The sequence below is a fragment of the Haemaphysalis longicornis genome, unplaced genomic scaffold (genome assembly GCF_048455015.1).
Source record: "Haemaphysalis longicornis isolate Haplotype H1 unplaced genomic scaffold, Haemaphysalis longicornis Haplotype H1 scaffold_4, whole genome shotgun sequence".
Lineage (NCBI taxonomy): Eukaryota > Metazoa > Arthropoda > Arachnida > Ixodida > Ixodidae > Haemaphysalis > Haemaphysalis longicornis.
In genome coordinates, this window is record NW_027526361.1 from 104,839,261 (window position 1) to 104,983,439 (window position 144,179).

Sequence of the window (144,179 nt, forward strand, 5' to 3'; positions counted from 1 at the left end):
TGCCATACTATACGTATTCTTATGGACTGTCGTCTAGGTTACGTTTTAATGTAGCAGGCTTGTTGAAGAGACTGCCAGCAGTCGCCTAGCTGCCTGTGGATACCGTATTTATTGCAGTAAAATAGAAATGCTGTGCAATGAAATAATATTCCCATCTCTCCTTTCAGAAAATCCAGGACACCCGCAGACAGCGCGGCTGTGTCTCCCTGTCGGCCGGATTTTCACCCCACGTTTAGGAGGGCACGATGACTCGATGACCTCATCGACCTCAATGTGCTGACTCGACAATGATACAGCCAAGGTTTCAAATCCGATGAACTTGTCTGCAGAAGCATGTTTCCTAAGGAAACCCTGCTAGACACCGCGCCAGACTCTCTCGGCCACAGGAAGGGGACCGACCAGTAGATTTAACCAGTAATTTGAACGAGGCAGGATCGTTATACGGTCACCGCAACGTAATTTATATGGACAGTAGTCCGCATGGAATATCTCATCTAATATTCTCATTCCAACGCTTTATATTTCCCTAACTGCATAACTTCCTCGCGAATACACAAGCCTCGAACGAAGTTAACTTCGGACGCGGCTAACTTTGTTTCAGTGCAGTGTTCCTCCTTGAGCCACGAAAATTTGCGCACGCTGTGGCTGAAAGGTCTAAAATAACCAAGCGGCTTGCAGCAAGACGGCTAGTGTCACGCCTAGCGCTTTACTTAATTTGCGAAGTCGCATGAATACAGTTTGCGCGATAACTCAAGAGGGCGCGCGGCTCCACCGAGTCGAGTCAGCGGAACCAGCTGAGGTCGCGCCGTCTTCCGGTGTGGCGGGGAGGTGAGCGGAAGCGGCTGAGCAGGACGGGTTTTTCTGCGCCTGACAATGTAATATAGCCAGCTAAATTTCGCTTGATCGATAGCTTGGGATTTCTGCTGTGCAACAAAAAGAACGTTAAACTGTGCACAAGCACAGCTTGACGCACAGCTTATCGATGATTGCAGTGATAATGTCAACAATAAGAATGAATGAATGAATGAATGAATGAATGAATGAAAGTTTTATTCTATATGTTTTTTTCGGTATAGGTCCCCTCTGTTAAGGGAACCTCTAGGCTGCCTGTCGTGGTTTCCTAGGCGGCGGCGTGTGGACTAGCTTGAGTCCTTGTCGGGGGCTCGTTGATGTCCCTTGCGGTGGCGTTCCAAGTTTTGATTGATGAAAGCGTTGAGGGCGGTTTGGTCTTCACGTGACGAGAGCCCCACAATGGTTTCTTGCCCTGGGCCCTTGTTGCAGTTGCCGAATAGGTGACGCTGGTCCAGCACTCCCAAACATTTTGAGAGGCGTGCAATTTAAGAACGCGTGTATGTACAGGTGCACCACTGGCCACCCCGAGGATCACGCGATTCAGCAGCTGGGTGGGTCGGGTATGGGTCTTTTTAAGAGCATACACCATTGCACCGTACGTGAAAGCGCTCACGGCGACGGCCCAGGCTGATGACACGGCGGCTTTCTGAGCTGCTCCATTGCATTTATTGAAAGTTGGAGGGGTGCAGTGTGGCCTCCCATTTCTTTGTAAATCTCTCGGGCCGAATGCAAGAACTGATTCTTGTATCAACTGGTACGCCAAGTATGGCAATGTGCTCAGTCGTAGCATGTCCGTCGCTGTTGACAATGTTAACTTGAACTTCGGAGGACGGAGGGTGAGGTTGGGCGGCTTACATTTATTTACTGAGATCGGTAGTCTCAGGTGCCAGTTTTAGCCCTGAGCCAGGGTGAGCTCAGTGCTTTCAGCCGCGGCCTGTAGTGATGCAATTTGGGCTTCTAAGGAGTCAAAATCGCCGCTTCAGTCCAGACCGCTACATAATCGGCGTAAATAATGAAGCTGGTGGCCGAGTCACTTTCATCTTCCCCGGTTACTTTACTTACGCCCTCGCTCAACGGCACAGGGTCCAAAATAGAGCTTTGGGGAACTCTGCTGTGGAAATAGTTGTTGGTTCTCATTCAGGGTGCGATGTAAGAAGCTAAACATACCAAGTTTATTGGAAGGTCATAATCCAGTTTAGCGACCAGGTAGGCACGTGGCGGTTCCTTCAGGAAGACCTGTTGGCTAACGCTGCCGAAGAAGTCAATTGCAATGAGCATATTCCGGGGTGTCGCGTGTCTAGTGGGGGGCTGTAACGACCCTCTGCTGGAACCAAAGGCTACCATGCGGGCCAACATTGAGTCGAAAGCCTGTTTTGGTCATGCGGAGGCAAGATTGGACGTGCACTAAATGAGACGTGAGACGACTGTTAATGATCCGCTAAATCAATTTACAAATGACGGGAGTGGGGCAGATGACTTTAAAATCTGAGGAGTGCATTTCTCTAGTTCACTTAATTGGAAAATTCACGTCAGCTATGTGATAAATAAAGCTACCTTCTGTTGTGGGTGCGTTATCAAAACTGAGATTCATAATAAAACTGGAGTAAAAATATTAATTTACCACTCTCTCTTTCATTCTCACCTCAATTATTCTCAACTTGCCTGTGGACCGACAACCCGAGGCAAATAAACAAAAAAAATTTTTCTGCAAAAAGACCATTGAGAGCAGTTTTCAATATTCAGATATACTGGTCTATGGAATCCGCCTTGAATTGCTTAAATAAACCGATATTTTAACTCTATAAGATATCCGTTTACTCATGGCCTATAGAAAAGTTTCCCGTTCGCACCAGCAAAAGTTTTCAATTAGCAAACTTTTTCGAGCGTAATATACCCTATCCTATACGACAGCCTGACAAATAGATTGTAAAGTTACCCAGAACGAAGTATGGCTCACAGATGATGCCGTTTCTTCTGCCCTCATTGTTAAATTGGTTACGTGAATTTAACGCAGATACCATGATTTCCAATCCACAAGATATCAAAAGTTTGCTAAGTTGGCACCAGATTCATGTATAGTTTTAGTTGTGAAAGTCTACGGTTTTTCTATGTCTTGCGTTTTTTTTTTTTGTCTCACTTATTGGTTGTCTGGAATGCTGTGACCACCTTGTCTTTGTTTTGTATCCGACGGGACCAAGGGCTGGTCAAGCTGTCTAGTACTGCATTTTCTTTGGCCCCACCACTACATTCATTCATTCATTCATTCATTCATTCATTCATTCATTCATTCATTCATTCATTCTGGGGGTGTGTTAGATGTTGGAACGCTGTGTCGTTCGCTCCCGCTTCATTCATTCCCACTTTTAAATGACTTCTTACAGACGGTACACAAAACGGCCGTCAGATGGTGCACCAAATGGTCGAAGACTGACTTATAGGGCATCCCGTGATTCGTGCAGAGAGAGAGAGAGAGAGAGAGAGAGAGAGAGAGAGAGAGAGAGAGAGAGTATACCCTCTGTCATTCCTATCCTTCCTTCTAACCTCTTCTTGGTGTAGTTAGTTTGAAATTACGGCCAGGATGCAAAACTTGCGCCCGCCCGATACAAAGTTGATAGCCACATCATCATCATCATTGTCTTCATCATCATTATCCGCTCAAAGAATAAAAACGAGGTAGTTTAGTTGAAAAGAAACTTTGGCAACTTTGAGAATGGTTCGGATTCAAACCAGGGGCCGCCGTAATTCATCTAATCACTTCTGGTTTCCTTTACCGTGAAGTTCGGGTAAAATGGCCATGGGAGTGTTATCAGCACTTGATGAAGGTGATGCAAAAGGGCGAGGTTGCCAAAACTTCTATTTTACCACGGCCAATATTTGCGCCTTCTTTTTTTTTTTTTTCTCGGAGCTAACGACACAACGCTCCAACATCTGATACGCCCTCAGATGATATATATGACTTTATGTGCAGCTATTGAGGAAATAATAATGTGGCAATACTTCGAAGTTAGGACAACATCTCGGACACCGAAAAAAGACAGTTTGCTTGTCGGGCGTTGCTTCAAGCTTTTTTTTTTTTTTTCTTGCGTTGCGTGGGTAGCGAACCATCAAAGTTTTCGGTCGGGTTTTGCTGGAATTCGGCGTGAGTTGATTCGGCTGACTCTAATTACTCAATAAATTTGTCAACGCAAGGCTTTTTACGGTTATATCGCAACAGCCCTTACGCACAATTTACGAGGTCTCTCCATCACACTGTCCACAAAGCACAAAGGAAAAAACTAGAACGAGAGGTCCCTTCACTGTAAATACCAGCCTCCGTTATATGTTCTATGGGCGCAATGAAGTTTTTAGACAGCAGCATGCAAATATGTCAACCCTTATCAAAGAACCTCACCAAATCTCGCTCGCTTAAGAGGGACGATGTTGCGCATCCGACCGTATCTGTGAATGCTGGTCACAGTTATGAAGTTAAACGGACTGTGAATTTGCGCAACCACGCATCGCGAAGGCTCTCTTACGAAAGAAGTGACCCAAGCTCTACGCAACACCCGGAAAGTATACGGCGCTATATACGGGACGCGTCTGCAACGAAAACCAATAACAAACCAACAAATTCACTCGCAGTCGTCTCTCCGCATGCAGCAAACTTCATAAAATCCGCGCACGTCAGCAGCGAGCTGCAGTCTCGGGCAGAGCGAATTGTGAGGTAACCGGATTCGGGCCCGCGGCGACTCTCGACGCGGCGTCGCCAGACGAAGTGCGCGTCCCTAATGGATTGGACGGCCCACGATGACCCTCTGGCGCCGCGGACGACGCTCGCCTCCGACGTCGGAAGCGGGGGAGGACGGCGTCGACGGCGGCGCCAGCGGCGGCAGCGTGGGGAGCACGGGGCCGAAGAGAAGACAGCCAAGTGCAAAAAGACGGAAGAAAATCGGGGCACGACGTCAGCAGCCCCTTCTTCCGCCTTTCTTCGCAGCCGAGTTGAGTCGATGCTGCTCTGCGGTGGTTGCCCCCCGCTCTTCTTTGCGTGTACTACGCCGGGCTCTCGCCGCCGCCGACATTCGGGAGCGGTGGTACTACGCACTGTGACGCGTACGGAGCAGCTGTGCAGCGTTAGGCTCTTTGCCCCGGCGTGTCGGCCACCACACTTCGGGCGTGCATTTGTTTCCATGAGGAATCAGAGCTTAGAAGTCATCGCACGTCACTGCACAGGGTACTCCAAACTGACCCTCCTGACGAAGCAAGGGGGAGGGAGGGCGACTTATACCTTGAATTATGGCGTGGGAGTGTCATGCACTTTAGACGTAGTAAGCACTGAAGTTTGGGGGTGGCGATGACTCCACTCATATCGGCTACACAAGTAGTAACTAGGATTTAACGGTACTCAAGTTGGAAGCGTATGTTTGAAAGCCAATTTTTCACGAGCGAATTAACTTTCACTACTGAGTTCCTTGCAGCATGGTATGCGCATTCATGGGCACCCATCCGCCTTGATGTGAGGTAGAACCGGCAAGCAGCTTTAGCAGATCGGTAGAGAAGCTAATTGAGTGTACTTGTCTTCTAGATAGGCAAATGCCATAACATTATGTAAATTTGTGTTGCTTTATTTTTATTAAAATATAGCTTTTTCCTACCCCCCCCCCCCCACCCGCTCCCTCCCAATTTCGTAAAATATTACTTAATGTTTAATCACGAATGGGATGACCCTTGCAACACAGATGCTTCGCAGCTCGTTTTTTTTTTTTCTTTGCCATTAGTGCGGCTTCTACGTTAGCGGGTTGCAAAGTTGTTGGCATAAGTACAAACAACTGAATTAGCTGCCACAAAACGAAACGGCTGCGAGTCAGCAAGCAGTGTAAAAATATCCGCGACTCTGATTCACCACAATGCGCAGAGAAAAGCAACTGCGATCAAACCGGTATAAAGGACAATTACGACGTCCAGCATAAGGGCTGTCGGAAAAAAAATATTTGACTGCGTTGTGACATCAGGCCGACTTGCATTGCGCACGTCACAGCGAAGACATTTTTTTTTTTTTTCGAGTCAAATCCTACGTCGGGCCTCTTTATTGGCCAAATTTGGTGCCGGGGACGCACATATTGGTCATTTGGATGCGTTGTGGCAAAGCAGACTCACCGATATTCTTTAGAGCGAGGAACGTAGTTGTATTCGGTACCAATATAGGAAAATCCTGCATCCCGCCGTCTAACGATCGGACGGCGGTTGAACGCGAAGCTTTCTAGTCACGGATTCTTTGGTTGGCCAATTCCACACTGCGAGTACGTGCTACACTGGAGGTATGCTTCGCTTTCTTAGTATACCCACAGCAACTGTCGGGTGTACACTCCGTAGGCCTAACGTTTGGGTTTGGGGTGTGCAACTCGAATCGGTACCCGCTGCTTGGCCGTGTCGAAATGGAGCAGTAGGGTAGACGCCGGCTTCGTAACGCGAGGGGAGACCCAGGTTCGATTCCGGTTACGGGAAGCGTTTTTTAGGGGCGAAGCTCCTTGAGTCATGGGTCTGTCCATCCCTTGTGTCTCGTGGTACGTGACCGCCGCATGCTTTCGGAGATGTCGCAAAGTGGGCCGCGTTGCACGCGCAAGAACCGGCTGCAACCGGCGGCGCAAACTCGGCACCGGGAGCGCGAGCTTGTCTGTGTTCGCCAACGGGGGCGCGAGCGCACGTGCACTGCGAGGGGGAGATCACGCCACGAACGCAGGCAGTCGTTCTCGGAGATCGAACGAGACGCAAGGACCTTTGCTCGTTTCCTCTCGTCTTGTTCGTGCACAAGTTCGCCCTAAATAAAAGTTCTTTCTTTACCGCTGTGTCCCATCCTACGTGACAAATTGGTGCGGGGTAGTCCTCGATGGCGCGGGGTCTTTCACCAGGTCTGGGCCTGGGAGCATTGACTCCGAAAATAAAAGTTGATTTGTACAATGTACGCACACAGTCTTACGTCTTTCTTAATGATGCAATGGGCGAACTTTCACGGGAGAGTTACGGTTACCCATGATCTCCCCCTCTCGAGCTTCGCCACACTTATCATCATTCATTCCGTGGATATGGCGTGATTTTTTTTTCTTTCACTCCACCCACGGTCATTCACCATCATCGTCAGAGAAAGTTGGCTTTCCTGCAGGGCGTATTGGCGTACAATGGCATCAGTGAGGATACGAAAGCTTCGCTTTAAAAGATGCATCAACCATAACTTCACTCCACATGGTCGTGTCTGTCTTCAGAGATAAATCAGAGCCACGGCCGCGCCAGGGAGCATGAAAGGAACAGGCGCCCATCGAGATGCCTCGGCAGAGCCGGACCCGACGCCGCTGTCAGAAAGAGCGTCGGCGAGCGGCGTCGCGCCAAGGGCGCTACTGCGCACGCCCGCGGCCATCCCAGAACGGGACGACTACTACGGAGGGGAGGGGCCGCTTCACTCCTTCACGAGCGACGCGCCTCCGAGCGGCCCGCAACAGCCCCGCAGGGTCCTGGCTCAGCCCACGCAACCCCGAGAGTCCGGAGTCGGAACTGCGCCCTGAGTGCGAGCGGTGCGCGCGCTCTCGTTTCCTCGGTTTCCTACAACCTGTCGGGCAGTGATGGACAGGTGGACTTGAAGGACCGATGGATCCCGCGACGCGGGATCTCCGTCCGTTTAGCCGGGGCTACGGTTCGCTCGCTGCGGAAGTGGTTGTGCGAAATGTGCGGAGTGTAGGAGCCTAGCGGCCGAGATTTCGACAGGCCTGACAACAAGAAAAACCGTTCTCTACGGCCCCCTTTTAACGTTTGTTTGTTTGTTTTCATCGTCTTTCAGTTGCGTTTTCCCCTTATCACGTTTCACGTGCGAACGAGACAAGTCCAAACTTGTTGCTTTCGCCACCCTTGGGCAGTTTTACATGTGGAGGCTGTGTGCGTGGTTGGGCGACGCATGAACCCCCGAGACTCCGCTCCTCGACGTCGTGTTGCCCTGGCCTAAACTTCCGCACGAGGCGGGACCAACCCGGATGTGAAAATGGAAGAGGGGGAGCACAGGGAAGAAGATGCGCAAGAGGTAAACGCCTTTCCGCTTTTCACTGCCCGGTTCAGTAGCTTGAGCTTGTGGATTCAACCATCACAACACTGTTTTTTCGCTTATGCACGGATTGCGAGTGGGTCTGCGGGCAAGTACTCGTATACTGCGCGGGTGCTTGTTGGATAGTCCAGTGTTAATAACTACTTTCATGTATTATTCATCTTTTTTTTTTGTCATGCATGCAGAAGTAAAGATACTTCTCAATGTTGAAAAGTCTCAATTGCATGTAGTGAACTTGTGTTGAACTAAACTGGGGCGAATCTTGCGGATGTTTTCAGTTTTATCACGAAGCCTGAGTGAGGTATTCAGGTGATTCTTAAATTGCTTGTCCTGAAAACCAACGAGCTATTTTTTTTTGTCGCCTATTCATAAATCTGGCTGTACCCGACTTTATTCAAAATGAATTTACCGTTGTCTCCCTGTGTTTGTGAACGACTAGGAATCATCTAACCTACACAAGAGTTGTGAAGAATATATCCTCTAGCAAACTGCAGTATTACCGTATTAGCCCGATTCTAACGCGCACTTTTTTTTTTTGCTAAAGGTAGCTTTAAAATTTGCGTGCGCGTTACAATCGGGCTCAAAACAGAAATCGGCTTTCAATGTTCCCCGCTTTAGTTTCAATGCTCGCAGGAGCAGGATAAATAAGCTTATGAAGCACGACGAATTTTTAATTTCACAGCTGCGTTCGTCAAATAAAATGTAATAACATGCCTTCACCCAGGTACGGGGTGTCATGTCTTTTACATCAGCGCGGTAAAATCGGCGTCAACTTACTTTTTTGGAATTTTCATAAGTAAACTTACCTGCTCGTTCCAAAGGGGGCGCGTTATAATCATGCAAATACGGTATTTAAGGGGTGACGTATTAACTACAGGGGCAGATTTATGCTTTGGAGCGGGTCGGGGGGGGGGGGGGGGGGGAGCTCGAGTAGAGTGGGTACGGCGGGCACTGTGTACTCCCGATTGTGGTGGCAGAGAAGACGTTTCAGGAGGCGATCGCAGCCAAATACCCACTTTAACCCGTCACTGTTCCCATTAATACGTCAGTGCAAATTAAATGCACAACTTCTGAAAACGCCTGCAAGAAGAAACAACGTTGTGTGACCGTCAAGTTTCATCCTTTTAACATTATCTTTACACTGCATTTGTGGATACAGTGTGTATCTATTGACGTCATCAGCTTGGTTTCCGAATCAAGCCGCTATCAGTACGTATACTCGACGCACAATGAAAGCCGCAGTCCTTCATCAGATGTCCTTACCTTCCAAAAAGGGCCGACACACTTAGACTGTGGTAAAGAAACGGTGCTGCGAACACCCAGGCAGCGCATGCCGACATCATCTAATCAGTCTTCGTGATGAATGCTCAGTGATGCTCTCTTCTTCTCTCCCGAGAAGTCATCTATAGACTCACTCGGCTGGTGATATATATCGGCGTTATTTTTTAGGCGGCATATTCTACTGAAGTAATTTTTTGGGGCTTTGCACTTTTCGGAATGGTGGGTTTGATCCCGCCGCGTCCGCAATTTCTCTTGCGCCGACGAAAAACGAAAACGCCCGTGTGTCGAGATTTTAGCGCACGTTTAAGATTTTCAGGTGGTCGGAATTAATCTTGAGCCCTCCACTACGCACTAATCCTATTTTAAAAGCTCTTTTCGTCAACGACTGCTCCGGCAGCAGCGCTTTGACGCATCACGCGATCGCACAACTTGGTCGCTACGCGGCAAGATGTTTGCGGAATCTTCGGAAGAAGAAATTTAATTGATAACACGCACCATGTGACCACCCGGCGTAACACCGATTTAAACGACGTCCGTCGCAGGTTGTCCAGGGCATTCTCGACAGCAGCGCAGTGCAGTGGAGTCATCGCCAACTTTGTCGCTCAAATGCCCGACCGCTCGGGACCCTACTAAACCATGGCAGGAAAGTGATATTTCGCGAATGAACTTGAGCAGTGGGAAAATAATTTGAACAGTTGTTTTTTGGGTAATTAGTAGTCAAAAGTTACTGCGAATACATTTGCTGGATTGATTGATGATGATGTTTAACGGGCCGACGCTGCACAGGCGATGAGGCACGCCGTTGCAAAGGGCTCCGGATTAGTTTTGACCACCTGGAGATCTTTATCGTGCACCGAAGTCTCGAACAGATGGGCGTTTTTAACAGCCAAGTTGTTTAGCCAATTGTAATTTTTCATGTCCGCAGTTAAAAATACCAAGAAATTGCCGAGCACGTGCACGTACGTGAGCGCGGGCCTCGCGGCGACCACCCGGCAGTTAACGAAAGCAAGAAAATGCCTAGAGCTCGTGTGTGCGTGCCTCGCGACGACCGCCCAGCGTCCCCTGCGCACGTTTGTCAAGCCAAGCATACCCGCTTAGGGGATTGGCCAAGACTGGGGGGAAAAAGAACTCCAGCGTTCACCGTAATCGTGATAACACTTGCTCGGAACGACAAAGTCTCCAGCGTTCGCCGTAATCGGGGCAACATTTGCTCGGTACGAGAAAGACGTGCCATAGCGTACGCCCCTCCAAGGTGAGGTCCAATGATTATCACTTCCCAACAAATGAAGGAAGCTCACACTTATAGCAACAATGATGGAGTAAAGGTCGTTGCTGCAGCGAATAAGCCGATCGGCTGCAAGAGAGAACAACTTTATTAGGAGCATTGATCAGAAGACCATGTGGGAGTGGTTCCCTATTCCCGGGAATCCATTGCCGTCTTGACCACGGCTGCCCTGTCGACGAGGATGAGCTGGTCCGGGAGGGAGGTGCTAGACAGCAGTGTCTCCCACTGCTCTTGAGGGTAGGGGGAAGGGAATATTAGGGGCGGCAATCCTGGCGTAACTTTACATTCTACAATAACGCGCCTCAGGGTCCCTGGCTGCTGGCAGAATTTGCATCCGGCTGAATATTCGCTCGGGTACATTAGGTAAAATCGGGTGGGATGAGGATGTGTATTTGATTGAAGAAGTCGTGGAGTTATTTCCTGATCCTTTGTGAGGCTTGGATGTGGGAGTGTGAACTGCAATCGTGGGCTTAAACCTTCGTGATGGTCATGAAGCTTCCTTTATTTATTTATTTTTTTTGCTTTTCGCCTCCATCAAAAGAGCGCCCGCTACGCCCTGGAATCAAACCCGCGTCGCTGGGCTCAGCACCGCATACACATGTAGCTGATAGCTTCCATGGCTGTGGAACCTGGTAGATAAACTTTAAATGGCGCACAAATCAAGCTTTCATCTTCCATATGAGCTGTTCGAAAATATTATTGGTAACACTGAATAACTCTACGGTAACCAATTCCGAAAGAACTGTGACGAGCCGGAAAGGTGAACCCAAGCCACGACAGGTGCACCACCCGATCCCGCATTCGACGTCGACGGAAATAGCCCGGCCGGCACACGCATCACTTCCGTTATTTCCTCGCACTGGCCACTGTTTCAACCTGACCTAAACGCATCCGGAGTCTGGACCTTGTCACAAAACAGGGGGAAGAACGGCGGTTGTTGGAAGCAAAACCACAGTTTATATGTGAATAACAAACAACTGGTTCAAAGGAGCGGAACAGAATTTTCAAAAACGAAACAAAGAGCAGCGTTCTGCTCTCTCATGCTCGAATAAGTATCCAGGCGGGGCAGCCTGTCTAAAATTATTCCTGGCCGGGCTGGTGGTTAGTACAGCAGAAGGCAGCCGTCCCCGCCAGGGCTCTACGCCGATGGTGCGTCCCAGCTGGAAGCGATAAGCTGACGCTCGAGTGACTATAACGGCGCGCATAATAGAAGGGAGCAGAACAAATGCCTCCGGCTGTCCGGGGCTGCGGAGGCCTTTATCGCAGGGCGGAGAGACGATGCGTCGGGGCGGCCTTCCCAGAGAGACGCACCAGCACTTTACAGGTGCCATAAAGAAGAGCTGCATCCAGGCACGAGCTATTAAGTACGTGGAAGTTATTTTCAGTCATCAAGAACAAGTAATTGTGCATTAAAAAAAACGTGAAGGGCGTGGATAAAATAAAATAATGGAAGATCCATTGGCGGATATTTATGAATGCGGGAGCATCTAATACGTCTCCCTCGCGAACTTAGGGCTTCGCCCGATGCGTACGGCTTGTTCCGGGTTTAGAAGCCCACAACACGGCGTTTCTTGCACGTTCCTCGCACACCTTTCCAACCGTGCTTTGCGTTCTAACCGTCTCAGTGACCACGTTCCCTCCTTTTAGAAGCGGCGTTGGCTGCCTGTCGCTCCTTCCGATGCCACCAGTGTCGACATTTCGTCGCCACCATTCACCTTTCATCCTCCTTTGCGCCTACTCGGCGCCGCACTCGTTTCATACTCAATTTTACGCTGGACGCACAAATCTTTCCGACATGTGGTATCTATTGATTCCGCAATAGAAATACGGATGAGGCGAAGTAACGATAATGATGGTCCACTAACTCGCCACCCCAAACAAGAAGAAAAGAAGAAGAAAAAATTACACCACCTTCCCGTAGGGGAACCCTGAGTAGTATGCGAAGCAGCCATGGGGTCGACTGAAGTTCCCATTAGTTTTCAGTTCGTCGTTTCCGTTGACGTTCAGCTACGCGTGCCTTCGTTGTATCAGTAGCTTGTTGACGTAGTTTGAATGAGTGAAGGACATAAGGCGCGTTCGTAGCACGTTCTCCCGTCTCGGTTTGTAGCGCAGTGGAAAGAGCGCCACGTACCTCCCGTTGCGCCCGGAGAGTCGTGGGATCGAAACCGGCCGCCGCCTAGCTATTTCTTTTTATAGTGGACTGCGCTGACGTCAGCCAAAACGCTGTCGGGGCTGAAGAGACGCGCATGCGCAGTAGAGTGCGGACGGCGGACAAGGAAGGGAGGGACACAGCCCCGAGCATGAGATGCTCCGCATCTAAAAGGCAGACAAACAAGGAGCATGGAACAATATCGGGCAGACCATCTAAGTTCCAAATTTAGGTTGACGGTATAAGAAAAACTACAGGTGAAGAAGGAATGAACGTTTGCCTTGAGCAAAACGGAAGATGGTCGAGCCGTTAACTAGCGCGGGGGCTGTCCTCAGTCCACATCCTGGGCTCATGCAGACAGCTGCGCCCGGGAGATCATCTGGAGTTGATCCACCAGGTAGGAGCTGGCCAGCTGGCCCTCCCACTGCTCTTGTGATGTGTTTGGAATTGGAGCAAATTTGGGTTGAGAGAGCACCTCCGTACCATATAGTATAGGGTATGGGAGATGGGCAGAATATGCATATTGAGGACTAGAGGGAGGGATAAATTGCATGGAGTCGGGTTCCGCGGAAAAAGCTACTTGACTAAATTTTTCAAAGCACTCTTTCCTGATTCTCGTCTATTTTGAGATGAGGGAAGGAAAAAGTTAATCTTTGAAGTCATCGGTCAGCCAGGAGGTCGTGGTATCAAGATGGTGTGGAGAAATGACGTTGATTTTGGTCATCCGAGTCAGCAGCTCCCAAGGATGCCCGTAGTATGAACACGCAGGCATAGGCATGGGCTGCCTCATTCCCTAAGAGAGAGATAGAGAGAGAAAAAAAACTTCAGTAAGAGCTGATGAGAGAATGTACGTGGCTGGGGTCTTAGGTCCAAGACTCCGTTAGTGTGTCCGGCCGTCTTCGACCTTTCCGCAAGAAATAGCTACGCGTCTGAGCAAGAGCTGGTCAGCTCCCTCTCCCACTGCTCGCATGAAGGGTTGGGATTGGAGGCAGATGTGGGTTTCTCTGGCATTCCCAGACAATGTGGTATAGAGTGTGGCTGGCGCTTGGAAATGGACACAGATAGGGTCGTCGTAGAGTATGGGATGAATGGCGTGTAGGCATGTTTGGTGCGGATGTATTACCCGGAGTTCACACAATGTGAATGCCGGGCATGATGGTTCGTTGGATAAGGATTTTGACGGCAACGGAAGTGATCCGACCCATTTGGTAGAGGCGACATGCTGGCTGCGACTCAGTGGAAACTCGGGATAGTGATGAATTCGCGGCCAGAGTGGGAGGCCAGGTGCATTATGAGTTGGATACATTTGACGAAGGGTGAGGGATATAGTGATGGTGCGGATGTCGGGAGAATTACGTTGTAATGTGAACGCAGGAGGCGGTACCGAGTAGCCAAGTCCCCATTAAACGAAACGGCCGGTAGCAGTGTAAAAGAAGTCTTTCAAATTGGAGGGTTTTGTGCGGACCGATAAGTGCTTCGATGGTATTGTGTATACCGAGCTGCAAGAAGCGTTGGCTCGATGTTCGGACAGGGAGACCGACGGCAATCTTGAATGCTTTGCGAATTTAATTCATTTAGGTTGCTGTTTTCGACTGGTTTCATGGCGAGATATGGGTTATTGTATGTGAGGCGACTGATCAGGAGTGATTGTACATGAAGGATAGTATCTTGCTCTTTCAGGCCGTGACGTTGGTGCGTGATGCGGTGGATGAGCCCTACAAGTTGCGAAATTGTTGATTGGAGTTGTGTGGTAATAGCATGACCCGCGTCATCGTGTTGAATTTTCTGACCGAGAACCCGGAGAGTGTTAACCTGAGGAACGGGGGTGTCGTTACGTTTGACAGTGGAATCTGGCGTGGGAGATCGGCGTCGTCCACGAATGTCGGCTCGGAGAATGAGAATTGAAGATTTTCGGGAACGCAAGTTAGTTCCTGCGGGGCGAGGTATAGCCAAGTGTGGTCTCTATTGCTTGTTGGAGGGAGTCTTGCTGTTGCCCTACTGAACCCTCAGTAGTCCATATGGTTAAATCGTCGGCGTAGAGAGCATGACGCAGATGAGGTATGGTGTCCAGGAGGGGTGGTAGGCCGAGAAGAGCAATATTGAAAAGTGATGGGGATATGACGGAACCCTGTGGTGTTCCTTTTGCTAAGAGGGGGCGGGGGGTGGGTGCTAAATGTAGAGCTCTGTAAGGGCCAATACCGATTGGGGCAGTACGTTCAGTGAGAAATTGCCTCACATAGTTGTAGGTGATTAGGTCCCAGCCGGTGTTCTGGAAGCCGGTCGAAATTGCGGAATGAGACACGTTGTCAACCGCGCCCTTTTAAGTCGGTGGCGAGAATGGAACGATGAGTGGTGGTACTGAAGGAATCAAGAACATTCGCTTTGATGTGTAGAAGGACGTCTTTGGCCTAGAGATGAGCCCCAAAGCCAAACATTTTGTGAGGCAAAAAGTCACACCTTCCAAGCAAGTAGTAAGTAAGTCGGTTATGGATCAGGTGCTCGTAGATCTTGCCTAGACAAGACGTCAGAGATATTGGACGTAGGTTACCTATTGCTATTGGTTTGTTTGTTTCGGAATCAGGGTGACGTCGGGATGTCGCCATTGTATAGGCACGATACCGTGGGTTAATTTAAAATTTCGAGAATGGCGCGAAAGGAATTACTTTCAACGTTGCGAATAGTCTTATCATTGATTCGGTCGTGGCCAGAGGTTGTATTTCGAGTTAGTGTGACCAGAATGGCTTCTAATTCCTGTAGAGTGATGGTAGCATCAAGGTAAAGATTGGGAGTGCCCGAGTAATCAGTGCGCTCGGGTACCGAAGAGGCTCTGGTACCAAGGGGGGTACCTTGAATCTCTTGAAGTAACTGGTCGGGAGTACCGGGATGGTTGGGTCTGAGGCCATTGATGTGGTGAGCTGTGCTGGATTTGGCGGATTGATTGTCGACTAGTGAGGGGAGAAAGTAGCATGTTCGTTTTGTGCTGAGAGCTCCTTGAAGGCTCTAAAAACAACAAAAATATAAATATCTCGTTGGCCAGTAGTTATTTAACTATCTAGCTTGAGTGGCCGCCGGGGCAGACTTCAAAGACATCCCTTTTCCAGACAGTCTTTTCCGAGTAAGGCGACGGAGGAGGACGAGAATGGTTCAGCGAGGCAGCCGACGTCGGGGTTTGTTATCCCAAAAAGAAATTTATGACCCAAACCCGTCGCCTCGCGTTTGCCCGCGCGGAAGACGGGGAAGCTTATTCTTCGGCGGAAGCTGGTCTCGTTCGAGGAGCACGCGTGCCGGGGCGGTTCCTTCTTGCGCCGGCTGAATACACACGGCAACGACGTCAATCCGCGCTTTTCCGATTCGACTCGTAGTCCTTCTTTGTTGGGTCGACTCCGTTTTGCTTTCTAAAGAAGGACGTGCCTTGGATGTCCGAAGAGATGAGGAAGAAGTACTTCTTCGAACCAAACGTTTTTCTTCCGTTAGTCTTACGTACAGGGGAAAGATTGGAAACCATAGCCCACAAAAAAACACTCTTTCCTGTCAGCTATGCGTGATCGTAATGTCCATCTACAACGCACATAGAGAGAGTTTCGTACTAATGTATAGTAGCAGAAAATTTATCGCTACAGTCGCGTGTAGTCGAGGACTTCACCAGAGCAGCTGAAAACGTTCATCTCGTACTTGGCCTGGCTTTCAGCGTGCCTTCGTATGGCCCCTGACGACAAAGGCAACGACATTACCAACACTTTTCTTTTTCGTTCACGTTCCGAAAAGCGTTTAAAATTTCTAACAAAGGTTTTTCGTTAGCTCTAATCTTTTTTATATATTTAAAAAATTAGGCACCCCTCTGCCTAACGACGACGGTGGTTGAACGCGAAGCTTTCTCGTGACGGATCATCGTCGTCTTTACACGGTGGGGTGCAGGATTTTTGTAGCGTGAGCTACACTGGCCGATGTTGAGCAGTTTCGCGTGGCTCCTGGAGAGCCGTGCTGGGCATGCGCGAGGAGCAGTGACGTCTCACGGCGCACAGCTGGCGCGCCGGAGCCGCCGCCGCCGCGATGCGATGCGATTGCAATGGCGATTGCAATAGGATTGCATTGCATTGGATTGGATTGGATTGGATTGGATTGGACTGGACTGGACTGGACTGGACTGGACTGGATTGGATTGGATTGGATTGGATTGGATTGGATTGGATTGGATTGGATTGGGTTGGGTTGGATTGTATTGGATGGGGTTGGATTGGATCGGATTGGAAATCGGTTTAGCAGCAATAATCATGATAATCAGCTAATCCTAGACAACCAGGAAACCTAAGAATAACCAGCCGAACCTTAGCTCATGCTATAGTATACGTATATCCTGGTATAGCCTAGCTAAGCCACTGCTCATTTTTCTTTCTAATTTTCACGTCTTTGCACCCGTCTCCAAATCCAAACAGCTTCTACCATGTCGAAATGGATCAATCGGACAGGGACTCAGGTTTGATTCCCGCCACGGGAAGCGTTTTGTTTTCTTTCACTTCACCCGTTTTCCCGTTACAGACGCCATCAGCGAGAACACTAAAGCGTTGCTTTACTTGTACTGGATTTTTAAAAACAATAATTTCGTTTTGTGCAGCCACAGGCCATGCTTGAGCTTGTTGGAAAGCCATGGCAAGTTACGATGGAATGCTTTTCCGCTGTACATGACGGCCGGTGTGTTGAAGCGCGCCTCTCTTAGTCACTGGAGACAGATTTCCCTCTAGTATATATAAGTACGAAAGTATACGGCAATGCAAACCAACAGCGGCTATGGCTACTACAATAATTAGTACGGGGATAGAAAACAACACGGGCGGGTCATTGCACAAGAAGTAGGCATCGCCAAGCGCTCACATCCGCAATGCATGTGGTCCGCATCACATCGTGCATGATGCAGAAAATTGTGTTACATCAAACGTTAGCGCAAGTGGGAAAAGAGTGAAAAAAGGACAGCCATTAGTGATCCATCAAAGCGTTCGTGAAATCATAGCATACGTTTTTCCTTTGTGAGTACTTGGTGTCCTGTGTACGAATACTGACCGATGACTTCGCCTTCAAAGGTTTACTTCGCACAGCGTGACATTCTAGAGCGCATGGCGATATTGTTACCTAAAAGCATTTTCAGAATGCCATTTCAGGGCACAACGCGTCGAAGACGTATCCGAACTACGCTGGACATATATATATATATATATATATATATATATATATATATATATATGCGTGTGTGTGTGTGCAGTTGAATAGGCTTTTTGACTTCTAATAGAAAGGAAACCCAATGGTAAGGCGTACGTAGGGTGAACTAGCTCACTTTTTTGTGTTGTGTGAATATAAAAATTTAGAAAAGGGTAGGAGAAATAAGAAATGTATAAAAAGTTACACTCCGTGTGAGATCTGAAAACACGGCATTCAGTTCGGGTTATGAAATCGTGAGCCTCCAGTACGCCCCGTGGTCGGTTCTGTTTAGTTTCTAAATAAAGTTATTCCCTCTCTTTACTGTCTTATGCTCACGCCAAGGCCATCGATAGCACACGGAGCCATGTGTGCTCTTCCAGCTTCTTGGCTCATGGAGCGCAGATTTTAAACACCGCAGTTTAGCACGCACGTTTAACGCGCCGTGAAACAATGCGCCGTCTTTATTCTGCATACCAGCTTCTGATCGAGCTTTGCCGCAGCCCCTCGTTGTCATGTCAGCTTATCTAAGTTGCGATTAATGTTCCGCTTTGTGATTGATGTGACGTCGCCCTTAAAATACCTGCGCTTCGGAATTTCCGCAGGTGCTTTCCCTAGAAAAAGAGAAAGAAGAAGCCAGAAGATTTTCCGACGTGCGTTCGGTTACCTGTGAAACTTTCTCTGGGCTTTTAGTCTCGCAGCCGCAGGCAATAAACATGTCCGAACTGCCTTGCTCGGCGCCAGTCGTAAAGAATAGCGCGCCTCATAAGAAAGAATGCCCGTACGCGACAACGCGGCATACGAGCACGCTCGAGGCGTCGCTATCCGCTCAACGTGCTGGCACGCGGTCGGACATCGTTTCGCAGTTTACCCATGCTAATTTTCTGCCGACGATGATCCTTGCACGAATGAGGTGCCTGCGGAGGAGAAGAATCGACATTTGGGCGAGTTGGTATCGGCTGAACATTTTCGAATAACAGCGTAAAAACACAGACACTAGCTGAAGAAAAAGACAGGACGACGCTGTACTCAACTAATTTTATTGAAACCTTATCACCACATAAATACTACAACCCCAACCCACATGCCCACACATCATGACGCGCAGCAGACCATACATATCTCAAACTGACCGATCCAAAAACAAAAGTTGTTTCTCATGCAGTGCCATCGACGGTTCACTAAGCACAAATCACCTCTTTTTCTTATGTGGAAGGCCGCGATGATTTCCCTAGTCTGCTGATTTTCTCGGCTCATGGATATCAGCAAACTAGGGAAATCATCGAGGCATTCAACTAAGCATTCTTAGTCATTCTTCCTTAGCATTCTTTCCGCTAAGATTGTGAAATAAGCACACGAACGTGACAAGTCACGTTCAGGTATAGCTTAATGGAAATAGTTTGGGCTGCGACGCTCTTGTCGACTGAAAAGCGGCTAATACCACCGACGAGTGTTTTTTGGAGTTTTCCGTCCTTAGCAGAGTTTTTTAAAGGGGTAACAAAGAGGCACAAAGGTGGAAGAGGCACAAACGGTAACTGCTGCTTGACGGCACAACTGCGCCTTTCTTTTAATTTATTCGTTGACAGAGCAGAAAGACCTCCTCAGCTCTTCACAACACCGATGAATTCCATGAAATCACAGGGAAGTGCAATAATTCTGTACAGATTACTGTGCTATTCTGCTCTGCAGAAGCAGATGAATAGCGAAGCTGAGGAAATGACAGCATGCAGAAACTATGCATTATGTACCGATTATCAATATTAGACAGCACAAAAGATTATTTGCAACTAATTTTCTTATTTTTAGGTTTCCAAATGCCCGTGAAGGTTACCCGGCACGGCAAATGGTGGCTGTCACGACTAGAGTATTTGAAAAGTGCCGAGATGCTCATTCCTATAAGCTCCGCTTCTCGTTCCTTGTTCGTCCTACACGCGTGCTACCTCTTGCCGGCCGGCGGTGTACACGCACGATCGGTGGACGGCTGGGCACGTGTTCGTGGCGTCACCCTGAAACTTTTGTGTGTCAGATTTGCACGTGGTTTTCTCCTAGGAGGCCTCTTTTCCCTTGAGTGGAGTGTGAGCGGCTGTGTCCCGTTCAATCTGTTCTTTGCTTGTTTGTATTTATTTATTTATTTATTCAGGTACCCCTAAAGGCCCTCCGTAGGAGGGTATTACATAGGGGAGAGCATGCGCATATATCGAACATAACATGAATGGGTGCTAACAGAATGATAAATTACAAACGTAGTAAAAAAATACAAGCAATAAGAATTTTTAAAACACATAACTACAAAAACATATAACTACAAGGCAAGCACATCACAGCAAAAAATAAAAAATAATAATAAAAAGGTCAATATACGCAAGCAAGAACAGAATTATGTCACTTTATTTTTTAAAAAGTCTTGAAATTTTGTTAGGTTAGCTTCTGTGGCAATGTGCTGTGGTAGGTTATTCCAGTCTATTATTGTGCGCGGAATGAATGAGTTTGCGAACGTAAATGAATGGCAAGTGATGCGCTTAACTTTACAAGAATGTTCGCGCCATGGAAATGTAACAGTGGGTGAGTGAAAAAAGTCGTCACGAAGGCGCTCATGATGATACAGTTTATGAAAAAGTGTTAGGCGGGCACACCGGCGTCGAAGTGATAATGAAGCCAACTCGGCGCGATTTTTCAGCGCTGTGACGCTTGCGTATGGGGAATAATCAGAAAAAATAAAACGAACAGCATGGTTTTGCAGGGATTCAATATCACGCATAATGTATTCTTGACTTGGATCCCAGATGGCAGATGCGCATTCGATTTTAGGGCGAATGAGAGTGAGGTATGCAAGTTTTCTAATGTGTGATGGTGCCTGCTTTAGGTTATGTTTTATTACGCCTAGTGTACGATTGGCAGATGCGAGCGTTTGATTAATATGGTTATGCCATGTTAAATGTGATTGAAAATGCACTCCAAGGTATTTGTAAGTAGAAACCAGTTCAAGTGTATTGTTGTTCAGGAAATATGTATTTGGAATTCTAGTTGAGGAACGGGTGAATGACATGCACTTTGTTTTAGAAAGGTTAAGAGTCATTAGCCAATCAGAACACCATGCTTTTAATGTGTCAAGATCAGCCTGAAGAGCCTGGCGGTCAGTGTCACTTGAAATGTTACGATATATTACGCAGTCATCGGCAAAGAGCCTTACTCTAGATGTTAGGCCGTTAGGTAAGTCATTAATATAAACTAGAAAGAGCAAAGGGCAGGGCACCCCAGACGTTACCTGTACGGAAGACGAATTTGAGCTGTTAACGGATGTAAACTGAGTTCGGGAGGATAGAAAATCTGTTATCCATGCAAGAGCATTAGTATGAATATTAAGACGTCTTAGTTTGAGTAGGAGTCGGTGGTGAGGAACACGGTCGAACGCTTTAAAAAAATCCAGAAAAATGGCGTCGACCTGATTACTAGCGTCAAGAGATGAGTGTAAGTCGTGAGTAAAACCGGCGAGCTGTGTGTCATATGAGTAACCCCTGCGAAAACCATGCTGATATATGTAAATAATGTTGTGTTTTTCAAGGTATTGGATGATTTGGGAGTGTATGATGTGTTCTAACTGTTTACAGATCGTATTAGTTAATGAAATGGGTGGGTAGTTTAACGGTGATGTGCGGTCGCCTGATTTGAAAAATGGGTTAACTTTGGCAATACTCCAGTCATCAGGAATTGAACCATGAGATAATGACTGTGAAAAAAGTGCGGTTAAAATAACAGACATGTTGCAAGATATATTTTTGAGAAGCTTGTTGTTGAACCCCAAATTATCGGATGCCGAGGAAGTCTTTAATTTGTTTAATAGTAAGTAAATACCGGCTTCTTCAATCATTATTTCTGGCATAGCACTACCTCATGATATATTTAAAGTTAAAGCAGGGGAAGGACAGGCATCTTCCTGAGTAAAAACTGAGGCGAAGGCGTTGTTTAATAGCTGTGCACACTGAGATTCGGGAATTCTTGCGCCATTAGAACCACTAAGGATGATATCAGGATTGCGTTAGCAATGAATAGGGCACATCGGCAAAAGTTTTATCCGTTGTTCCGCGGATACAGCGTGTCAGAAAGACATAGAACAAAACAGCTCGTGCGGACAGAGGTGACGTCGGTGACGTTGACTGCAGTGCCATCGCGTACAGGCCTCAAGTGGCTCGACGGCCCCGGGTGATGTGGCGTGCAGGTGGCGGGGCTCGAGCGCGGTTGGCGTTTCTCGGCTTGTTTGGCACGGCTCGCGGATGCTTTTCTTTTTTTTTTTTTTTTTTTTTGCAAACGGGGTGCGACAAACACACCGTTGCCGGCTTCTGAAGCGAGAACAGTCCTTGCAGAACATCGACCCGAAAAACCAAAGCAGGCTTATCAGAAAAAGGCGTTTTTAGGTGCTAACAAGCCCATATAGTCAAAATAGGCATAGTAAACTATAGCTTAAAATGCTCCCCTTCCCCTAGCTCATGCTTATATAATGAACAGACTTGTTCCGAACCCAAGGGAAAAATAGGCATTCTGCCTAAAGTTCCGGTATCTACTCATGAGTTTAGCCCCGTAGGCTGCCTGACTTGTGACATCAGACGGCGATGTTACGACAGTTAGCAGCCAGGACAGACAGAAAATGTTCCCACTCTTCAACCATAGCCCGCATCGACTGAGCGTGGATTGACGACCAAGCATTGAACTTAACCTGCAAACCGGATCGCGCAGACATTGCACCATTCCCGAGATTTATACTCTCTATTCATATAAATGTAAAACTAATTGGATTAGAATTAAGTGGTTACTTGGAGCAGCAATGAGGTCAAATTTTACGCAAACGGGGTTGAGAATGTTTGTCGGCATTTGGCGACATGTTAGACTTCCAGTCGCTGAATTCCGAGCAGTCTAAACAGACAGGAATCTCCCAACGGAACAGAGCGCTTGTTAGATACGCATGCCGGGGAAGGCAAGTTGACGAAACGTGCCGCCTGCCATCTGCATGGAATGCTTGCTCGCCTAGCGCTTTCGTCTGCAGAGGAGCTGCGTTGTGTATACGCTGGTCACGCAATAAAATATTTGACGTGTGTGCTGGGCAGTCGTGCTTCCGTTTCGTTGCTTCTGTACTTAGTATCCAGGAAATTACGGTGTTCGACCGCGGACGCCATGACACGAACCGCCGTCACATACTACTATCGTCCGCGCGCCTTAGTTTTCTTCCGCTTCAGCTGCAAACATAGACATACGAAAACCATCTAAGAATAGGAGAGAAGATAGCAATGGCACGCACTCTGCGGCATGCATTTTTCTTTGGCATGATGGGAAATCGGTGGGAGCGCGTGCATATCCCAATAAGCTGTGCACAGGCCCGGCCAGTTGCGTGGGAAAAGTGTTGGTGGCGTACAATTCGTACATGAACCCAGAAACACGGGAAAAAGAAAAATAAGAAACCATCTTGTTATTAGAACGGCAATAAGGACATCTCTGTTTAGCAATCAGTCCTTATTCTATAATCCATTGAGACCGTTTCCCATAACTACTGCGTTATAATGTGGGCCCAATAAGTTTACAAGTTCCAAAGTTTGTTTCTAAAAGTACGATGGAATGTGTTGTACATTGTAGGTATACAAGAGGAATTCCCAAGATTGCAAACCTTAGGTGGGGCCTCCTGTGCTCTTCCCTACATAGTGAACAATTGTATGTGTTTTTTTTTTATGTGGAAGCTTTGTTGTTTAGTGTTAGAGGAATCTAGGTAGCAATCACTCGTCATGAGTATGAACGCCATCTCGGTGTCAAATCCAAGACACTAAAGTCCGTGATCGGCGCTGTTCCTGTACTGAGTCTCTTTACAGTTTACACAAGCGTCGCTTTGGGCGTTAAGCTACCCCACTTTTTTTACTGAGGAGTCAATTGATACTTACCGACGCGGTTCGCGAACCGTTATGCTTGCTTCCTGGTTTAGTAGAACCGGACCCGATTCAAAACAAAAAAGCCACCCGAACCCGAACCGCTATTTCTCAATAGAGAAAAAAAAACTGTACTATCCCTTCCCAAAGAGAGTTGAAAGAAGAGTGAAAGCTTCGCCCAATCCAACAAAAGTGCGTCCAATCGACCGCCAAACCTTGAAAGATCCAAATCGCAAACGAAGACTTAAGCCATGCGGCAATTTTTCGTGCACTAAGTAAACGCATCTATACGAACGATCCACCCGCCGCGGTGGCTCAGTGGCTATAAGGCGTTGCGCTGCTGAGCACGAGGTCGCGGATTCGACTCCCGGCCGCGGCGGCCGCTTTTCTGATGGAGGCGAAAAGCAAAAACGCCCGTGTGTACGAGTTTTCGGCGCACGTTAAAGATCCCCGGGTGGTCAAAATTAATCCGGAGCCCTCCACTACGGCGCGCCTCATCGCCTACGTTGCGTCGGCGCGTTAAACCCTACAAGCAATCAATATACGAACGATCCAAATGTATACTGATACGCGGTTTACAAGATAAAGGCATACTATTGTGTTCCCTCTTCATGATAGACGCGTGTATTGTCTTATGTAGAACCCTTCCTTTTTCGCGATTTTCGAGTAACCGTTTTGACACAATGGACGCCCGGTTTCACGCGCGCCTTGTATGGAGACATCTTATTCGAGCTTTTCGGTCGACCAACCGGTATATGGGAAATGAATTAGTTTTTTGACAGGACGCCATCGATCCCACAGGAAAGCTATCACTTTAAAATGAATTGCTCCAACGTATGTGATTAGATTATTCCTCATGGCTTAAAGCCGTGTAAGATATCCCTCCCCATCTGCAACGAAATTTTATCGTACTCAAAACAAGAGCAGTTTCTCTTCCCGCTACAGACTAAAACTTGTCAGACTATCGGGCCCCGATAAAATCGCCGACACATTTCTCACTTCGAAGCCGTGGACCGCGGGCAGTATGTGGGGCCCTAGAAATATAAAGGCTGCCCGTAGAAGCGCTCAATTTCGTAATGAACGGAGGAGTAAGAGAAAGTGCCGGGACAAGGTTGCAGCAGCAATACGTGAACGCAAATTTTGGTGCCGTGAGAACCAGCCTGCAGTGCACTCCTGATCAGCAGCGCTGCAGGTGGCCTGGCTGTGGGTAAGCCACACAGCAAGAGGCGGAGAGAAAACGTGCATGCCGAGCTAAAAAACCAAGAGTGCTCATTTCATGCGAAGATAAAGGAAAACAAACAGAGACTCTGCCTGAAGAAAGTTTAACGCGTGCGCCGGCATAGAAGGACGATTCAGCCTGGCGAAGCCTAACAGGGATGCTTTCGGAAATTCAGGATTGCCTAACGTTTGCAGGAATTCTAGTGTCACGAATACTTGCAGCGTAATTGGTGCCCCACCAGCAAGGAGCAGCGACTTCACTTCTAAATCAAGCAATGAAGTTAACGCGAAAGTGGGCACTATTAAAGGAGCCGTGAAGACAAAATACGAGTTGGGTTTATTAGAAAGACTACTTAGTCCCGATAACAATGATACCAATATCATCGCAATCTTCGAACAAAGAACGGATATATTAAAGAAAACGTGTGAAGCAGTCGCGACCCCCTAGCCAATTTCCCGCAACTTTTCTATGACGTCACGGAACCTTGTTTGTGCGATTGGCGGCCGCCTAACTGACCTGTCGCGACGACACATGACTGGACGTCTGTGATGGGGCCTCTAGTTCCATTTGACCGCATCACTTGAATGCTAACGTGCGGTTAACGCACTGAAAATTATGTTTTATTGTTGGCCCGTAGGACGTCATTATTGCTCATAACACGTCACTGTGGCGCAAAATTTGAAAGTTTTAAATACTTCTTGCTTTTTTTTTCGTTAAAAAAACATCTTTTGGGGCTGTAATGGAGCTGAGTGAGATACTGAATCCTAGTTTTTTCAAATTACACGAAGTTGTATTTTCTCTCCATGGCTTCTTTAAGACCGTACAAGGGCAGACGGTGTCTGAATTTAACTGAGAGAGAGAGAGAGAGAGAGAGAGAGAGAGAGAGAGAGAGAGAGAGAGAGAGAGAGAGAGAGAGAGAGAGAGAGAGAGAGAGAGAGAGAGAGAGAGAGAGAGAGAGAGAGAGAGAGAGAGAGAGAGAGAGAAACTGACCTGCAGACAGGGTAATGCTTCATAGGGGCTAGTCTAGTCTTCTCACAAGGAATTCTTACGGACTAGACATGCTCGAGAATCCTATCGGTACGAAGACCCAACCTTTGTGGAGAACATTCACTCTTATATACAATTCGCAGAGTGCACGTTGTACGCACACATACCACAGTGCAGTAAGCACACTACCTGACTCGGCGAAGACGAGAACAGCTTCTGACCTGGTCGTCACCTACAACACAATCCTTGTGTTAGCACGTTAGCACTCACATTCTTAAGACTGACACACATCTCGAAGGCTTATAGCTGCATAGATTACCAGATACCTCAGGCGGTATTGCCGCGAACCAAGCCTTTTGATTTGATTACTAAGGTTTTGTTGCCAGTGCCTGGCCTAGCCCGGCTATGTAAACTTGTGTTTTATTAAGCGATGCGCATGTTTTCTTCCTATTGTGTATGCCGCACTGGTAATCTTGTATTGATAGGGAAATGGTGCTGCTTTGTGGCCCCGATGCTAGACTGTTCTTGTTTGATCGGAAACGCTCCAGGTCTGATCCGATGTTGCTAGAAACGAAAGCACAACAGATAAATGAGAAGAAAGCCAACGCCACGGCATTCGACCCACCGGCGCACAACTATACATGGGTGTCACTTTGTTGATTACTTCATCGTCGCTTGTGTTTTGTTTTTTATTGTTAATTTCGGAGCACAAAGTCGCTCCAATAAACGTTAATTTCAGCTGGTACCTTGGTTCGTTCTTCACTGCGTAACAATATTTAGGAGCATAAAGCTGCTAGATGTGCGGTTACACCCCCCAGATGAAATTGCACGCACAACCTAGCAGATATCTATCAAGATGAAAGGAAATTTGACACTAATTGATTGATTGTGGGGTTTAACGCGCCGACGCGGCGCAGGCGATGAGGCGCGCCGTAGTGGAGGGCTCCGGATTAATTTTGACCACCTGGGGATCCTTAACGTGCACCGAAATCTCGTACACACGGGCGTTTTTGCTTTTCGCCTCCATCAGAAAAGCGGCCGCCGCGGCCGGGAATCGAACCCGCGACCTCGTGCTCAGCAGCGCAACGCCTTAGCCACTGAGCCACCGCGGCGGGTGAAATTTGACACTAGGGATGTTTCGTGAGGATTTGGGCGAGAATGCGTCAGGTAGTTCTTTGTCTTCCTGTAGTACCATTCATTTTAAAATGACAAACTTAGCGTGGACCAGTGCCTTGGTTTCAACTATAATTGGGGGAAGGTTGGAGAAACTCAAACTGGTCGCCTCCACGGCTTCCTTCTGTCTGAAGATATTTCTCTGCTATGGGATTCAACCCAATGTAATCTCTTCGTGATATTTGCTAGGAAGAACCTCTAAAGCTAAATTATGAGAATCGGATTGACTAACAATGGCGAAACACACCGGATCTTCCAGGCCTTTTATATCCTTTTGACAATCCAAGACGTATGGAGCTGCAAACTTTCCATCTCCTCCCACACATGTCAAACAAATTAGCCACGATCTATGCACACACTCTCTCTCTCTCTCTCTCTCTCTCTCTGTATATATATATATATATATATATATATATATATATATATATATATATATATATATATATATATATATATATATATATATGTGTGTGTGTGTGTGTGTGTGTGTGTGTGTGTGTGTGTGTGTGTGTGTGTGTGTGTGTATTTATATAGCGAATCAGAATAGGAAATGAGGGGCTCGGTGAATTAAGACAGAAAATAAGGGTTGGCAGTCAAGAAAACCTCGGAAAGCAAAGGGGAGGTTGTTGTAGGTCATAGAAACAGATAAAGAATTTTGAAAGACAGAAAGAAAGTGGAGAAAAAATGCCCGTTGGGTGGGATCCGAACACACTACCTCCAGAATACGTGTCTGGTGCGATGGCCATTACGCTACCGGTGGGGCTGTTTTCCCCTCCACTTTATCGGGTACGTTAAGGTATTTTTGTTTCCTGCGCTTGGGGGTGGTAGCCAGCGCCACTCCGACTACTCGGAGTTAAGGGGAACTTCTTTTTGACCCCCGGGCCGTGACTCGAGCATCCACGGCATGTAGAGAGTGGTCTACCAGCGTTGAGCCCCCTTAAGCTACCTTACGCTCCCTTAAGGTTAACGGGGTTCAACGCTAGTAGACTACTCCGTGGTTATGTAACACTGTGCTTGGTACAGTCAACGTGTGACGGCACCTGTACGACCAGGGCAGTTCATTGACATATGCAACTTCCATCTGTGAACACCCCTCGGGCGAGTCTAACCAAATATCCACCATTCACGACCAGCACCGTCTGATCGAATATACAGGATATCGCCTGTCCTGTCAACTCTGCCTTCACTGTCCGTGTTTTTCGTTGCGCTTCAAATCATGAGACCCGCCTCTGGAGCCTCGCTGGAGACGCAAGATGCCTGATCGCGCAGCTGAAGCAGCGACGTGTTGCACTGATTTTCAAGCAAGACCTCCGCGTAATACCTGCCGGTGTGAAAAGGTTGGGCGCGTGTTCGTGCGCACGTTCGGGCGTGTGCGTGTGAACTCGCGGCTGTGGGCGTATGCGTGTGCGCATACAAATCCACATTTTCACATTGAGATCACGCAGTAGTGCCTACCACACCCGAATCCCTCTCCAAATTTTAGTGACGTAAGTTGCGCCACGCATGGTGAGCTTCAACCATTCCTTCCTATAGGCAAACTCGCCGCAGCCTCCCACCATCATAGCGGCGCCTCTCCCGAGACGAAGCTACAACTTGGCGGCGGCTCCACACGAATACCTATCCCCCACTTCATCCGCCTCCACCTCATATTCCCCATTAAACCCTCCCTGTGTGCTCCCTGGCCCCAGCCTGGCACCCTATACCACATAGTATGGGCGCGCCAACGCACTCCAGACTTGTCTCCACTTCCCAACCACGCCATCGAGCAGTCATGGGCTTCCCTGGCCAGCCCAGACCCGGTTGTCCAGCTCAGCCTGGTGACTCGGACAAGGACAGTTAGCCAAGTAATCCCGTACCGGGGATGCCTTCGACGGGGCGAAACCCACACAGCAGCCTCTGCTAGGCAAATAAGAATATTTCTCTCTCCCTCTCTTTCACACCCCTTCTCCCCCCGCACCGATACACAGCGTATTTAATGTAGACCTATTTCATAAATGTAGTGTGGGAGACATTTCCTCCAGGCTAATCAGCATGCATCAATTCCACTCCGGTCTTTGCAACGCATAAACGGTAATGAAGTGAAGTTGGGGAGAGGGAAGAATTCTCCTCACTGTGAAATTACCATTGGACCTATTAGAACCCAGATATGCATGCACTGCAAATAGCCTTGCCCTTGAACGAAAGTTACGCCCCATCCTGAAGTAGGAAAACTTGCTCGTCAGTGATGTTCGTTGCATCTCTCTCTTCATCCTTTTGTTAAGCTATGCTCGTTCTCACCGGAAAAGAAATCGTCATATCTTCACGCGCCTTGCAAGCGTGAGCAGTCTCTTCGGATGTGTCACCGGCGCTGTTTTTGTGTGCCCGTGAGCACCTCGCGATAAGACGGCGCGGATACAGCGTAAGCGCCAACCGAGCCCTTTCTCTGATCTCAAATGCGGTTGACAGCGGTGACAAAACGTCGGGGCTACGCGTTTATCGCTTTCTCGAGCAAAGCACTCAAAGGTTATCTAGAGCGAAGGAAATTCCATGCGATGATAGGTAATGGCTGACAACAATGTCTGGGTGACGTCACAAAGCTCACAGTAGCGTGTAGCTATAAGAATTTCCGCATTACTTTCCGCCGACTGTCGTATATCAGTAGGGCCATAAGGAATGTGACGCGCGTTTATCTCCGCGCTGATGTCTCACGCCTTCCCGAGTCTTTATCAGCGGCCTTCGAAACATCGACCTGTCTGTCATTTGGAAACGCGTTGATATTCACATTGGCCGGGTTCGCTGTGGAGGCGGTGCTCGGCACGTTTGCTGACTAGATTTCGGATTGTCCAGAGTACGTCAAGGAAACTCATTGACAAGAACGACTTCAAAATCAGGGCGCGTGTTGCGCGGTTTAATATAAAGCCAAAAAAGGCATCCCGAACTAAACAAAATTCAGGCACGTGAGCTGGGACCGTCGAGAATTTGGTACATGCATGAGTCAATATTGGCTTTCGTTCGCTACTCTGAAATCGGTTCTTGTACAGCGTTTCAGCTGAATATCAAGTTTTTTTTAATTATTGCCTGTATGGTTTCTTCCTCTTGTATCCGCACTATAGTATCGATTTCAAAATTTCCTTCTGTTAGGCAGGAAGTAAACCTACTTACAACTACAAGCGTCGGACAATGACTAAAACAAGAATGATGAATATTCTGCATGAGTTGTACTTATTCCTGAGAGCCAGACGTCGGGCGAGCTGTTTCTGAGTTGCGCCCGTGCAGAGGCTAAGGAAGCTTCAAGCTTGCCCGAAAGATGAAATTGCGGTGTCATTTTTTCGGTGAGTCATGTCACTTAAATACTGACCAAACAAATGTTAAATAATTTTGTAGGTGTATGCCGCCATACTCTAAAAGGCAAAGAAACAATCCATTCCAATGAACCAGTAAGATATATTTAGCCGGTTCAAGCAGCCCTTTGAAATTCTGGCTGAGCCGACACAACAAAATTACCATCCCTTCGTAAAGAAAGTTGAGAAAAGCGTGAAAGCTTTTTCACATCAAAAGTGCGTCAAACCTTCGCTAAACATGCGTCCATTCGATCGCCAAATTTTCGAAGACCCAAATCACTTACGAAAAACGAACCCATGCGGTGATTCTTCGCGCACTAAGTAAACGCATCTACGAACTATTTAAATGTATATGGCTACGCAGTTTACGAGATAGAGGTATGCTATTGTACACCTTTTTACACATGATCAATGTGTGTATTGTCTTATCTAAGCCATTACTTTTTCGCGATTTTCAAGCAACTGTTTTGACAATCCCGGTTTTACGCCCGCGCCGTTTGTCCAGAGATCCTATCGGAGCTTTTCGATCGACCAACCGGTCTATGTGGAAATGCATTCGTTTATGACCGGACGCCATCGGTGCCACTAAGAAAGCTCTCGCTTTAAAAATCTATCCTTCAGAACGCTTGAATGACATTAAACAGCATTAGAAAGCGTAAATTTTTCACAACTCCAGCCGCTTCTGCGTGCCACAGAAGTTGAACGGATAAAAGAGTAAAGCGGACCGTGCTATGAGGCAGGACGAATGGAAGGCCACCGTTAAGTTTAGAACAACCGGTGATCTGTAACGTGCGCCGAAATATCGATATACGGCTGTTGTCCCTTTTCACGTTCACTGCAAAAACGGCCGCCCTGTCGGCCGTCCTCCGGCTGAGCCACTGAGCCACCTCGGCGGGGTTTCTTTACATTGCGAAACATTTATTGAAGGCGAACATCTTCGACAAAGCTCTGCGGTTGGGTCAAAGCTTAAAGGGACTCTGCAACACTTCCTACAGACGTTTCCACTCTTTGCTTCGTGTCTGGAAGCGCTGCGGGAGCACAAATTATCGCCAGCACGGAGCGGTCCTGCGTGATTTGCTCGTAGCAACAGATAGGGCTTCCATTTCTGATTTGCTATTTGGCTTTCTTCTTAAAGTGGCTATCGAATGCGTTCATTGCTGCAACTGAAGAAAAGCCGGCCAATAGCCTCTATACCACTGTGATGACGTCATTCAAGCGCTCGAATAACGCCAAAGACCGGAGAAGTGAGAAAATTGGCTTGAGAAAGTTTTTAAGTTATCTGGCGGGCATGGTGCAGTAATTTTTGGCTGAGGTATTTTGCGACCCCCTAATCTAACTACTGGATGTGATGGTTAACTACGTTCTGAAAACATTTAAGACAGAAAAAATTCGAGAAAGGAGTTACATGGTCCCTTTAAATGAATAGAAAAAATAGTGCACTCGAGCTTTACTATAGCAAGTCCCATAATATGGCGGAACACAGACTTGCCGCAGTTGAAAAGCTTTATGGTAGAAGTAACCCCTAACCTTCGTTTCCGTGCACACACACACACAAAAGAAAAACAACGAAGTTTGTTTTATAACGCAAAACCTCTTTTAACTCGCTTGAACACGCCCTGTCTCATGATTGATTGATTGATTGATTGATTGATTGATTGATTGATTGATTGATTGATTGATTGATTGATTGATTGATTGATTGATTGATTGATTGATTGATTGATTGATTGATTGATTGATTGTGGGGTTTAACGCGCTGACGCAACGCAGGCGATGAGGCGGCCGTAGTAGAGGGCTCCGGATTAATTTTGACCAGCTGGGGATCTTTAACGCGCGCTGAAATCTCGTACACACGGCCGTTTTTGCTTTTCGCCTCCATCAGAATAGCGGCCGCCGTGTCTGGGATACGAACCCGCGTCCTCGTGCTCATCAGCACAACGCCTTAGCCACTCAGCCACCGCGGCGGGTCCCTGTCTCATGACAAATCGCAGCAGCCCTTATTTGTGCTGCATGCTATAGGCGTACCTCACTGGCCTCACCTGCGTAGTTATTAACAAAGTAAGAGAGCAACATTTTGAGCCGATATTCATGTAAAATAAAAACATCAATGCGCGTGTCCGACCTGTTATGTAATAATAAACACGGCCAGCCTACGCAAGCCATAAGCTCATTTCCTTATTTTGCTTGCTCAACAGTGACGAGATGGTGTGTATGTGTGTACTCACGGCGAGACAAGAGCACGCGTGACTACCACTCGGTAGTATCAACGCCGAGAAGGCGTTACTAAAGCCTTTATAGCAAAAATAATCATTCAGAAGCGACTTTGCTAGTGTCAGTATACGCAAGTAAGGTTTAAAGTTTCAGTAAAGAAGGACGTTGCAATGCGGCAGCCCCTTAATTGTCAAAGCGAAGCCAGTGGGCGTCAGTTAAACGGCCTTCTCGTCGTGTCGGCGTTGGCCGCAGAAAGCGCTTGCGTGATCGCGAAACCCCGCGCGTGCCCGCATCGATGGCCGTGCCGGCGGCAGCACCCTACAGCGCCGGCGTCGTGAGGCAAAGCACCACCCTCGATTTAAACATAGGCCGCATGGACAACCAACATCGACGCCAGCTCGAGCGAGAGTTTTCACTACAGTTTGCGAAATCACAGTAACTGTAACGAACGGCTTGCAGGGCGTACTGCGTGAAAAGAAAGAAACGCTAGTGCAAAGAGAAGTAGCGAAGCCATATATAGTCTTGCCTCGGAGTTGAGAGACCCCTCCCACGCAGCGACGGGTTTTCTTTTTTCACCTGCGACTTCGCCTTCGACCGCGCCGGCCCCAACGCGTTACGCTGCGTGCGTGACGAACAAGCGATAGCGGCCGGCGATAGGTGCGCTCGACAAGGGCTCAAACGCGCAAGCCGCCGCCGCGTGTCCACCCTGCGCCAATACGTAGGGCCCGTCCGACGGCAGCGGTCAGCCGCGTAGTACTCCGCTCGGTGGCTGCGGGTCACCCGACGTCCAAGTCTGGTACGTTCGCTGTTCTGTGGCTGGAATTGTGGCTGTGTGCGTGAAGTGCCGTGTGCCGTGGAATGGACGGCGTGAGTGCGGTTCCCGGGGAGAGTCATTAAGCTCCTCTTGGGCCTTCGGGGAGTAGACTTCATTAGACGCGGTTTGACGTGCTATAGTGCGCTGAAATTAGAACAGTGGCTGGTCACCTGAAGAAGTAGTGTTCGGAGAAGAATTTGCGCACGTTGTATTTGTAAGCTGTAGCGAAACAAGTTACTTGGGACGCCGTTCGGCGGCCGACATTTCCGTTGCCTTTAGAAGACGGGAGGGACTATAAAGGTAAGTTGGCCGTTTCTCAGCGTGTTATATGCATGCAATCAAAGCTGCTTACTAGCGTTCAGCGAGTGAGAAATCAGGACAGAGAAGGTGACTTTAACGAGGAGAGAAGCGTCACTGGCGCGACATTTGAATGAATCTGTGTGTACACAATTGTATCGCGAAAGACTGGCATTGAAACTGAGAAAATTAAAACGTAATGCTTCGGTCCGAATCAGAAAAGATCCTTGTGCGATGTGAGTTTGGAAAGGTTGGTGGTCGGTACAGATTAGCGACCAGATGAAGAGAAATGGTTTCTCTATGGTGGGTTATTCCGGGGGATATACTTGCTGAAAACTAATAACAAATTACAATCATTATAGTCGTTGGCGAAAGCGCTGTGGCTTTTCAATGGCAGCTAAAGCTTCTAACTGCGTTTATCAAAGTCGATTATTCGATTTCCCAGTCTGGACGCGGTATTTCTTGGGAACAGTAAACATAAAAGCACCTGCGCGTGCTATTATGTTTCTTTCGCGCGTGTTAAGAAACCCCAGGTAGCTTTATTTCGCGGCGCGCGTTGCCTTAAGCGAAGTTACTACATTACGCGAGGTAATAGCACCGGCGCGTTAAGCCCCGAATTAAAGTGATTTAGCTCGATTGTATACACCGAAATAATACTACCAAAACTTTAAGAGGAGGACTTTACTGCCCTCCACACCCCACTTGGGAGTGGACCGAGGGGGAGAAGTCGGTCAGGAGCCCCCTTTCGCCTCATCTTGTATAGGGAGGCCGGAGGACAGCTGGTCTGGAAAAGAGCTTCATTCGGTCATATGTATACCTACGGGGGAACTTACCTGGCAGTGGGCGTGATATTTCTATTAAACGGGGAGGGAATGGGATAGATGGGGACAAAAGCAATTTAGGAAGTCCACAGGACAGAGAGTAAGGTAGATAAGCATGCTTACTTGGAAAAAAATCAATCATATATGTTTACGGCATTCTTCCAAGGAAGGCTTAGGAAACTCATGATTCGTCCAAATTTACTGGTCTAATTACTTGTCGAACACCGGTGACCATGCAGTTGCTCGAACACCGGATCACGTGGTCAGCAAAATAATGAATGCTAGGAGCATGAGTACACCGCCAGTGGATACGGGGAAGTGTTGAGCTAAATGCCACATTGAGCCCCTCCGGGGAAGCTTTGAGCCTGTCACGCCCTTTGGGTTTGCTGCGCTTAGCGCTGGGTTAGCATGGAGTGCCAACTAGCTCGTACCCGTACGTTGCTGAGTGAAGTTATGTAAAGCGATGGGATGAGTGTACGTGCATTTGATTATGCTACCGTGAGTCCTAGATAAGGAGGCTGGAGGAGATGGGAGTGTTTGTCTCGATATGAGTTGTTCCTGGGTGCGTGCGTGGACGTTGTGGAGTGTGCGGCGCTGATAACGGGTTGGCCGATAAGCGAGGGTAGACGCGGGAGTATTGACTCCTGCAGGCGCCTTAGCCCGTGCGTTTCCCTTCATATCTACGTTACCAGATGATGATAACAGCCTAAAACTATGGCTTGCCTCCTTTCGAAGCAAGTTTTTCCGGAGTATCGTTGCGTCTACGTTGCAGACCAGGGTATATATTTGGGGAAACTAGAGGTGGCAACGAAATAATTATTTTATCTTATTTTATCTTATCTTAATCCTCGTTATGTCCACTGCAGGACAAATGCCTCTCCCAAAGATCTGCAGCCGCGCCTATCGAGTGCCTGAAGGTCGATAGTATGATTGTATAATCATTGGTAGAGGCCTTCGTCCTGCAGTGTACATAACCAGGCTTAAGATAAAGGTAAAGATAACGAAATGATTCGCCCTGCACCACACAACGATTTAGCAACCCTGGTGGAGTACATTTGCTAAAAACCTCCCAATGAATATACAATCCAACTACCGGCCTTCAGGCACGCGATAGGCGTGGCTGCAGATCTTTGGAAGAGGCCTTCGTCCTGCAGTGGACATAACCAGGCTTAAGATAAGGATAAAGATAAGGCTAACGAAATAACTATTGCACAATAAATTTACCGAGAGATAACCCCTCAAATTGTAAGCTAGAGGAATACGTCGTATTTGTAGGTCGCAGCACACTAGAAAATTATAATTGCAGCTTTTACAATCTTTCTCTCAAACACATGTCCGTACAATGTATACGTGTCAGTGTTTGAGTGTGTGGCAGAGGGTGTCTCTGTCTGCGCGTCTGTGCGCACTCAAGCGTAGATGCATATGTGGTCAACGCGCATATACGTAACCTGTACTCCCCATTTATCAGGTTCGGCTTGTCGAGCGGGCTGCTGGAAAGGCCTATGGGTCCAGCACTCCACCTCCTGAACTCTGTCCAAATTTTATCATAGCACATTGTTTAGACTCCAGCGAAACATGGGTCGGCCGAAAAGGTATGCAGCTCCAGATGAACAACAAGCGCAGCGCAACCGCCGTCGTGCGCTGCTCGAGAACAAATGGGACGGCTGAGGGCACAACCCCGAGTATCGCGTCGAACCTAACAAATCTTAGCAAAACCGGAAAAAACTAGGTTGACCCCCAGCTCCGCTGCTTCTCCAGCCTTGCGCCACTTATGCAAGCTGCGCCAATTTTTTTCCCCCTTTTTACACGAGAGTGTTATATTTCGGGATACACAAATATTTGAGTGACATCACATCCGTCACGGAAGTGACGCCAGTACAACGAAGCAACCGGCCTGTAAAGGATGCACCCCTGCACACAGGATCTTCTTGCGTGGAAGCAACCTTTAGAACCAAGTAGTACTTAGGGTTGTTCGTTTTCGGGTTTTATATTTTAACACGGAAGTGTTTTATGCCGGGATACACCAAGATTTCACTGACGTCATATCCGTCACGGAAATGACGCCAGTACACCATTGCCGAAGTGACCCGCAAGCAGGACGTCGCTCGCCAAGCACACCCATATTACAGCCGCCGACCCGAAAATCATGCTCAGCTGCAGATTTCACTGCACATTTCGCTTTCATAGGAATGGCAGCAAGGGCAGAGTGCGAAACGTGCGGCACATCGGAGACGATACGCCACGTTTTATGCGAGTGCCCACGCTACTCGGCTGAAAGAAAAAAGCTGTCGTCAGCGCTGAGGAACCTGGACTCTCGGCGGCCATTTTCGGAGGGAAAGATTCTGTGCCATTGGCCTTCTCAGTCATTCGCTCAGAAGGCGACTAAGGAACTATTACGTTTTCTACGGGCGACGAACTTGAACACTAGGCTATAGACTGAGAGCCTCCAGTGTCAATCACTGTCAGTGCCTCTGTGCTGGGCATACGTGTCTGGTCCAATTTGTCCTCTTTTTTTCCTCTCTCTTTTTTGCCCATTTCCCCTTTCCCACGTGCAGGATAGCAAATTAGGCTCTATCCAGGTTAACTTTCCTGCCTTTCTTCTACATTATTCCTTCCTTCCTTCGCTTTTATGTTTTAAAGATTCCTATGACAGAGGAATGAACCATAATTTTTTTGTTCCGCTTTGCGCAGGCTGAAAGAGGCAAAAACGCCAACACCAAATGCTTACGAGTCTTCATTCAGCGCATCGTACGGCGCCAACCACACAACGGACCAAGAAACAGGGGTGGGGAGGCATGCATCTTACACGAAGTTGAACCAGTACAAATTGCATTTAGGGCGCATCCATCGTACTACCGAACTCCTCTAGACCTTTGGGCGTACAGACGTAGACACCTTCCATTTGAAAATACTGCTCGGGTGAACCGAACGAAACATCTTCCATGCACAGCCCGCAAATATGAAACTGAGTGGACCAATAAGCCACCGTGGTGCCATTATATCGAAAGCGACAACACACTGTTTGGATATCGGACATGGTTTTTGAATAACCAAGCACCTTAATTGCGTTCTTATAATTAGAATTAATAACAATTTACATAACTTATTAATTTTATAATAAAGTTCTTATGGCAATTAAGTGCGTTAACTTCACCAATTACGACTCTTTGTGCAGACTGAGGGCGTTAGACGGTTGGGACTTTGTACTTTTTTCGTGTTTCCATTTGTTTAGTTTTGTTTTCCTTTTTCTCTACTTTTTTGATTCATCATTTGAGGGTTGTGTATAAGAAGGACATTTTTAATTTTGTGAGTTCAATTTTATTATTTGGGTTCTTAGTTGTACGTTCTCTTGTTATATTTCCTTCCGCCAATAATATCTATTATATTATGCATTTATATGTATACGGCCATTCAGGTGTTACAGAGTGGACGGGGTACACAAATATAAAAAACAATAATAAGCAACTTATAAGTAGAAAAAAATTCACGCATCTCCACGAAGGGAATCATGACGAGTGGGCGAAGCACTGGGGATCGCTCTTACCGTAAGAGTGAGAGTGCTTACCCGTGATAGTGCTTACTGCTGCTAAAACGATTTCCAATCCAACACAATACAATTCGATTTCATCCAATCCAATCCAATTCAATCATATCCAATTCAATCCATTTCAATCCGATCCAATCCAATCATTTCCAATACAAATTCACTTAAATTCAATCCAATCCAATGCTCCTCACGCATGCGCAGCACGGCTCTCCGGGAGTACTCTCTCTCTCTCTCTCTCTCTCTCTCTCTCTCTCTCTCTCTCTCTCTCTCTCTCTCTCTCTCTCTCAATCTCTCTCTCTCTCTCTCTTTCTGGCCTTTTGTGAACCTTTTGTTCACATATGTTTCGATATACACGGTGCTGTGCCGTGAGCACGGACACCGGACTCCGGAAAAGCCTCTGCCATAAGGTGCTTCGCCTTAAAACTGCCCGTAAAACACAGGACTAGGACAAAGGGGACAAAACGGTCCTGTTTTTATTGTTCCTGTCTTTTGTGCACAGTCCTCCAATTTGTGCAGCACCTACTTGCCCAACGACATGCAAGTAATGGACGAAAACGGCAAACAGCCTCTCGTTATGCAGCCAAGAAGTGCGGTTTTTGAAAGTGGAGTGATCTGTGATTGAGACAACAGAGCCCGGCAGGAGGTTCCAGCCCCTGCTGATACTGGGCACAAAAGAATCATGCTGGTTCTGAATTAGGGTATGCCACCTTTTAAATCGTGATCTATGCGAGATGATAGATAGCAAGGACAACTGAATGGAGTTTCTTTTCAGTCTGCATTTGTAAACAATTTTATGAAAGGGGGATATACGCGATGTGACACTAACAAAACGATAATAATCTGATGGTATAAGTCGTGCTGCGTGATTATGGAGTGATTCGAGCATGCGTTAGTTGGTGTATCCCAAACCGATTAGTCGTATTCTACTTTTGACCCCACTGCAGCGTTTTATGAAGCAGCAGTTTGAGTGAAATAGGCGCAAGAGAAAAGCCTGCACAAAAACCAAGCATCCGTTTAGCAGTGTTGGTTATGTGCGTATGTGTGTATGCCAAGTAAGGTCATTATTAATGCAAACACCAAGCTATTTATAACTTTTGATGGAGGATAAGGGAAAGTCACTCAGAAAATACGCTGGGTCTTGGGGATTGATCCTCAGTGAAATTCTAATTGATCTGCACTTGTCATTATTAAATTTCATCTTCCAGCGGTCACACCATGCAGCGATGTTGTTAAGGTCAGCGTAAAGGCAAGAAACATTGGTTGGGTTAGTAATTTTTCGGCATATGACGTGAATGTTCTACTTCTCCATTTCTGCATTTTTGTGCCTACGCAATGAATTACACAATTTTTAAAGTCACTCTGGGGTATTTTTTAATGTAGCGTGAACACGATCCCATACTGACGAAGCATATTATAGTTGCGGGTGAACGAGTGTTGTGCATAATTGCAGTTTTAGTTGCCTCGCGGCTGTAAAACGTTTGTTTTGAGGTACCCAAAAATGCGGGGATCTTTACGTAGAATGTGGTCGTTGCGTATGTTTTATGAAAGATCATTGCTACCGATACGACGTTACGCATTCAAGACATGGTTGTCGACAGAGCGCACTGGTACATTAGGTTCATGCAAGATGCTCCGATTAATTTGCATTTATTTAAGTTCGACTGTCCACCTAGGCACGTTTGAAAGCATGTAGAAAAATAAATCATTAGTTATAGTACCACATGTAGACCTCAGCGAACCAGCAAGTTGGAGACTCGATAATTATAGGCAAGTCATTTATATAAATGAGGAATAACTGGGGCGCTGCTGAGCACGAGGACGCGGGTTCGATTCCCGGCCGCGGCGACCGCTTTTCTGATGGAGACGAAAAGCAAAAACGCCCGTGTGTACGAGAGTTCGGCGCACGGTAAAGATCCCCAGGTGGTCAAAATTAATCCGGAGCCCTCCACTACGGCGCGCCTCATCGCCTGCGTTGCGTCGGCGCGTTAAACCTCACAATCAACCAATAACTGAGGCACAAGCACTGTGCCTTGTGGAACGCCCGAGTCAACTGGAGATGGTGAGCTCGAGTACTTAGTGCTTATAATTGAACGCGAAAAACGGGGAAATCCAGAATCCAAGTAAGTGCTGAGGAGTCGCTATTTGCACATTTGTTTTGGAAATAAGTAACAAGTGATTAACTTTAGCAAAAAACGTTTGTCCTGAAATGCAGAATCAGTTGAGTTGGCTATCTAGTTAACTTATACCAAGAACTATTGTTCTAAAATATGCAATCAGTTGAGCAGTTGTCCTCTGGGATTACGTGAAGTTCAGCAAAAGCAAGCAGCTGCGTTTTGTACGAAAGGAACTTGCAGAGCCATGCTGTGAAGTAATGAACAAACAGTTACCTCCCAGAAAATTCGGCCGCTGGGCGAAAATTGCGCTCCGTTTTGTGTTTCATGCACGGAGGTATAAGCGGTATTGGCCTGTAATTGAGTGGATTATGGATGTCTCAAGACTTGTGAACCTTAATCATTTTACCCGTTTTCTAATATCGAAGCAAAGCAATAATTTGACAGTATTGACCGACAACGCCCCCCAGAACGACAGGGCAGAGCTTCGTTGCATTAAAAAAAAAAAACGTGCAATTGGTTTCGTCTACATCATACGAACAGCTTAGCTGTAGCTTGCAAATTAGGTTTCGAGTTCCTGTAGCGCAGAAATAATGGAATTGATGCAAGGATAGTCAACAAGTTTAATTACCTGTGACAGAAAGTAAAATAAGGAGGTGAGAACAATTGAACCAAAAACACAAAAAACAGATGCACACGACGACCTGTTACATAGCGCGGTCAGCGATATCTCGTTACTTTTGTTTCCTGCGTTACTAAGGCACTGAGTCACTGCGGATGGTGGGTCCAGAATTTTAGCGTAGAACATAGGATATGTCGGATTTCAAACAACTACTCGTGTTGGCGGTTGAGTGTCGATAATTTTATTGTTTTCTATGATGATGACACTTTGTCTTATTCCGTTTCATCTGTTTCTCTCGTAATTTGTAAACGTTTATGTTTTGACCGCCCTGCAAGGGTCCTTCACTGGGCCTGTGCTGTTTTGTAAACAAATAACAACTAGTAGAGCTTCTCTAAAAAACCCCATAGTTGTTCTTGCACAACAGCAAAGGGGTGTTCACAGAAAGGTAATAATAATCGCTTAATTCGGAAACCGTGGAGCTTGGCGTGTTACTTCAGATAGTTCCAATTAACCTTTTACGTGTTTAAACCCTACACCCGGAATAATGGTACCGCACGGTATAATTTAAGCTACCTCGTAATATTTTAAACAGCGGAGATGAGAGACAGGTCATTTTGTTCCCGACTTACCATCGAAACAGCGCCCGTGTGGATCCTTTGTGTCTCCTGTCAAATGTTGCTGTTCTTTTCTTTTTTACACTGTTTTGAAGTGAAGTTTTTAACGCAATTGCCGGCAGTTATGCAGGGTTAAGTCCGCCTCATCCAACAATTGGCGGTGAGATGTTTGAGTGGCGCCCCCTAGCTCTGACGTCGGCTTAGGGACTCGCGCGGCTGTCGTCTGCTACCCTCCGCTTGCCAGGGGCAGCAGTGCCTGCGCTAGAAATCGCCCGCTTTGATGCTGTAGTGCATTAAAAAGCGTATTTCTAGTAATTCTTGTTACTTTCAGTTATTTTTGACATGTTCTGACACATCTGGATAATTTCAAGCTGTATCCCCCACAAGTTTGCAATGCACGAAAAGAGCGAGAACAACTTCCTTCAGAGCATCGGTCAGAAGAACGTGTGTAACTCGTCCTTTCCAGATTATTCGCGAGGTTCAGTGCTCAGAGCTCCTCGATAACTATAAAAAATGCGTAGGCTTTCCTACAGTATTTTTGAGATGTTCTTATGAAGACGCAACAGGCTAATGCTACGTACCAAGCAGCGGGCCCCGACACGCGCATCGAACAGCAGGGAATAAAGAAGCTGTCTCCCATTTCTTTCGTTGTTGCTGACTTGCCTCAGATGAATGTTTTTTTTTCTGTGCTCAACGCATTAATTTTTCTGCACCGTTACAACCGTCTTATTACTAGGTTTGGGGATATTTGGAAGGCTCACAAAGATCGTTTGGGTATTTTCTTCAGGCTGTATGGCACACATTCCTTCTTCACAAATTGGCTAAATTTAGTAATGGCTGCGTTCAGCAAGGTGCATATCCGCAGCGTGCGTTGTTTATTCAGATGCAGAAACAATGAGAAGGTTTGTGCTACGCCATCGCGATCGCGCCCCAGACAACGTTGTCCACAGTAGGCGGCTTTTGCGCTCTGTATTTCTATCGGAACCATCGTTATCGTAACGAACTGACTCTCAACCCGAACAATTATGACGTGATTGCGGCATTTTAGGCTTGATATAGTCGCCAACGAACGAAATAAATAGTATGCGAATCGAATCGAATCGAAATAGAATCGAATCGAAATAGAACCGGAACGAATGAATATTTTCAAGATGCTCTTTATTGTTTTCCAGCTCGTCCAGTTGTAAAGAACAAATCCTGGTCTTTTCGGGATGGCATTCCATGAATTGAGGAAAATTACTCTTACTCTGAGCACCCGGCCCACTAACCAGCTCGATTTTACTCTTAACTAAAGTTTTCTCCCCCTCCTCCTACTCCTCCTCTTGAGTGCAGTTGTCCTATTACGCATATCTGATTATTGGGAAGATATAGCTGTGGAAAATGTACCGAAATAATCCGTCCAGGTCTGACCAAACATAGTGTTACTGTATATTTACCGTAGGCGTGGCTCGTTTTGCTCAATATATATCTCCATACTGGTTAGAAGCCTGGTATAAAACCAGCACGCGCCTATAGCTATACATACAGTGGGTTATTTGGACCCCAACGTACAGTTTCGGCAGCCTATAGTGCATGTCGGCATACTTTCATGCCATGCAACGTAAATTGATGTGATACAATACTTCCGAGCGTTCGGCAAGGTTGCACAGCTGTTTTACCTTGTATATGATAACTGGGAATCGTAATGCCTTCTGCCAAAGCCGACAGCCCCAAAGGCCGGGAATTTGTTTTGGTCTTGTATTTTTGCTGTTATCGGTTACTAGCAGCTGGCTGCTCCCTTTGTTCGAAAGACTGCTTAATACAGAAGCTGACGCCTAGCTCTGACTCTTCGCGCTCCGCACAGCACCGGCTTCGCAAGGAACTGGGTGACGGCGGCAATGTTTATTCCGTAGCGGCATCAAAAACTATACTTTAGCTCACGTATTGAGCTAGTGCATGCGATTTTAAGTCTATTATTATCATAAAAAGTTACGCACACGCAAAATCTGGTGCGGACAACCATCAGACGTCAATCGAGCGCAAAGAAGCAGCACGGAGAGCGAGCCGAGTGAAGCAGACGACAAATGCGAGAATCACTAGCCGACCAGCGCCGCCCGTGGTCGCGCTCACCGCCAATACATACATACATACTACTACTACTACTACTACTACTACTACTACTACTACTACTACTACTACTACTACTACTACTACTACTAGTACTACTACTACTGCTACTGCTACTTTTTATCTCCCGCCGCAGTCTCGTTCGTCAGGGCGTTTTCTTTTTGTGGCCGTCAAACAATTGGCTGTAGACATTCCGCCCTCTGTAATATCAGTTGCCAAAAATAACAGCAGGAAAACAACAACAAAAGCTACTACTACTACTACTACTACTACTACTACTACTACTACTAAAACTAATACTAATACTACTACTACTATGACTACTACTACTGCTCAATATTATCAATTATTCTATTGAAGAGAACTACCAGACCAAATAAAAATTGTATAATTAGCAAACAACGAGTTAGATACGCACAATTCAGCTGCGAATAGGTTTTTTAGAATGCCTTGCCGTAATCCGAGTCCTTGACAGCAGTTGGATTATCATCTATGAGAGGTATTTCCAGTCAGGAGTTTCCCTTTAACATCCCGAAACTCTTTTCACCCCTTGTTTCTTCCTCACAAACTACCGAATCGGAGATCCATGTCGCGGCAAACTAAACAAGGTGATATGCTGAAATCCATTACCATCGACGACCCGCTGGAGCGAGTGAACCCGCCCCTGGAACGGGGACATTAATACATTAGAGAGGACGCCGATGCACAGGCACCACGAGCCCATTTCGAATGATTTATTATCGGCTAAAAGCTATTTTTAGATTTTTTTCGTTTGCCCACCCTCCTCGGCAGTTAGCATTTTTAGGGGCGCGTTATCAGCATGGGCAAGAATGACAACGGAGATGCATCCCCAGCCGATTATGGTGATGGATGGCGGTGCGGTCTTTTGCCAGTCGCACTTGATAAAAGAAACGAACTTGAACAACTAAGTACGTATTTACAGGCCTGGTGACCAACGCAGTCTGTCAGGCTTGCTGCTTCTGTCTCCTAGGAGAGCCGAAGCGTCGCGCTGCGGCAGCCAGACGTAATGTACTGGAACCGACAGGATTAGCCGTCTCGTCCCCGACGAGCGTTGCGGACAGGCACGGGTGATTTCCCCCTTTCCCCGTAGAGTCTTCCCGGAGTTTGGTCACGCCTTGTATTTTCTCCAGTTGTTGGGGCACCCCGAACCGCACTTGCATTGAAGGTAGCGAAGCTGTGCGCAACCTTCACGACCATCACAACAGTTAAGTCCACGATTGCAGCCAATCAGCTTCTTCTCTGCCGCAACGACTTCTACTCCATCATTGTTGCTATAAGCGTTAGCTTCCTTTTATTTTATTTTTTTGGGAAGTGATAATCATTGGAAGTGATAAGCATGCCGCCATGATGAAATGTGAAATGCGGAGACTAGGATGTAAGCTAAACGTACAGATTGCATTCTTCTGTTGTATTGGTGGAAGAATCAAACTTTTAGGTTTAATTTAATAATTTCTCGTTTTCTGCCGTGACAAGTGCCGGGGACAGTATAAAACACCAAATATTTCGAATAACACAAACTTGAATTATTTCTCCATAGCCCCTTCAATATTGAAAAAAAAGGGTGGGGGCATTCCTGCTCTTTTATTGGAGTAAACCTGTATTTGACCAATTATTGACATGATATATGATATGCAAGAAAGATAGAGATATATAGGAAAGCCGGTCTAGAACTCCAAGGAGGGGTAACGCAAGTTTGATTATTTTTCGAATTATGAAAGGAAGATTAAAATTTTTGGAAACCAATACTGGAAAAAAAGCATGCCCCCTGAGTGGAACCCCAACCCGCAGCACTCGAATTACGCGGCCGATTTTTTGGTAAGTTCCAGAGTTAAGATCGGTGCCGATACGGATTGGTTGTTGGTATGGGTTACCTAAAATGCTACTATCATTTTGTTTACTTTTTAATCTTTAAACTACAACAGTTTCCCCCTTACGATCTGTAAGCTCCAGGCACCTACCACTAAAGCCCCTAAAGGCGTCGTCTTACAGAGCATCGGCACATTGTTAAACTTTGGCCTAAAGTTAGTTGAAACACCCTGTATGTATGTATGTATGTATGTATGTATGTATGTATGTATGTATGTATGTATGTATGTATGTATGTATGGATGGATGGATGGATGGATGGATGGATGGATGGATGGATGGATGGATGGATGGATGGATGGATGGATGGATGGATGGATGCACGTATGTATGTATGTATGTATGTATGGATGGATGGATGGATGGATGGATGGATGGATGGATGGATGCACGTATGTATCTATGTATGTATGTATGCATTGTTGCATGCACGAATGTGTGTATGTATGTATGTATTTATGTATGTATGTGTGTATGTATGTATGTATGTATGTATGTATGTATGTATGTATGTATGTATGTATGTATGTATGTATGTATGTATGTATGTATGTATGTATGTATGTATGTATGTATGTGCGTATGTATGTATGTATGTATGTATGTATGTGTATGTATGTATGTATGTATGTATGTATGTATGTATGTATGTATGTATGCACGAATGTGTGTATACATGTATGTATCACGACCTATTAATTCTTAAACTCAGCAAGCTTAACATTGATGTGAACGTTCTTGGTTGGATCAGAGACTTCCTATCAAACAGAACACAATACGTAACAGCTAACAATTACTCATCTGATACTCGTGCAGTGAAATCGGGAGTTCCGCAAGGTTCAGTACTGGGCCCTTACTTTTTCTTATCTACATTAATGACCTTCCTGATTGTGTTAAATTCTCATCAATCAAGCTTTTTGCGGATGATTGTGTAATCTATCGTAAAATTACTAACCCGAGTGACGTCCACAGGCTTCAAGAAGATCTTAACAATGTGTCGAGCTGGTGTGATAAATGGCTGATGAAACTAAAGTTAACAAGTGCAAAACAATGCGTGTAACTAGGAGCAGCAAACAGAATTCAAGTTTGTATTTTCTTAATAACTCCGCCTTATTGCCTGTTAACATGTACAAATACCTCGGTCTTCATATCTCGAGCAACCTAACCTGGAATGCGCATGTTGACTACGCTACGTAACTAACAATGCTAATCGCATACTTGGTTATCTGCGTCACAATTTTGCCTCTGCGCCTAGCTCGCTTAAATTAACCTTGTACAAAACACTAGTCCGCTCGAAGCTAGAGTACGCCTGCGCCGTATGGGACCCTTCTTAAACCTCACTCGTCACAGCCTTAGAAGCAGTACAAAACCGAGCAGCTCGTTTTATTTTGTCAAATTATTCTCGGCACGCCAGCGTAACCACGATGAAAACACCTTTTCACCTTCCTGCTCTTTCACTGCGTCGAAAATGTTATCGCCTCTGCATATTTCATAAAATGTTCTACCACAACCCCATTCTGAAAAATGCACTTTTCACTTGTCCCTCGTACATATCTTCTCGATCTGACCACGTGCATAAAGTAGGCGTACCGACAAGCCGGTACTTCATTCCTTCGATTCCTTCATTCCTTCATTCCTTCGTTCCTTCATTCCTTCGATTCCTTACGATTCCTTCATTCCTACAACCAGCAATGACTGGAACCACCTTCTTGCCTCCATCGTTGATATACGTGATCCTGTTAAATTCAAGATTGCTGTACAAAATGCCCTGAATTGACAATTGACAATGTGCTTTTTTTCCTGTGTATGTACCACCTTTGTACCACTCCTATCCGTAAAGCCTCCGGGCCTTGGAAGTATTCTAAATAAATAAATAAATAAATAAATAAATAAATAAATAAATAAATAAATAAATAAATGTATGTATGTATGTATGTATGTATGTATGTATGTATGTATGTATGTATGTATGTATGTATGTATGTATGTATGCATGTGCGTACGTGCGCATGTACCTATGGATGGACGCATGAATGGATGGATGGATGGATGGATGGATGCATGTTGTAGGCATCATAATGGTGCACTTTAGGATTTCCTGGCGGCCGGGAAGGGCTTGATGCACAATCTGGGGCAGGTGGTTCGTCGCTCTGAATAAAGGCCGCCCGTTCTCCCAATTTATTCATTGCCTGCACGGCGTTCACAGCGTGTCCACCAGCCGCTTGCGCGGAGTTCTGGCACTCGGCCGATGGGGCGCCGCCCCGAATCGATGCTCGGGCATGCGAGTGTGCGATGGACCGCAGCAACGACAGCGTGGTGGGCGTCTGGAACAGAGCGGCCGAGAGTATACGCCGGGCGTAGGAGATGGCCGACTCTCGCAGCAGCGAGGACGCAGGCGGGAAAAAACAAAACAGAGCGCGCCGAAGAAAGAGCAGAAGAAAAATTAGGTGAAAAAAGGGCGGAGCATAGAATAAAGTCGCGAATGTTCGCTTCACAGGCAAACATTTAGGAAGAAAGCCGCGTCCCGGTGCAGTGGCCCCGGACACACGACGCAAAAAGATGAAAGAGGGAATGTCAACGAAATATGTAGAGGGAAAATCGAGAGCGAAACCGAACAGCCGGTTAGTGCAATAAAAAAGAAAGCAAGGAAAGGCCGAGATGGGCATTCAGATATCGATTGCCTCCTTTCGAGCAAAATACATGCACGCCTCGTTGCCTGGAAGCGCGTGGGTTGGCAGCGAAAGAACGGTGTCGCCGACGCGAAGAATAACGGTCTCGGACAAAGTCTGGCTGTCCCTATGGGCTCGAGATACGGACACTGCGCAGATGGCTCGATAACAGCCTCTGGGGTTCTAGAGGACACACGTGCACTACCAGGACAAGGAACTACGTGTGAAACGGCATGCCAGATACGGGTGTACAACCTAACAAATCGTCAATGGACTTCCTCGCGCCACGAATGCTTGGATTCCTCTGCGTTGAGTGTTTGCTCTCAATTGATAACGCGGTCCGTTTAAGTTCCGCGTCTGAGAGCGTGCACGGAGCATTCTTCTCTCGTCTGCATCCTTTGTGAAGAACGCCTGAGCATTGAAGAGAAAATGATAACAAGGCAACAGTTATTGAACCGAAAAGTCCAATTGAAATTGACAGAACAGCTGATTCGACGAACTTGATGGGCATGACCTGTAAAATTTGCATATCCTACACGCAGAGAAATTCCGTGAAGCGTCCATTCTGGGGATTTCAGAAATGGTAGATAAATTACATTCTGCTTTGGGTTAGAATTTTAGTCGAATGCAAATGAAGAGCGGCGCGAGGTCACGTAGTATTTAAGTTTCGGGTCTCAACGTTGCCGTATGGGCAAGGTCTCCTCGCTAAGGTTTAACATGACAAATTAGCTTATTGATTTTCGAGTGAGCTGTCAGTTTAACGCAAAATATACCTTCAAACTACCAGGAATGGTTCGCTTCTGAGCCATTTTTTACGCATATGACCAAGCTGGCCCTCTGGACTGTCTCAAACGCCTCGCTTTTTTTTGCACGCCCTGCCGATGATTGTATACAGCCCAGAAGAATAGCGTCAGTCGTTGAAGGTTTTCATCACAAGTCTTATGAGTGCAAAAAGTGCCAAGTGAACACTACCAAAACTGATTAGCTCAAAAAGTTAAACAGAGAACAACGATAATGGTTTCACATCTTCGTGTTGCAGTCGAACCTTGATGTAACGAACCTCTCTGTAATGAATTCCTGGATTTAAGGAAATTTTTCAGTTCCTCATTTTCACCCTATTAAAGCCCATGTGTTTGCGATCTCTTTGTAACGAAACGTTGCGGGGGGTAACCTTGGAGTAACGAATTCGGCAAGCAGATCAGTCATGGTTTTTTGCACTTTTACTCAGAAATCGGCCGGAGAAATGAACTAATTTAGTGAACATTGGCACTACTGTAAGAGACCAGCAGCAACGAAACCGTATGGAGTCACCTGAAAACGAAATTCGTCATGATGATGATGATGAACGGAGCGGATAACGCCATCCCGTAGGTAACGTCGCATCCACTTCTGGTTTTGCTTGTTTAGCTTGACACCACAGCAGGTAGCGAGAGTAACTACACTTAACATTTCTATTGACACGTCGAAACTACCGTGTTTCGACGTGTCAATACGGTTGCGGTTCGACATTTTAGTTTTGGGGTGCTAGGCCGACCTGCACGTGTGTAGTCGCGTCTCCACCGCTATCTGGGGTACCGGTTCGTTGGTGATTATTTCTGCTGCAAGAAAACGAAAAGCTGTGTCTTTTCAAGACAAACCCACAATTTTAAATGCCGTATCCTCCGTCGAGAAAGAAAGATACATGCCGCATCCCGGTACAGTATCTCAGCTACACCCTCTAAACAATTTTGAGTGCGGTGAAGAGTATCAAGTTCGCAAGAAGGCACCCTTCTTGAAAGGCACCCTCCTGCTTCTTGAAACGCGTTGAGGCGCCGAAAACAGTCAAGAGGCAAAAGTGTTTCTTAAGTGACGCTTCTTAGTACGGGAGTACATAAGTGACCTTGCTTTTTTTGGAGAGCCGTGCATGTGGTGCCTGAGCTCATGCTAAAGCAGGAAGCCGCAACTCATGCAGTTTTTCACTCTGAAATAAATTTACAAAGGCTGAGTTTACCTTCACTGATGTCTAGCATACTGGGTTCATTTCCGCCTCATTCCCGCGAGTCCTAACTCGAAACCTGCGCGTAACGAAAAGCTGCAGATGTAACGAAAAATTGCGGACTTTAGTAAACTTCGTTACATACAGGGTTAACTGTACTAGTTTTGTGGGGCCACTTCTGCGACACTTCCCTGACCCCCTTACAATGGGTCAGAACAATAAATACCCAATTGTGTGTATGGAAAGTAAAAAGGGTGACCTCTAATAGGCCCGCGTTGTCTTCGACACTTATCTGCAAATATCGCCGGTCCAAAGAGCAGCGCCTTGTTCATCTGCCTTCGTGTGACCTGTGCTCCGTTTCTGAGTGCTTTTTTTTTTTTTTTGCCTACCGAGAGAAGAACCTCTCTTATCATCGCAACACTAGCGAAGAAGTATTTGCATTTCTCTAGGTTCCCGACTACGACATAATGCCTTGCGATTGCGACTGCAAACACAATCGGTACGGAACGAGATAAAAGGGCAGGTGGTCCCAATAGAGGGATAGCGTCTGAGTCCTATAGGTACTGGTGGTTTCTGTAGGGCAATAACACACAAAAAAAGTGAAACGGCTTCTGAGCGAAGAAGAAGAAAGGGATTGTTGGGAGGTGGGGGGATGGAGAGATAGAGGTCGGTAACTGACTGGCGTGGCGCCGACACCTCAACCCGGCCGGCTTCTGAGCGAGCTCAGGCACATGTCTGCCATTAACCGCCTAAATAGGTCGTGCTGCTAAAGAGCGGAATACGGCTCAAAGTCGCACTTTATCTCTGAGGCAGCGACCTACCAACGAGAAACAAGCTCTGCATCGTTCATTACAGCGTCAGCCGCAAGAATTCTACCCCCGGAAAAGATGATCTTGCATTAACCTATAGGATAAGACGTTCATAAATGACCGCGGGGGCCTGCAGACTTAAGCAAACCCCTGTCTCGTGACGGTGGGAAGAGGAACGATATTCCCGCATCTATACTCACCTTTGCAGCTGCTTTCCGACGCGGAGAAGATAGAAAGACAAGTCTGGCATGGCAGGGCATACAGATGAAGCCGCCACTGCATTATTCACCTTGTGGTACGTGCGAGCGAAACGTATCGAAACGTGGGAATCATTTATAATTTCTTGCGCCCTAAATAAATGCCGCGGTTATTAGCTTGAACATGCGACGCGAACACGACTAGGCCGCTTTTAATACGTACGGAAAAAAAAAAATATCCGGAAGTACGTTGAAGAGGATTGACATCACGCTTGGACACAGAGAAAACGATTATTATGTGTGCGAAAGGCCAATCCTCTAGTTTATTTAATGGCATAAAAATTGAAATCTTCGGTGACTTTCTCAAAGCTAACTTGGTGGTGAATTCTGTTTCTTCTCGTTAAAATAGAGTAGTATAAGGCAGGAGGAACGTTTCACCCTTGCTTGCCTGAAAATTTTTGCCGCTTAGAGTATGATATTACAAGTTGAAGTAATACAGCGCTGATTTCCACGTGCAATCGTGAAATCTGCTTCTGAAGGTTTGTTTCGTAGGTTGATAATTCCGCCGGTGAAGGAGCTGTATTTTTTTTTATGGCTAGCTCTTCACAAATCGGCTTTCAAGAGTTGGAAGCACACTAATTGTAAAGAGAAAAATTGACGGTGGTACTAACTGTCCTCACCAGTTCTTTATTTTCTGGAATAATGTGGTAGAAAAGAAACTTGCTCTTCGTAGTTGATGCACCTTTATTTTTCCACCACAGGGCTTCAGGGTCCATGCTAACAACACACAAATGAAAAACAAAAAAAGCTTTATAGTTGCCACGTTCATTAAACTTTTAAAAACAAGGTCGCATCCATGGCCAAACGTTAGCCATTGATTCGTAAGTTCGTAACATGTTATCGAAATAAGAAAAACAGCATACGGCGGTCCAAACTTTACTCACTGGAGTGACCGAACAAGGGTTTTCTGATCCAAGTAATTTTTCCGTTCCAAACCAAAAAGGGTTTTCTGAGTTTTCTAGGCGCTGCATACTTGACGGCTGATGGGGCAACACGAATTACATGTATTACATCGTCAACCTCATAAGGTTGACGATGGTATAATGAAATTAATGAATAAATTTATTATAAAAAAAACATGGAACTCTGGCCTGTTGGGGGAAATAGGGGAAATGGATCAAGGTAGATAAAGTTCAAGTTCTATTGACGAGATAAGCCTCTTTCATGTTGGCCCATATTCGATGGTAGTAAACCTCAAATTGACAGTTTATCGAAGTCGCGAGCGCCATTTGCTGATTTAAAAAAAAGGAGGGCATTGTTCATACTGCACAAGCGCACACGCGCGCGAGTACTCTCTCTCTCTCTCTCTCTCTCTCTCTCTCTCTCTCTCTCTCTCTCTCTCTCTCTCTCTCTCTCTCTCTCTCTCTCTCTCTCTCTCTCTCTCTCTCTCTCTCTCTCTCTCTCTCTCTCTCTCTCTCTCTCTCTCTCCTGACAATTTGCTTGTACAGCGCACCACCACTGATGTCAGCATGAAAGAGGTGAGCTTGTGAACCAATTCGGACCTGCTGGGAGTCTTTGCAGGGTACTACTAAAAACAACGTTCTTCCGAAACTTAACATTCGGTCACGATTGGTTTTCAAAAAATAATGATAAATAAATACATAAACGTAGAAAGGTAAGAGGGGTGAATTACGGAGAGATGCAAAGTAATACTGTTCCTTTGAGGCTTGTTCCGATAAGGGGGCACTTCAACTCTCACTTTCAGCAGTTAGGTCGCGCTAACTGGTGCGCTCCTTTCATCACTCCATTATGCGGAGCAGGCTGTGGCGCTCGCGGGAGGAGCCCACGCGCCTTTATCTATGTATAGCAAGAACCAGCGCTCACGTTGCGCAGAAGCGGCCGCCGTGGCGTCAGTCACGAAAGACTTCATTGCCATTCCGCGCACGATCCCAACGATCCGAACTCCGCTGTCGTATAACATTTAGCCAGGCCGTCACCTTCCACTCGTTGATATACCTGTCTGTCGATTGAGTTAGCAACGATGCGGGCAGCCCTCGACGCGCGTCTCTTTAAAGTTGAGCGAGCTTGAGAAACGTGGGAAGCGAGGTGATGGCTCGGCGACGGAGTGCAGAGATTAGAGCGAGCAATAAGGTTTGCTGTAATGTAGAGGGTGACGGCAAGTAGCTCGCGCTTGTGCTCCTACGTGACCCGGCCGCGCGCCAGATCTGGACGCCCAGATCGACGTGCAAGTTGCGAGGTAGGAAAGTACCACGCATCCACGCTGCCAAGTCATCGAAATGCTACCGCTTGCTCTCGCTCGCAGAGACAGCGAGGCTCCTTGCAACACCCCTAAGGCAGAAAGGCCTAGCTACTTCGCCGGGACAGCTGTTCCTCCTGCACGTGCACCTTGTACTGGATACAAGTCTTTGTTCTTTGTTGGACACTCACTGAGGGAAAACGTGCGTTGTTGACACCACTACCAAAACGTTTATTGCAACAGCGTGGGGCTTCTTGTTTAGGTGGTGTTTCCGTCTTCGCCGAAGCGGCCGGCCCAGGCGGATTGACTGCGCACAGACGTATCCGATCGCTATCGGGCCGTGGAGGGCCTGGTTGGGTGTCGTCCGTCGGGTCTATATGCACGCCTGCTCTTCTCACACGACTTTTAAGCCGCGCACATGAGCGCCTTTCCCTCTTCGGGTAATTACGAGGGAGAAAAAAGAGCGGCGAGGCGCGGCTTTCAATGGCAGCGGCACGGAGGTCGAGCAAAGAAGGCGGTCGTCTGCCGCCGACAGTGGTCAGACGTTCACACGGCTCAACGGCGAGCCGCGGCGCTTGCGCTGTGTGTTGGCGGTGGGCTCGTGACGTGATAACAACGCGTGGATAATCGTGCAACACCCCCTCTTTCCTCCGGGAACGCAAGATCCGGAGAGTGAAAAGGCCGCCGAGGGATCCCCGGGGCCCCGCGGAAGCTCGGGGCATCACGATGGGTGCCACGACTCCTCTGCCGGGGCGGCGGAGGCGGTGGTGGTGCTTCTGGCCCGAGGAAACCGGGCTCTTCGTCCACAGTCCAGTCGGCGCTGCGGGGTGGCGGTGGCCGCGAGTTGGATAATTGCGGTGAACCCGATACCCTCTCACCCCGCGGTCGGTTGTCTGTCCCCCGTCGCCTTATGAGTTTCGCACCGGCGTACAACACCGGCAGCCGCGGCGACTGACCTTCGCCTGCTTCGCGGCGTGGTCGGCGTCGTCCTGGTCGACGCCGACGGGAAGGGGGCCACAGAGATCTCTGCATAGGTAGCGTGGCTGGCGACCGCCGGTGGCGCGAAAAACAAGCCGGGTGCGTACGTACGGCGGTGGCTACCGGCGACCGCGGTCATGGTTCCCTCGGACCTCGCCAGTTATGAACTGCGGCCGGCTGGGTGTGGGGCATCGACTGGCTTTCCGTTGCTTCCTCGTGGTCATCGTCTGCGTCGCCGCCGCCGGCCTTGCCGCTCCGTCAAAGGTAATTCGGAGTTTTGCGCGGTTGCGGCGCTTGCCGAGCGCGAGGCGGTCGTAAAAGAACGACCGGAAAGGCAGCCTGTGGAGGTCATTAGACTTAAGGTCACGTGCTTGCCCCTCCGTCGGTGGTCAATGTCGGTGTAGGGTTCACTAACCACGCGGTGTTGGCAGTTTAGGTTCTCGCTGAAGGCGCCAACTTCAATACGCGGTCTCCTTCTGTCATTGTTTCCTTTTACACATAGCTATAAGCGGGATAGATTTATGTCAGAAATATTGTTTCAGGGTCTGGCTTCCCCATTTCGCTGTGTGTATGATTTATTAGTGCACGTTGCTTCTCTGCAGCCTGGCATTGCTTTTTTTTTTTTTAATTGAGAGCAAGTTTCAGGGTGAGGGCCTAGCATGTGATTGTAAGTATATTTGTCATTCATGTCAGCACATCGATCTTCAAAAAAGCAGATCGTAGTTTTAATAACATGCCACGAAGTTCTACGACCAGCTGGCAAACACGAGCTCCACTGGTGCACCAAAAGTAACATACAGTGCAACGTGCTATGTACTGCCGCCTACAGTTGAAAAGACGAAACCCAGATAGCAATGCGCCTAATTTGTTTTCGACAGTCTGATTTTAGTCCAAAAAGGTCAATATTAGCGAGTAAATTTAGTCCTAGCAATCTGAAGTTTCGTAATTTCATGGATGAAGTTGGCAATAACCAGGGATTTATACACCCCCTCCCCCCACCACCCCCCACCACCCCCCTAACACCCCCCAAAAGGATTTAGACACCCCCCAAAAAAGATTTCATGACGACGGGCACTTCGCCCAGGGATTTATACCCCTCCCCCCCCCCCCCCCCCCAACAGGCCCCGAACACCTCCCAGTAAAATTTCGACCCCCCCCCCCCCCCAAAAAAAAAATCAGAATTCTGGATAAACCCCTGGCAGTAACACATAAACGTTGGTTATCTCTGCATGGAGGCCGCTGTCTTCAAAGTTAGTCCATTTTCTATATATCTCGTGTTATGAGGCTGATAGTGTTGGGCTCGTTTCCCGTGATGCCTGCGTGGCTAGACGCATACGGAAATGCTCAGATTATAACTCCGTGGAAATGTTCACACTCACAAGCACGAATAGATATGCGGGCGAGTCGGTGCAGCATCGGGCTACCAATCGCATGCTCTTTAGTTCGAACCCCTTGAGGAGATAGGCAGTCACTGGGGATTGATAACTTAGCGACTGCTTATGATAATTTATTTATCAATTATCGCGTTATTAGTAAATAATCAAACAATTTGTATAATCACTGTTTAACAGCACTTGTCAGGAAAACCGGATGAAATGGGTTTCGTGCAGTGACAATGTTTTAAAAGAAGCTTTTGTAGAGCGAGGATGGCAGAAATTTTTGTGTACGTCCGTCAACAAACACGGCCCTGGCACATACCCATTTTGTAGCATTCACTTGTGGGGGCCAAGAATTAATGAACTCTTAACACATCACGCTAGGAATGGGAGCGTCCTCTATAGCTCCTCCAACATTATATGGATGAACCCTTTCTTGTCTGTTTAAGGGCCACCCACATTGAAGACACTGATGATTACTACCGGAGTGTGTTGATCCCATTTCACCCACGCCAAGTGCATGAGCGTGAAGTTCTCGGTGTCACATTTGTGTCTGTTTGGGGATACGTATACGTTGAAGGTTAAGATCCCGCGTCTTTTGTCTGTGCCCCCCGTGCAACCTCACAGTTGGTGGAATTGTTCTTTCTTTTCTCAATTATTTGGGAGTGGACGGTTTGTGGTGATTTCTGTGCAGCTTTGTCGGCCACCGGGAATTTACCCCCGCGGAGTGGAATGGCTCCTCAAATTTTTTTTAGAGAAGTGAGCGGCTGGGCAGGTCAAAGCCCAGTTAGGTGGAGCAGACCCGGACTGAGCACCATCGCTGCTGACGGCTCATTTTTGGACGAACGAATTTAAACGTTGGCGCACATCAATTCTCCAAGTTGAGATCAACACGACGGACTTCATAAGAAAAATAATTGTGACATTGTAATTCCGGACCGCGAAACGACAGTGCGCTAGGCTGTCCATACTCTAGCCATATAAACTGAAGCACGGCACATATTTGTGCACGAAAAATCGTGCGTGCGGAAATTGTGTGCCCGGTGGGTGCTGCCTAAAATATATCGGCATTGAAGAGAAAAGTTGACGGACATTACAGCTTCTAGTTGTTTCGCTCCGGCAAACTTGGAACAATACGTAATACCTGCGTTTATGAGTAAGTACATTCTTGACGCATACCATTCCAAAGTCGAAAACACAAAATAGGCAGGTGTCAGCGATGTGGAGGTTCGCGAAAAGGTGGGTAAACACATGGAGGAATGAAACCGGTAAACAGGATAAACAGCACGAATAGAACAAAAAGTATACCTCCCGCGAGATTTGGTGTTATTTTCCTCATGTAGTTGATCCGCATTGCGAAAGCCGATATGCGCCCAAGAATGGCGGCAAGCTGCATATAGAGATGCAAGAGCTCACGTTCCAATCATCGACATTCCGTGCCTGCCCAGGTCCCCGGGCGTCGTATTCACAATCCAAATCACGTAGGAAGGAACTATGGTGACGTTTTGCGACATCTGGAGGCGCGTTTCGCAGCAGAAACCTAATTGAGGTAGATAAAAAAGTATCTTACGTGAAATAATACCGGGCAAAACCAACCTGAAACGAACAACCTCCCTAAAAAAGCAATCACGCACGTATGTTTACCACAGCGAAACGGGCAAAACAAGCTCCCTAAAAAAGCAATCACGCACATATGTTTACCACAGCACACCTTCGCTGAGCTATAGCTACGGGGCATTCGAAACCGACCTAGTTGGGACACAATCACTCAACTTGAAAAAAAAAAAGAAAAAAAGATCACAGTAACTTTTTGAGGAGAAAGACGGTCAAAATACTCAAGGTTTGCCCCATGCAACCTGAATCAAACTCAAAGTTCAAAATACAAATTGTTTCGACAGTGCCGGAATTTCGCAGTCTCTCTTTTCATAGACTTCGGCTTCACAACGTAGGGGATTCAGGTTCGACTCCGACCACGGGAAGCAATTTTGTAGCTTGAGCTACACTGCCCGAGGTTGAGCAGTTTCGCATGGCTCCTGGAGAGCCGTGCTGCGCATGAGCGAGGAGCAGTGACGTCATGCATGGCGCACAGAGCGCTGCCCGAGCGTCTCTCACACACCCCACGCGCCCAGCGTCTTCGCCGACCTCTGTTCCGCACGTCGGTCCACTTGATGATCATGCGAGGGGTGGCCGGGTGTGGAAGGGGTGGCCGGGTGTGGCTCTTACGTCGCAGCAACACCGGCGTGCGCCTGTGGAACCAGCTTAGCTCTGGAGCGATTGGTGACGCTGCGCCGGAGCCGCTTGATAAATATACATGTGTCACATAATGCGTATACCGTGTGTGTGTCATTGAATCAGCAGTAAGCACGATAATCAAGCTAACCCTAGACAACCAGGAAAGCTAAGAATAACCAGCTGAACCTTAGCTCGCGCTACGTATATCCAGGCATAGCCGAGCTAAGCCACTGCTAATATTTTTTTCTTGAGGCGCTTGATGTGAATTCGCTTATCATCATCATCGTTTTGTGAAACCCAATGTGTAAAGTTGGCTTTCCTGCAGCGCGTTCTGGTGGCGAAGCGCTCGCTTGATTGATTGTACGGTTTAACGCGCCGACACAACGCGGGGGATGAGGCGCGCCGTAGTGGAGGGCTCCGGATGAACTTTGACCACCCGGGGACCTTTAAAACGTGCGCCGAAATCTCTTACACACGGGCGTTTTTGCTTTCCGCCCCCATCAGAAAAGCGGCCGCCACGGCCGGGAATCGAACCCGCGTCCTCGTGGCGAGGACGCCATCAGTAAGGCATCGAAAGCCTCTCTTTCCAGACAATCCGAGAATTGTCTGCTAATGCGTAGCATGCTTACGCCGCTTGCCTTCATTGTTATTTTTATAGCCAGATTTCGTTATTGTGGTGGTGGTGGAGAAACTTTATTTCCAAAAAGGGTTCTGAAGGACACCTGACAGGTGTCAAGGTGCAGAGGGCATCTCCCACGTCGGGACCGGGAGCCCGAGACTCTCCGCCGCTACGCAGACCCTCTGGACAGCCCAGAGTTTATCTTTAAGTTCGCTGCTCCTGAGAGCACTGTCCCACTTGCTCTTATCCGCTTGCGTAGCACAACCACACAGCATGTGACCCAAGTTCACACGCCCATCACACTCTGTACACGTAGCAGTTGCGTCGTAGTCCGAGTCGATGTGGCTCATCCTCCACGGAGTGGCGTATGAGTCCGTTTGTAGCATGCGGAGAGTGAATTGAAATTTTAATTATTAAATATTATTAATGCTTAAATTGATTTAAACATTGAGGGACAAAAAGACAGCGGAGTGGTTCGGGGAACAAACGCGTGTTAATGACATATTAGTAGAAATTAAGAAGAAATGGACGTGGGCAGGGCATGTAATGCGAAGGCAATTGATAACCGTTCGTCATTAAGGGTAGCAGAGTGGATCCCTAGAGAAGGCAAACGTGGCAGGGGGCGGCGGAAAGTTAGATGGTCAGATGAGATCAGGAAGTTTTCGGGGATGAATTGGTCGCAGTTAGCGCAGGACCGAATATATGGAGATTAATGGGAAAGCCCTTTTCCCTGCATGCAATGATGATGATGATGATGATTTAAATACTGGTCAGCCTAAATTTAACTCAGGACACAAACAATGGGGAAAGACGAAGCACAAACGCCCTCTTTTGTCTTTGCGCCCTAAGTTAAATTTAGGCTGACCAGTATTTAAATCAATTAGCCAAATATGTTGGGTTGTTTTATTGCTTTGCAGCTTTCCATTGTTTCTTTTTGCCCATTATGTGCATTTACGCCGTCACACCGAATAACGGTCGTAACCTCGCCAGTACTGCTCTTTTTTATACCGCAGACGCAAGGCATAATTCAGAGTTCTGTTTTCACGATGTCTTTATTATTTTTCCTGGCTTCTGTATTTTTGTCTTCGTTTTTTTTTGTGACAGTGTTTATGATGCATATTCTTGATTTCCTTACTTCATTTTGAGTATTCTTTGTTCTTTTTTTTCTATTTTTTGCACGTCTTGGTTTCTAATAATTGCATTTGACCGATTGTCTCCATTTACACAATTATAACTATCAAATGTGTTGCTTCCGCTAGTTAAGCATTTCTCATGCAAATGCAGTGCGTTACGCGGTCCTGATTGGCGGGGAAGAGGGCGGGGTTACTCTGCAAAACGTGCTACGTATTAGAAATTCTGACCTAAAGTTCGGCGGCTGCTGCCGCTGGGCGCAGTCTGTCGGTATGGTCCCTATACTGTCGGCGAAACTCGCTCCATGTTGGCCGCACTTAAGCGCTGTAATGCCAATCAAACAATTTTAAGTGCAATGCACTTCTTAAGCGACCCTGAACCTGCGTCCACTGGCGATGTCCGCGCACGAGGAGATGGGCGCGCGCAGCCTGGCCGCTGACATGGCACATACCCACGTGAGGGATTGGCCAGGAATCTCCTCGTCTTCCTTGGCAACGGGGGGAGATGGGCGCGCGCTGCCTGGCCGCTGACATGGCACATACCCACGTGGGGGATTGGCCAAGGATCGGGCGTGAGAAGGGCTAATGCACCTGCTTAAAGGAGTACTGACACAAAATTTCAAAGCTGAGATACGCTCTAGCAATCAAGTACAACGACAACACAAATAGGTGTCTGTGAATAAATGCATCTTTCTTTCTTTGTAGTTGTGTGTGTGTGTGTGTGATCTCTCTTTCGCGAACATTACCGAACCGCGCAAATTCAACTCGTGCATTCGCACTTTCACATTCTTCCCCTCGGGGAAATGCGGGGAATTTTTTAGGCGATTTGCAGTGAAACAGGTTCTGCTTATATTCTGTTTTTTTTTTGTTCGCAGTAATTGTATACGTTATAAATTTTAATCACGCACCAACAGTGAAGGCCTCAACGTCGACCTCCGAAAACTGGCCAACCAGGGGTTAGCGGCCGTTATGGAAGATGTCTACGCCATGCGTCTGCGTAGGTGTCACCCTTCCCACTCATTTATGCCCGTGTCAAGAACTGGTTGCAGGGTTGACCATGTGCTCGCCACAGGGATTGAGACGTCGAACGTTTCTCGTTACTTGTCGCATCTCTGGATACACTCGCGCTTGTTTGGTTTTATGTCGATGCCCATCTATATAAAAACAAACAAAAAAAACATGGAAAGCCACCTTTTCTTCCCTCCTGTCTAAGTGTCCTTGACAAACTCATTTGCCGTAAAGTCTCGAGTGCTTGCCGCCGAATCTGCTTCACAGATCCACAAATAATTTCATCTATTCAACCCTGAACGATACGCCAGGGCAATGCCGGCTACCACTCCCATGTCAGAGGCCCGTTTCCGGGCGAGAGAAATTATCTCAAACTGCGACACTGATCTATCATGGAGCGCGGTCGCAAGCGGGTCAGAGATAACCGTTTAAGTTCTGGTATTTGACACAGTTCCAATGACTCCCCCATTTCCGGCGTTGGGCGCATGATCGATGAAATCACTTTCTATCGGTTTCATCGGCTTTCGGCATGCGCCCTTGTTTCCACGCCTCCCGATCGTTCATTTCTAATCCCATTTGCAAGTTTGTTTTCTTTGCGCGCAAGGGGGGGGGGGGGGTACTAGTTGCCGTGGAGCATGAAACCCACCGGTCGAAATTGTGCGCCGCGGCCACAGAACGCGTGGAACGGAACGCCTTACGTTTACGTTATTAGTTTAGAATGTTCCTCGTGCGATGCTTTACATACTCCCGATATACCAGCTCTCTTGCATGGTCACGGAAAAGCGTGAACCATCAACTTAAACACCTTACGCTGCTCTGGGAGCCAGCAATTTAAGTGTTGTATTTCATATTATTTTCTTAATAAGAGGTACGCAGTACCTCTTTTTATGGAATTGATATATATATATATATATATATATATATATATATATATATATATATATATATATATATATATATATATATATATATATATATATATATATATATATATATATATATATATATATATATACAGGGTGATCAAAGTTAAGTCGACAGGTTTTTTTAAAATTAGATGCTTAGTTGTACGTGAAGACCACCTCTGCTGTAAGGCTACGCGCCCAGGGGGACACAGAATGACGTGATAAATATTGATGTCGGTGGCTTAATTAACTAAAATTGCATAATTAACTTTTTAGTGACTGCAGTAAACAGACATGTTTATATTGAAAAGTTGGGCGCAATGGTGTTTCTACACAGTTTCATTTGGCAGAATGTTTCTAGCGTATCTGTAATTCGAGATATCGAATTGCGAAATTTAATTGCTGTTTGCGTGATTACGCATGCAAGGCGGTGTCAGCCGGCGCAAAGCTCCTCCCTTTCGTGACGTACCTGCTGCGTACGAAGTTTAGTTTGACGACGGGGTGGAGGCATAGGCAAATGTGATAACTGACACCGCTTGCGTAATCGCAAGCTGCAGTTCTTCGAACCGCTATCAAAACACGGAACCGATCGGCATGTCTTGATGGTAGCAACTGCAATACCGAGATAAGGGATCCAGCGCTGAAGGCGGTGTGGGGGAGAAGGAGGAGGCTTTGCGCATGCGTGATGGTATCTAGATGAGCGGTCACATCGCTAACTTGGGATAGGCAAAATAAATTCAGTGTTCAATTCTCAACATTGAAATCTTTATTGAAATCAACAAAGGTATTGCCTACGCTAATGAATTCTTTGCTGTGGCATTGGGACAAGAATGAAGAGGCGGATGAGCAATAAACTATTTACATGAGCTATTTACAGTAGTTGTTCCAGCGCTAATGAGTCCAGCTGACAGCCCGAGACAAAATTACGTCGTAGTTTTTTGTCGATCAACCATTCGCGTCATCGAAGTGGCCAGCTAATATTGGTGTAGCACTATTTAAAAGTCGTTGTTCTCACCCACCACTGCCGGGTCTTTATGGAAACCTATTAATGTATCAGTGCTTTAAATAATGTTCGAAGTGCTTCCCTTCGACAGCAATGCAAAACATAAACCGCTCTCGCACTGACTGGGTAACTCTGCGCAGTACTTCTGGTCGGATGCTCGCACAGGCAGATGTTATCCTGTTCTTCATATCGTTGATGTCAATTGGCTCCGTTGCGAACACTTGATCTTTCACGTAGCCCCAAAGAAAAAAGTCGAGCGGAGAAAGGTCAGGGGATCTTGGTGGCCAAAACATCGCTCCCCCGCGCCCAATCCCCTGTCCTGAAAAATGGCGGTCCAACCATCTTTTTGCAGAGGTGGAGAAATGCGGTGGAGCTCCGTCATGCTGGAACCATACCTTTCGCAAGTCATTTAAGGAAAGATCGCAGGCAAAGTTGTCGACGACAATAGTAAGAATTTCTTGGGTGTACTTTTTGCTGTCGAGGTTGCCCTCAAAAAAGTAGGGTCCAATAATCCTGTCTCCTAGTATGCCACACCACACATTCACACTCCAGCGAACTTGGTGCTTGTGTGGTCGCAGCCAGTGTGGGTTCTGTTGTGACCAATAATGGGCGTTGTGAACATTTACGGTGCCATTCCGGCAAAAGCGAGCCTCGTCTGTCCACATTACTCTTTGTAGGAAGTCACTCTCTTCTTCAATTTTGATGAGGCCCCAATTGCAGAAGTCCAGCCGCCTTTCGAAGTCTGCCTCACTTAGGTCCTGGTGAAGGCAAACATGGTACGGATGCAACCCATGCTTTTTTAGCACTCTTGCGACTGTTCCGAAGCTGCGTCCTGACTCGTTGGCAATCTGTCGGATGCTGATTTCTGGCATAGACGTTACACACGCGAGAACATCAATTTCGAAATCTTCATTGATGACGGTGTCACTCTTCTGACGCTGACGGTGGACAGAGCCTGTTGTGCAAAATCGCCGGAACGTGGTTATAAACGTTGACCTAGACGGAAGTGGACGGTGTGGGTACCGAGCCCCGTACAGCCGCGCCGCTAACAGGGCGTTTCCATCCGTCTTGGCCATTGCAAGTACCACGTCAACTTTTGTTTCTGTTGAATACCTTGTGCCGGTGGAAGCAGCCATTGCAACATAGCGGGTCTCAACGCTTTTCTTGATTGTCGTTCGACGGGCAGCGCTAATAAAGCATCAGGCCACGGTCAAGAAGCTAACACTCTGACAAGATAATTTCCCACAGCGGTTTCAAACCGCACTGAAAATGTGCCGTAAAATTATCTTCCGCTCCCAGCTGTAACCCGGTAAAGGTCACTGCGCATGTCACACCACACTGCTGTTCTTTGACTTCAAAAGCCAAGACGATAAAAGCAATAAGTGTGCCACTTATCGCTTTTGCCTATGCCTCCACCCCGTTGTCAAACTAAACTTCGTACGCAGCAGGTACGTCACGAAAGGGAGGAGCTTTGCGCCGGCTGCCACCGCCTTGCATGCGTAATCACGCAAACGGCAATTAAATTTCGCAATTCGATATCTCGAATTACAGATGCGCTAGAAAAATTCTGCCAAATGAAACTGTGTAGAAACACGATTGCGCCCAACTTTTCAATATAAACATGTTGGTTTTCTGCAGTCACTAAAAAGTTAATTATGCAATTTTAGTTAATTAAGCCACCGACATCAATATTTACCACCTCAATCTGTGTCCCCCTGGGTACGTAACCTTACAGCAGAGGTGTTCTTCTCGTACAGCTCAGCGGCTAATTTATAAAAAACCTGTCGACTTAACTTTGATCAGAGATCATGAGGTTCGATGGGCCAGTATAAAAATAGTGAAAGAAGTCGACGGACACGTTTCCCGTTTTTGTTGCCAACAGTTTCGGAGTTAGAAACTCCTTCTTCAGGGCTGTATTTTCTATATATATATATATATATATATATATATATATACAGGGTGTTCAAAGTTACGTCGACAGCTTTTTCTAAAATTAGGGGCTTAGATTTACGCGAAGACCACCTCTACAGTGAGGTTATGCACCCAGGGGGACAAGTAATTGCGAGGTAATTATTGATGTAGGTGGCCTAATTAAGTAAAATTGATTAATTAACTTTTTAGTGGCTGCAATAACCAGGCATGTTTGATGGAAAGTTAGACGCAATCGTGTTTCTACACAGTTTCAATTGACAGAATTCTTCTAGCGCATCCCTAGTCCGAGATATCAAACGGCGAAGTTTAATTGCCGTTCGCATGATTACGCATGCTAGAAGTCAAGTCCGGCGCATAGCTCCTCCCTTTTGTCCTGTGGTTCGATAGCGGTTCCGAGAACTGCAGATTGCGATAACGCCAGCCAAGAATGAATGGGTGCCAGTTATCACTTTTTCCTGTGCCTCCACCCCTTTGTCGAACTGAACACCGTACACAGCATGCACGTCACAGAAGGGAGGAGCTTTGCGCCGGTACAGACTGTCTTGCATGCGTAATCATGCGAATAACAATTAAACTTCGCAGTTCGATATCTCGGAGTACGGACGCGCTAGAAGAATTTTGCCAATTGAAACTGCGTGGCAACAAGATTACGTCTAACTTTCCAATACAAACATGCCTGGTTACTGCAGCCACTAAAAAGTTAATTAATCAGTGTTAGTTAATTAAGCCTCCAAAATCAATAACTACCTCCTGTTATGTGTCCCTCTGGGCGCATAACCTCAAATCTAAGCGCCTATTTAAAAAAAAAACCGGTCGACTTAACTTTCATCACCCTGTATATATATATATATATATATATATATATATATATATATATATATATATATATATATATATATATATATATATATATATATATATATATATATATATTGCCGCGAACCATACATTGGGTTTGTTTATTTGTGTTTTGCTTTTACCGCCCGGCTGCGCCGGTCTGTGTTATCTCTGCGCCAAGGGAAGCGCGTGTTCCATTCTTTCTTTCTGTGCCGCATGCGTTATCTGTTGTGATAGGGAGAGCATTCCGATCTAACGTGAACAGCCCAGAATAATCTTCTTGGATCTACTATGTTCTCGATGCGAATCGACGTTTCGAGAACCACGCGCGCCAAAAGATAAAAAGCCTGCAGTGCGGTCGTCGGGGCATTCGATTCGACGACACTCGCCTGTGCAAGTCACTTTGTTGACCGCTGCTTCGCCGCCTCTGTATTCTTTTGAGTTGTTAGGGGAGCACAAGTTCGCTCCAATAAACGTGTTTCTCATTTAAGACAACTGCATCGTCCTTGTCTTCGTGACATCTGGTGGAGGTGCTGGGTACGCACCCTTCATGCCCACTACAACCTCGAAAAGCCGCCAAGCCAGTCCAACAAGAGCCAGCCCCCGCCTGCAAGATTTACCACCCGAGTTCGGTTTGATGCCAGAAGGGCCCAAGAAAAGGAACGCTGCAACCAACACCATGGTGCAAGAAACAACGTCGCCAATCGTCCTGCAGCAGCCCCGGGAACCGCCATCGTTCCGGGGAGCCCCCGCTGAAGACCCCGAAGAATGGTTGGAGAAGCTGGAGCGCGTCCGCATCTTCAACAGGTGGGACGACGAAGAAACTTTCCGGCATGTCTTCTTTTACTTAGAAGATGCTGCTCGAACTTGGTTCGAGAACCATGAGAGTTCTTTGACCGACTGGACTCACTTCAAAAGGGAGTTCCTGAAGACATTCACTACCGTTGTGAGAAAAGAGCGAGCTGCGCTTTTGCTTGAAACTCGGACACAACACCCCAACGAAGGGGTCGTGATCTTCGTTGAGGAGATGAAGCAATTATTTCGCCGCGCGGACCCCGACATGACGGAAGAAAAGAAGTTACGCTTCTTGATGCGCGGTGTGAAGGAGGAGCTGTTTGCTGGACTTGTCCGCAACCCGCCCAAAACCATCGCTGAATTCGTGACCGAAGCCAGCACGATTGAGAAGGCTCTCGAAATGCGTGCTAAGCAGTATGACCGGAACTTTGTTGGCGCGGCCAGTGCGAACTACATCGACAACATGCGGATTCCGGCTGATAGCCTACGCGAGACCATCCGCGCAGTAGTGAGAGAGGAGCTGCGGAAACTTTTCCCGACGACGCCGCAACCCCAAGTCGCTTGCCTAACTGACGTGATCCGGGAAGAAGTTCAAAACGCTTTGGGAACTTCTGTGGCATCCGAAGTACACTGCGAGCCTCAAGCTATGACGTACTCCGCGGCTGTTCACCGACCCCGCCCTGCTCCAACACGTCGTCAAGAGGCACGTCGTCAAGAGGCCCCGCCCTACCGCCGCCCACTGTCGCCCGCCCGACCCCCGGTAGCACGAACCCAGACGCCGAGGAAGACAGACGTATGGCGAACACCGGATAATCGTCCTCTGTGCTACCACTGCGGAGAGGCCGACCACGTCTACCGTCGCTGTCCATACAAGAGACTCGGACTACGTGGTTTCTCCGTCGACGCACCTCGCCCTCTCCCTGGCCAACGACCACGTGAGATCGACGAGTATCTATCTGAAACCAGCCGTGGCCCAGCGCGTTTCAACCGTTCGCCGTCGCCCTACCCCTACCAATCGCCGAACCGCCGTAGCAACGCTGACTTCGCCCGTGGAAGGTCCCCCAGCCCACGCGGGGGAAACTAAAGGCGGCAACTTCTGGAGGTGAAGTTGCTCTAAGGCGAAAAACTGGAAACCCTCCAACGACGCAAGGACGCGCTTAAGACAGTGATTCACGACATGCCCTCATCCCGACGACCCGACCTAACCCTGACGAGACTCCCGAACACGACGACAGCTACACGGCGCGACGCGTACCCGACCTGACCGAGACGTCCGTTGAGAAGACGACGACAACGACGATGCACAGTGCCCGACCATCAACACGTACAAGCAGAGATACGACGCCCCGACGAACCCGGAACTCGAGGAAGACTGCATCTGACGTCAAGGTGTTCATCGACGGCTTTGACATAGTCGCCCTCGTAGACACGGGAGCTGACTATTCGGTAATGAGCGGACCATTTGCGTCTAAACTGAAGAAAGTTATGACCAGATGGGACGGTCCGCACATACGCACAGCAGGAGGCCACCTCGTGACGCCAAGTGGAACGTGCACATCGCGCGTCACCATAGACGGCACAACGTACCCTGCGGCGTTCGTCGTTCTGCCTAACTGCTCCCGCGACGTGATTCTCGGAATGGACTTTTTGACGGACAATGGCGCAATAATTGATCTGCAGACCAAGTCGATAACATTTTCCTCCAATCACTCCACGACGCCGCAGCCGAACCCCGATCACCGTGCTGCTGTCAGGATCGCCGACGATCACATCAGCCTGCCACCCCGCGCAAGCTTGATGATCGCCGTCTACTGTGAGGATGCTGCTTCTGACATCGACGCTATCGTAGAGAGTGATCGAAGGTTGCTTCTCGACCGTGGTGTCTCCGTCGCAAGAGGCATTGCGCACTTTAAGCAACGCCAATCTCACGTCTTGGTAACTAATTTCACCGAAGAATACCAGCATTTAAACAAGGGAGCTGCAATTGCGTTCCTCGAAGAAACGCAAGAAGCAAGTGATGTGATCGCAGTCGCCGACTTTGAACGCACACCCGTAGAAACCTTCAAGCTCCCGCAGCCATTCGACGTGAATCCGGCGCTACCGCAAGAACAACGGAAAAAATTATTGGCTTTGCTGCGTCGCTATAGCGAATGTTTTTCGTCGAGCGCAAAACTACGTCAGACCCCTCTAGCGAAGCACCGAATAATAACCGAAGATGGAGCCCGACCTACCCGACAGTCACCGTACCGCGTCTCTTCACACGAACGGGAAGCCATCCGGACTCAAGTCGACGACATGCTGAGCGATGACATTATACAGCCATCGAAAAGCCCCTGGGCTGCGCCCGTCGTACTCGTAAAGAAAAAAGACGGCACATTAAGGTTTTGCGTTGACTACCGGCGACTGAACAAAATCACGAAAAAGGACGTGTACCCCCTCCCCCGAATCGACGACGCCCTCGACCACCTCTGCCACGCGAAGTACTTCTCATCGATGGACCTGAAGACCGGCTACTGGCAAATTGAAGTGGACGAGAGAGACCGAGAGAAGACTGCATTTATAACCCCAGACGGCCTATACGAGTTCAAGGTGATGCCATTTGGGCTATGCACAGCACCAGCGACGTTTCAAAGAGTCATGGACACTGTGCTAGCTGGCCTTAAGTGGCACACCTGCCTCGTATACCTCGACGACGTAGTGGTATTCGCCCGGACTTTCGACGAACACCTTGCAAGGTTGGAGTCTGTACTCGAGGCCATTCGTACGTCGGGGTTGACGCTGAAGCCTGAAAAGTGCCGTTTCGCATACGGGGAACTCAAGTTCTTGGGCCACGTCGTCAACGCCGCGGGAGTCCTACCTGACCCGGCAAAAACTTCAGCCATTGCGAACTTCCCAAGGCCGAAAGACAAGAAGGGCGTGCGAAGATTTCTCGGGCTGTGCGCATACTACCGGCGCTTCGTCGCAAACTTCGCACGCATTGCAGAACCACTCACGCGCTTGACGAAAGATAGCACCCCTTTCAGCTGGGAAAACGACCAAGAAAAAGCATTCCGCGAGCTGCAAAAACGCCTGCAAAGCCCGCCCGTGCTCGCTCATTTCGACGAAAATGCCGAAACGGAAATGCATACGGACGCCAGTGATATAGGCTTGGGTGCCGTCCTTGTCCAAAAGCAAAGCGGCTGCGAAAGGGTAATCGCCTATGCCAGCCGTGGTCTGTCGAAGGAGGAGAAAAACTATTCTGCCTCTGAGAAAGAGTGCCTGGCTATTATATGGGCGATTTCAAAATTTCGCCCATACGTGTATGGAAGGCCATTCAAGGTTGTAACAGACCACCATGCGCTGTGTTGGCTCGCCAATTTGAAGGACCCCTCTGGCCGTCTTGGGCGGTGGAGCTTGCGCCTGCAGGAGTTCGACGTTACAGTCGTTTATAAATCCGGCAGGAAACACTCCGACGCCGACTGCCTGTCCCGCGCCCCCGTCGACCCACCACCACAAGACTCTGATGAAGACAGCGCGTTCTTCGGGATTGTGACGGAGAGCGACCTAGCCGCCCAGCAGCGTGCTGACCCCGACTTACGCGTCATAATCGAGTACCTCGAGGGATGCAACGTTGCCGTTCCTAGGACCTTCAAACGCAGCTTACCAGCATTCAGCCTGAGAAACTCCGTCCTCGTGAAGAAGAATTTCAGCCCCGGAACAAGAGCGAATTACCTTCTCGTCATCCCCGCGGACCTTCGTGACGAAATTTTGGAAGCGTGCCACGACGACGCGTCTTCCGGACATCTGGGCACAGCCCGCACTATTGGAAAAATCAAGGCGAGGTACTACTGGCCCGGCCTTACCTCTGACGTCACCCACTACGTCCGGAGCTGCCGTGACTGCCAGCGAGGAAAAACGCCGCCGACAAGACCCGCCGGACTTCTGCAACCGATCGCCGTCCCATCGAGACCATTTCAACAGATTGGAATGGACCTTTTAGGCCCGTTCCCTACGTCACGATCACAGAACAAGTGGATTGTCGTAGCGACCGACTACATGACGCGCTACGCAGAGACCGCCGCTCTTCCGAGGGGGACTGCACAAGAAGTGGCGAAGTTCTTTATAAGCCAAGTTGTGCTGCGACATGGAGCCCCGGAAGTCCTAATCACAGACCGCGGAACGGCATTTACTGCGGAGCTGATGCAAGGAGTGTTACGCTACAGCAACACGGATCACCGAAGAACGACGGCGTACCACCCCCAAACGAACGGACTAACAGAACGTCTGAACAAGACAATCGCAGATATGCTGTCAATGTACGTTGACGTTGAACATAAGACTTGGGACGAAGTGCTCCCGTATGTCACGTTTGCGTACAACACGGCTATCCAGGAGACGACACAGCTGACGCCGTTCGAGCTTGTCTACGGTAGAAGGCCGACTACGATGCTCGACGCCATGCTTCCGCACGTAGAAGACGACGACCTCAACGCCGACGTCCACGGATATCTTCAACGTGCGGAGGAGGCCCGCCAGCTCGCTCGAGTTCGTATAACGGACCAGCAGCTGGTGGATGCGGGCCGCTACAACCTCCGACGCCGAGACGCCGAGTACCAACCAGGGGATCGTGTGTGGGTTTGGACTCCCATCCGACGACGCGGACTCAGTGAGAAGCTCCTGCGACGGTATTTCGGACCCTACAAGATTCTACGACGTGTTGGCCAACTTACCTACGAAGTGATCCCCGATGGTGACCCCGGCACATCACGACGACGCACGCGGCCTGAAGTCGTCCACGTGGTTCGCTTAAAACCTTTCTACGGACGATGACGAACTTTTATTTTCATTTGTTCGGACTGTCGCTTATGTTAGCATCGGGTCGATGCACTCTTAGAGGGGGGGTAATGCCGCGAACCATACATTGGGTTTGTTTATTTGTGTTTTGCTTTTACCGCCCGGCTGCGCCGGTCTGTGTTATCTCTGCGCCAAGGGAAGCGCGTGTTCCATTCTTTCTTTCTGTGCCGCATGCGTTATCTGTTGTGATAGGGAGAGCATTCCGATCTAACGTGAACAGCCCAGAATAATCTTCTTGGATCTACTATGTTCTCGATGCGAATCGACGTTTCGAGAACCACGCGCGCCAAAAGATAAAAAGCCTGCAGTGCGGTCGTCGGGGCATTCGATTCGACGACACTCGCCTGTGCAAGTCACTTTGTTGACCGCTGCTTCGCCGCCTCTGTATTCTTTTGAGTTGTTAGGGGAGCACAAGTTCGCTCTAATAAACGTGTTTCTCATTTAAGACAACTGCATCGTCCTTGTCTTCGTGACAATATATATATATATATATATATATATATATATATATATATAGTCGTGAAGTAAAGTCCTTAGTTGCTGCAGGAATACGTACAAAGTAGAAGTACGCTCTTCGGAGACTTTATTTCCAACGTTTCGACCTGAGACAGGTCTTCCTCAGGATTCCTGAGGAAGACCTGTTTCAGGTCGAAACGTTGGAAATAAAGTCTCCGAAGAGCGTACTTCTACTACTTTGTATATATATATATATATATATATATATAAAGGAATTAATAATAATCATGCAGTACCTATATTTGGCAGATAGCCATTGCATTAGTAAATGATCCAAAGAATAGCTGATACTGTTTGATACTTTTGAAAATGTGAAGAATGGTTTGTAATTTTAATATGACGGTGCAGTTATTTTACACCGCCAGGAGTCCTGACGTTGTCAGATATGTTTTTCGAGGAACCAGTTTTTCATGACCCAGGCAGACAGCTTTTGTCGTAAAAAAGTGAATGCGCCTGGTCTTTTTATAAGCACACTCGACATACAGTATGCTTGAATAGAGGTTATCTGCAAGCGACCTGGAAACAATCTTCTAGGCTGTCTACAAGCGTTTATCCAGCTGTATCTCAGTAATCAGGAATCTATAAACAAAAAAAAATTGGCTCCAATCCACGCTGTGAAGGTGGTTGGAAAGCAAAGCTTTAAACGACACCCACAAGAATTGCCCATGCGGCGTCACTTGAATTAACCCACGTGGCTCTACAAAGAGTGAAACCAGAGATTCTGCCAGCCGTTACCTGGGATTCGCGCCAGAGAGCGCCCTCCCCCTTCCATCCCCAGCCTTTACCTGAGATTCGCGTGGGTGGCGTCCCGAACGAACGTGCCTCGGCAGAAACAAAACGGAGAGAAACGTCTTTCGAAGGGTGAGCAGGAGGACGGCACGCGCGCTAATGCGTCTTCTCTCACTGCCTCCCGTCACTCTAGTTTCATGTGTCGCCTGCAAAGCGCCCTCCACCTCCCCAGGCGCTCAATGAAAACCAGGCCCAAAGCAACCGTCGCTAAAGCAGACGACAAATTCGTCACGCCGGCGTGCCCACCCCTGTGAGCAAGCACCTGCGCGGGGAACGCTGGGTAACCATTCGCAGCGCCATCTACACTGTGCTCCGTGAGTGAAGCCACCCCCCCCCCCCCCCACCTTGCCGCCGCCGCGTTGGGAGTTCCTTGTCCCGCACGCCACGAAAAAACCGTTGGGTGGTAGAGCTAGAAACCTTTGCTTTAAAAACAGTACAGTGATTTTTATTTATCTCGAGTACTTTACATCATACCGAAGGTTTTGAAATGCGATTATGTTTCCACAAATTAGCGTCAACTTTAGCGCAACCCGTTTGCTTTTATAAAAAGGTGACAGCTTAAATGATATGGCTTTTAAATGGTGCATTGAAAGAGAGTCCGGCCGTTGCTACCATGGGCATCTCGCATCCATAGACCTCACTTCGTCGCCCTGACAAGCTCGGACGTCTCCTGCATGACACGACCACGCGTGTTTCATTGTGGGAGTTAAGTGAGGTGTGAAGCACCTCAAGCACCGCCTCTTTACGTTTGCCAACTTTAATTTTCAGTGTGTGCACGCTCTGTACTCGATTTTCTCAGCTAGCGGGCGCCTATTACCGTTGGCGGCTCTTTGCCGTCTCTCTTCGGCCACAAGATGCATTACCACCGAACCGGCTGCTGTTAATTGCGCCGTACTGCCTACGTCACTAGCGGAACTCACCATGGCACAGGCGAAAATGATGCTGTTTTCGGTTAAGAGGTCATTTCCAGTTATGACGTCGTGGTCTCCTCAATCGCAAAGGACACTGTTCGGGCCGGTGACCTTGAAATTATCTTTCCGTGTCCTTCACGTATACGCTTCAAAACGATGCTTCGCGAAGCCGATCTGATGGGCCCTAATAGCGATTATCGCTTTTAAAATCAGCTGAAGGTTAACGTCTTCCCTATTCCTTTTTCCTGAAGAGCTTTTATTTCCTAAGCAATCATAAATGGGACATGTCGAAAAAATTGCGCTATCGATCCGTGGACATAGGGCGACAGAAGATTAGAGAACGGTAGAACGCGTACGAACAAAGGTGATGTCAAGGTCTCCACTAACGAAGCAAAAAGTAGTAGAGATCAGTCGAGCCAGTGGCTGCATTGGCTACGGCTGCACAGCGTTCGCGCCTCTGCCTCTGCGCGACGCGCCCGTCGTCCGGCTTCCCGACGCATTCCGTCACCGCATGTACGCGTTGTAAAATGGAGTGTGACGTGAGTGCAGGGCTGAGTAGACGGCGGAGCAGGCTAGAGTGGGAGTTAGGGAGGCGAAATGCCAATACTGCTGGCAAGAATAGGAGCGACAAGCAGCCAATGCCGCTGCTACAGCGAGCAAACGGGACCACTGAAACTGTTAGAACGCACAGCACGGCTGCCACGGTGTGAGTAGGGAGTGCGATGAACGCCTTGTTGCGGGCTTCTATACAGCCGGAGCTAGGCGGGCGCATCGGGCCACGCCTCATGCTCTCGATGGAGAGGGAATAGGCGCTCGCGCATTCTTAATGGTCCAATAATGGATGTCTCCTCATGACGTAACTCTCTAGGCGTTGCTAGGGGCAACCACCTGCGCTCATAAAATGGATACGCCGAGTTTTATGAGCGCAGGTGGTTGTCACTAGCAACGCCGAGCGAGCGATGGCAGGAGCAGACAATAGTAAAAATGTAATTCATACAACGATACGCAGACGAATCACAAGAACATCATTATCACGTAAGCGAATGCTGTAGCAAGCGTTCGTGACTCCGCTACATATAAGTCACTGAGAACCCTTGACCCTGTCTATATATATATGGCGCTCGTCAGCAGAAGGCCATATCAAACGGAAAGTGAAGTATATAACGGGGTTTTATTTGTGCAGTACCAACTTCAGTCCTCGTATACTTCATCGTCAGCCGCCCCAAAGGTTCTACCGCCTCGGCGGCGGCGGAAGAGCCCTCTCCAACCCTGTGCCGCACACATGAGGTACGGGGTGACCAAAGAAGATCAGGACGACAAAAGAAGAGGCGGCTTATCAGGAAGCGCGTCGCTCTGCCAGGCGAGAATGCAATCGCCAAGAAGAACAAGAAGTAGTACTGGTCTTCAACGGCGAGAGAGCGCTCGACCAAGACTTTGCGGCGGCTGACGGTGAAGTGTACGAAGACTGAAGAGGGCACTGTACAAATAAAGCACTTAAGTGGCTTACTTCGCATTTGATTTAGTCTTCTGCTGACGAGTGCCATATACGTACACAGGGTAAATCGTTATCAGTGACTTATATGACGTTCGTAGAGTTTATCTTAGTGAGACGAACACAGCTCTGCTGTGACATCAGGCTTGCACCGTTGTGCGAGCTGGCTTTGATTTTTTTATGGAAAGTTACCGAATCCTTACATGCACTTATTACTGCTTTGGTGAGTCCCTCGACTTGGGCCACTGAAAGCATATTTGCGGATAATTCCGCATAATTCCTATCCACCTGGAAGGGTGGAAGGGCCAGTCGAGCAGTGTACATTGACTGCTTCTGTCTCTCGACCCCAGTTCGTAATGGCAAACTAAAATTGATTGATTGATTGATTGATTGATTGATTGATTGATTGATTGATTGATTGATTGATTGATTGATTGATTGCCCGCCGTGGTGGCTCAGTGGCTAAGGCGTTGAACTGCTGAGCACGATGTCGCGGGTTCGATTCCCGGCCGCGGCGGCCGCTTTTCTGATGGAGGCGAAAAGCAAAAACGCCCGTGTGTACGAGATTTCGGCGCACGTTAAAGATCTCCAGGTGGTCAAAATTAATCCGGAGCCCTCCACTACGGCGCGCCTCATCGCCTGCGTTGCGTCGGCGCGTTAAACCCCACAATCAATCATCGATTGATTGATTGATTGATTGATTGATTGATTGATTAATTGATTGATTGATTGATTGATTGATTGATTGATTGATTGATTGATTGATTGATTGATTGATTGATTGATTGATTGATTGATTGATTGATTGATGCGCTCTCTCCGACGTCTCATCAGGCGACTGACCTGGCGGGCGAGGCTTCCTCGGCGGCTTCGTCAGCACCCCGCAGCAGCGGCGATGGCGGCGAGGGCGCGCCAGACGCGAGTTCGTCGCCGTCTCGTGGCGCGTGCGGCGGCGGCGGCGGCTCGCGCTGGTCCCCGGCGCGGCTGGTGGGCGAGGCGCAGCAGCAGGCGAGCACCTTCTGGAGCAATATGGCTCGCTTCCGACCCAGCTTCCTGGGAGGTCGGGACGAAGACAACCTGCCCGACCACCTGGGACCCGTCAAGCAGCTATATTGCCGCACGGGACACAACCTGGCCGTCTTCCCCGCCGGAACCGTCTTCGGCACCAGGGAGCCGTACAACAGATACGGTACGCGCGCCCACTCTGCTTTCATCGCACTGCATCTCGGGAACACACGAGACACGAAAGCAAAAATGCGACCCTCTTGGGCAATTTACGCGGAATTTCCGCGGTCGCTAGCCTTGCCGAAGTAGGCAGTTTTAGCATATCGTTACCGTGTTTGCGTTACCGTTTCCCGTGTTACCGGAAGAGCTGGCGACGGTGGAGCCTGTGCCGGTAAGTTACCGTTCGCGGTAACTCTCGCGCTGCGCAGTCTACTCCCGCAAACACGGTAACGATATGCTAAAACTGCCTATTTTCTTCTGGATCTGGGTCCGTACTGAGCAGCGCGGTCTCCCAACTCAAACTCAGCGGACCCGTTATGTCTAGCGATGAGAGGGTGCTTTGTCGCTCCTTATATTGCATTACCATTATATTCGCGTCGTCTTCCCCCGAGTGGGGGGGAGGGGGTGGGGGGGTCAGCTTGTCGTGGTATGTCGTTTGACACCCTGTTTGACACCCGAAAAATGTCTCCTATCGGCGTAAATAAGTTAAAACAAAGTACATCCGAGTTAGCTGCTTGTTATTTAACGCATGCTTCCTTTTCACGGGCATCTGTGAGCTAAGAAAGCGCTACCTCCCCTTGACATCGATGGCTTGATATTAAAGATGAACGTATCATTAGGGTCTTCCTAGATTGTTAAGTGTATATTGTTCTGCCCAGGAAATGAATGAGAAGCATGCGGCTTTCAAACTTATCGTTTATCAGCAGCAGGTTCCATTCCCGCAGGTTTTACAATAAAGAGTGGGAAGCAAACATTAAGAAATTTGTGAAGTTATGGGGTTAGAAGCGCTTCGACATGTTTCAACTTCACGGAGTCTGGGGTGAATTTTATAGCAGATATACCGACCATTCATGTCGAGGTGCGAAGACGTGCTCGCTGGAAATACTGTAAAGCGTATTTTTCTGCAAGAATTCTCTCGATGAGAGAAAGCCAACTTTACGGAATGGAACAGATTGGGATGAATGTGAACCTGAAGAAATTTCGATAAGAGCACTTCAGCGCGCAATGAAAATCGAACATTCGCTGTTCATCGGCGCTATTCGTATGCGGGTGCATGTTTTCTCTCAGGTGATAGGTCAAGAAGCTTAATGCAGGCAAAAAGCACGTTCTATAACAGCATTCTATGAGAGCGGGAGCGGCTGTGTGTAACTAGTAATTTGTACTAGTAATTTCGGCCACTAGTAATTTGTTGATCATTAGTGGCTCATTACTTACTCACCAGGGAGTCACGACTCATAAGTAAATGCTGAAATTTATTTTTTGCCTGATTCGGGAGACTGATAGACCTAAATTTCATCATTTACAAGCGAGCTGTCGTCTGTGTTAAAATAAAAGCATGGGTGCAATTTGTTTTACAATGATCTTTTAGGAACGGCAGCTTAAAGTGACGTCATAGAATCTTTGCAAACTAGGGCCCACCAAATCCCTCGACAAAGCTCGGCGCAAGAAATTTTGTATAGGTTTATATAGCTCGCCCTATATAAAAGAAATTTTGTATAGGGCGAGATATTGCCTCTGTGCCAAAAAAAAAAAAAAAACTATCGCGAGAAGCTTGTGCGTGGACGCTATAAGACATCAAGGGCGGACTCCACCACCCTCTCCCCGCTTGGTTCTGTATGACCCCTGGGAACTTGTTATAGTGCTTTTTTCACTGAAGGACTGTCCATGCTATCAAAGTATTTGCACTATTTGGGACTGGTTGTTGAAGCGTTTCGTGTTTGCGCTAGCAACACCACCACTGAGAAAGGATCCCACGCATGAGCACTTCAGCGCTGAGATCATCAAACTGGGATTTAAAGTTATCACTTCGAACGAAAAAGAAGTGGACAACGATACGCGCTTTCCCGTAGAATGTTTATATTTTAACCGAAAAAAGAAAACGCATGTCCAGCATCGGCAACCGCAATAGATTTGCTTCGCGGGTCTTCCTTTCTTTTTTTGCTTTTGTCAGATTGTGTCAATTAAATTCTTTAAATCGTGACAGAAGAGACGGAAGACTTCACCATCATCATCATCACCATCATCATCATCACCATCATCATCATCATCATTTATTTTACCCTTAAGGGCCCCTCTCGGGGCATTACATAAGGGGGGCGGGGACAATCAAAGTACAAATGGCAATGAAAATGCAGTTCATGGTTACAGTTTTTGAATTACCAAAACATACAGGTAGGAATAAATAACAAAAAGAGCACAGATCATGTAAAACGAATTGTTTAACAGTCAATTCGCAGTCCAAAATATACAGGCGGCAGGAAACAAACAACGAAAAAAGAAGAACAGCGATTAAGAGTCAAGGGTGGCTAGTAATAAATCTCTAAATTTAAAAGCAACTTGTTCGTTGACAGTAGCATCCGTCAATCCATTCCACTCTTCAATAGCCGTAGGAAGAAATGATTTGTTAAAAGCGTTAGTAGAGCCAAACAGACGTTGAATACTCATGGAATTAAATAGTGACGAGATGTTCGGACAGGCGGAAGTAAAAGTGAGCCATGTAGGTGAGGAAAGCTGTAGTATAGTTAGTGAAAAAGACAGACATGAAATTTTGCGTCGAGCTGATATCTCCCGATATCTCCCCTGAGCTGCAAGTGAAGGCGACATATCTATTTGATGTTCTGTATGCAACGGGGGGGTTAGGTTCCAGGTAAAATTTGACTTCGTGCGGCCAAGTTTAAGAATTGTTCGTAAATGAACATCTATTGGCTTTTCACGCTCATTTCGTCCTTCTTTTTACACTGACCCTCACTAAATACCACAAATTATGCTCAGTTTCGGCCCCCGGCCGTAATTTAAAGTCACAATCTATGCCCAATCATTCGGACGACAACCAGTCTGCCTCTTACTTTGGCCTCGTATTTAACGTGGTGGCCGTCCTAACGTCCTGTGTATGTTTGACGCAATCGCAGTAGACACCCAGCGCTAACCAGCGCAGGACTAAAGTTGTGTTTTGTTGCACCTCGGGGATAAAGCTTTAATATATATTATTGAGGTAGAAATATCGAACGTAACGATAAAGAAAGTATCCGGAGACTCTGCTTCAAATGAAAAAGCGGAAGGGGCAGGCGAAATTACCTCATCAGGAAAGCCGAGAAAGAAATTCTTAAACACAACGCGTGCAGATTGGAACCACCTGAAACTTTGTGGGGGTTCCCTCTTGTGTCCTCAGCTCGAACTGGGGAAAGGGTGCAGACTATAATTTTATGTTTACGATAACCTCAATTGTTATGATGCAATAAACGCTAATTTCAGGAACAGGCGCACGCAGAAATTATTACCTGCATTTGAGGGAAGTCTTATGCTCAGCTATTTGCAAAATAGAGCAATAACGTGTTCACGGACTCAAGCTTGAAACCCTTGTCCTCTTTCTGTGCGTGCGTCTGGGATGTATGTCTGCACGTTCGTCTTACTCGTCAAGTACTGCACTCACCGAATCCGTCAAAGTACTTTATCCGTGCATCCATGCTGTACGTTCATTAGCACTACCTTTGTTGCTTCCTATGAATGTGCGCGTTTGTATGCCGTGCTCGTTTATCGTCACCCACACACGCCTTCAATGCGTCCTAGCCCAATCATTTTTCCTTTATACCCGACCCCCCCCCACTTGCAAGCACCCTGCTTACAGTCCTGATGGCAAAAGGGCAGCCATCATCTCTTGTACATCATGACTACGACATTTCTTCTATATACAATAGGCAAAATGTAGGTACCAATGAATTTCCATATCCTCCCTCAGTCCCTGGGTACCCAAATGGGTACCATTACAATTTAGGCAAAAGCTTTCCCCCATTCGAAATTCGCGTGTCAAAAGTTGCTTCACCGCAAAAAGCATGCCTTACTTTCACTAAGCCCCCTCAGGTGGCGCGATGTGTCATGTCATTTCTGAACAGGCAGGCGGCAAAATTGGCTTTCAACGGCGCGAGCGCTCCAATGCGTCCGCAGGGTAAGCAAGACCCGGAGTACCCAAATGGGTACCATCGAATTTCATAACTTTCGTTTGATTTTTTGCTATTGCAATTTTTTTGCGTTCCATCTGGCAGCTGTGTTTACACAGGTCTCGCGAATGGTCATCATGGTAAATGAATTATCAAAACTTGATACCCCTATTCGGGACCAGAGCCATTACTGTATAGATAGCCGCTGGCTCGCGATCCGTAGATTGCAGACATATAACTACTTCTGTTCATCAGGTAGTTCTTGGGTTACCGCTCTTGGGTTACCGCTTCTTGGTTCTTAGTTCTTAGGTTACCGCTCAGGGAAAATTTTGAAATATAGTTTATAACCGCTTTTAAATTATTGAAGCATTAAATCCCCCTGTATCATAGCTCAAATCTTGGCTGTATGCCTTATATACGGATTGCGCGAAACGAGAACGAAGAGTAAAAAATGATATCAGAGCTGTTTATGTTTTCGTTCTTTCGCCTGCACTTTCAGCAGTCTTTGTGGCTTCCCACGGTGTCGTTCTTTGGCCAGCGCCTTCGTCCTTTGTGTGATCGTTTTCTTTGTGCGTCCCAATGGCTTCCAGTCCCTGGTGCCGTCGTACAGCAACACATTTACGGAGTCCTGTCAACAGGCGTGTCCTGACCTCCTACTGTCTGTGGCAATGTTGATTTCTAGCCTCACGTGCCTTTTCCTCCCCTCTCTTCTCGACCCATCGTACATCGCTCGCACAAAATCGAGCTGCTTCCATCTGTTCGTACCCTGACTCGGTCACCTGCTGTCATCCCTCCGCCCTGTCCTCGGTGTCTTCATCGCCGTCATGGTTGTTACAACCGTGAGCTTCAAGCCAGCCGTGTCTCAACTGTCGCCCCCAAAACTCCCTCAATGTTCGTCTGTCACGTAGTTGTAGAAGATTCTTATGGCGTCTGTCCTTTGTTTTCTTCTGCTCCTGTCAACCCCGTGCATCTCCCCAACCAAGAATCCACGGCGGGCGGTGAAGAAGAAGAGGTGATCGAAGGCGGACAAGTCGAAGACGAGGAGGAGGCGACGGGCGTTGTCCGAGGCACGGAGGAGCACTACAGTGAATATGGTACAGAAAACTGTCTGGGTTCTTCTAACGACAAATAAAACACACAATTTCATGGATGTAATGTTATGGGTAAAAAATTACCGGTACCTCTAGCTACCCCGCTTCTAACGTCTGTGATTTTTGATAGTGGGTATCATGCATTCCCCCTTTGCAGTATAGTTTACCGCAGGGGGTACACAACATTCTAGCTATTTCTTGTTGATAAACGCGCTTTGTTACGTCAGCAATAGGTGGGCATGTCGGCCAAAATTTGCGCCGTTGATCCGGGGTCACGAAGTGACAAAAGAACAGCGCGCGTGGAGAAGGGTACGTCAAACCGAGCTCCGAGCTGGCAGCGGCACTGGCCGCTGTGGCGCTGGGCTCGCAACGCTGCCTCTGCGCGACGATCCCTGTCGTCCTGCTTCTCGACTCGCCCCGCCGCCACTTGAACGCGCTGTAAAACGGAGTGTGACGCGAGCTCAGGGCCGAGCAAGCGGCAAGGCAGGCTGGAATGGCAATGGCAACGACAAATTGCCGATACCGGTGGACAACAAAAGGAGCGGCACGCAGCTAACGCCGCTGCTCGAGCGAGAAAATGTCACCACTGAAGCAGTTAGAACGCAAAGCGCTGCTGGCATGGTGTGCGAGGGGCCTTCGAGAAACGTCGTGCTGCGGGATGCTAAAGTCGGAGCAAATTTGTGCCCGCATCGGGCCGAGCCCTTGTTCACGAAGGAGAAGGAATAGGTGCTCACTCCGTTTCTTAAAGACCCGTCGATGAATCCCCCATTAATTTTATTTTCCATTCATTTGGTCTTGGCTAGTTCGCCCTTAGCGGGACGCCATACAATTGGTCGGACTGTGTGGTCCCCGAGAGTTCCAGCGTCAGGTACGTTTTTCACAAAGACTTGTAGTCTATGGCGGTGCGTGCTGGAATGTTTCTCCGCAAACGACACTGTAATCTCGGTTCCACGTCGTCCCACACGCTCGCTAACTACAATAATTGAAGCCCGCCGCGGTGGCTCAGTGGCTAAGGCGTTGCGCTGCTGAGCACGAGCACGCGGGCTCGATTCCCGGCCGTGGCGGCCGCTTTTCCGATGGAGGCGAAAAGCAAAACGCCCGTGTGTACGAGAGTTGGGCGCACGTTAAAGATCCCCAGGTGGTCAAAATTAATCCGGAGCCCTCCACTACGGCGCGCCTCATCGCCTGTGATGCGTCGGCGCGTTAAACCCAACAATCAGTCAGTCAGTCGTTCTCAAACTGCATCAGGTCCCACTCTTTCGGGGGCCCTTGCTGTGTCCCTCTACCTAAATGCGTCGGAAGTGTGCGTACATCCCTGAACTAAAGGCCATTTGTCGTTGCTGGGGAGCGGTTTCGTACATGGTCTTGCCTGGTGCTCATGGCAAGGCTTTACTTTGAGAAAACTAATAGTCTGCTCAGATCAGCTATTGCGCCTGCCAAAACATGTTACAATATCAAGCTACGGATGCCTAGCTGAGTGTCGAGAAACGCAATGGGCATTGTTCTGGGTCTTAACTATAGTCCTATGCCGTTCGGCTATACGACCAGGACAATTTTTCAGTCTGCATGGCTCTTGAAGAATCATAAATGTTCAGCACAAATGTTCACGTTCAGATTTTTTCGGGTTCTATCTCTTGCAGTTCCTCTGTCACATCTACAAATGATTCACAAGCTCTTCACGCCTTCAGATTCATTGCTCTTTATCCGTTCGCGAGCACATTATAGACTGTGAACAGTTAGTCCCTGAAATCTGCGAAAGGCACCGTCTTTAAATGGCGAAGAAGTGTGGTCAATGTGGTCTGGTATAGGTGGTGCTTGTTGCCACTCATTGAAACTTGAAGAATTTCGTTTGTGTCTCATTAATGCACCAATGACAAAACTAGAAGTGCGAATATGTAAGAACGTTGTCACCCCTCTCACATCCCACAGTTCCCAAAAAAATAGGACATGACGTTGAGAGTATCAAAAACTTCGTCATCCCTTCCTAACAAAAGCTGACAGAAGTGTGAGAGCTTTCTCACATCAAAACTGCACAAAACATGCGTCAAAACCTTCTCTGGAAGCGCGTCCAATCGATCGTCAAACATTCAAAGACCCAAATCGCGAAGAAAGAACGAACCCATGCGGCGATTTTTCGCGCACTAAGTAAACGCATCTACGAAATATCTAAATGTACACCGATGCGCGGTTTATGAGATGAAGGTATACTATTGTACTCCTTCTTCATGGTCGATACGTGTATTGTCTTAACCAAAACCGTCACTTTTCGCGATTTTCGAGTAAGCGTTTTGACACAATGGAATCCCGGTTTCCCGCACATGCCGTGTGTCCAGATATCTTATCAGAACTTTTCGGTCGACCGATTGCCGGTCTATCAGGAAATCCATTAGTGTTTTTGACAGGACGCCAGCAGTCGCAGTAAAAAAGCTTTCACTTCAATAAATCTCAGGGCACTTCACTTTCATTCTAAATGCATTATTTGCTACTGCAAAGCAAGGGCTCAAAAATCCATTTTCAAGCCAGTCGTCATTACCGACTGCACGCGATTCCGCCTTGGGTGGTCTTACCTCAAGGGGGACAGAAACTCAGGGCCAGCCATACGTATGCACGGTACGCCAAAGAGCCCTTCGGGCTAGAAACTAATCCGCAACGTTGCCCTTACAGCACCCCTCCCCCCCAACTTAAAAAAAAAAAAAAAACCTACAAGTTTAAACCTCCTTAGCGGTGTCAAATCTCCCCTCCCCCAAACTTTCTCTGTTTTCTGAACCTTGGCCCAAGGAGGCGTGGAAACACATTATCAATCTTCGCACGTTCTGTTGTATAGTACCAAACAAAACTTCGCGCCCCCGTAATTGTGCTGAGCTAAACGTCTGGGCGGAAGATGCCTTCCCACGCTGTTACTACCGTCATTAGACTAAAGACTGACGCTTTCGAGGATAGATATGTCACTGATCCGCTGGTTTCACACGCTGTTATTATTTTTATATCACTGCGTTATTCATATGTGCAGCCACTCTAATACCCGTACTGATTGCCCATGCATAAGTACGTGCTCCGTCTCGTGTAAAACTTGCGATTAGGGTCTCGATAGGGCGTGTAATTTACGGCTCGGCCATGCATTTCCTCCGTGCGTGCCCAGTCGGCAACTGCGCTAAACGTTCTCCCGCCGTGATTCCCACGGTTCGCACGTACGCAGCTACGTTTTGTTTGTTTTAAAACCCGGAGATTTACGCGAAGTATTTGCGGGCCGGTTGGTATTTCACAATATAAAAGAGCACCCTTTCTTTCTCGGCCGTGTGAGTGTCAACGCGTTGCGTCGTACTCGCTATACGAGTGCCGCATACCAACCGGCCGCTGTTCTCAGAAACTCTTTTTTTTACTTCACCGTTTGTTTTCCTGGCACCTCTGTGGTTGTTCGCGCTGTTTGCATCTAGAGTTAAAATTCGCATAAGGGTAAGGGTGTCGTGTTGTTTTTATGGCTACACTTCCGAGCGCAACGTGTTTCAGATGAAATCACGCAACCTTTGTCTTTAGGGAAATGGGATGCAATACAGAATTCAACCTATTTTTGTGCGTGTGTATGCCTGCGCGAGGGTGGGCTGAGAGGCGTTACTAGGAAATCGTTTCAGGTTCCTACGCGTCCAAAATGTCTCACATTAGGATCCAGGTCTCTCATAAAGACCCTACGCTCCTGAGCGATTGAGGCGTCTTTTTTTTCGAAATTAGTCAAATGCAGAAACCGAAACTAAGTCACACAAAATTGTAGTGGCAAGAAAAACTCGGCGGCTTTCCCCTACAAAAAAGGTGGCAAGAAAATGGGTGAGATAACGCCCTGAAAATGTGTACGAAAATCGTAGTTGGTATAAAAAATGAGCCAGATCTTACTGTTTCACAGACGGATCAAAATGAGTCAAATCCATTTGCCCACAGGGATCGAGTTCGCTTTCGGCGTGGCTGATCGCACGGTTCTGTGGCTGTTTTCAGAAGTTTTTATTTGCTTTTCGGAGCTGGCCTAATTATCATGAATTCAGACGGCAATTCGGAGATCGGCGACAGGTCTGTCCCCAGACATCTACGACAAAGTGAACGGGAGAAGAAGTGAACGAAATGAAACTGAGAGATATAAAACAATCATATCATCTCGTCTCCCCAGTGCCTGCGGAGTAAATCTGGTTATTATTTTTTTACTGCCATATTTACCATTTTGGTACTTAACTAATTAGCCGCCGCTGAAAAACCCTGGAAAATCCAAACTCCCTCCACCCCCCCCCCCCCCCCTCTGTCTGTGAGCACGAGGCATTTCATTAAGGTGAACAACAAGATATAAGAAGCCTTCTTGTGAAGCGTTTTGAAAATTCACGACAAGGTAATGAAGACTTTGCTTAATTCGCGAGTGTCTTCAGGCGTGCCCAGGAAAATTATCCTACGGAAGCATTCAAAAAGAGCTGCTAATGCCGACAAGAGGACTCACCTGACTTTCATGTGCAGTTATACAGTTCTTGAAGCACGCACTATTGCATATATGTGTACTGCCTCTTCCGCCACAACTTCATCGCACCGTTCTCGAAAGCGAATTGCAATAACGTTTTTATAAGACTGCCACATCAACTTGAATGTTTTAATTTAGTACGAGCCAAATCCGAACTTATCATCCTGATATTGCTCATATTCGCCACGTATTTTTTAAAATTACCTGTGGTCATAAAATTCCTCTAGCTGACATGTAAAACAGGCGATATAATAGCGTATATAACGCTATAACGAGCGTTATATACGCTATTATATACGCCAGACCATATAACGAGCCGAATACACCTAAAGCGAATTTGTGAAACAAAAAACGAAAGTTTGTTACAGGACCTGAATGCAACGCTGTCAACAGCGTTGCATTCAGGTCCTGTAACAAACTTTCGTTTTTTGTTTCTCAAATTCGCTTTAGGTGTATTCGGCTCGTTTCGAGATAAAAAACGCCTCAATTGTCGACAAACATTTGGAACTGCGCACGTTTCGAGTCACACAGCTCACCCGAATGCGGGGCGGCATAATCTGGGACAAAGCGACGTCCCTTCTGTGTGCGTTCGTGTGCGTATGTGTGTGTTTTTGTGTGTGTGCGTGCGTGCGTGCCTTGCTCTCAGGTTTTCCGCTGCTATGCTACATCTATTACTAACATGTCAGTCACTCCTGATGCACCACACCCAAGCTGTTCCAAAGTTCTATTGAATTTAAGCAGTGTCTAAGCAGCATTTTATATGAGAATGATGAAAATTTACAGTCATGGACAGCCTAAGCTGAAACAAGCAAACAAACAAACAAACAAAAAAAAAACAGCCGACGACGGACACTGCTGGTGCGGCCCAGCCGCAAAAACGGAAAGCTGCGACGAGATAAAACATGCGTTCGAGAGGGCCCTTCGCTGCTGCTTGTTCGAGCCGGCCCGTCTTCTCTGCTGCACAGCGAATCCTTCTGCTAGCACATGCGTGTTTCGTCGGGTTTACTTATCTAAGAATGGTCTTTTAGGATACCGCTTAGTGATTCACTGGGTCGACATCGCTTTGAGGGACGAAATGAACACTACCAAATGTGTTTCAGGTGTCATGGTGTCCCTTTTATATTCACGTTTGCCGATTACGTGACAAAATATTAGTCTTGACGTGACCAAAAGTTTCCAGGTAAGGTAGATCGCAGGAAACGCACGCGTGAAAGTTGCTTAATAGCGTTGCAGCCGTAACCGGCTGACTTGTACAGCAGCAGCGAAGGGCACTCTCGAACACATGTTTAATCTCGTCGCAGTTGTTTTCCGTTCTCGCAGCTGGACCGTGCCACCAATATCTGTCGTCTGCTGTTAATTTCTTTCACCTGTCCATGACTGTACATAATAATTTACTGATGTTGTGCGTCCCTTACTGATATCCTGCAGTCGGGGTGCCGCGGGTACAAAATTCGCACACGTCTCGAACATGCATACCAGTACGCTCTGCCCAACGCTCCATGTCGGTAATTCTAGTTGCCGAAAGCTGTGGTATACACCAAGGCAGCATCTGTACTTTCATCCATGTTTACCGGTATGCGCAGAGTAACTGGAAATTGGGCAACTTCATGGTTGCACCAACAGCTGAACCGTCTGGTGCCCAACTTTTGTTGATGTCATTGTCGTTCTTTCGCAGTGTTTTGCTACGCTATGGATCGGCTCGAAAACAGAAAAACTTAATCTCGACAGCTAGAGGAAAAGTGACTAACTAAGGCAGTGGATTTGTCTTTGGCGACACCTTAATGGTTAGACTTACACGAAACTCCAAATTTACCGACGTCAAAAAATACGCAGCTTTCCGTAACGACCCTGACGGACCGGCTATATTTTGTAGAATGCCAACAAAGGTAAAATTAAGTGAAGTTAAACTAGCGTAGATTGGTGGTAGGCATAAAACTTCGTTCAGGCCAACAGGAATATAAATGAGACTAGAAAATTCCAGCTTCATTTTTTTCGCGCTTGAAAAGCTTCCTATAGCTGAGCTTTAGGAGCTCAATCAATCGTCAGCCACCTTCAGTAAGCTTTTGACTATAGCGCATACACCGCAAAATATTCGTGTTTGTATCAAAGGATAGCATACCCTCCAACTCATGTATTCTGTCTTGTTGCACTATATTTTACAAGATTTGCAATCCATAGCACGGCGTTATCATGTATAGTGCTCAACCGACTTGTTTATAATCCCGAATTTTACTTCACTTGCCTCGATCTCAAATGTACTGGCACGCGCTCTTCTAAAAATAATGTTGGGGACAATGATTGTTGCCTAAACCTCAAACTGTTGCAGTAGTGTTGCCTAGAAAAATTGTAGACCAAGGTAGCAGAAGACAAGAAGAACAAAATGTTCTGTTATAGATAAGTGTGTTGGCCTCTCTACATTTCGCGCAATATGCATCTTGCACTCTGTAGCGGCCAGTCTGCGTTTGCCCTTCAACACATGACCTTTCCATTTTCTGGCGACTCGCAGCGATCCTGGAGCTTCTTTCGCACGACATCGGGCAAGTGCGGATCAGAAGCGTCGAAACGCGACTCTACGTCTCCATGGATGCCGAAGGCAGAGTCTACGCCAAGGTAAACATACACCCGGGATTAACAAAAAAGAAAAAAAGTCTGCCCACCACCGTATGCATGCAGGAAACGGGCACGCTGAGTGTTTATCTCTTCCTACTGCCAAAGAAAACGCGTTCGTCTGGAATATCTTTCTCCCCGTTCACTGTCACTCTGAGTCTGTGTGTCTGGTCGTGTTTGTGTCTTGTCTAGAACCCGAACTTAACTTGGCTGGGATTGTATGCCTCAACACCCACTCCTAGATCCGCATGTTTCAGGTGTGCCCCTGGTTTAGAATACCGCGTGAAATGACCAGTAAATGCTGGACAGTGGCCAAACCAAAGCATAATTTCAAAAGTATTTAGACTGTAACAACGGAGAAACTATCCTTCTTGTACAGAAACCCGGGAAAGCGTGCAGGAAATGAAATATGAGGTGACGTCAAGTCCGAAAGTAGAAGAAATAGTCGGCATAAGTTGCGTACGTGCATGGATTCCTTAAGAGTTTCCCTCACTGAAAGCCGGCGTAACACGGTTAATTCTTAGTGGGCCCCTTGAATTCGATGCCCCTAGTTAAAAGGACAGTAAAGGGTGGAAGCAAGGTTGCCTGTATCGATGGATCACGGTTCCAAAATACACATTGTTTATACTCGTATAAAGGCTCATCTGATTATGATACTGCCCAGGGCAACATCCTCTTATTTCACATACCCAGTCGGGGAATTGGTCAAGAACGTATAAGCCGATCGGCTGCTAAGCTGACCTGGAAGGTAATTTTTTGTTACCAAGGCAGCTCCAGGTAACCTCAATGGATCACGCCGACGTGTACAAACTGGCTAATAAAGAGCAAAAATCTCCTCGCAACACGCCGTGAGTTGTTTCGTGCTTGGTGGCTCGGTCTCTACTTGCTGGGTTGCTTATCAGTCGATTCATTTTCGCATTTTATGCATAGTAAAAATATTTTATGACCCCGCTTGACTACAAAATTGATCTGTCGTTATATTTCAATTCATTTTTATGTATTCGTGACTGAAGTACTCGGAAGTTCCTAATTTGCAGGTAATGAAAAATTGTAATTTACTGATGGCAAAATAATGACTCCACATGTGAAGTCTGTCTGCGAAAAAAAGTGAAGTACAAAACGCGACCTGTTCTACAGGGGCTCGTGCAAGCAAAATTAATATTTCGGGAGAGGAAAAAAAAAACTCGCACCTCTCACAGCAGCGACGCAACACGCAATGCAGTGATAACGACAGCGATGATAAGTACATCGAAATATTGGGCCTAATACATGACAAGTTATCAGAAACGGAGCTGGGGCAGGCGGCATGATACTTCATAGTAAGCATGCAACAACTTGCAGAGGACACGGTTTATTGCCCTTCAGTGGCAGGTACGATACCCAGTAATAACATGACATTAACGTTTCGTCCTGCTGCATTCCCGCCGGCTTTGTGCACAGGGTTATACGAAGAACGGTCCTTAACGCGAGATATTTTCCCGCGATGGGGCCACGTCTCAGCATCGATACTCTGGGAGGGAAATCTTCAGCATTATTCGTTGCAGCGTGAGAGACTCCCGAGAAACATCTTGCGAGGTCCAACTCCGCGGGATTTTATTTCGCAAGATAGGCTCCCATGGGTCCCCTCCACATCCTTTTCCATTCGCGGAGCATGTGCCGAAAGCAGGACTGCAGGTGGCAGCTCGCATGCTCTGCAGGCCGTCTCCACCCCTTGCTGGTCTTGGTGAACTCCCTTGCGGCTCTGCACGAGCTTGCTCCCTGAATCCAGGGTGGCTGCTGTGGCCGAAGCTGAGATGTCTGTGCTTTCGTGGGAGGCGAAGCTCATTTTCTTTGGCCGCTCTTGTTTCTCCATGTCGTCGTCCATGTGGATTCCTTCAACGCTTGTCCGGCTCCTCGTTCCCATTCTTCCTGGCAGCTGATCGTCATTCATGGGCGCTGAAATGGAACAAAGTATGGCACGTTGATCCGGCCGTGCACTTGTTAAATTGTCGAGATGTAGCGACGAGCAGAAAAGCTTGGTATTCTTGGATTTCAACTCTGTACTCAGTATTCCGGACATTTTGCGCTTGGCCATTACAAGCTTCTAGAGGACGCCTGCTTTGCGGCCTGAAGATTGCACGATACCGGTAGATATTGAGGCAACATTGTTTCCTCTTGAATCGCTAGCCACTGCGTGGCTCGTTGCTGCATGACCAGTGGCAGGGTGTCTGTCCGCGGCGCGACCGGGCGTGGTGTTCTGGTCGGAACCCATGACAGCGTGGCTTGCTGATTGATGGCTTACCGGTGGCGATGTGGCTTGGAACGATGGCTGCTGGTAATTCTAACGCATGTAGGACGGTAAAGCAAGGAATATCTGCATTCTGCCGTAGTTACAGGTCGTGCTGCGTGTCGCAACCATCTTCACGTCACGAATACACGGCTGAATGTGCTGATGAGGATTTTGGTGATGTTGATGACGCTGCTGCTGCTGCTGCTGTGGCTAAGAAGGCTGTCTTGCATGTTGCTGTGTCCGTACCTATTGTAACCGGGTCTAGCTTGTTTGGTCGTCTCTGCTAGCTTTTGACTCAGAATTGGTTTAGGAACCGGTTTTCCCGACGTGTCTTAAGTTCGTTCATTACTGCACCTAATCTGTAGCGCAGTATGTGTACGTATGCAAAGCCTACACGATTCACTCGCAGCCGGTCGTAGACCAACAAAATAAAGATTTGAGTAGAGGCAGTTAAACTCGCCGAGTGCATAAAACGCAAAAATGGCCTTTCTGGCACAGCTACCCAGCAAGCAAAGGAGCGAGCAAGCCTATCGCCAACAGCCCTATCGAACAGTGCACGCAGCTTGTGTCCATTCTTGTACAATACCCCGCACGGTTATGTGTACAAGTAAAAAAGCTGGTAAGAGAATGGGACGGCCGTGTTTTTCTCTCCAGGGGCAGAATTTTGAGTTCTGTCCGTTTCAAAAATGTTCATTTCGTGTCCATTTTAATCGTGACGTAATTGTATTTCCGAGGCCTCTGACCAATGGTATCGCCTTGCTTGTGCGGCATCACATCCGTGTCGTCTGCTTTCAGCCAATCAGAGCTCCCTAGGACACTTTGAAACAGGCATGAAATGGACACACCTTGACAATTCCGCCCCGGGTGTGCTAAGCCGCCTAATGGAGTACACGTTATTGGTAGAATAACCGCGCGATCATGTGTCACATGTAGGTACGGGCCTCGGAAAGTTGTTTTAATGAACGCACATCGTCCTTCACATACAATTCACGTCTACCTGGTTCAATTTGACTCATATTATACAAACAATGATTAATTAATTTTCGCCCCCTACACATCGTAACCGCTTATAAAAATCATTCATGAAAGCAGCAAGTTGGTTTTCTCATTATAAAAGGAGTCGCGGTCGAAATTTTCACGTGTGCCCCTCTCTGAATGCCCGTGTGTGTGTTCCGCCTATTTTTGATGTATTATAGCTCGGTTCGTCTGCTTGGCCATACTTGACGTAATTTCTCGTAACATTCGACTGTTGTGCTCGGGGGCCCATCTCCGTGCATTGAAGAAAAAGGCTGGTGGCTGGGTGGTTACTATTCCCGCATCAGAAACCGCCAATACCGCCAAGTACATTTTGTTTGTGTGATCTGCACTTAAACGATAGTTCGTATATGACGGGCTCCCGATGCGTTCCTAGTAAGAGTTCCTGGCTAAAGCTGAATTTTCCAGCAGAGAAGCACTGGCGACTTTGAAAGATTTTTCTAACCGGGGAATTGCGCTCATGCCGGGGAATTATCAAGTAAAAGGTAGCCCTTGAGGTTAAGGAAATCCTTGGTGTACTACACTTTTTTTTTCGTTTCGTTATGAAGATTTTTTTTCTGGTGATAAGCCAAGTTATTGTTAAAGGTGGAAATATAAACAGCAAAACCAGCTTTAAAACACAGTACAAGGAACAAGTTTTCGCCTGTTCCACATGCTAAGAAAACTTAATTGCAGTGAATCTATATAGCCCTTATGGGTGTTCTTGAGCACGGACTAAGACACGCGCGCTCTTTCTCTTTGTTTCCTCCCCCTCCCTCCCCCCTTCTCTCTCTCTCGCTCCCTCTGCGCGTGCCAGAAGAACCGCATGGACGAGGAGGGAATCTTTTACGAGATGTACGAGGGCGGCTACAACCTCTACCTGAGCAAGCTGAACAAGGACAAGGGCTGGTACCTGGGCATCAAGAAGTCCGGCGTGCCCAAGCCGGGCCCGCGCACCAAGCGGGGACAGAAGGCCGTCCAGTTCCTCCCCCGGGCTCCCCGACCGCCCACGTAGGGCCACCTGCTCGTGCACCCACAGGAGGGTCCAGGAGAACCTGGCCTTCTTCAACGAAAAGACAGAGTGGGCACAAGCACAAGTGTGCCTGGTCATGGGGAATATAAGATTTATGCTGGTGACGAGGAAACCGCTTTGTCGGGCACTTGATGACGTGGGGGCTGCCATGGTGGTACCAGAGCCTTCTGGGCGGCACCTTTTGTCAGCGCTCCCCTTGCGTCCGCAAGGGCTATGCCATCGCGTTACGCTTCGCCAGTGTGAGTCAGCCGAGAGATTGGCAGAGTGTTTTGTACCGGGGTTCGAGAAGCGAGGCTACATGCCGTTTACCGCGGTTGTACTAAAGCAAAAGAGGAGACACGATGAGAACGCGGCAAAGCTGATATCCTATATGAGCATTTGCAACAAAGGTTCCGTATATAGCAGCATATGCGTACTGGTACAAGTAAGGGCAACTCACTGACAATGGCCAACCGGGGCTCTGCAGGGTTCGGTCACGGGTCGAAGGTTCGGTTGCCGCCCTGCGTCTTCTGATTAAGGCGAAAGTGAAAGAAAATGCTCGTGCACGGCGAGTTTGGCATCAGAAAAAAAAAAAAAAACAGAAAGCAGCCTCAACTGGTTCGTACTCCGCAAGCTTCCAATAGTTTTTGCGTCCTAGTCCAGGTTCCTCTCTTCTTCTATCTGCACAGGGATGAATGTTGCAGAGGGATTTTTTGACGTGTCTTCCGCACTGTTGTTTTCCCTAGGCCAAAAAGTTTTTGATCCAAATGAGAGGAAAGGGAGTTGGAAATGCCAGCTTTATTTCGTTAACCGGTCTGCATCACATATTCACATATGTGGATGTGGGATGTCTGAGGCTCCGTTAGCTTTCGATCAGACGCGGTGCAAGGAAGCTGCTTCGGAGACGACGAAAAAGGCCGTGGGAAGATGAGCGAAAAATACAGATGCCCCATGATGTGTTGTTAATACGATGAAATGCGTATATTTAAACAAATGCTGGTCATTACATCACCCTCTAGTTTCTTCTGGGAATTCCCAGATGAGCATAACTCATTCCTCCACTAAAACAATAGTAAATTTATTTGCACTTGCAAGGGGCGAAAACTCGTTATAAGAGAAGGATAAAAGGGGTGGTACGCACAGGTGAGTGCGCCGGTTGGGCGCATACACAAGAAATGGACAGAAGGTGGCGAAAGATTACGCTAGGATGAAAGCTGTATACCGTGAGAAGTCAGGATTCCATAATGCCGAAATGCTGCGCTCTCCAATATGGCACAAAAACACAGGAAGCAGTCACAATTTCCGGAATTTCTCCGATTTTTTGTGCGTAAGATTTTTTTTATTGTTTTAACGAATATAGTATGCGGGAGTCAGGATTTTTTAGCACTGAAAGGCAAGAGCTCCGGCACGTATGAGCAACCAATGGTGTCATGCAGGTGTGTGACCGTGGCACTATTAAGTTGTAGATCCTGAGTTAACAGAGTTACACTACCTTTAAACAACATTCATGGGGAGGAATCACCATGTGATAAAACAGTGATGTTGTGGCAAGAAACGTGGCTGGCAAAGGCGGTCGCTACAGGCCTGTTTCTACGCCAAGAGCAGCGGCAATAGGATTTGCCTCGTTTGCAGCTGCTCTAGAACGAAGCACTTTTTCTCAATTTTGTTTATTTGTTCAAAAGACTCCTTAGGACGCCCTTTTAAAGACGTTTTGAGCATTCTTACCAGAATTTTTTTTTTTCAGAAGTTAAGATCAACTCAGTTTCACTTTTTTATGGGCGTCACCACTTTTCTTGACGGGCGACGCTAAAGGTTGCCTAAGCTGGTTCGATTTAACCGTGTAAAGTGGCTTAGTGCAACCTTTGAAATACGACCCACGTTTCGAGAGCGCGCTTGCGGTTCCTGCGTTGTGCACCAAGGACTGCACAACGAGCGTGTCATTTTTATCGCATCTTCATCCAGATTTGTGACGTTGTGATCCTAGGAAAGGGTCTAGTTCGAAGCTTGTTCCTAGCAAGAATGGTCGGCCCGGAACGCTACACTCCGGCTCATGAACTTGGTACAGCACTGTGAATACTACCGCGGTCATCGGATGGTGCTGGACACAGAAGCACCAGCCAATGAAGGCAGCAGGTACACGCACCTGTACCGTGTTCATCCGCGCCTGCACTCGCTACAGGAGGAGACAGTGGACGTGCTGAGGGACTACTTTTTTCCGCGTAGCATTGTCGAAGCCCTGTAACGCTGCATGGAGTTATTGACACGGCGTATGGACTTCGTACCTTACGATTTACGAATCGTATCCTTTAGAGTGTCTTACGAAGCTAAATATTATCGGAGATGCTGTGCTGTTTTTTATGGTTGTGATCACCGTTAACTACAACTAAAGATCGCACAAGGTGTTGAAGGCTGCAGCGCCGTCCCATCGCGGGAATTCGCTTCCGTTACTTAGTGTGTTCTCCTTTTTTATTACTTACATTTCCGCATAGCGTGACAGTACCCTTGCCATTGACTTGGAGTGTTAATTTAATAAATACATCCAACAGTATTGTAGTATTTATTTATGGCACTTGGGATAACTTGCTCTTTGTGGCAGAAATACTTCTGAATAAGCACGTACTGAGTTGTTTGTTGGTGCTATTTGTAGCGGCGGAGGACAGTAAAAAAAGTAAGAATCTTCACATTTTCAATATGTTATAGAAATCGAAGCCTCAGTTTGCTCTACAAGTGTACACGCCTGCGAAGCAAAGGCGAGTTCAGACTGGCAGCCTTTTCTAAGGGGGCCAAACTAACTGACATTCATTTGTGAGTCGTGATGAAGAAAACAAGCCTTGTAGTCAGAGCACGTCCACTTCTCCCAGCTTCGGCGGTGACAGCTTGCGCGCTTTGCTTTGAACGAAGACAAATTTATAGCTGTTAGGCTGTCAGACTGTCGGCAAAAAGAGGGCACCTTGTATCGGAACGCTGGCATTCCGCCAGCAAGCAACCTCGGCCTTTTTCGCTAACTTTCATCGTCTTGATGTGGAAAGATCAATTGAACCGAGCTATGTGTTTTTCTCAACGTAAAGAATGTACGTTTAGAAGATGTTCCAAACGCACTGCATACTACAGCAATAACAACTTTTATGCTGCGTCCTGTAAATTTATCATAGTTAGAAAACTTGGACAAAGTTAGAAACATATTTCCGCTCAGGGCATCACATTTCCTTTTTTTTTTTACTCAATGGCAGAAAATGGAGGACGTATGAGGGTCATATGTTCTCAACATTTCTGCTCTCACAAAAAATACAGAAAACCACGCAACAATTGGTGTGGTGTTAGGCTAGTCGGGGCTCGAATTTTCAGTTAGGGCACAGCAATTGGAATAGCTGGGGTGCGAATCTGGTAAGACGAGATTTTTAGAAGTAGTAGTCGCCCTTTTTATGTTGAACAAGAGGACCCGTAGTCCAAGCACATAGACACGGGTGGAAAACACAAAAAATACGGGTGAGAACAAACACAAGCAAAGAGCATGAGCTGCTACCGAGCGCTTTCCAGATATTAACAAAAAAAAGAAAAGAAAATAGGGAGCAACCATTTTTGGAGTCTTAGTTTCATGATGTAGAAATGATTTTGATTTGGCAATGAATTACATCCGGAAGTAACACACTGCCGAAATCACAAACAATGCATCAGCACTATCCCCAAGCCGTGCCGATCGAATGCCTCGCAACTACATTCAATGTCATATGCGAGCATGAGTTGATTCGTGCTTTAGATTTTCGCGCTTTAAAAAAGAAAAAAAAATCATTTTTTTACGACGTCGAGGGGGGGGGGGGGGGCAGCGGGGGAAGGGGGTGTGCAAAGTCATCAGACGCCCAAAACAAAAGAACAAAAAATGGCGCAGAAGATTTGAGCCGCGAGATTGGCGTCAGGAAGTTTTTCACCCCAGACGGTGCCTCCGCGAAGTTCCTATCCTCGCTTCCTCAGATGCTATACATAGCGTTCCCCGCCCGAGTTTGGGAAACGTGAACGCAGCAGAAGGCAGCTCGCCCAGCCCGCGCGCAAACTTTCACGCACATCATTCGCTGCCAACGCGGTGACGCCTGAAAGCACGTGTCTCTAAGAGTGTTTGCGCTCTGTGCGGAATTTGTTGCTCTTAAGCACAGCTGCGTGATAGAAACGTAAACTAGAGGCTCAGGGACGTTCCCTACAAACTGGAGTCAGAGGACGGCAGTTTAATTTGGGGAGGCCGTGAAGACAAAATACAAGTTTTGTTCGTTACAAAGACTGCTTCGTTCCGACAACAATGATGCTAATATTTTTGGCCAGCTTCAAACAATTAATAGAGATAGTAACAAAAACATATGAAGCACTTGTGGTGGCCCCGCAACTTTCCGGTGACATCGCTATGACGTCACAGGATTCTTTTAAGTGCAGAGCGTTTTAGGGGCACGTCTTGTCGCCGTAGCTCGCTCGCTGGACCCAAGTAGAACCATACGGCATTCCGTCGTAGCGGCTCTCCTCGCGGCGCAACCCAGAGGCTTCGAAAGCCAAGCTGTTTATATAAATAGTCATAAGCGTTCGAAACTCGTGAACCGCTTGCGCTTCTCATACATCTACCCGTTGTTTAGAACAAAGAAAACTGTAGGTACATTTGAGGCAAAATGAACGTAATTAACTGGCAGCGCCCGCGTTCATTTAGTTAGGAACGCTCGTGGGGTTGTTTTTTTTTTTTTTTTACGATAGTAAGCGAAAAAAAGTGGCAATGCAACGCCGGCACGTGCGGGAGGAAAAGCAAGCACACAATGAACAGAACTCCCGCTGGCGCAGTTTCAGGCAGGGGGCGCGCGAGCACTGCGAAGGTGGGAAATTTGAAAGGCGTTGGTTGCAGCAGTGAGCGGATAACGGCGCTACAGCCCATCGTGGCGAATCACTGCTCTCCACTTCCGACAGCTTTTACATTGAGTGGAACTGCTTTAATTTTTTTGTGTGTGCGCGCAATTGTCGGCCGCCGGCCAAAGCCACCGCCAAGAAACATGACAGGGTGATTGCAGTGGGACCTCCACTTCCGTTTGACCCTGTCACTTCAATACTAACATCCAGCTACCACACTGATCACTCTATATTTACTGCTGGCCTCGATTGCTTCCCTTTTTCCTATATTACGCCACTACAGCGTGAATATCAAAGCTTTTCAATATTTTTGTGCGTTTTTTCTAGCTTTAAAGAAGTTTTTCGTGGCTGTAATGGAGCTGAATGGTTACCAAAGCTTGTTGTTTCAAATTGAACAAAGTTGAATTCGGTCTTCATGGCCCCCTTATTCGTCGGGAGGTTTTGTCGTCTTGGGAAAAGTATATACGTCCAGAGGCGTCGGCTGTGCTCTTGCCAAAACAGCCCACAGGCACCATTTTTTCCGCGTTTATTCTTGAAATCTTCTGCAAACTGAGTATACGTGAATGCTGGATTTTGCGTGTAGAGAAGGTGTGTCAAGGCAAATGGAAAGCTCACGAAATTAATTTTGAATTAGGCGCTGTATACGGCTGAAGTGGCGATGTGTTGTCGGGTGTGCAAGTATAGGGTTGTCAAAATACTCACAGCAACGAATTAAAAGATGTACAGCCCCGTTTTTTCTTGCACAGTACATTCACTGTTTGACGCCGATGTCAAGAACACGGAAGAAGAGAGAGAGAAAAAAAAAACCCTGTGTGTTTTGTATACAGCTTGGGAACGTAAGGGAAAAAGATAAACCGTTGCCGTAGCATTGGTTTCACGCTTGTGGAGATGCGTATTGTCCAGTTTCAAGCTTTGGTACATCGTTTTACCGTACATCGAAATTGCATGTATTACGGTGCTACTTATTATTGTACTGGGGAGTCTGTGCTTGCTTGTGATGTTTCGTGTTTGTAGAAATCACGGTGCCGCTGCAAAAAAGAACAAAGAGAACCTATCCATAGCACAAAGCCACGTTGGTGTTTGAGCATGTCAAACTTTGTTGGTACTATCGGTAGGAAGGAAGGAAGGAATAGTACAGGAAAGGCAGGGAGGTTAACCAGAATACTGTCCGGTTGGCTACCCTACTCGGGGGGGAGGGGATACGGGAAATGAAAGGGAAAGAAAGGACAGCGGTACATATTAAAGGAGAAAATGAGAGAAAGAAAAGTAGAAAAAACACAAGGCGTGACCAGGCAACTATAAAGGCGGTACAAACAACGCACACAACCAGAAAATGCACAAAACTAATACGGTCCACTGATAACATGGGCGAACTAAGGGCACTGCACTATAGTAATGTCCCTACAATCGTTCAGACAGGCCCGTGTCCTTCAAAAAGAGCAGTAGGGCTTTTATAGCCTTTTCGGCCTGTGTCGGACAGCGCCTATGGCACAAAATTGTCTGCGCTGTAAAGGGGAGGTCGTCGAGTCGGCGAAGTGTGGTGGAGAGCTGTTGCCTCGGCGTTACGAAGCGGTCACAATGGCACAGAAGGTGTTCAATCGTCTCGTCGGTGGCGCACGCATCACAAGCAGGGCTGTTGGCCATTCCAATGGTGTAGGAGTAAGCACCGGTGAAGGCAACACCTAGCCACAGGCGACAAAGTAAGGTGACGTCCGAGCGTGGCACGTTATTAGGTAGGTGGCGCTGCAAATCTGGGTCGAGCGAGTAAAGACGAGCGTTAGAGAACTCGGGTGTATTCCACTTAGCGAGAGTGACTTCCCGGGCAATGGACCGCAGCGACCTTGCAGCATCAGTGCGTGATAGAGGGATGTGGGTCAATCTTGCACTTGTGTGGGCGCCATGAGCCGCTCTATCCGCCTGTTCGTTCCCAGTAATGCCGCAGTGGCTTGGGAGCCACTGGAAAACGATATCATGTCTATGCCTGACTAATGTGTCATATAAGCACCGGATTTCAGCCACAAGTTGTTCGTATGGGCCGCGGCGGAGGGCAGATTGAATGCACTGAAGAGCGGACCTCGAGTCGCATAGCACAACCCATTTTTCTGGCGATTCCTGCTGGATGAGTAGAAGGGCCTCCCGAATAGCTGCCAATTCAGAAGCGGTTGACGTCGTCGAGTTTGAAGTGTGACTAATGTATGGTGAAAACTTGGTGCTTGGAACGGCGCATTTACTTACATCCGTTGTGAAAGCGTAAATGTAAAAGGGTTGGACAACGAACTGCAGACAGTGGTGGTTCTAGAGTGACGAATTAGGCAGCATTTTAATTTGGTAGCAAATATTTCCACGGAAGTATCCTACTACAGAATCTGCCCCAGTTCCTCAAGGATAGCCTCAAGTACCGCCTGCCACTGCAAATAACCTGTATATTTGCTTTTCCGGTGGCAGTGTATGCTGCTACATAGAAAGATCTAAAATGGTCCAATGACTAAAGCCCGTTCTACATGGGGCGAATTTTGCTTGCGAATTCGCAGCTGCGGCGCCGCTCGTGAACCAAAACGATCTATTCTCGTTGCTGTGGCGAATTTCCAAATGTTCGGAAGAGTCGAACTTCTCTTGTGAACGCCGCTTAGCATTTGGCAATATGTCGCAGCAGTCAAAATAGGAAAATAAATCGTTTCGCCGCACGGGCGGCGCCGCAGCGGCGAATTCGCAGGCGAAATTCGCCCCATGTAGAACGGGCTTAACTGGGATTTTTTTAGTTGCGATATAATGCCCATCGGCATAAAAATAACCTATTGACCTATTGGCACCCATCTCCCGGAGGAAGGCAAGAAGGGGGCCGTGCGGGGGTCCCCAGAGCCACCGCTGGAGGTCGTGGCGGGGACAAACTTTGAATTGAACCCGAGTGCTTCTGATTCGTTGTCTGGCCCCTGGATTTAAAAATGGCTATGTTTTTGTGCTTCAAGCGTCACCGTTCAGGCCATATATGGTCGCCTTGTCTTTCATCTCATAAACGCGTGTTTCCGTATGTTATTGCGTGGTGTATGGCCCTCATGCTGCGTGTCACCGCTTGTCTTTGCTTGTCACTACTCCGACAGGGCGGCATTAGCAAGCAGCGGCCAGTGTAGAGTGTAGAACCATGTGAAAGGACGGCATTTGGATTGCATTCCGACAGGTTTGAGTGGCGCATGTGGAAGGCTTAAAAGAACCGGAACAACATACATCGTTATGAAGATTTTCGCTTACATGTGCAGAACGATGAACTGTACTTTCATTGTATTTATAATGTTGTATTCATCCATCCCTTCCTCGTCATTATTCACAAAATGAGTATGGTACTTTTTGTCACTTTACTGACTGGCTTTTCTTCAAAAACTGCACTTGGAGTGATTACCGCAGCTTTTGTATGTTTAATTTGCCGCAAACATGCCACAGCTTCGCTTGAGCGGGTTTTGTTCCCCACTGTATGTTTCTTGTTGTTTTTTGGATTGGGGCATAAAATAAGACATGTTTCTGTTTACATATAGGATTTTCATCTTGTCACTAAACTTGAATTATGTCGAAAGTTGTTTTGGGCCATTTTACGTGGTGATGAACACATAGTGAGCCAAGGTCACGGTGCCTATCATGTTTCCCTTTCAATGCCCTGTGTGGTTCATTGCTACTTAATTTCTTGCGTGGACCTCTGATGACGAGTGTTGTGCATTTTAAAACACGTTTAAATGTCGGGAGTTTGTCATTGCGCGCGGATAAAAGCAGATAAGTTTTGTTTTGCGGCCAGGCAGAAAAGGGATTAAATGTACGTACAGTTCTCAAAAGTGTTGACAACAACAAAAAAGCGGGTGCCAGCCTACGCACTGAGCGGCTGCCCACTATGGTGAGGGGGTATCAGCGAGGTAGTGCGCATTCGCCGGAGCAGCTGAGTGCAGAAGGTCAGCCTCGCGAGCGTCGATTATAAGCCGCCGAAGATGCACCGGTGGCTGCCGCTCTGTGCATGGGCTGGCACCCGCTTTTTTGTTGTTATTAACACTTTTGAGGACTGTACATGTCAATCTAAATAAAGGATAGGCTATTCATTTGTGCAAAAATATGTCGGATTTAACAGCCCACCTCTACACTGCGCCGGTTGAAAATCTGGAAACCAAGGCTGACGTACGACAAAACTAGCAATTATTACAACCGTTCCTTTCGTCGAGGGTTGTTGTCACGTCCCATCGCCCGAGGCCACGCCGTCCAACATAAGGAGTTTACACACTGTGCAGAACTGCTCCGAGTATAGCCTCGAACATTGTCGCACTCGAGTGATTTTTGTTCACCGACAATGCTTGACGGCTATCCCAAATGGCCTAGCTGTTGTCTTCGCGTTCATCAGCTCGGTACGCACCCTTTATTCGCGACCGCTCGCTGTAAGTGGACTGTTTGACTGTGCAGTTGGGACTTCATAACGGGTCTCTAATTATTGTACCAATGCTTTTGTATGCGCTTTGCAGTAGTACTGTGCAATTTCGCTTCACCGAGGAAGAAGAAAAAGACGCGGTGCAGTGTTCAAGCCGTATTTCGCAGCTGTATATCTAGTCATTACGCATTTTTACGGGGTCCAATAAACACAACGACAGTTCCTTTCATCCCCGAGAGCTTGTGTGTTTGTACTGTATGTCTGCTTGCGCTTGCTCTGTGTTCTTTGTGCGCAACGCAACTCAGGGACGTCGCAACTCGCTGGATGGGCTTCATGCCAATAAAAAACACATTTCTTACCAAGAAACTGATGAGACTGTGTATTGTTCCCATGGTTTGTAGCGCAACGAAAAACTCACCGACTAGCCCAGCAGAAAGTTCTACTCAAGTGTGTATTGTGAAGACGAGGTGTCAATAAGTGCAAGGGCACGCGTCGGTGTGTGTGCAGTGTTCGCTGGTATGTAACTTTTTTTTTTCAGTTTCTTGTAAGTACCAGGTATGCTAGGAATCGTCATTGGATGGCCAATACGCAGTCCCTTAACGGTCAGCCTTGCTTTGTGTTGCTCTTTTCTTAATATTCCTCTTAGTATTGAGGTGTAATATGGTCTCTGGGAGCATTTGTATAACATAATGCAGCAGAATGGCAAGTTGGGCGAATTCGTAAATTTGCGTGTCGAAACCTCCAAAAAGCTCAACACTGAACACTGAAGGACAAGCGCTCACCCTGTGGTTCTGATTGTATCACGTTTTTAGTGTTGAGCTTTTCGAAGGTTTCAACATGTATTGCATACGTTGCTGCTAATACAAATATGGAAGAAAATTACGACCTACCGTATACAAACAGCCATACAGGTATGTATATGAACCCACAGGAAGGAAATCCTGCAGCCATGAACGCCAAGGATGGCACAGGGGAAATAGTTCGCATCTTTTTCGTGTAAAATATAAATTTTGGAGAAGTAGAAAACAAAAAGAGGGGGAAAATGCGAAGCCAAACGACAAAAATATGAACATAAGCCGACGAAACTTCTGAGGTCTTTAATCGTGGTGGGTTTCAGAAATTGGGCGACTGCGCAAAGCTTCTCCAAGTCGGGAAGGATGCCATCTTTTGATACGACATGACCCGAAATGGTTAGTCTGCGAGGAGCAAAGTGGCACTTTTTGAAGTTTAGCAGAGCAGACGTGAGAAACGTCAAGACCTGTTCTAGGCGCTGAAGGTGAGTGGTGAAATCGGGTGAAAACAAGGCAATGTCGTCTTTAACAAGGGAATGTTTTCCACTTGAGGCCTCGTAGAACACTGTCCATCATTCTCTCAAATGTTTCGGGTGCATTTCAAAGTCCGAAAGGCGTGACGTTAAATTCGTAAAGTCCATCAGGTGTCACGAAAGCAGTTTTTGAGTGATCAGATTCGGCCATAAGAACTTGCCAGTATAACCTGAACGTAGATCGAGAGAAGAGAAGAATTCAGCGCCTTGCAAACAATCAAGAGCGTCATCGATACGAGGTATATGGGTAGACGTCTTTGCGGGTGATTTTGCTCAGGCGCCTATAATCGACGCAGAACCGAACTGACTCGTATTTGTTCGTGACAAGCACAACGGGTGAAGCCCAGGGGCTTGAAGAAGGTCGAATTACGTTGCGCGTGAGCCCGCCAGCGACGTGTTCGTCAATCAGCCGTCGTTCCGCAGGTGACACAGGATAAGGTCGCTGCCGCAGTGGGGCATGAGATCCGGTATCGATTTCGTGGGCAACAGTTGATTGATTGATTGATTGATTGATTGATTGATTGATTGATTGATTGATTGATTGATTGATTGATTGATTGATTGATTGATTGTAGGGTTTAACGCGCCGACGCAACGCAGGCGATGAGACGCGCCGTAGTGGACGGCTCCGGGTTAATTTTGACCACCTGGATATCTTTTAACGTGCGCCTAAATCTCGTATACACCGGCGTTTTTACTTTTCGCTTCCACCAGAAAAGCGGCCGCCGCGGCCGGGAATCGAGCCCACGTCCTCACGCACAGTGGCACAACGCCTTAGCCACTGAGCCACCGCGGCGATCGACGTGGGCCCAAGGCGGTCTTATCAGTAAAGCGGCCGCCGCGGCCGGGAATCGAACCCGCGTCCTCACGCACAGTAGCACGCCTTAGCCACTGAGCCACCGCGGCGGGTCGTGGGCAACAGTCGACGTGCGGCCCAAGGCGGTCTGATGACAGTAGAAGGATTGAAGAAAGCGATTGAGAACGGCAAGGAGTTTGTCGCGTTGTGCTGGAGGGAGATCTCCATCGATGGATCGTTGAAAAACATCGGGGTCTGCCTTGGGATGAGGGCTGAAGACATTCACCGAAAACGGGGATGATTCCTCCGGGACGGCCATGACCAGAATAAGGTCGAGAGCTTCCACGAATACGAGACATTCCCCACGATATAATGTTGAAGGGCAAGACGATGGGTTGCTGACTAGCATCAGACTGGGCCTACATTGGACGTCCAGGACAGCAGCGGGCAAAGGCACGCATTTCCGACACAAAAATACGCTCGATGGCGTGAAAACAACAGGTGAATCAGGGCTGACGTCACAAGAAACAGGCACAAGCACGGAGGAATTGGGCGGGAGGGACGTGTCGTCTGTCAAGATTAACCTGACGGACAGGTCACTCGGTGGCGGTTCGCATGACGGAAATAGTTCGAACTAAGCACGAGCACAATCAATGACGGTGTGATGACGTGATAAGAAGTCCCATCCTAGGAAGATCTCATGAAAACATGACGGAAGGACGATGAACTCGATGACTTATGGGATGTCTTGGATGGCTACACGAGCGGTGCACATGGCTAACGCTTTAACCGCTTGCGCGCTTGCGGTTCGGGGAGTAAGGTCGGAGAGTGGCGTTGTCACTTTTCGCAATGAGGGGCAGAGGCGTTCACTTAGCACGGACACAGCGGCACCAGTCTCGATAAGCGCCAACGCGGCTGCACCTTCAACAGTCAGTTCAATAACATTGGCGGGTGAGAAACGAAGACTTCGGCATTTAGACGTCGTTGCAGTTCTTGCCTCAGGAACTGCAGCCGTCAGTTTCCCTCAGCGGTTGGATTCTGGCGAGAACGCATGGGGGAAAGGGAACGGGAACGCGGGGACGAGGAGCGGCGGCGCGAAAAGGACGGTTGGTCCGCAGGGTACGAACTAGGTGTCGGGCCCGTGTCAACGCGAGCGAAGTACTGATGAGGTCCATAGGTGGGCGCTCGATGCGGGACGTCTTTATAAAACGATGGCCGCCGGTGGACTAACCGGGCGGTTGTCGGGTGTGCGCCAGGGATTCGGTGTTTGAAGTGGCAGTCGGTTGTAGGAATCGTCCGCATATACCTGTCGTGCGGTAGTAAGATTGGACAGCGCCTGGCTGCAGCTGTCCGATGACTGCAGCATAACTTAACGGTATGGTTCCTGGAGAGGCAAGAGGTGAGGCCACCGGGGGCACTGCCACTGGGGGTACGAGAGGTGCTGCTACGGTGGAAGTCGCGGGTGCGGGCACAGGCGCCGGTTGGCCGATTGAAGGAAGCGTCTCGGCAACCTGTCCTCGGACGATAGGCGGCGCACATTTGGAGGCAATGGACAAACAGGCTCAGGAACACTGGGGAACAGGGAAAGCTGCCGCGTAGCTTCATAGTTTGGGTGCCAGGACACGAATCCCTTGAGGGGAATGAGGCGGCTCACGCCGCTGCCCGCGATTACATACACCGGGCCGTTTCTCTCACGGGGCAGTCACCACCTCATCCACCTAATCCGCAACCTCTCTTGCGCTACACAGATATCTTGGCGGACTACTGACACAAACGGCAAATTTTCCCCATTCCACACCACCAACTCACAAGGGATGAAGCAACAACGTTCAGACGACTTCAAACTAACACGTATCCACACCGTACCCTTCTTCATGTCATTTATCCGACCGACTATCCAGCCACCTGCCACTACTGCCCAGCGCCCGGTATTCTATACCATCAGGTGTGGGAGTGCCAAAAGACACCGGACCTGCACCCAATCCCTAACCCCTCTATACAACAGTGGACGGCGCGGTTGACCAGCAAGGACCCTACGTTCCAGCTTGACCTGGTGCAACTGGCCCGCGCAGCCAGCCGCAGCCAGGGGATCCCGGACTAGGGATCCCCTCCACCGGGCGGGTGCCCTAACAACTGCACCTGTTGTTTTTAATAAAGATTTGTTTCATTCATTCATTCGCGTACGAACTTCTCGATGTGGGGCAAAAGGCACAAAAGGTACGGAGGTAAGGTTAAGTACGATAGCAATCCTCGAGAGAAGCAGTCATTCGCCGACGGACGCTGGCGAGTGAAAACGCGCTGCTTTCGCAGTTCGTCGTAGCTCAGGCCCAAATTTTTAACTTCGCTCACAGTCTGCGTGTTTTTTCCCAACAGCATCTGTAACGCACAGTCCTCAATGCCCTTTAGAATGTGCTTGATTTTATCGCACTCGGACATGGCAGTATTCACTAGCCGGCACAGGTCTACGACGTCCCCTGTATAGCTCGTGTATGCCTCGTTTTCTTTCTGGGCTCGCGCGCGTAGGCGTTGTTCAGCGCGAAGCTTGCGCACAGCGGGTCGAGCGAATGCTTCCAGTAATCGAGCCTTGAGATCCGACAAAGTTCGCACATCAGTTGTATGGTTACGGAACCACAACTGCGCGACTTCATCCAAATACAAATCGACATTGTTCAGCTTCATAGCGTCACCCCATTTATTATGAAAGCTCACCCTTTCGTATAGGAGGACAGCCAGTCCTCTGCGTAGTTATATTCCTTGCCGTTGAAGCGGGTAGGTTCCCGTTGTAGCACAACGCCGGAGCACATGATGGACGCAATCTGCGGCGACGCTATTTCCTGGACAATTCCTCCGGGTGCGCTTGCACTCGCTTGCTGTGTAATTCTAGGTTGGGGACCTCGTAAACTGTAGGACCTCCACCAAACTATAGTACAGTTTATTGGCAGGACGTTGTAGCAAGGCCTTACTGTCTTGAAGTCCAAACACGTCCAAGCGAGCTCTCGGCCGGGTCTAGGAACAGTCACAGCCCTGTCGATGGGGCTGCCTAGCCCAGATCCAAGCACATAACCACTTGTGGTGGATTGTCCCAGAACCACGCACATACATCGTCGTTGGCTTGAGACGCGTACGGCACATACCCATTTAAAGAAGTGCTTGCTGCCCGTATTTTACAATAAATAAATATATATATTGTGGGATTATAGAGGGGTTAAAGTAGATTGGTTTAATTTTCCCTGCAATAGCAAAACCGGCGACGAGAGAGACTAACCAGTCTTTGTCTTCTCGTTTCGCCCCGCTAGCAAGCTATCTCCCACCCCGCGGCTGCGCGCTGTGCCGCGCCAGCCGCGGCGGGCCGTGGCTCACCGGAACAAAGGAAGCGACAAGTGTTTTCGCTCATTGACATTTATTACTGAATAACAAACATCCAAAGAGCATGCAGGCTAGCTGGTTGACGGCGAGGATCTAGTTCCTCGCCCGGGCAATTTAAGGGAATCGAGAGGTTCGACTCACCGTGACAACAGTCATCGCCGGGGCGCCGCCTCAGCGCGCTCGCGTTTGCCTCGCTGGGACGCCGATGGCAGCCATTGTCGCCCTCCTTTTTGCCCGATCCTCCAAGGAAGGAGGTCGCCAGGCGCGTCCTGACGCCTCGCTTCCCGAGCTCCAACTCCCCCCGCAGCTCGCATCCCGCACGCGCTCGCCGGCTTAAAGACACTCCTACGGCGAGGAGGTAGATCCCCCTCGCCGACGTCTTGCCGAGCAAGTTCCCGCGAGGAGCAAGCGGTGTGGCGAAGCTGAACCAAAGGGAACGCGCTAAGGTCGCGTTCCCACAATATATATATATATATATATATATATATATATATATATATATATATATATATATATATATATATATATATGTGTGTGTGTGTGTGTGTGGGTGCGTGTGCGTGCGTGTGTGTGGGCCTGTGTGTATGCCTGTGTTCGTGTGCGTATGTGCGTGCGTGTGTGCGCGCGTGTGTTTGCATGCATGTGTGCGTGGGTGTGGGTGGGTGCGTGTGTGTGTGGGCCTGTGTATGTGTATGCGTGTGTGTACGTGCGTGTGTGTGCGTGCCTGTGCATGCGTGTGTGTGCCTGTGTAGGTGTGGGTGGGTGGGTGCGTCTGCGCGTGTGTGTGTGCCTGTGTATGTGTGTGCGTGTGTGTGCGTGTGTGTGCGCGTGTGTGTGCGTGTGTGTGTGTGTATGCGTTCCTGTGCGTGTGCGCGCGCGTGTGTGTGTGTGCGTGATCTGTTAGGCCGAATCAGTTATCAGTTACGCCGAAACTTTTTTTCGCCGTGCATTTACCTCCCATAGACGCCATGTATTTGCCCCCCTTTATTTCGAAACGTTTTTTCTTGGAACCCCGGATATCTCGAAGTTTTTACGGAGAGGAGACAAGGCAAAGTGCGCTACATGCAGTTGATAACGTCTCCGGTCGATTGCTTAGCTGCCTCTACGAGCCGAACGCGGTCGTGAACGGCAAATTTACGCTGTAAGGGGCCGATGTTCCCGTTACAGGAATCCTGTCCGACGCTTACATCTTTTAGAGAGCTGTGGACGACGCAGCTGATCACGAGGACGAAGAGGAGCCTCGAGAAGAGCCCACAACGATACAAAGGTGCTGCGCCTGCTTCGCAACAAGATAGAATGGTGCGATGGCGACCAACAATTGATGGCATTGATTGAGCAGCTAGAGAACGCTTTTCTGGGACCAGATGCGAACGAGGAAGAAGCGAGCATCACGCAATTCTTTCTTCCGAAATAATTAAAATTGCGAACTTTCCTACCTTTAATACGAAAGCCTCTGCGCAGCGGAGCTTTTGTTGAAAACATTAGCTCTTACTTCAGTGACCTGAGCACAAATTTTGGGCATCTCGCTTAACTAGAAACTCTGTTTATCTCGAAATTTTCAGCGGATTTTACGACTTCGAGTTAACGAAGGATTACTGTATTTAAAAGTAATATTCAAAGCGAAAAAAAGGCATTTGCGCAAAATAACTTTATCAGGGAGAAAGCGTGGGGCATAAACCAAACATATTTAATGACGCTCCCTTCTTTCTGTTGTATTTTACCAATGTCGCACACCCCTGTGCCATGGCACGCCTGAACGGCCTCGAGGGGAAAATGCATGGCCTGACAGACGCAAGCAGCATCAGTTTGCTTTCGGTATATTGTGAAGGGGGGACGTGAGCGGGGACATCAAAAAGTCATTAACTATTTTAAAAGCAATAAAACGAAAGACCGTCGCATGGACGGCATATTTTTTCTTTCTTGTTTTGCCGTCCAGACGTCTTCTCGCGCGTCTTCCGCCGAGTTCCTTATCCACGCTTCTCCGGATGCTATACATAGCGTTTCGGGGGTGCCCAGGCTTGAGCAACTCCGACGCAGCAGTCAGCAGCTCTTCAGACCCATGACTGAACGTACGCACGCCCCTGCGATGATGGCTCGCCGCCAGATTGGTGCTCCTTGTAAGTTGTCAGAGCCGCCCTTTCTCTTTTAATTCGGAGGCTTTAGGTGTCTCTCGGACGCACATGACACACAGGATGACCGGCGCCGCAAATAACTAAATTGGGTAGGAAGAATATTGAATAAAGTTAGCTCAGGATGGGAAGCGAACCCACGGCCTGCGCAGTGCGAGAGGAGTACGCATCCCCACCGCATCCTCCTGGAGCCGTGTATTAAACATGTAATGAGTCCTAGATAAGTAATTTGAGCATCGATATGGCGCCAATTCAACGCGACGCCAAACAAAAGAAGAAAAAAACATTGTATGGCTTCCGCTGCTCTGCGGCCGTGTATATGTTATGCCCAATATTTAATAGAATAATTGTAATCGATTATACGAGCCAGCAAGAAACCAGCTCTATGCTTTCAACGAGCTTTTTTTTTATACTAATATAAAATAAGTAATAGAAACTGCACGAAAAATGAGAGATAAAGAAGCTGCGAATCAGCGTCCATGCTGCAAACAATTACAATAGATTGCGTGCTAGTTTAGTTTTGCGACTCTCGTATTTAGGGTGAATAAAACGAGGTAATATTCGCCCTAGTGGTGCCTTAACAAAACAAAGTGTCTGTTAGCCGCAAAGCGAGCGTCAAAGGCATTTGTCCGACGGGTTCATGGACGTTCCGGGCGAGCAACCGAAGGCGATGGCGAAGTCGCGCATGTTCCGCAAAGGCCCGTTGACCCTGTACCAGGCGGGGCTTACAGGCCCGTTGGTCATGAGCTTCACCATGAAGCGCGGATTGAGGCGCTCGCAGTGACTGCGCGCGTAGTAGATGAAGAACAGCTGCAGACCGCTCAGATTGGGCGCGCCACCGAGCCGGTAGTCTCCGTCGTGCGCATCCAGGTGGTGGTAGTACGCCTGCAGAGCCGTGCGCACAGCCATCAGGTCGAGCATGTCCGACGCGGACGTCTTCGCGGCGTTGAAAGGGACGCGGCTCGGGTTGAAGTCGATGTCGCGGTACTGGTTCTCCAGGCAGCGCCGCAGTCGCCCGAAATAGCGGGCCTCTTCGGAAACGGGCCTGGCGAGGTCGAAGTTGATGGCCTCGTGCCACACCAGGCGGTGCAGTTCCCGGAACACTCGGGGGCCCACACGCGGCAGGTGCAAGTGCGTGATGCTCGAATCGTTCGTCATCATGAAGTCGAAAACGGGAAGCGGTATCTCCAGGTGGTCGTAGGGCGGCTCGAGCGTCACCTGGGCGTTCAGAAACCCGCCGGTCCAGGAGGTTTTGTTGCCGAAGAGGAACTCGCGACGTTTCTGTGCGGCCGTCCGTAACCAAAAGTAGAAGAAGTGCGCGACTGGGTGTCGCGGATTGTTGGTGTATAAACCTTCGGCGTAGGACTTGGCAGCCTTTTCTTCGGACAACCAGTAAGGCATCAGGGCCTCCCAGTAGATGTCTTTGACCTGTCCCGAGGCGTGCTGCTTGAACGCGGTCGTAAACATGGTGGAGTTCTGGAGGTCACCGAGGAACGTTTTCTTGAGGACGTCCAGTACGGAGCGAATCACTGCGGGGCCACCGAGTAGCTCGAGCGCGCGCTTGAAAGATAGGTACAGCGGGACGATAGGCTCGTAACGCTCCAGGAAACGAACGCACATCTGAGCGGGCGCCAGCCTCTCGGCGAACTCGGCGTAGCGGGAATAGGCTACGGACACGAGTAGCGATCGAAGCGTCCAGTTGCTAACGAGGGGCGTCAATTCCAGGATCGCGCGATACGTAACGTAGTTGAGGAGGTCGTGCTTCGTGATAGGGAGGCCCCGCATTCGGTCCATGTACTCCGTGGACGAAAGATAGACGCTCGCCGTTTCCGAGAAGGCGGAGTTCATTCCCACCACGGCGTCTAGAAACCTGCGCATATTGACCACGCCAAGCCTGGGAAGATCCATCATTTTGCGCGTGGTGCAGTTGCTGAGCCTTCCGGCGTCCAACACTCCCTGGCTAGGGACTAGTATCTGGCGGAGAAGGATCTCGATAGCCGTCACGTTTGTGGTGCCTGTCTCTTGCAACGGCGCTGATCCCTTTCTCTTTATGAGTTCGAGGAGACCCTCATAAGCCTTACTCAGCCATCGGGAAGCAAGCTGCGGTTCGGAGCCGAGAAAGTGCCGAAGTAGAAGGTTTCGTGGCTGGCCAATAACAATACCGTTCAGCCCACGATAAACGCTGAAGAGTGTCTCCAGACCAACCTCGGACAGAACCTTTCCCAGCTTAGTCGAAAGTGATTGGTCAGGAATGCCGTTGTCGTTCTCATACGGCCAACTCTTCAGATCCAAGTGGCGTAGGAGCGCTTCTTTCACATTCAGGAACAAGTTGGGTTGCGGTTGCACGCACTCGTCGATGAAAAACTTCAGCTCAGGAAACGGCGTCGCGTCCGACCGGATCACGTTGACGACCAGGTCGATGAAGAGGTCTACAAGAGCGTAGTCGACGGAGACGCGGTCGTGCTGGATGTTGGTCGGCTGCCTGTGCTGCCAGCGTGCGCACACGTGCTGGTAGAAGTCGTCGCAAGGTCGGATCGTGGGCTCCAGGTCGTCGACCAGCTTGGCGCCTTGGTCGACGCACGCCTTGCTCATACACTTGGAGCCCTTCAGGAGCTTGTGCAGGCTCTTCTTGGGACCGCGAGATGACTTCCCAGGACGCCTGGCGAAGAAGTCGCGGTTATCGGAGAGAAATTTGTTGCCGCTGGCGGATGCTCGCGGGGATGACCTGTTGGGGCGGGCCGTGCTGGGCTCAGTGCTGACCACGTCAGTGCTGTTCTCGAATTCAAAGATACCGCTGTTCCTGGTGTTCAGATCCGTGAGGACCATGGAGCCGACAAGCAGTAGGCAGGCTACGATGATTAGCAGGAAAGTGATGGCTCGCACACTGCTGCCCCTAACAGGGCTGCTGAAGTCCGAGTCGTGTCTGGGGTCTGCACCGCGCTGGTCTGCCGGTTCGGCCTGCTCGGCAATGCGGACGAACGGCTGCTCCTGGACCGAGTCGCTGTAGTTCAGAATGCCGCCGGGGTGCGACAGCACATCCCTGCCGACAGCGGTCGAGCAGACGACGATTTCGTCCTGGGGAATGTTGAAGATCAAGTGCGACTCCTCCGCCATTGCGCTTCCACGAATGCGCTTCTTCTTCGTCCACATCCAGCGGGTCGCTTGAACTTGCAGCTGAAATACAGGTGACCGCATCTGCTCGCAGTGCCAAAAATATGTGCTTTAAATGTAAAAAATCAAATCAACTCAAATCAAATCACGTCTTTATTTATTTTCCTTTTGTTTCAGAGCATGAGCCAATCACAAAAAGCTGCTGTTTCAAGCAGCTTGACGAGGTGGCTGGCCCAGTACTGGTAGCAATGATCGGCGCAGATTTTAACAGAAAAGTAAAGTGATACATACTCACACACAGTATACATTTTTATTCGTGTGACCTAATACAGCATACAGATAAAAAACGCAACGAGGAACACAATTGAACTCGCACACACGAAAATATAATGATAACCGCTATCTTACTATTCGTGATAGCAAAAAAAGAAAAAAAGAAAACAGAAGAAAAGGATCCCCTCTCTGCAACTTCGTTTTTTCCAGTTGCGAACATCAGTTGAACAAAAGAAACCAAATATAAGAGCGCATCAAAGAAACAAATCGTGAAGACGTTTTCTTGACAAAATAGCAATATGAATGTTTTGCGCTTCAAATTTGTTGAGTAGTTGTGGAAGAATGTAAGAGAATGATTTCATGTCATAATTATTGCGTGGTATCGGTACAAGCCATGTTTCGGTAAAGCGCGTATCATACAATCCCGTTTTCTTCTTTAACTCAGATAGGCCAGCCAAATGTGCATCATTATTCTTCACTCGCAGGAAAAATGAACGCGCTAAGTGGTAATCATAAAAATTATTTGCTTTGATTATGCGGTACTGGCGAAATAATTCCGCTGTAGGATCCAAAAACGGCACGTTTGCAATGATTGGCACAACTCTTTTCTGCAACAGATAAAGCGTGTTCAAATTCTTCGTAGTAGTCGTTCCCCAGACTAAATGAGCGTATCTGATATGGGGTAGAATTAAATAATTATACAGAAAAAGTTTTATACGCTCAGGTAAGACAAACCTATGTTTGTTTATTATGCCTACAGTTTGGTAAACCTTTTTACTTATTGCTTCGACATGCTTACCCCAACTAAGAGTACTGGAAAGATGAACCCCTAGGACTTTAAAATATTCCACTACCTCAATGTGTTCAGTGCCAAGTGTTATTTTAGGCGAAGTGACAATTTTATTTTTTGGACGAAAAAGAATTGCTTTTGTTTTTCCTAGGTTAATTGTTAGGGCATTTTGTTTTGTCCAGTTTAAGAGCTGGTATAGGCTGCGGTTGGAGATTGTTTCGATTTTGCTAGTACTCTTTCCTGTGACTAAGAGACTGGTGTCGTCTGCGTAACAAATTAACGAAAGTTCAGGCTTTTGTAATAGTGTGTGAAGATCGTTTAAGTACACACTGAAAAGCAGTGGCCCTAAAATACTTCCCTGAGGGACACCTGTGCTTATGGTTTTTAATTTTGAAGAAAACTCGTTTAACGACACATATTGTTTACGGTTTTTTAAGTAAGACGCAATCAAATTAAGCGCCACGCCATGCACTCCGTAGAACTGCATTTTTTTAACCAAGATACTATGGCTGATTGAGTCGAATGCTTTTGACAAGTCTATATAAATCCCTAGAGTCAAACTGTGGCATCTGAAGCTATGAACAATTATTTCCTTTTGTTTTAGTAGTGCAGTTTCAGTTTAGCAATTTTTTCTAAAGCCATGTTGAAAGCTGTTTAGAATTGAGTGTTTAGTGAAGAATGTAGTGAACCGGGAGTGCATCAATTTTTCAGCAATCTTTGAAAATAGGGGCAAGATCGATATGGGTCTGTAGTTTTGGAACACGTTTTTATCACCTCCTTTAAAAATTAGAATTACTTTTGCTATTTGCATATTCATCGGGAATGATCCTGTGGAGAGGATTAAGTTGATTACATGTGTCAAAGGAGGAGCAATCAAGTCGGCGGCGTACTCAATCGGCTTTATTTGTAGTGTCTACATCTGCAGCACTGCTATTTTTCAGATTGACAATTGCGGACATAACTTCTTGCTCATCAGTGGGTGAAAGAAATATCGAGCTCTGGTTTGGTGTTAACTCTTCAATCATTAGGTTATCGTCGGCTGTTGATGTAGAAAATTGGCTTACGAAGAAATCATTAAATAAGTTAGCTAGTTTGCCTTGGGGTACCTTTTCACCCTCATAGCAGATGATCAGGTTTTCATTCTTATTTACGAACCGCGGTAGTATAGAGTAAAAAGGGCGAGAACACTGAGCTGGCCTTGTTAGTGAAAATGATAGAATAAGAGGTGCGTGTGGGTTTTGTTCCGTCGCCTAATATTTTTCAAAGATGGCCGACATCCCACTCGGCACTGACATGGACGTTTCTGACGGTGGTTAAATCACTCGCTTTGATTTTTGAATTGCCTGTCCTGGTGATAAACCAAGTGTGGTACTTTCAGTAATGTAGCTCCAGTGTATATGCTCGGCATATACGCTGAAACTAGCCCACCTCCTGGCACTGGACATCCAAGAACTCGTAACCAGGCGTGCAATTCGTCACAATTCCACACGCAAACCAAAAATAAAAAAGCTAGAAAATAGCCCAGTTTTCAACCAGGAAGTTTCTTGCTTAGCAGCGATATCCATACACATTTATGTTCAACGTGTTCAAGTGTTCCCGCGAAATGAAAAGAAAAGGTTCAGATATATGAACTACCCCACGGGATTTGTAAGTAAGAAGTCCATCCTACAGCCCGGGAAGCGACGCTCGCTCATACTGGCACCTAGGTACATTCGTACTTACACATGTACGTACTAGGCTGTGACAGCCCTTCATTTGCGGAAAATACCCACTTCTGGCGCCTCGTCTGTTTGTCTCAAATACGTAGTGGTGGGCTTAGTTGCCCGGCTGGGCCGGAATTTATATTTGGCGTACTGTGCCGAATGCCCGTTTATTTTAAGATACAAAGTATATACCGCATGTGCGAGCATCACCTTTTCGCGCATTCGTCTGTAAGAACGATGCAAATACTGGACTCCAATGAGGAACATGATGCGCAGTTTTTCCAGCAAGCTAGAAGGAACGACGCACGTGCGATATACTATGTGAAATAGTGTAGCCAAAATATATATACCTGAAACTGAACCAGCTTAAACAAACCTTGCTCTCAACATTTAGCCCTACCGCAGTCCAGACAAGCTGGCGACAACGTGTATATTTTTTAAAGAAAGGAATGATGGGCCACTTGGTTCGCCACATTTTAATAAACAAATCAATAAGCTAAGAAAAGTGCGGGAGAAAACCATGCAAACAACATGGATCCGTGCAATTGATATAGATATAACATAACGTATATATATAGACAAGTTGACGGAAAGAGAGGAGGCTGCTCAGGGCTAATGTAGCACGCCCCGATTATGTTGCAGAGTGTTCCTACTTCTGAGCAAAATTTACATTCAGCGTCGTTGCGATTCGGGTGCATTAAGTGAAGACGCGTCGGGTGTGGGAAGCAGCCGCATTGTATGAGCCGTAGGGTAGTTTGTTGTTCTGTGGAAAAGTCAGGGTTAGGCGGGGGTAGGGTCTGTCTCTGAAGGCGATAATGCTGGGTTATGTCCCTGAATGAGACAAGCGGGTGACTGTCCTCGTGCAGCTCCATAGCACGGGGGGTAAAAGTGCAGGCTTGGTGGGCGTATTCCTTGCCCTCCATGGAAGCGTGAACGGGTGCCCAGATGAGCTGAGTGGAACCATTTGGGGAGTGTTTTTTTTTTTTTTAGCACACGCAGCGCAGGTCGGGACACCAAACCCCACTGGTAATCCCGGTAGGCTTGTTGGGAATCGGTGACTACCTTACGAACCCATGGTTGAGCGAGAGCCAAGGCGATGGCTGCCTCTTCTGCTGCCGTCATGTCTTGGATCTTGAGTGAAGCACACGCAAGAAGCTTGGTTCTGGTGGTAGCCACGATGGTAGCGTACTGCTGCCCTCGATGTTGGGAGGCGTCTATGAAGATAACTGCATGATCCACACTGAGGGTTGTGCTGAGCGCTTGAGCCCGTGCTTGTCGGCGACCCTCGTGGTGTGAGAGGTTCATATTTCTAGGTAAAGGGGGGAGCATCTTAGTTCTTGTCGCCACGAGTCCGGGAGTGACATTTTGTGCTGCCCAGCCAATCTGGTGAAGGATGCGGCGACCCACCGCAGTTCTGCTCATTCGGAGCTTCTGGGTAGAAAGATGGCCCTCTATCAGCTCTTCCACCGTGTAGTGGAGCCCCATCCTAAGCAGCAACTCCGTGGACGCACTCATGGGAAGACCAATGGCCCGCTTAACCGCAGTTATAATCATTATATCAAGCATCTTTGTGTCCTCCTTGTCGAGAAGAAGACAGGGGTGACGTAAGTGATACTCGAGAGGATGAAAGCTTGAATTAATCGAAGCGTATTGGCTTGCTTGAGGCCTCGCTTCTTGGTGGCAACACGCCTGATAATGTGTATGATTTGATTGATGCTGTGTTTGAGGCGCTGCAAGGATCGTCACTCTTGGTGTTGGACTGGAGAATTACGCCCAGGATCTTGATGATGGGGCTTAGAGTGATGGCCTGGCCATCAAAGAGTGTTTGAGTGTCCTCCTTGATGTGTCGTTTGGCGTGAGGGCGGACGACAAGGAGCTGTGATCTATTAGGGGAACACTGGAGGCCACAGGCTTTAGCATATTGGCGTACTGGAAGTAAGGTTGCATGCGTTGGTGTGAGCTTCCTTTAATTTTTGTAAGTCCTAGCGCATGCTCAAGGTGCGCACACGGCCGCTACACGTGCCGTAAGTGGAGCGCACAGCGGCGCGAGAGGTCACGCGACGCTATCGCGTTGCATTCAGCGAGAACGCAAGGGGTAAACCCGCAGATGTGCCTGGTAAGTGCACCGCCTGTCTTCTCCGATTCTATGTGGGCTCGTAGCTCAATCGGTAAGACAACGGGGTCACGTTCCGTTACTATATTAGTTCCAGGTTCGAATCCTGGCGGTATCAGTGACTTCTTTTATTTTCTTTACTTTAAAACAAGTTTATTGGAGTGAACTTGTGCTCCATTAACGACTCAAAGAATAAACAGGCGGCGAAGCAGCAGTAAACTAATTGACGTGCGCAGGAGAGCGTCGCAGAGTCGGATACCGCGACGTCTCTCGGCGGGCATTTATCTCTCAACGCGAGTTTTTCTCGAACCGTCGAATTGCCTCCAGGACACTGTAGATTAAAGAAGATTATTCTAGGCTGGTGAAGTTAGTTCGATACACTCTCCCTATCAAAGGAGATAACACGTGCATCATAACGAATGGAAGGCGCGCTTCACTTGGCCCAAGGAAAACACAGATAACACAGCCCGGCGCAGCCGGTCGGCAAAAACAAAATATAAATAAACAAACCAAATGCATGGTTCGCGGCAATATGAGCCAAGCCCAAACGCAGACCTGCAAGCTCGGCAGCCGTAGACGATGGCACTGAGGGTGGTGCGTGATGAAAGTATCCCCACTGCGACAGTGGATGATGTTGATGACACCGATCCGTCCGTGTACAGATGTGTGTACGCCGTATGTGTGGTAGATATATTCAAGGGCAAAAAACCGCAGAGCGGCAGGCGGAATATGCTCCTTGCGTGTAATTCCGGGCACTCTGGTCACTATTTTTATGGTCGGGAGCATCCATGGCGGGTTCAGAGGAAGAGCTGGCGGCTGGTTATGCTGCGGGAAGACGTCACACACTTCAGTGACCAAACTTTGCGCTAAGGGGCGCTAAAGGGTAAAGGTCAGTCGCACGCGAAGAAGCTCGTGCGTGCCGAGTCAAGGGTGACAGGCATCGGCATTCCGTCCATGTTCCCACAGCAGAGGTAGTTTTCAGGACACCAATGCAGGTCCTCAAGACCTGTGCTTGCGTGGTCTTTAGAGTCTTGATCGTTGCTTTAGAAAGAGGGACCAAAACAGCGATGCTACAGCGTATGAGGCCAACGCAGAGCGCTTCGTAGAGCCGAAGTAGTGAGTTAACAGAGCAACCACCGGAGTTACAGGAGAGCATACGGAATATGCGAGATATTGATGTGAGCTTCTTGAGGTGGCGGACATGAGGTGACCAGGTGAGCATTCCTGTCGAATGTCACCCCCAGAAACCTATGGTTTGGAACGTATGGGATGACACATCCTGCAAAAGTGAGCCCGTAGTGCGTGAGGTCCCGCATCGTAAAAGCCAACGCAGCTCAATTGCTTGCCGTAGTCTCCAATCCTCGTGCTGCCAAGTTAACACTGGTTAACTTTCTTGAATCGAATAGTTTTTTCCCATCCATCTTAGCATGAATTTCGAAAACATTATTCGTGTGAAACGCAACTTCTCACGTTCACCAACGATTTGCACTCCTTTCTCGACTCCGGATTCGAAACCGATTGTGTGTTTTTGTACTTTGCTAAAGCTTTCGACACGGTTAACCATCAACTTTAACTCAGTCGGTTAAACATTGCTACTCAAGTCATGCAATGGATTATTGCCTTCCTAAGTAACCGAGCTCAGTATGTGCTCGCTAATGAAACAAACTCACCTTCAACTCCCGTCAGTTATGGTGTGCCTCGAGGCTCTGTTTTAGCACCATTGCTCTTCTTAATCTACATCAATGACCTTCTTAGTAATACATCCAGTTCTATCCGTCTTTTCGCAGATTATTGTGTTGTGTACCGCGAGCAAACTACTAACTCAGATATTGCAGCACTACATACTGACCTCGATAATATCACTGCTTGGTGTACGCTCTGGCATATGGAGCTAAACATTTCTAAATGCAAATCAAGGAGAATTTCGCGCCCCCAATCATCCTGTCTAAACTATTTTCTTAACCATATTCCTGTTGACTCCGTAGTTTTATACAAATTCCTTCGTATATATATCCTGGAAACGGCATATCGAGTACATAGTTTCAAAATCGAACCGTATGCTTGGATACGCCTTCGCTCAAAAAACAATTTTATTTCACTTACGTTCGATCTAACCTAGAATACGCCTCTTCTGTTTGGGACCCCGGTTTCGTCACCCTAATAAATAGTTTAGAAAGTGTTCAGAACCGCTCAGTCCGCTTCATTCTTTCTGACTACCACCGCACAGCAAGCGTTACTAACATGAAGGCCACACTTAACATTCCCTCTCTTGCCTCTCGCAGAAAGCTTTCTCGACTATGCCTCTTTCGCAAGATATATTATCACAATCATCTGCTGTGATCACGTTTCATCGCACCCCCTTCCTATACTTCTACCCGTGTAGACCACCATGATAAAGTTCGCATTCCATTTCAGCGCACTAGAACACACAGTAACTCATTTCTTCCGAAAACGTGCACTAATTGGAATCACCTGCCTCCCTCATTGGTTACTATCACAGACACTCATCTTTTTCGCGTTGCACTTACAAAACTTATCTAAAACGTACACCCCTACGCCTTATCTGCTTATCTTTTTTCCCCTTAATGTTGGCGACGTGAAAGCGCGCGCACTAAAATCAACTCTGAATTTTTTCACAGCGATCTATTTGTGAGTTCTTGCTTATGTTCACTGTATACTTGTATTGTTGCTTAGCGGTGTGTTTTTTCAGTTTTTGATCATATTCACTCTATACTTTTAATTGTACCGTAACATGCGCATCTTGGATCATGCCTTCTTGCTGTTGGTTTTTTTCTTTGAGTTTCATATTTTTTACGTGCCTTGTATTCCACTATTGATGTAGCCCCTCCAACGCTTCTTGTAAGCCCTGAGGGTAGAAATAAATAAATGAATAAATAAATTGAGTTGATTGCTCGCTGAAGTCTCGACGTTAGCACACGCCTGCTACGGCCAGAGCTCCATATGCAGATGTCGTCCGTGTACATGGAGGTTTCCATCAACGGCGGCAAGCATCTCTCCAGGCCTATAATGGAGATGTTGAACAGCGTGGGGCTATCACTCCGCCCTCAGGAACACCACGGGTAAATATGTATAGTTCTGAGTCGCTGCTGTGTGTTGACATGTAGGTGTACCTATCGGAAAGGTAGTCTGATAGCCATGCGTACATCCGGCCTCCGATACCTAATGAATTCATAGCATAGCGAATAGCGTCATGCGCTGCGCGCAGTCATAGGCTGATTTGGATGGCAACATGTACCCTTGGAACAAGAGTAAGAATTTCTTAGCTTCTATCTTCCAAAACGAGTAATAATAATCAATTTCAAATTGGCACCAAATATGTAATATCATTGGACATACGCATAACAGTGACCAAATTCATAGTATGTATTTTTTAAGAAATCAGCCCAGCTTCACCGACTTAACGTCGCGAACGCTGATGTTACCAGCGAAGCTGCCTGGCGTTCTCTAATCGCTAAGCTAAGCTTCACACAACTTCGCAAAGCCAGATTCCCGTGCGCGTCAATTCTTTTTTGCCCTGTTCCACTGCTCGCGCCATCTATACTGGAACCTTTTGTTACTCTTGAAGTTGAAACACTGCCACGATGGGGCGCCGTGAGCTTTTTTTGGTTTTTCACAGCGCCTGTTTTTAATTGATGTCGCAAAAGCCAAGCAGCCATGTATTTTAATTAAAAAGGCGATGTAAATATCACTTATGTACTGATTTCTTGCCTCAGATACGCTTGATCTTTTCTTTTTGCTCAACAATGTTGACAAGAATAAATGTTGCCACCAGACTTATTAGTTTAGAAAAGCTTTGCCCAAACAAGCGTATCATTCAAGTATCTCTTAACTGGTTGCACAAGTGCTTGGCGCTGGCTCTCCTCCTCGCTTGGCTATGCCCTGTCCACATCGCTGCGGCCGCGTTACCACATTTCGTCCCATGAAAGCCTCGACCAAGAACAGCCTCGCTGTTAAAACACAATACTCACTAATAACCCCACCCCTTTCACCCATTCTCTTCTAGTTATAAAACAGACATTGCTGACGCAGATGTATAATCCAAAATAGTACCGTGGTCTTGTGATCTTACGAGCACATTCGTAAAGACAGAGGGTGACAAGGAGAGGGAGAAGCGCCAGCCATTAAAAAGAGCATCAAGGTTACCTGCTTCAGCTATCAACGGCCAGACAGTCTTGCGGGACTGCACTACTATCATAAATTGGTCTTTCCGTAGTATATATCGTCTGCCAACGCTCCTCCTGTGTACCTTGAAGAGATGCATCATTGCACATTCCGGCATGCCAATACGTGGTGTAAATAATTTTGAAGGAAGCTTAAGCTTCCCATTTAAGCAGGGAACGCGATAGCGCTATCGGGCGCGTTCGCATCGCATGAAAGCTTTCCGCTTTTGCTCGCACGCCATCTGCTGGTAGGACAGCCCTTACGAACTCGAAGGCTTCAATGGGTGCCGCAAGTGGGCGCTGCAGGATTTTTCGCTAGCGCCGATGCATATTTGGGGCAAAACATAAATGCGCAACAGATATCAGCAGTGCTCTTTAAATAAAAATAGACATGGGCTTGACTTCTGTGATAGCCAATAAAAAAACGCGTTGAAACAATGTTCTGTCCCAAAAATACAAGAAGGGCTCGCGCTCGAACCTCGATCTCGTGGCGGCACTCACTCCAAGCCATGCTCCCAGCCCAACGGTAATAAACGTCCCAACAGAGGGTGCGCGAGCGAGGCGGGAAATTTGAATGGAGTTTAACAAACCTCCATCGTGGGTTTGTTAAACTCATGGGTGTGGTGAGACGGGAGGGGAGGAGAGTGAAAGGTGGGCCGGAGAGAAAGGGTAGGCAGTTACATGGCAGGGGCTGCAGAATACTATCATCTTTCTACGGCATTTGCCGTGAAGCGAGCAGATACGCGGATATTTTTTCCCCCGTGGTCATCGCTGGTGACGACGCCTGCTCATGTGCGACACGGGGCCCTTAACCTATCATGCAGGCGAAATACTCAGGACTACCTCTTTTCGCCGCTTTCAGCTTTGGTTTAAATCAGCTAGTTCGATGAATTCCTCATTGCTTGATCTCGTGAGTATAGTTACCTTGCAGGTAGCACATTCCACGTAAAAGACTGGATTTCAGACCACGAAAAGCTCGCGTCATAATGCCAATTATCCACGAAGTGCCAAACCACCAAACCATCTGCTACCCCTCAAGGATTACGAAAGCGCTAATGAGAGAGATATTTTTTTATATATCTTGACTATAGTTTCTCTAAATTTAACACAACGAACGATGTTGTCGAGATATGCATGTTTGCTTATCAGCCGCAGGTGTTTTCGCGACGTTTGTCTTTAACAAAAGAGTGAACTATCTCGTATATCAGCACTTCAAAAGCAAGTCACATGAACCCGGATCGTGCCTATATGCAGCATTCAATGCCCCGCTTCAATCCATGTTTACTCTCACAGCTTCAAGTGCACACTTACGATCGTACCCTGTTGGTCCTCCTATTCTGGGAATAGCGATAAAGAAGCACGACATTGTTCAACTCCCATGTCAGCTAGAGAAATATATCTGTTGGACGTGACTGTATTTCAACAATTTTGACGGAAAACCTTTTGATTGTCCAGCGTTTCGTGATAAAGACAGTGTAGTGCAAAATACGCAAGCCGAACGTTCACCGCTGATCTGCTGGTGGGAGAGTGGTTTGTCGGTGAAGACGATAAAGTCTTAACTCCGGTTGGCTATTGTTGTTGGGGGGGTGTATGACATCACAAGCTGAAGTCCAACGAAGATGCTTACCGGCTACTCATCGGAGGCATCGCGGCATTCTAGTACAGGTCAGGTGATGTCCTAATACTCATGGTAAGCCTACTTATGCCCACTGCACGACGATGACCACGCTCAAAGACTTCTAACGTGTGTTATCCCGAGCTGTCCGAATGTACTCTCGTCCTAGCGCAAAAAGTTTCTTGCGATTTCCATGCATTGCTATTTCTATTCCCAGCCAACTGGTCGGACTCTGTAAAAAAGCCAACACAGAAGATGTGAGAACTTCTGCGTGAGAAGCCACATTTGGGACAACACTGGCACAGGCAAAAGATACAGGAAAGTCGCCTTGGCTAGGCTACGGATAGGGCACACCCATGCAGCGCGCTCGTATCTGCTCACGGGATCCTCAAGACCCCAGGTGCGGAGAGGCCCTATCCGTAGTTCACATACTCATTCAGTGCAAGGCGCTCGACACCACACGACGCAGACATTTTCCTGAAATGTAAAAAAAAAAACCATTCGCTACATCTATCACACTTCTTGGCTGGCAACCTAATGTTTTCTATTAAGAGTGTTTTGCAGTTTTTATCAGACCTCAAGTTTTGTACAGCTCCTTTTATATCATGCGTAATCATCCTGGCCCTATACACCAGCCATCCTCATGGATTTTAGGTCGCTTCACTTTTGCTTTTACGGAGATAATTTAGTATGCAATTGTATATCTGAGTTATCATCAAAGAACCTCGTATTTGGCGTCTTTGCCCTTGTTGGCCTTGCTCCATTAAACCTAAACCATCATCATCAACTTCTGCGTGAGGAAAGAGACACATGAGTACCCTTGTGCAATGCGACGGTGGCCGACTGTGGCGAACCACTGGCGTGTGGAGCGTCCTGTGTATACGCCGGAGGGAGCGTGCACCTGCATGACCGGCTGCGTGAGCTCGCACAACAGCTCAAATTTGGCACTGCGGCCCCTCGGCCACTCATTGCAAGTTGTGCAATAGTGTGTCAATTATTGACCACTCACGTGGGTTGAACAGATGCTAAGATCTGATTGCATGTGAAATCTCTCCAGCATTGACTATTTTCAAGCGAGGAGGCACTGGCACGAGCATGCGTTCACGGGTCTCTCGCTAAAACATTGCAGACCGTGACAGTGAACCACGCGGCTAATTTTTCGGTGCAAAGCACTTTGGGGCTCGCCTTGTCGTGGTAGCTACAAAGACAGCTTCGTTCCGACAACAATTATGCTATTTTTTTGTGGCAAGCTTGAAACAATTAATGGAGATCGTAACAAAAACATATGAATCACTGCTGGCTGCCCCGCCACTTTTCGGTGACACCTCTATGACGTCACAGGATCCTTTTTAATGCAGAGCGCTTTAGGGGCTCGCCTCGTCATCGTAGCTCGCTCGCTGGACCCAAGTAGAACCACAAGGCGTTCCGTCGTAGCGGCTGTCGTCGGGGCGTAACCAAGAGGATTCGAAAGCCAAGCGGAGAATCGTTCGGAGCTCCTGAACAGCTGGCGCTTCTCATACATCAGCCCGTTGTTTATCGCAAAGAAAACTGCAGGTACATTTGAGGCCAAATATACGTAATTGACCTGCAGCGCCCGCGTTCATTTAGTTAGGAACGCTCGTTGGGTTTTTTTTTTTTTTTTTACGATTGTAAGCGAAAAAAAGGGGCAGTGCAATGCCGGCACGCGGGGGAAGAAAAGCAAGCACAAAAAGAACAGAACTCCCACTGGCGCAGTTTCAGGCATGTGGCGCTCGAGCACTGCGAAGGCGGAAAATTTGAATCGCATTGGGTGATAGCAGCGAGTGGATTACGACGCTAGAGCCCATTATGGCGATTCACTGCTCTTTACTTCTGACAGCTTTCAACAGCGGAGCTGCTGTTGCTGGCTGTAATATGTGCGCAGTCATCACAAAACCCCGGGACATAGTTACGCCCACCGTTTACCGCTTATTTGATTTTGCGTTGGACGAGGAGCGCCCGGCGTCGCCCGCTTGCGCGTAGCGCTCGCAAAAAAATACGAAGAAAACAGTTCACGTGCGTTCGTGCCTCAAGCGGGGAGCACAAGACAGCTGGCGGCATAGAGTTTCTATGGCTCGCGGTACAGACGCCCACTTCGCGAAGCCGGTTGCCGCCGGCTAAAGTGCGATCTGACGCGTTCCCATTTGATTGCAGGGTTTAACGCGCCTACGCAACGCAGGCGATGAGGCGTGCCGTAGTGGAGGGCTCCGGATTAATTTTGACCACCTGGGGATCTTTATCGTGCGCCGAAGTCTCGTACACACGGGCGTTTTTGCTTTTCGCCTCCATTAGAAAAGCGGCCACCGCGGCCGGGAATCGAACCCGCGACCTCGTGCTCAGCAGCGCAACGCCTTAGCCACTGAGCCACCGCGGCGGGTCGCGTTCCGATTTGGGAGAAATGTGAAGGCGAGCGGACACAACTATCCGGGCCCGCCACTCATGAATGAGGAAGACGACGATATATAGATGGATGTGGCGATGACTATAGTACTAGCGCAGTGAAAAGCGATGACGGAAAATGTAGATAAACAATTTCGAACCTAATGTAATGCGTGGTGGTGTCTCCTTCAGTGTTTACATAGAAAGAAATACTCCAGCTTCACTGCGGTTCAAGCCTTGCGACTTAGTGCAATCTTCGCAATTTCTTGTGCGTGTGTATTTGTGTTTTTATGCATCCGACCGCAGCATTTTCCCAGTGCGAAAATGAAGAATCCATTGTTAGTCAGCCAATGGGTTGGAAGTACCCACCTTCGTCTAGTGGTTAACGCCGTTTGGCCCAAAAAGTATGAACTCGCCCGCATTCTCCCATAGGCCTCCCACAGAAGGGTGTGTATGTGCAATTACAGAGCAATCGGCCAGCCACAAACATTTGTAGATTTATCCCCATGAATTAACGGTAGTGATGTGATACTCGGATAGCTTGGATGTTTGTCGTAGCAGAAAAGCATATGTAATTTGTTTCAGGAGTGTTCGCGTACATGGATTAAGGTGGCTCCACCAAACCTGATCCCAGAAAAGCACAGACAAAAGAGGGGTGGGGGAAGGGCACATCTTTCTAAGGAGCGAGAGCCATAGAACACCACGCATAGCACAGCCCCCGCTGTTTGCAGATCAAAAACCTTATTTTTCTTTTTTTTATATCGAGACCAGGCGCGAGAGGAGCATAGGAAAAATGGCGCCACAAAACTACCGTTTGTCAACGGGAATTACCGGAAGGAAAAAAAAAACTTCCGGCAAGCATGTGTGAGAACGCTGTGAAGCAATTGAGCGTGTACAAATATGCCCGCCGAACGATGAACTACGGTGCGTAGGTATAGTTTACCCAGCAGCAAGCGTTAGATGTATAGACCAGTTATAGCAACTTTGGTGTAGACGACGAAGCGACACACAGTAACCCAAAAAGAAGATAGTACGAATCAAGGTGCAGTATGGGTGGTATGAACATAACTTTCGTTCGCTGAAGAACTCGTGCATTCCTCGTGCTTTAAACGAACTGAGCCCTCAGAAACTCTTTGCATTCATCTCTCTTCCCTCCCCTTCCATCCCTCTTCCCAGACGTTACGAGTTAAGCTCTTTTTTTTTTTTTTTTTCAATTAGAAGTTCCACTAGTGCTGCCCGAAGTGCGGCGTTCGTCGTCGTTCCTTGTCCTTGTAGGTCACGTGATCACCGATGACAGGTGCGCTGGAGTCATGGAGGAAAAAAAAGCTTAGGAGAGGCCCCCAGCTATCCCCGCGCATTGGCAAAAGTGTGGAGGAAGTCACGTGTTTTCGGCGGCCATTGTAAGTCGCGTTAGCAACGGCGTCCTAGCAACAGCCCCCCCGCGGTTCGCCAGTCATGGAGGAAAGGCAGCGCCTGCCTTGTCGTCCGATTGCGAAGATTGCTGCTTCGCTTTGCTGCGCTGTGGTCTTGCGGAACTCGAAAAGGATGCTGCGAGTTGCGACAGCTGCGCCGATGTGAATGTCATTTAATTTCTACTTGCAAGTGCACCTTGTACCGCGTCAAGCTATTGCTCCGGTCGCGATCACGACGCGCCTATTGAAGTGCAGATATCGTGAACGCGCCGTCCCGTCGTACGCGCGGACACCCGTCTGGTAGATTTTCGGGAAGTGATACACGGTGTGCAGTACGTAGGCGTCTTGCAACCGAACGATTCGCAACTCAATTTTTTTGGTTATCGCCGCTGCAATATATAGTTTGCTAGGCCGGCAATGCGCGGTAGTGCTTTTGCAACTGTTACAAGGTAGATTCCCAGTTGATATAATTTCATCGCCCTATTACCTTAGTAGGTGTCGGTCTGTTGACTGGAAGAGTGCTGGATCTGGAATCTGGATCTTTTTGTGGTATCGCTCTGGATTTCGCTTTTCAACGCTTCATACTGCGAGGTTAGTGTATGAACGTTTTCAACTGATATCACCTTGAATTTATTGACACTGAGACAAGTTGAAACTTGGCGAAAAAAAGTTTATTGACGCCACCCACCCTCTTATTTTTTTTTTTTACTCAATAAAACGTTTTGCCTCCTCCTCCTGCTCCTCCTCCTCCTCCTTCGCAAAAAATTCTATCGAAGGCACGCGAACAACGGTAAAAACATTCCACAATTTTTTAGCGTGAAATCTGCATGAAGTACTGCTTACCTATATATATAGAACGGCCGTTTAATTGACTAGTCATCTCTGGGATTGCCAGTGAAACTGCAACGCAAACTTGGGCACTTTCCAGTCAGGTAGCCGCACAGCGTTCGCCCACTGTTTGCGGCGTTCTCCATCGCTTGGGAACCTATAAACGGCGGCGATTGCAAACAAAGGATGAATGCACACCAATGTACAGCAATACTTGTCAGCGGAATGATGCACTAACCGGTGGAAAGTGACGCCCAATTCCTTGGGTACCGATCGCGACTTGCAGCCTGGCACCGAGCATTGCGGCATTGTTAGAGCGAGCTGCTTCGCAAACCTGCTGCGGCCACACTGAAGACGTGTAACAGTGTAACCGCGCGTTTAGGTTCACGGTCACGCGCTGCAAAACGGCCTTCTACCTGCCTATCAGCTGATTTCCGCCGGCTCGGCGCTAGCAGATGCAGACGACAAGAGAGGCGATACAGGACGGAGGAGGCGGAGAAGGTGCACCGAGGGAGAGAGGCAAAAAGAGTCCGCCAATGGCATGGAGGGCCAATGGTCCGCCATTCGACTTACAGAAATGGCGTTTCCGGCTGCGCTGGGTGTGACGTCAGGGCCTCTCCTAAGCTTTTCTTTCCTCCATGGCTGGAGTTTTGGCGACATGCAGCGCCCCTAGCGGCCGACGCCTCTGGGTAGTACAAAAGCAGACGACCCTCGCCGCCCTCCATGTGTTTTCAATTACAAGCCAGAGTGGAAGTTGGTTGTGGCGCTTTGTGGCGTGTTTAAATGACTGCATACTGTATGAAATAGCCCTTGGAGTAGCTGCAGAGGCTAAACAAAATAATATCCGCTAAAAGAAGCCAACTTGTCGGCTTTCTTTAGAGCGAGCTATCGCGGTGGTCGCGGCGTGGGACAGTATCGCCAGGTCGGGTGGTTTAACTGTTTGACGACAGTTACAGTTTTTTCTTCTTGCGTGCGGTCGACAAAGGAAAGTTCACGAGTAGCATAAACACGGAACGCTGCTCATCTTACATCCTGAGGTAACTGCAAAAGGTTGCTTCATCGGGAGCATGCAAGCGAACGCAAGAATTGCGCAGCCGACTCAGCTGACACTGCTGGCCTGGCACCGCCTTTGAAACGAGTGGAAATTTTGTTTCGTATTTTCGCAAACTAAATGATTCTTGCGTAAAGTTTTACGCCGCACGATTTACGAACGGCAGGGTACATGTATACTAGCGAGTAGGTGGGGCTATAGCGCCAATTAAATAAACAAATGAAGCGCTATTAAAGGACGCAAAACACGCACCAAATCACACACCCGCTGCCTGCACAGATGTGTACTTCTATAATATCACATAACACAGCCGCATACACGGCGCGGGGCCCCGAATATTTATATACGATCATCACTGACTGTGTTGGTTTTCTAGTGCAGGGGTCGTCGAATCTGAACGCCGACACGCCAGTTTTGACTTCAAATAGAGTTAGACAGCGAGACAAGAACCGAGAATTGGCGTCCTCCAGTTGAATTGCCCCCCCCCCCCCCCATCCTCACACTTCGCCAGATTTTTGTCAAATATTATTAGAAATTCGCTGAATTTTTTCTCTTTGCATTCAAAGCCCCCCTCCTCCTCCCCCCCCCCCCCCCCCCCCCTACCCGATTTGCCGTCCAGCCTAGTAACGTTGGTCCAGCCCTCCGCCGTGTCGGCTGCATGGAACTCGGCCGTTGCTGACCCTCATTCTAGGCTATTAAGTGCGAACTGGGAATGTATGCTGCAAGAGCGTAATTAAGTAAAGTGAGAGCAAACAATGAAAGCGAGCGGCCTCTTAGTTCGCCCGACCACATAGTTTTACGGCCACTAATTTCGGAATCGCAAAACAGATTTCACGCTTCTGACGGTCGCAGCATTTTGTCACTGAGACACGCAACAAAACGGCAAGCTAACGCTGCACCATGTATTCGTAACGGCGACGCAAACGAGCACTGTTTAATGAAAGTGCACGCATAGTGTGTATGTACGCAAAAGAGTGGCGCACCGCAGCAGGCGAGCCTGCGGTCCGCCGGACTCGCTGGCTTTTTAAAGCGCGATCATCGCCGATTGCGTCACTCTTCTTTTTTGATCGGCTGTTTTTGAGAAGCCTTAGTCACCTAGAGTATTAGTTTAAACTAGAAATTTTACTTAAAATTTCACTTCGTACGATCATCGATTGGTGAACCTGCGAGTAGCAGACGCCGTCACGGTCCCGGCACTTTCGTCGGCGCTGTAAACGTGTTTAGCGCTGCAAAGCTTTTTCCCCTAATGCCAAGTTGATCGCTGAAATAGCTCGGACGCGTCGGAGATGAGCTGGTGACCACGTCGCAAAATAATCGGGAGCGTCGGGCTCATTTTGCTTCTGTCAACACGGGATCCTATGGGACCCGCGCAGCTTTGTACTACCCGGAAGTACTGCCCGGAAGCCGCTTGCGCAGCGCCCCCTGGGCAGCACAGCAGGAAAGAAAAGAAGCTAAACGGCGCGCTTACGCGTGTACAAATATGTATCCTCGCACGTTGGCTGTCTTACCTCGCCTGGTACGGGCACGTGACCACACAGTTATTCCCCTGCTCATAGATAAGAAAATACTCGGCACAGTGAGTGTTCCGAAGTGTGTTGCGTGTCATGGGACCGAAGTGCCAATGAGAAATAATCGAATTGCTTGTATTCATTCCATAGGCACGAGCACCGGAGTGCGAATGGGGAGGCACTTGTGGCCACGGCCGTGCCTGTGGCGTGGTGCACCATGTTTACGTAGTGTGCTGTGCCACTCGGCGCTCCGCGGGGAGTTGCTCGTTCTCACGCCGTCGCTCCGACACCCGATGCCAGGCCTGCGACCGTTCGACGTGGTCACCCCCGTACGCTATTTGGTACGAGGAATAAATAGTTCTCTCCCTGAGGAGGCGTTCAGTTGTGTCTGCGGCCCCGGTCGATCTCTTTTCCCCCGACGGCTGCGCAGCGCCGTCACAACACTGTACAAAGGAAGAGGCAAATACATCAACCAAGGGAGTTTACTAAAAGCGGTCCCAACGTTTCGGAGCCTACTCGGCTCCGTCATCAGGGGTGACTGTGTAATACCAGAAGCAGCAGTGTCTTTTTTTTTTTTTCTTTTGATCGCATCTTGCCCTTGCGCGTCGGAGGCCAGAGTTCTGTCGAAGATGTTCACATTCAACACTGTACATCGAATCACAGCATAATTCCAAGCAATTCAAACATGTGCGCTGAATCTGTATGCGGTTCTTCGTTGTTTTTTACAGCGTTGTTTTTGTCCGGATGGCCGGCCGAGTCGAGCTACGCCCGTGGTGTTGAATACAAGCGCTATATTATGTGCAGAGATTTGTCTCCCCTTTTGACACCCAATGCGGGATATTGCGAAGGCGAAAAGCACTCAGATGAGTCTGCATGGGTCTGATGTACCGCATTTCTATCGGCTGCAAGGGAGGGGGGATGGGGGCAGAACAAGATAAGCAAGGAAAGTTTTCTCATATCTTTACAGCAAACTCCCTGACTTCATTCTTCTCTCGGGACACTTAACTTGGGAATTTGTCGTTATCGCTCATCCGGTACATGGCTCGTCCGATTCAAGGGCTGGGCCCTTTGTATCCCGCTGTTTAATCAGCCAGCACGCCTGCGCGTTCGTGTGTCGCTGAACTAATCGCTATGCACGGTATACAAAAAAAAAATGGCAGCATCTCCACTCCGTGGATTACGGCGAGAGTGCGGAGTATGGGGACTCGAAATGACATCCAAGTTGTTGTGCCCCGAGTGACATCGGATTTGCGCCCCGACCGCCATTTGATTTTAGCCGTGCGTTGCACCTTGATTATTCCCTAAATGAAACTGCAACTCACGGCTCAAACCGAATTTCGCTTGAGTTTCGCTTGATGGTGGCGTGCGCACGGATGGACGCGGACGGACATTTGGCGGTCCTAAGGTATACTCCGCACCGTTACAGGCGAGGGAGTAAGCCGTTTGACTCTCGGGTACTAATTCACGTTCGTAGCCCAATGGGTAAGACGGCTGACACTAACTCTGTCTGGTCTATACCTGACACCGACTGGAATCCTGCCGGTGCCTGTGTGATTTTTTACGTTGGTAAATGCTGTGCGCACGGACGCGGACGGCCATTGTGCGATAGTAAGGTACTCCGCTCCTAATAAATATGACACGCCCTAAAGAACAAAACGTCAGCTCTCACTTACCCAGTAATTTTTCTATCGCGCAATCAAGAATCTCCGGGTGCAGGTATTGTCCGTGGGCGCCAGTGCAAATGGCATTGGAACCCGGTGTTGTGCAGTGCACCATAGCAAGAGACACTCCCCTGCGCGTTCCTCCTTTATTTGTTTGTAGGCGGCGTATCGTCTTGCATGCGCGCAGAGCTCTGAACGCGCGCACTCCCGTATCATTTTTTACCAAGGCGGCCGGCGAGACGACCGTGAGCTGCTTTTTCCGGCTACGCCCAGCGCTGCCGCAGTCCACCATTTTATTACGCAAACCCCACAAAAAGCAGCACATTCTACCTCCCCTTCATACAATTTCAACTTATGGCTTTCCTGTAGAGCATTAATGTCAAGACGCAACAGCCCGTTTCATTCCGTTAAGCCTTAATGCAGTTTCCATAGACTGATATCCCGACCTTTCTATGCATGCAAAGTTTTGGTTCCTCGCACTGCAAAGCACACCGGCGGGAACACCATGAAGGCGCTATGGCGAGAGCCCCCACCGATCGGCCTCTTTGCATCTAACACGTCTACACTTCGCGGCGGCTTTGTCGCTTAGTGGAGTTGCGCTGCTAACCACGATGACGCGGGCCACGATGGCTATGATTTTGGTTAGGCGAAAAACGAAAACCTGTGAATGTGTCTAGATTTCGGCGCACGTGCGTTACATATCCACGGGTGGCGTAAATTAACCCGTAGCCCGCCACTACGGACCGCCTAACCCGGACGTTGCTTTGGGGCTGCGTAAAAACCCAATTTGAATTTAGTTGGTGCGCTCCGCTACAAATCCGCATATTTTTTTCCGCTACCTGACTGTTTCTGAGCATTGTTTAATTTAGTGATGTGGCTTCAACCCTTGCTTTGCGCCGCAAAATAGTATGAAGTTTGAGAACCTTCATCTATGGCATTTCGATGTAAATCGCGGTGCATTACTCCTTCTCCCCCTCTTTTTTTTTTTTTTTTTTTGCCTTTCGCTCTTTCATCGCACTGTATTCACTTTCCATCTGGCGTAGCAAGCCGTTCACCGTTCAGTTTTCCTTAAAGGGACACTGAAGTGAATTTGTCAAGCTCCCGTTTTTGCTTGCACTGCGTAGACTGGCTCAAATTAGCACACTTTTCATCGTTTATCCGGTTGACAAATCGGTAATTATTTTACAAAGCGCGAAAGAAGAAAAACTACCATGCGCGGTTTGCGGCGGCCGCACCAACTAAGGCTGTGACGTTGAGAGGAGGGGCGCCGTGATTGGACGATGCCCAAGGTTAGCAATCACACAAGTTTCGGTTTCGGTTTCGGTTCTGTAAAACATAACCAATGGCTTTGTTGGGTGGGCATTCTCAATATCTCAGTAATCATCGTACCGCGCTTCTGCCATGTTGTCGGCTGTAAAATGCACAAGATAAGCCTCCCAGGACGGCTTGTAGTCGTAGCATTCACTAGCCGAGACCTACGCAGTGCATGAACGCCCTCCGCGTACCCGCAGACGCCCAAATGTCATGCGCTTTTCCCCCATATTTGGAGCTTGCCTCCCTCATGCCTGTATCGTAAAAAGCGTGTTCGCACCAGGCCAAGGGTCTGTTCATTCTGGCCTGTGCCCACTGCCTGCAAGCAGTCGGTGCTTATGGCAACAGCACGCCAACGAGAACTCGCTAGCGCGCCAGTGCCAGCCTGCGCGCGTTTTGTGAACTAGTTCGTGGAGCCATGAACGTTGCGGCCCCAAAAAAGGTGAACTCAATATAGAAAACATCGGCGGAAAACAAAAAGTTAACTTACAAAAAAAAAAAAAAAAAGCACGTACCCGCGGGGATTCGAACTCGTCACTCGGAAAACATTTGCAATGAATTCCTAGCGCCTCAGACTGCTAGGCTACGGAGCGGGACGCGGGGGCCTTGCTAATATAGGGTATATATTGTACAACCGGTTTACACTTTTATTTAGTTTTGGCATTTCAAGCCGCTTAGGTGACTATTTGTTGTACTGCGATCGTGCAGTAAGCGTCGCCCGAGTTTCCACAGTAGCTCACGTCTAGCAATTGCATTTCGTAGACGGAAAAGCGTTCGCAGATGCGTAGTCGTGCTGCTGACCGCTGTGCTTGTTCGCCCAGCGCAAAAAAGTGCTTCCCGCGCCCTAGTTTTACGCTGTACGGTAAAAATATCAGTTGATTTTATTTCCTTAGTACCTATATTGACTTCGCTGACTCTTCTCCCGCCTTCAAGAGGCCTTATATTTTCCTACTGGCGTACCAGTCAGCGAAGCGTCGCATGTGCAGCGCTTGTGTGAAGCGACCTTGACTTGGAGCTAGATACAGTGTACAAACAAACCAAGTAAAGAAAGGCACATTCTTCCATTCACAAACGTGTCCTGGCTTCGTTTCAACTAAGCGAACGAATTGCGACCAAGCAATTTTTTTTTAACCTCCTTGATTGCGACGACCCGCCGGCGGCCGGCGGACGAAACGCTGGGCCGACTGACTCTGTCGGCCGGGGAGCCGTGCAGTAGCGCAGCCGTGGCGCAGCCAATTGCCAGCTCATCCCCTCCTGACGTCACACGAAAACGCCACAGAAAATGGGCGAGCGTAAAGAAAGGAGGACAGCGTTTTCGAATTAGTTTTTCTACTAAATAAAATCGCGTAAACGCGCCTAGAGTGGTCGAAACATGGCCTGGGGACTCCGGACTACAATTTGCGCTAGTAATCCCGCAATGTTTACATATCACTTCAGTGTCCCTTTAAAGGTTTCTCATTTTCTCACTGTCTCTCTCCACCCCCCCTCTCTCTCTCTCTCTCGACCTGCACGCTTGCGTTTTCATTTTCATTTTTTCGTTTCATTTATTTAAACAAATCATGTCTCGGGAGGAGAGGCAAAAGGCAGCTATTAACTCTACCTGACGGCGGCCATCAAGTAGACTGCAGCATGAATGCTCCCCTTCCCCGATGGGCTGCATTCTGTTGCACTCAGCCTCTTTGCAGTCGCTGCTGACACCAGCGCCCCCACGCCGCCGCCGTCGCGTCGACATCCGCCCCGGCCACTTTGACCGCACAGACGGCAAAGGGGCATTTGATACGTCTGGAGTGAGGTGTGAGGCAGTCGGCGCGGCTCATCCGTTGGTGGAACGCAACTTCTCACTCTTACAGGTGAGTTTTTAGAGATTTATTCTGAGCTATTTGTGTCTTAGTTCCGCTGTGCCGAACGTATTTCGGTGGTTAGGAAAGAGGGCGGTATTTGTGCTTCTACAAAAGAAGGCACGCAATGACATGCGGCTTATTCGGCAGTGTACAGCCTCGCTTGTAAGTGTCGCCAATAAAACGCACTTCGCCAGCTGCACGCGCCGGCAGTTGCATTAAATTATTAACCGACGCGAGATGTGGAAAGATGTGGTTATCCGTTCAGTAACGCCGCGCGGCCTCTTCGAGTGGGTCTAATTCGTGCACGAGTGGCCTGCCTCTTCAACTGCCTTTTGGGTGAGATTCTCGGTTTGAAAGTTTTGTGTACTTTACCAATAATGAACACCACATTGGATAGTGTAAAGTCGCCGACTTTGGGACACGCTTCCATCTGGCTGCACTACCAGGTGCGCGCCGTTTCCGTATAGTTTAGTTTTCGCGTGACTGCGGTCGTCATGGCGTCAGCACCGGCGATAATTATGCAGACACCCGTTGCTTCCCTGCACTTGTGCCCGAGAGGCATTACAGTACGACCGTGTATAAGATGAACGTTGGTGCATGTGCTGTGAGCCCTAATGCGCCTTCACCCCACTGTGGCTTCGAATTTCTAAGCTAGTGCCAAACAGCATGCCCCCCGCGGACATAAGTGTGTACATGGTTTTTTTTTTCGTCATGAAATGGGACCCCCTCGTTGCCCCTACTTGTCTTGGCATCTGTTGGTGGGCCTTCTATTGCCGGGGAAAGCATGAACTGCAGAAGCTGCATAAAAATTCTTGCAGTCTTTTTTTTAAGTGCGAATGCACTTTATAAGCGACCCCAAACCATCCACCGCCGGCGGCATCGGCGGCGTCCGCAGTGCTCCTCTATATTTAAAAAAGAAACAGCATCCGGCGCCAGGTTTCGATCCGAGGACTTTGCGGCCGCAGCGCGACGCTCTACCGACCAAGCCAGGGACGCGACGGTGAAATCAGTGTTAGTGACGCGCCTTATATCTTTAACGCATTCAAACTACGTCGTCAGCGGCGTGTGTTGGCGACTCAGCGGCGTTATAGCGGCTTGATAACTGCGTGGTGTACACGTGATACTACAAACCCGATGGAAGAGATGGAAGAGAAGGCGGCGAGGCGGTGGGCTGGGGGGGCCGAGCGCAAGTGCCGCAAGCGGGCCGACAACCGTGCATTCGCACTTTCACATTCTCCCCCTCGGGGAAATGCGGGGGAATTTTTTCTCCAGATTTCATGTCACTTCTCTAAGCAGTGAATAGCAAGGCATTTTGATTATTTAAAAAAGATTAAAGTCCTCAAGATGATGTTCTAAATAACAACCTGCATAGGCTGTTAGTTAAATACAGGTTGAATTGTTAATAACTTACCAAAACGGGGGGACTTATCAGGGATAATATTTATTTGAGACGCGGGTTCGTAGGGAGTTTTATAACATGTAATAAACAACCCTGACTGTAACCACGTAGGTGTTAACGACTTTTTTTTTTTGCTTTGTTTGTCTGCAGCCTTGACAATGGACCCAGTGACGGCCGTTGCTGCTACGGCAGGTACGTGCTAAGAAAAGTATTCATTTGCTGTTATAATTGTAGATACACCTCTCTTGTACGGAAAGTTAATGGTTACTTTAACTGAATATAACACTCTGCAACATCACTGTCATTACCACATCGGAACGCACATGCATATAAAAATCACGGCATCATTGACAACAAAATCTCATAGCTGTACTGATTTTGATAAGGGATGTCTTGTTATAATTTTGTATCATGATGGTCATATTGGAATGCAGGAGGTCACTACGAAGTATACGATGGTGTAACTGCTGTGTCACAGCTGCCTCCTGAACAAAAGCCCCGTTAAATCTTAGCTGTGTCCCTGGACCCTTCGAGGAAGGGAAGGAACTGAAAATTAAAAAAAAAATCATCGCACGTTGAGTGGTACAGTCCACCCAATCTAGGTGTTTGACACCGGACAACCTTTGGATGATCAAATGGCCTCCCATGCCCTTGGAGCCATGCCCCTTTGCTCAGATGATGCCATTGTAAAAAGGCCTTTCAGTGTGGTTGACCGCACGTGAGGACAGATGGTCTAGAAATGTACATGGGGAATACGACCTGGCCTAAGACTGTTTAAACACTTCATTTCGGATAGTGCAGCTTGTGGACCATCAGCTGTGAAATTCTCTGTGAAGACGTCTCAGCGGATGGATGCAATTAAAAGTGTCTGGCAGCATAATCTGCTATTGTTCAAAAACGCCTTATTTGACATTGTATACAAGGATCTTTTGTAATTCACCGGCCTCGAATAACTGCTTAGTATGGTTTATTCGCATTTTTGCCTTAGATTTCACACCTAACATTGTATAATTAGGAAATGTTCGTGCTTGATATTGACTCTAATTTCTCCCATTATTGTCATTCTTGTTATTTGTGTCTTACCCACTCCCCTCTCCAATACCTTCGGGGCCTGAAGGCATTGCAGAGCCACTCAGTAATCTACCTCCTGCGGTGGGCGGTCACTTGGCACCCGTATCTCCCCGACACTAATGCGGGTCGGGTTGCCCCCGCGCTCGCCTTGAACAAGTTCTTGTACTCTTACATCTCCTTCACCAATAGCCTACTTTACACCCTCTAAACTTCTTTTGTGCGCCCCTCTAAGGTAGCTCTAAATCTCCAGAGGCTGATGTTGTGGGTTTCGCCCCGGGAAAGAACCCCCTGGTCCGGGATTCCTTGGCTTCGGCTGGCTGCTGGCTGTCCTCGCTCGGGTCACCAGGCTGAGCTGGATATCCGGGTCTGGGCTGGCCAGAGAAGCCTTCCACTGCTCGAAAGTGGAGTTGGAAAGTGGGGGGAAATCTATAGTGCGTTGGCACGCCCATACTATATGGTAGAGGGCGCCAGGCTGGGGCCAGCAAGCACAGAGGGAAGGTTTTTGGGTAGGGAAGATGAGGTGGAGGTGGGTAGGTGATGATCTGGAGTCGCCGCCGAATTGTAGCTTCATCTCGGGAGAATAAATCCGACTTGTCTCTTTCGGCGATGTTAATGTGTAGGGAAGCGAGAAGCTTAGATGAAAGCTTTGAGTGCGCAGCCTTGTTCTGTTTCCTGCTGGAGAGGTGCACTGTCTAGATCAATTAGTGTTCGATGCAAAAAACGTCACTAACATTCCAAGATGTGTTGCAACTCTTTGGGTCAATTCGAGGCGTGTGGTATCCACTATTTTGAATAATGGACACCGAGTCACACCATACTGCGGTCTGGGCAGTCAAGCTGGCTAGCTGAGCCAGGTAACATAAGCCTAGTTGATTTTGTTATATTTTGTGGCGGTAGTGCGCAGTGCAAGGCAATGAGACAACGTAGTGTATCTCCATGACGAAGTGTCGCCTACGGTATGCGTGCCTAGGGGGCATCAGAAGAAGCCACACGCATATAATCGTAGATGAAAGGAGGAGGAGGAGTGCAAATTTTATTGCGATTCGGAAAGTCTTGTGGGTGGAGCCCTCAGTCCAGGGCGCCATTGGAGCAACCCGCCGTCTTTGCCCGTTCGATCAGCTGCAGCTGTCTGCTGAGCAAGAGCTAGCGAGTTCTCTCTCCCGCTGCTCTCGGGAGGGGTTTGGGACATGGCCGATGGGAGGTTATTTTGGCATTCCCATACCAGGCGGTAAAGCGTGGCAGGGACGCCGCAGTGTCTGCACAGGAGATCGTAGAGGGTGTGGTGTATGGCGTGCAGCCTCGTACGATGTGGGCACGTGTTTGACGAAGAGCATTTTTTTGGGGCCTGGCTAGTTGCTCAGAAACTGGAGGGTAGCGCATTCGGCCGAGCCGGCAAAACTGTGTGATGTCCTTGTGCGTGACAAGAGGGTATAGTGCCCTTTCCTCGTCTTCTAACGGTGCTCGAAAGACCAAATCTCGAGCGAAGGCGTGCGCCGCATGGTTTCCGCAGAGGTAAGAGTGGGCTGAGGTCCAGATTATTCTTATGTTTCTCCGAGGTGGGCGTTCAAGGATGATGCCGAGAGCAATCGTGGAAATCCTTCCTGCAGCATAATTTCTGTATGTTGTTTGGCAGTCCGTGGTGATGGTGGATGCTCGGGTTTAAGCGATTGCGAGGGCGATTGCCGTCTCTTCTGCTTGTACCGTCGTTGCCTTCCGTAATGTTAAAGCAGCCATGAAGACAAAACACAAGTGTGTGTTATTCGAAAGATTCCGTATTTTATAGTGCCCCCAGCGCTTGTCCGAATGCAAACGATGCTTTATTAACTGAGAAATGAATAATTTCATTTAAAATTTTGATTTTCCCGCTAAATCGTGCGCTTTCGCGGTCTGCAATGACTCGGAACCACTGTTTGTCCCACCATTCTTAGGGCTTTAAAAAGAATTTGCCCTAAATTTAAGCGCAAATAGCTTTGCGTTTGCTTTTGCCGCCCTCCGCCAATCGCAGAGCTGTCTGGTATGACATCATATGTTCTGTTGCGGGAAATGGGCTAGTGGGTCGCATGGCCATTCGCTTTTTTCCGAATTATGTAGCTTATTTGAGCGAAGTTTACGTTAAAAGTGGTGTCAGTATGATTCAAACGAGGCAATCTTTTGAATGAACCAAACTTGTGTTTTCTCTTCATGGCTCCTTTAAGCTAAGTGTTGTAAAACTGGCGGCGGAGGAATCAATGGTACTGTGTGCGTTCTAGTGGCATGTTTAAAAGCCAGCAGGTGTGGTAGTCGCGTAAAAGACCGTACTGCCACGTACTATTGTGATAAACTGAAATACGAACAACGGAGCGCGTGGCTTTCAGTGCACGCCGCGCTTCCTGGCGACGGGCCGCGTATGCGCAGTGCGAACAAGTTACGAGAGTTTGTGACCAACCTATATGTGGAAAGACCTTCGTATTTCCCCCATCCGTTGGGCGCTCAGCACGAAAAAAAATAATAAAGGAATTTAGCTGCGTGCGCCGTTTTCACTCATCGCAGCAACAAAGTTAGATAACGCTTGCGTGAGCGGGCGCCGAACGCGGTGGAAAGACTAACCAAAACGCTCACACGCCGAACGACGGTGTTTCCATATCAACGTTGGACACAAATTCTCGTAACTTGTTCGCACCGCGCATACGCGGCCCGTCGCCATACTGAAAGCCACGCGCTCCGTTGTTCGTATTTCAATTTGCCACGGTGGTACTCACATTGATGTTACCTTTGCCTCGCAGTGGGAGCGACTGCTGCCGTGGTTGCCGCACCTGCCGTTCTGGCGGCAGCAGGGTTTGGTGCCGGTGGTGTGGTAGCAGGATCCATAGCTGCGGCCATCCAGTCGACGATGGGCGGCATCGTGGCCAAGGGCGGTCTGTTCGCGATTTTCCAGAGCTGGGGTGCGGCGGGCATTCCTCTGGCGGCCAAAACTATCGTCGCCACGGTCGGGGGCGCCGCTACAGCCGCTACAGCCACTGTCGCGGCGCCTCTGGGTGCTGCTGCCGTGGAGGCTGCGGCTGCGGCAGTTCCAGCGGCTGCAAGCGCCGTACTCAACTGCACTGGGGTTTGAACACAGCTGCCGCTTCTACTCTCCGCGAGCCACGGTTCTAACTGTGGTTGCACGCACATCCAACGACGCACCAGGAGCAAGTCTGGTGGCTACGTTGCAACGCTGCGCTAATTTGGAAATAAACTGTTGTCACCCTGTGCTTAGTGCGTGCACGAAGCGCCTAAGGTGAACTGCGTAAACCTACACACGCAATAATCTTCACGACTGTCGCGAGTCTGTTCATGGGGAAACCGTGATGTCCCAAGGCGAATCCTAGAAGTGAATTTCTCTATGCGCATGTTTCTATGCACAAAGACCAGGCTTACTCCGATCCCCTTGAAGTCGGCTTCACTTGCTAACACAAGTGCATTGCTGAGAAGACACTTTTGAGGGGGCATTATAAGCCGTCATAGCAAAATATAGAGGTCCTAGGACCTTCGAATTTTTTTATGAATTTTTGCATGCACTAAAGATTGTTAATCTACGCTCGGTGCGTCGCCGGAGACAATCTGCTAGATCACATCCATAGACAGCTTAGCTGCAAAATAAGAAAACAAATAATGCGGATTTGCTGGTGTACACTTAAAACACGCTTCTTAAGGACCATGGGGGCCTCATAAATAGGGTAACCATATTTTTGAAGGTAGAAAGCGGGACACACCAACGGGGAGGGGGGTGAGCGTACAACAGATAATAGATTGAGATTGAGTTTATTTTGCCGAGGATTTCATTTTTTGAAGCAGGTCTTCATCCCGCAAGAATCGGTTGCAAAATTATTCGCACTTGTACAGAAAGTTCAGCTCCACAAGCAACATTGCACGCAATATTAACAGCAGGTTGATGTCCGTGTCGACTTCACAATAAAAGAAAACGGGCTCCACTTGAGCCGTGGTTCCAGGAAAACACAGGACCAATTCCGCGACGCTATAGAAATCTGAGCACAGTGTACAGACGGCCGCAAAATTTTGCGGTATGTGGAGTGCGTGGCAGAGCGGCGCAAAACTGCATTGCTGTGCCATCTTCCGCCACAGACGGCTCGGTCGAGGCTCACGAAACTTGCTCGCCAGCGCGCTTTGCGCATGACTGTCCTTTCTTTGTTATCAGGCATTTCTTGTCACTCGCTTTCGCGTGACATGCTTTCAATATCCGCGGCAGCCGCTGTGGCGCCGCGGGACCATCGCGCCGCGGGTCTGCCTTACCGGTGCAACCCATATTGGCCGCGAGGCCCACCACTGGAGAGGCCGGCGCTGCGATCGTTTTGACGTCACTTGTAGGATCACCGTTCCGGCTTGCAGCGAGTAACACTTCTCTTGGGAAGCGTGTTCTAAAAGTATTTTCGTGTTAATTTACGTCGTTTGAAGTTAATTCTCAGTGCGTGAAGCGCAGTTTGACCTCGCGGGGACTTTAAAACCGCATTAGAGAGAGAGAGAGAGAGAGAGAGAGAGAGAGAGAGAGAGAGAGAGAGAGAGAGAGAGAGAGAGAGAGAGAGAGAGAGAGAGAGAGAGAGAGAGAGAGAGAGAGAAAACTTTATTTGCTCAGAGCCATGGTCGGGCCCGCTAATACGGGGCTGCCAATGGTCGACGAGTAGCTCTCTCAGCCCGGTCTGCAAGCCATTTCTGGCAAGCTGGATGTGGGTTGAGCAGGGTGGCCTCCCATTGTGTTGTGGATCTGTTGTTCGGTGTGATGTTCTTCATGTTGGGGTTTTGGGTGCAGTGCCACATCGTGTGGAGTAAATCTCCCGTCTGGTCGCAGTGCGGGCACTGCGGTGTTGGGTAGATGTCCGGGTAGTATTTGTGTAGGGTTGCGGGAATTGGAAGAGTGTTTGTGTGAAGTTGTCGGAGTAACACCTCCTCCATTCTTGTGAGCGAGGGATGAGGGGCTGGAAATCTCCTCCTGCCGAGCCTCTGTTCAAGCAGTATCTCCCTGTAGGCGGTACGCAGTGAAGGGGGTGAAGGTGATCGGCTGGCTCCCTTGCCTGGGGGGCAACCAGCGGGGGTGAACGCCCGGAATAAGGAATCGCGGGCTAACGCGTGCGCGGCGACATTCCCCCCGGTCTGTCCCTGATGACCCGGGAACCATATGATCTGTGCCCCTTCAGGCGGCTGATTCGCAATTATGCGAAGGGCCTGGCGACATATCCTGCCTCTGAGGAAATTTCGGCAAGCCTCTTGGGAATCGGTTAGTATAATGGCGCGAGGATGGGCAGAGATGGCCAGGGCGATGGCGACCTCTTCCGCGCGGGTCGGATCCGTCGTTTTGATGGATGCCATTGCAATGGGGTTACCACTGGACGAGCAGGCTGCTGCTGTGGTCACCCCATTGGTGGGGCCGGCACCGTCCACGTAGATTGTAGCAGGGTGGGAGTCCCACGTTTTGGAGAGGTATTGGGCCCGGAGTGTTCTGCGGACTTGATCGTGTTCCGGGTGCATGTGTCTGGGGAGGGGATGGATGTGAATGCGTTCTCTTATTTCTCGAGGGATATCGAATCGATCCTGCACCGTGGTCGGAGGGGTTATGTCCAGTCTATTTAGGGTGGCTCTGCCTGTTTTTGTCCTCGTGAGGCGCACCTGTTGCGCTATTCTCTGAGCATCTATGAGCTCTTTTGTGGTGTTATGGACCCCCAGAGCCATTAGGCGCTCATTGGACGTAGATACTTGGAGGCCCAAAGATAGTTTGACGCACTTACGAAGAGCCCGGTCTAGTCTGTCCTCCTCTCTGGGTTTGAGGTTCAGAAAAGGAGCGACGTATGTGTATCTAGAGAGCACAAAGGCTTGTACCAGCTTAGTGGTTTCAGTCTCCTTCATTCCGTGGTTTTTGGAGGTCACCCGCTTGATCATTCTGGCTACCTGGTTGGCCGCCGCTATCAGGCGACTCACCGCTGTGGTATTGTGTGCCATGTTGGAAAAGTGCACGCCGAGGACACGGATTTCCTGCCTGGCGGGGATAGGCATGAAATCCACGTGCAGCTTGATGGGGTCTTGTTTTGGGTATTTGGGCTTCTTGGGCTGGACCACCGGTAGTTCCGACTTATCCGGTGCACACTCCAGGCCACGGGACCGGGCGAAGGTCTGCACGATTTCTATCGCTCGTTGGAAGCTGTCCTCTATGTCGGCCCTAGTTCCTTGATTTGACCATATGGTGACGTCGTCCGCGTACAGTGCGTGACAAATGCCTGGCATCCGGTTCAGTCTGGGCGGTAGATCCTTCATCGCCAAGTTGAAGAGTAAAGGGGAGAGAACTGCACCCTGGGGTGTACCCCGCGATCCCAGCTCAATCAGATCTGACTCGAGTCCCCCTATAGAGAGCTTGGCCTTCCGATCTTGTAAGAACGCCTTGATGTAGTTGTAGGTTCTGGAGCCGCAATTAGTCTCCGCTAAGGTGCGTAGTATGGCCGAGTGCAGGACGTTATCGAAAGCCCCTTTTAAATCAAGGGCTAGCACCGCGCACGGTTGCATGTGGTCTGGGTGAAGGTATACGTCCCTGTAGACCTGCAAAAGCACATCGGCAGTGCCTAGGTGTGGTCTGAAGCCAAACTGTGTGTGCGGAAGTTGGTCTGTGCCGTCGAGAAACCGTTGCAATCGAGTGTTGATTACTCGCTCGAA

The 144,179-nt window shown here is 48.2% G+C and overlaps 3 protein-coding genes across 8 annotated transcripts; 2 read left to right on the forward strand and 1 right to left on the reverse strand.

Annotated features, from left to right (window-relative positions):
• The first annotated feature begins 7,276 nt into the window (after positions 1 to 7,276).
• On the forward strand, positions 7,277 to 96,156 carry Bnl (fibroblast growth factor branchless). Of its 6 annotated transcripts, none has more exons than XM_077707506.1 (5): positions 7,277 to 7,894; positions 75,550 to 75,904; positions 80,858 to 80,968; positions 87,961 to 88,064; positions 92,162 to 96,156. In XM_077707506.1, exons 1-5 carry the CDS (start codon positions 7,856 to 7,858, stop codon positions 92,357 to 92,359), a joined length of 807 nt encoding a protein of 268 aa, XP_077563632.1. In that variant the 5' UTR covers positions 7,277 to 7,855; the 3' UTR covers positions 92,360 to 96,156. The 6 variants fall into 6 exon arrangements, with proteins under 6 accessions (XP_077563632.1, XP_077563635.1, XP_077563634.1 ...); XM_077707508.1 differs by having other exon boundaries at positions 7,280 to 7,894; positions 92,165 to 96,156; XM_077707511.1 differs by lacking the exon at positions 7,277 to 7,894 and adding an exon at positions 33,226 to 33,747.
• Positions 96,157 to 109,545: 13,389 nt separating this feature from the next.
• LOC144180473 (neprilysin-2-like) lies at positions 109,546 to 112,451 on the reverse strand. Its single transcript, XM_077708814.1, has one exon. The coding sequence runs from the start codon at positions 112,435 to 112,437 to the stop codon at positions 109,858 to 109,860; it is 2,580 nt and encodes an 859-aa protein (XP_077564940.1). The 5' UTR covers positions 112,438 to 112,451; the 3' UTR covers positions 109,546 to 109,857.
• Positions 112,452 to 134,903: 22,452 nt separating this feature from the next.
• On the forward strand, positions 134,904 to 140,737 carry LOC144179227 (uncharacterized). The gene is made up of 3 exons (XM_077707513.1): positions 134,904 to 135,046; positions 136,587 to 136,628; positions 140,270 to 140,737. Exons 2-3 carry the CDS (start codon positions 136,595 to 136,597, stop codon positions 140,596 to 140,598), a joined length of 363 nt encoding a protein of 120 aa, XP_077563639.1. The 5' UTR covers positions 134,904 to 135,046; positions 136,587 to 136,594; the 3' UTR covers positions 140,599 to 140,737.
• The last annotated feature ends 3,442 nt before the right edge of the window (positions 140,738 to 144,179 follow it).

What these genes read in the sequence shown, in the direction of transcription:
- LOC144179227 (XM_077707513.1), top strand. Translation starts at nt 136,595, where the DNA reads ATGGACCCAGTGACGGCCGTTGCTGCTACGGCAG. An exon ending in GGCCGTTGCTGCTACGGCAG is followed by an intron (nt 136,629 to 140,269) that starts GTACGTGCTAAG and finishes TTTGCCTCGCAG; the next exon opens with TGGGAGCGACTGCTGCCGTG.
- Bnl (XM_077707506.1), top strand. Translation starts at nt 7,856, where the DNA reads ATGGAAGAGGGGGAGCACAGGGAAGAAGATGCGCAAGAG. An exon ending in GGGAAGAAGATGCGCAAGAG is followed by an intron (nt 7,895 to 75,549) that starts GTAAACGCCTTT and finishes ACGTCTCATCAG; the next exon opens with GCGACTGACCTGGCGGGCGA. An exon ending in AAGGCAGAGTCTACGCCAAG is followed by an intron (nt 88,065 to 92,161) that starts GTAAACATACAC and finishes TGCGCGTGCCAG; the next exon opens with AAGAACCGCATGGACGAGGA.
- LOC144180473 (XM_077708814.1), bottom strand. Translation starts at nt 112,437, where the DNA reads ATGCGGTCACCTGTATTTCAGCTGCAAGTTCAAGCGACCCGCTGGATG.